At 41.0% G+C, this 144,179-nt stretch overlaps 6 protein-coding genes and 1 pseudogene across 7 annotated transcripts in view; all 7 read left to right on the top strand.

Annotated features, from left to right (window-relative positions):
- The window catches only part of LOC309392671 (lipase member K-like), a gene marked incomplete at its 3' end in the record, with an annotated part of 23,262 nt that extends 21,149 nt beyond the window's left edge, over positions 1-2,113 (top strand). The window contains exon 11 of the mRNA XM_081954099.1: positions 1,880-2,113. Within this exon, the coding sequence (XP_081810225.1) occupies positions 1,880-2,113 (234 nt within the window). The remainder of the gene's footprint in view (positions 1-1,879) is intronic.
- Positions 2,114-12,842: 10,729 nt separating this feature from the next.
- LOC309392670 (lipase member M-like) lies at positions 12,843-20,419 on the top strand (the record flags this gene model as incomplete). The annotated part of the gene is made up of 4 exons (XM_081954098.1): positions 12,843-12,927; positions 18,085-18,178; positions 18,394-18,592; positions 20,395-20,419. Coding segments are annotated over exons 1-4 (399 nt in total), but the record flags the coding sequence as incomplete, so codon positions are not given.
- A 10,715-nt stretch (positions 20,420-31,134) lies between these two features.
- LOC309392669 (lipase member M-like) lies at positions 31,135-53,431 on the top strand (the record flags this gene model as incomplete). Its single annotated transcript, XM_081954097.1, has 5 exons — positions 31,135-31,170; positions 36,496-36,642; positions 38,020-38,091; positions 40,671-40,736; positions 53,083-53,431. Coding segments are annotated over 5 exons (555 nt in total), but the record flags the coding sequence as incomplete, so codon positions are not given.
- Positions 53,432-55,471: 2,040 nt separating this feature from the next.
- LOC309392668 (putative lysosomal acid lipase/cholesteryl ester hydrolase) lies at positions 55,472-73,837 on the top strand (the record flags this gene model as incomplete). Its single annotated transcript, XM_081954096.1, has 4 exons — positions 55,472-55,501; positions 64,229-64,331; positions 67,839-68,037; positions 73,771-73,837. 4 exons carry the CDS (start codon positions 55,472-55,474, stop codon positions 73,835-73,837), a joined length of 399 nt encoding a protein of 132 aa, XP_081810222.1.
- Positions 73,838-77,275: 3,438 nt separating this feature from the next.
- Positions 77,276-88,284, top strand: LOC309392667 (lipase member M-like; annotated as a pseudogene). The gene is made up of 6 exons: positions 77,276-77,434; positions 78,108-78,179; positions 82,974-83,039; positions 83,965-84,191; positions 87,615-87,813; positions 88,264-88,284. The product of its transcript is annotated as a lipase member M-like (transcript).
- Positions 88,285-88,636: 352 nt separating this feature from the next.
- On the top strand, positions 88,637-109,112 carry LOC309393519 (putative lysosomal acid lipase/cholesteryl ester hydrolase). The gene is made up of 10 exons (XM_081955830.1): positions 88,637-88,689; positions 89,546-89,654; positions 94,182-94,284; positions 95,782-95,980; positions 97,912-98,021; positions 100,255-100,391; positions 104,098-104,244; positions 105,513-105,584; positions 106,696-106,761; positions 108,600-109,112. The coding sequence occupies exons 1-10, from the start codon at positions 88,664-88,666 to the stop codon at positions 108,828-108,830; spliced, it is 1,200 nt and encodes a 399-aa protein (XP_081811956.1). The 5' UTR covers positions 88,637-88,663; the 3' UTR covers positions 108,831-109,112.
- A 13,694-nt stretch (positions 109,113-122,806) lies between these two features.
- Positions 122,807-135,309, top strand: LOC309392666 (lipase member M-like; the record flags this gene model as incomplete). Its single annotated transcript, XM_081954095.1, has 8 exons — positions 122,807-122,815; positions 123,405-123,507; positions 124,386-124,539; positions 126,452-126,561; positions 128,743-128,870; positions 131,535-131,681; positions 134,004-134,069; positions 135,079-135,309. The coding sequence occupies 8 exons, from the start codon at positions 122,807-122,809 to the stop codon at positions 135,307-135,309; spliced, it is 948 nt and encodes a 315-aa protein (XP_081810221.1).
- Positions 135,310-144,179: the final 8,870 nt, after the last annotated feature.

Raw genomic sequence — 144,179 nt, 5'->3', positions numbered from 1 at the left:
GCTTTTGGCTATTGGGCACACAACCAGGTTCATCCAGCTTTGCAATTCCTCCCTCCCTCCCTGCCTTTTTGAATCTCCATGAAATTGCGCATAAAGTGAACTAAAATAGATAGGTGGAGAGAAAGAGTAGAACGGGGCTGTCAAATTGTCAGCCTGTGGTCCAGATGCGTCACGCCCTGGCCACACCCACACCCGGTTTAGCAAAGGGGGGGAAGTCCCAATACGTTATGCAACACCACCATGACGACGTGAGTTTGGCAGCCCTAGAGTAGAAGAACACTTTTTTGCATGATGAAATTGACCATAGATCAAATCCCAATGGCTTTTCTGCATTGGCCCAACTCCGCTGACTCATGCCTTTGATTGCACATGTTCTGTTGTGAGGCTGCCTTTGAAAACAACTTCAAAGGTGCAGCTGGTACAAAATGTGTCAGCAAGCCTGCCAATTTAGAACTGCATCTCTACTAGGACTGCCGGTATGCGTTTGCATCTGCTTCGAAGTGGTGGTGAAAGTCGTAAATTATATGGCACCAGGGTACCTCAGGCAAAAACTGAATTTAATTAATTTAATTTAATTCAATTCATCAAGCATGAATTAGATGACAGATATAAGTACAAACATGATTAAGTATACATGAAATGAATACGAATACAAGGGAATATTAGGACAGGGACGGTAGGCAGGCTGGTGCGCTTATGCACGCCCCTTAAAGACCTCTTAGGAATGGGGTAAGGTCAACAGTAGACAGTCTAAGGTTAAAGTTTTGGGGGTTTGGGGAAGAAACCACAGTGTCAGGTAGTGCATTCCAGGCATTGGCCGCTCTGTTACTGAAATTGTATTTTCAGTTCAGTCATCGAGAAGGAAGTAGTTGCAAACTCCCTCCCTCTGTGAGGTTCATGGGGTGTGGGCCAGACAACAGGACTTCTTCTATTGACTTCTCCTTTTGAATATTTTCGTCTGCAAAGCCCCCTCCCCTTACTGCAATTCCATAAACACCTTAGAGCAGTTTTATTCCAACGTGCATTCAGTCCTGGATGATTGACAGCATGTCCCCCTCTGGACTTTTATTTTTTATGTTTACCATATTGTTCTTAAGTAGCATTATTTTGTTTGAGTTTATCTCTTGGCATTGGGGCATGCTATAAGTACCACAAAATAAATAAGTGAGTAAGTTAAGTAAGTGAATGAATTAATGAATAAATAAAAGATTGATAGAATGATAGAGAATGGCCTTAATTAAGAAATATGAGTATTTATAATGGAAGGTTTAAGACTGAAAGTGCTATAGATCATACAAAATTGTGCCTTGAAATTTGCCTTATGCATATATGCATCAGAAATTGAAATAATAGGCATGAGATCTTTTCCAAATGTCTTTAAGTATTGTGTGAAAACACACACACACACACATAAGCAACCATGCAGGTGTGTATATTTGTATGGGCAAACTCAATATTTACATGGTGAAAACTGGTTAAAATTGAGACAATCGTGCCTTTCACTGTTTTGAACCCATCTGGAGCTTTTCAGAAGATAATTCCCTCATATCATGACTACCTTTAATGTAAAACATAACTGACAGAAGGAAAGGGTGAAGGTAGGTCAACCAGGAGCAGTGAACTTCTTTTGAGACTCAGTAGTATGGGTGGATGCATTGCATCCTCAATTACAATGAGAAGATACTCTTTGGAAGGAATGTTAATAAATACGGTACTTAGCATTCTACAGAACTCAAGTTAATGAATACTCAGGAATTCAGCCCCATTTTCTTTCCTTTCCCTTCTTGCAAAGTGGCACACAATTTAGCTAATAATCTCTTTCTCTGGGTCTGCGAAGTAGGACTATATCACATATTCTTTTTCATTTTTTAAAACACAGGATTCACCTCCTGAATACAATATATCAGCTATGACTGTACCAACGGCAATTTGGAATGGTGGAAATGACTGGCTTTCTGACCTGGCTGATGTTAATCAATTAATCCCCCAAATTCAAAACCTTATTTCCCACAAATTTATTCCTCAGTGGAACCATCTGGATTTTATGTATGGCATGGATGCGCCGGATAAATTGTATTATGAAATAATGGACTTACTCCAGAGGAATCCTTGATAAATGTTTGTGAACAATGACACGAAATTCATTTGCTATTAATTTTCTACTGGCTCTTTCCCCCATGATCCATTTTTAATAAACTTTCAGATTACATACAAGATGAAAGACCATCCAGTGTATTCATACTCTTATCTCTGTTAACTTGTTTTCCATACACAACAAGTCATTTAGCCTGGATGCGTAAATTATTCTTTTTACATATTACTCAGAGTTTATTTTGCCTTTTTATAAGATGTGGGACTTGTTTTATCAGTGGTTGGATGAAAAAACCTGGAAATGAAAAATGTTTTATGTATGTTTTAATTGAAGGAGATAAGTGATAATACAATTATGTTGTTAAATAGAGTAATAACGATACAATGAAAGACTGATAGACTGATATACATATGAATGGAATAATTTAGAATACTTTGTTTTAAAATGAAGGATAAGGATAATGAATCTGTGTACATTTAATAGACTTAATAAAGTGGTAATATTATGCATAACTCTAGGTGGTGATGTATATTATAAAGATATCTTGTTGTTGATAAATAGTTCAGTAAGAAGTAATTAAACATTGGTATATTTATGAAGTGAGCATTTAGAATACTTTGTTTAAAAATGAAGGAATAATATTTTTGTTTGAATGTATGATGTCCAAGGACAACAATGAACATAAGCATACTTGATGGATGAATTAGTGGGACTATGTATAATTGAAAGTAGTGATGTATAAACATTAATAGTTGGTAAATTCTTTTATGCTGAAAAATAATCAGAATGAGATAAGCGATTACATAAAGCTATATTGTTATTAAATAGATAATTAAGATTGCCAGGGAAGTAGGTTTGCTGAAAGGAAAGAAATATTAACTGTAATTGAATATATGATGTAAAATGAAAGTGAGGTACGTAGTCATATTAGACGGAAAATTTGTGACTGTATATGTAATTGAAAATATGGATGCACAAAAGCTTGTAACCAAACGACATGCTGTATGTAATGGATGAGAATTTTTATGTTGTTTTTTATGTTTAAAAAAATAAAAAAGTTTATTTTTTCTTTCAATTACTCCTAAACTAATTTTCTTTCAAAGATGGGATGGGGTGAACACCAGTGGTGGGTTCCAGATCCCGGTGCAACTGGTATGATGCAACAGGGCCCGGCGACCACCACATGAATGCACGCAGGCGCTATACACTCTGTGCGCTTGTGCAGAATCGCAAAAGAGCTCAAATACAGGTAAGGAGGGCGGGCGGGTACCTGGTGCTCAGTACACCCATACCAGGGTGTACCACCTGCAAACCCACCACTAGTGAACACATGGAAATCATATCCCTGATGGAGAACATGAGTATAGCCAAACTTATAGCCGTGGTTAGAGTGCAGTATTGCAGGCTAATTCTGCCGACTGCCAGCAGTTCAATTCTGACCAACTCAAGGTTGACTCAGCCTTCCCATCCTTCCAAGGTGGATAAAATGAGGACCTAGATTTTGGGGGGCAATGTGCTGACTCTGTAAATTGCTTAGAGAGGGCTGTAAAGCACTGTGAAGCGATGCATAAGTCTAAATGCTATGGCTTACATATCTTGTCTTATTTGTGTTGGAAACACTGTTTAAGGTGCTTCTGGGAAGAAAGGATTTGCTAGTGGCATCACCATTGCTTGGGGGATGCTCGGGTGTGTGTGTGTCCTTTCATGTGATTCAAAATAATATAATTTTCCCAAATTTACTTAAAAGGTAAAAGAAAACATTTGAAGCATGCAGACAGACTTCTCTATCTTGATCACATATGTCTGATAAACTGTAGTTCTTAGAACTAGCATGGTACCTGTTGAATTCCAGTGTAATAAAGCCAATGAGAGCCACTTTGGCTAGTGTTTAAAGAACCAAATAGAAACCTGGAGATGGTGAGTTTGAATTCTGCCTTATTGATGAAAACCAGCTGGGTGATCTTGGGCCAGTCACTCTGTCCCAGCCAAAACCAATTCACAAGTTTTTGTTGTGGGAAAAAATGGGAGGAGGAAGAAGTATTGGTTATGTTTGCTGCTTCAAACTATTTGTAAAAATAATAATGCTAAGATGCTGAGCCTGTCAATCAGAAAGCCCGGCAGTTCGGTGGTTCGAATCCCTAGCACAGCGTAATAGAGTGAGCTCCCATTACTTGTCCCAGCTTCTGCCAACCCAGCAATTTGAAAGCATGTAAAAATGCAAGTAGAAAAAATAGGAACTACCTTTCATGGGAAGGTAACAGCGTTCCGTGAGCTTTGCCGGCCACATAACCACAGAGACGTCTTCAGACAGCGTTGTCTCTTTGGCTTTGAAATGGAGATGAGCACCTTTTTACCTTACAAATGAATAAATAACTGAAATTTAGTCAAGGAGATGTAAGTGGTCAGCCACAAAAGTTGATATTCGACCTATCTTTTCTTCTTTCATCCCATGTATTATTCTAAAACTCTTTGAATAAGAGTAGAACATGACATAAATTATATGATCCTAAAAACATCACCAATCATACTTGTCATAATCAAGAAATTGTTGTATCAGCACTCTATGTTTATCATTACTTGACACAAAGCCTAAATTATAGCACATTTTCTACTTCTCATGATTAACAGAGAAGTCCCATTTTTACTATATTGCAGTATTTATTTGGATAGCAGTTAATTACAGAAGGTAGAGAACTGTAATTTATGTACTGCTGTCCTATATCAGCATTTCCAAACAAGTTATTTGCACATGCTGTACAACAGGGACGTGTGGTCAGGGGAGGCAAGGGAGGCAGAGCCTCACCTCTCTTCATGAAATAATAGTATATAATCCGTCCGTCCACGCCCGGGAGCTGCGGAGGAAGAAATGTTGTCGGCGCTCCCGGATGACAAAGCCACGAAAGCGACTGGGGGAAGGTTCTCGTCGTTCCCCAGTCGCTTTCGTGGCTTCGTCATCCGGGAGCGCCGACAACATTTCTGCCTCCGCAGCTCCCAGGCGCGGACGGACGGATGTAGCCAGAGCGACGCAGAGGCGGTCCGGGCGGACGAAAGAGCGAGCGAGCGAGCGAGCGATGGAGGATCAGGCAGCCTGATCCTCGGTCGCTCGCCCGCCGGACTGCCCTGGCGCCACTCTGGCTACCTCCATCCATCCGTGCCCGCGAGCTGCAGAGGCAGAAATGTTGTGGGCGCTCCCAGATGACGAAGCCACGAAAGCGACTGGGGAATGACGAGAACCTTCCTGCCTCTGCTGGACTTTGCGCGTGTCAGGCCTGTAATTATATTCTTTTTTGGATCTTTGGCCTGCCACACTTTCTTATAATTTTCTATGCTGTTTCAGTAGTGTAGTAGTTGGGAGGGGGGGAATAGAAAGGAGTAGGATTGTAGAATGGATTGTTGACATTCTGTTGTAGAAGCCAAGGTCATCTTTTGTCTTCGCATCTCGACACCTGGCCGGAAGAAGATGGGTGTACATGCCAGCGTGGAAGATGATGATGATTGGAACATGTGATGGATTTGTGGGTGTGGGGAGAGATCATGAACTTTCAACTGGGGGAACTTACAGGATGTAAATTAGAGTTGGAATTTTCCATAGCGGTACTAACATGCCTGCGGATGTTTTGCCTTGGACAATGATTTATTTCTGCATGGTATTTAGAACCCTAACAGCGCGCTCCTCACGACTGCAATATAGATCCAGAAGCGGCTTTTGTGACTAATGGGGTTTGGGCTTCCAGCCCAACAGCCCCTGCCACTTCTGGACGTCTATTGCAGTTGCGAGGAGCGCACAAAGTCCAGCAGAGGCAGGAAGGTTCTCGTCGTTCCCCAGTCGCTTTTGAGGACTGCAGAGCGCGAGCCGGCGGAGCACACTCAGGAAGGCGGGGAATGGGATCACGTGTGCTGGAGGATGAGGCAGCCTCAGCCTCCAGCACACGTGGTCCCATTCCCTGCCTTCCTGATGACGTCACCAGCCTCACCAGCCATAAACCTCACCGCACGTCACTGCTGTACAATATATTTTATTGTATGCAAAGGATGCAAAGGAGATGGAATAAGCATTAGGAAGGGAGGTTATATGGTTGTGGGTTGTGTAGTAAAATAGATGTGTGGTACAATGCATGTGAAAAGAGCCATATCAGAAGAAGTATGATGTAGAATACCAAGCTTGAAAATAATTCTCCAAATTTATATTGAAATATTGGAAGAAATGTCCTTCTGGGTTCAGTTCCTACTGGGGAAAAAGACACTGGAAACATGGAGGCTGCTTGGAAAGATGGTTTTAATGGTGGACAGGACCACATGGTTTGAGGCCCTGGGGAAAAGGGGGATCACATGCCTCAAAGATGTTGAAGAAGAAAAAAGGGGCTGACTTGCTGAGAGTTCCTGGGTTTTATGCCCTCTTTGGGGCCCCACCTCTTTGTTTCCTGTTCCTGTAAGAAATGTATTCTGATTGGTTGTCAGTCTCCCAGGAGTGGTGGGTCTTAGCTAACTTTGCAGGTTGTATGCTAAGTTTGGTTGAAACTTGGTGGGTGGTGCAATGAAGGGCAGTGAGATAGGGTAGAGCTTGGTTATGTAGAATAGGCTGGCTCAGGCCTTAATGGCACATTGACAAAGATGGGGGGAGCTATTAAGAGTGAGTCTGTTTCCTGCCTAAAACATGTTTGTCTGGCCCAGGCCTTAATGGCCCATTGACAAAAGTGGGGGGGATGAGTTTCTTCCTCCCTTTTAGGGGTAAATATTCTGCCCTTTAATATTTCCTAAAACATTTCATTTTCTAGGAGAGCACTCCTTTCCCCCCTCCCAAAACACGTTCGTGGAACACACGTGTTCTTGGAAAAGATTGAAACTTGATCAGAACAGAGATAATTGATGGGTGCTTTTAATTTTTCTGATGCAAAGGGTAAGGCATTGATAGAGGCAGCAGAAAAAGGATTCTTTCAGTGGCTCCCAAAGGGAAGACTTTCAACCATGAAGGTCTAGCAGCAAGGACAAAAGTTCTGGAAATTTACAGTATCCAATTTTCTATGCCAATTAATTTCAGATGTTAGATATCACTTTCTGTGAGCTTCCAGACAGGTTACAAGCAAGCAGAAGACCCAGAATTCTCCACACCCATGGATTTACCTTTTAAATAACTACAGGCTGCCCATTTCTAAAGGATGGTTCTTGAACCTGCCCTAGCTCTTATTTTGTGAGGCCAAATTGACGTTAGCCAGTGTGCAATCGAGGCTATTTAGTATTTTTAAAATTAGTGCAACATATGCTGCTTTACTGTGCAATTGGGCAGCATCATTTGTGAGTCACAGTCAGGGCTTGGGTTTTGGAGATCTCTTTTCTGCTATCTCTTCAAGTGAGGGAATTGCCTGAGGGGAATTGTCCCCTCCCCCATGGAATTAGCAGGGAATGACTGATTTGGCTTTAGTGCCACAGAACAGACATCAACGTAGGAGAAGCTTTGTGTGGAGGTAGGTGAAGTAAATAAAATTTAATCTAATTCTGAATGGGGTCTCTCTCTACCTCTCTCTGTGTGTGTGTGTGTGTGTGTGTGTGTGTGTGTGTAGCTGCTTCTACAATACAGAAAATACCGACATTTTGGACAGATTTCCCTCCCACCAGACAGAAATATAATGTGTTCAGATCTTGCTGTGCCAGCCACTCCCAAAGGCAATTCTTACATAAGTACATTAAACTGATTAAAATATAAATGAGACAAGAAAGAAAACCTTACAATGGATTTTTGTGAATGAAGCAAAGGAAGAAAACCTTACAATCAATTTCCACCCTTTCCCCTAGTCTTTATAGCTATCTTCTGGGGATTATTTTTCATGTCTTATGTTTATTTTTCATGTCTTATGTCTTATGTCATTTTTATTGTTTTGATTATGAATGGTCTGTACACCGCCCCGAGTCCCTACGGGGAGAGGGGGCGGTCTATAAATTAAATAAACTATAACTATAACTATAACTTTACTTGTCCATCTCAGGGTCCTTTCTTTCATGACTGCTGGGTGGTATGCTTGGTGGTAAGGCTAGTCAGTCAGGCTTGGGAAGGTCTGGTAAACTCTGGCTGCTGTCATGAATTTCTAGTGGAGGGCTGGATTCAAACCCAACTCCTGGCTCAGTGAATGGAAGGTCTCCTCTGGAGACATCTGGATCCATGTGCTCTGCTCATCTGTGCAGGGCTGAAAGACATGGTAACAAGATCCCCTTCCCCCACATAAAAGGCATTGTTGGAGGATTGGGGTAAGGGTGGGGGAGGGAGGAGGGAGGAGGGGGGTAGACAGCTTGCAGGCAGAGTTTGAAAAAAGCAACAACACATTAGTATTGCAGTTATTAAACAGGTTGCTATAGCTGGAAGGTGTGTACAGTTTATAAAAGGAGGTGTCCAGGTTTGTTTGTGTAAAGAAGACATACCATTTAGGAGAGGACATTGGTAACTGATCTGTATCTCATCAGGAATATTATTGTGTGCTGGGTTTGAAATGAGAAGAGTGAAAGAAAAGAAAGCAACATTAATGTAAGTTCTGCCATCGCATCGATCAAAACATGTTTTTCAAAAAGCTTATTGATGAAATGGAATTTTCTTATGTTGGAAGGAAAACCCACCTGGTTCAGATTCAAGCTGGGAGAAAGACAGTGGAAATAACACGAAGTCTGATTGGAAAGATGGTCTGTTTATTGATGAAGCAGATCCTCCAGCAGCTGTGGTTCTGGGACAGCTGACCAAATAGCTGAATAGGTGGATGGATCTTTATAGGTTTCTGTGACTTTAAAGTTTGAACTGTTCTGGAGGGTTGTGTCTTCTGCTAAATTGGTTAATCCCATTACGTACTAAAGGGTGATGTCCTGTTCTTTGAATTTAAGTGGAGGATAATGTAAATTTTAATCCCATTCCTGGAGGTAAAGTTCTTTTGTTTTGTGAATAGGCTGGCCCAAACTTTCTTAATGAGCACAAAATATCTGCTGGGAGCTACTAAGAAAAACTGCCTTTTGTTTTTAAGAGCATGTTTTTCCAATATAATAATATTTCTTTTAATATTAAATTTAATATCCCCCAAAATATTTCATTCTTCTAAAGGGAGGAGGGCTTCCCACACATATCTGAAAGTTTCCATGTCTAATGGATTAAAGTTTATATATATGGCTGCTGGAGGAATGTTTGCGAGGGGTTTTTTATTTCATTACTGATATTTATCTCATGGAATTCCTCCCCTTCCCCTCCCCTTCCAATCTTTCCCAGTTTAACTTTAATCCATATTCATAAAAGATAGTTATTTCCGTATCAAAATGTTTTGAATTTAATAGCATTGAATATTAATTTAAAAATTAAATGAGACACATGTAGATGTGGTAAGTTTGGCACAAATTTCTAAGAAAAGAAATATTTTAAATCTGACATGGATAATTTTTCTGTTTTATTTCACATTTGAAGATATATATAAAGAAACAGATATTTCTTTACAACTACATCTCAGTGGAGAACAATATATAATTATGTCCAGCATTTTTTGTTCAAGAAAATTATTCTTTTTCTGGGGGTGTGTGTTCTTTATTAGTATAGGAATGTGCTGTTTAGGCCAACGGCAGATATGATAAAATATCTGTGATTACTTTTGCTGATACTCTAATGTTTGAGTAATTGCTACATTTTTTGACCATATGTATTTGACGGATGTTGAGGGAAAGTTATAACTACTATTTGTGCCTATATGATTTTTTTTAAAATAAGAGAATAACTTTTAGTTAGAGTGAGAAATTAATTTGAATCCCTATACATTACAATATTAAGAATGTATGTGCTAATCCATCCTCCTTTCCTTCCTTCCTTTCTTCCTTCCTTCCTTCCTCCCTCCCTCCCTCCCTCCCTCCCTCCCTCCCTCCCTCCCTCCCTCCCTCTAGCGATCTCTGGTCTATGTATTTAATTTTTAGAGCTATTTTGAAAACATATAATACCAATTAAGATATATTTTAAATTTTATTTTTATTTATTTTTTAAAATCCCATTTTTATTACTGTTTTTAAACTACCTTTACTACTGCTATTTTTTTTAAATAAATAAATAACTCAAGTGGCAAACATAATACTTGTTCCACTTATTGTCTCCACAACAACAATCCTGGACTAGCTCAAAGTAACCCAGCTGGTTTTCATGCAGAGGGCAGGTCTAGAACTCACAGAACCCCAGTTTTTAGCCTGGTGCCTTAAGCACCTGATTAAATGAACTACTAGGATATATAATTACGCCATCAAAATAAGCAGAGCAAAGCAGCTGTTTTGAAATTTTGGAAATCTAATCCAGAAATATTGGTCATCTTATAGAGAAAGAGTGATCTAATGATATAGTGCTAACCGTTTTCCTGAAGCACTATTTGCAAATTGAAAACAGAAGTATGTAGAGTAATGACAGGTGTAACCGGTCTTTAATTATAATAATCTTTGTTTTTATCCTTCACTGGAGGCAGTAAAGGAGTAAGTTAACATTTTACAATGAATGCAGTAAATTAACTTTTTATAATGACTGGATTAAATTCAACTTTACTTTTTATCAATGATATAATCTGACCTTGATTTGCTACTGGGAAAAAAAATGAAAAAGATGAAGTTAGGAAAATTTATCATTTAGGGAGGTTTCTGGAAAATTATTAGTGATTGCGTATATGTTATTTCTAGGGACATGGTGGCTCAGTGGCTAAGATGCTGAGCTTGTCGATCAGAAAGGTCAGCAGTTTAGTGGTTTGAATCCCTAGCACTGCGTAAAGGAGTGAGCTCCTGTTACTTGTCACAGCTTCTGCCAACCTAGCAGTTCAAAAGCATGTAAAAATGCAAGTAGAAAAAATAGGGACAACCTTTGGTGGGAAGGTAACAGTGTTCCATGTGCCTTCGGCATTTAGTCATGCTGGCCACATGACCATGGAGACGTCTTCAGACAGTGCTGGCTCTTCGGCTTTGAAACGGAGATGAGCACCGCCCCCTAGAGTCAGGAATAACTAGCACATGTGTGCGAGGGGAACCTTTACCTCTTTATATTTTATTTGAAATTAAAAGCTCACATAAATGTCAACCAAAATCCCGTCATTGAAGGTGTAGAAATGGCTGGTGCTGGGATAATAAGAAATAAACATTTTATATCTCCATTACAATGAACAGCCATCCGAGAATATGCATGTGGTATTTGGGTCATTATGTCCTTTAGAAGGATTTGGTTTGAGTTTCCTGCGCACTTTATACACTCAGAGTATAGAGACCTATCACAACATTTCGGTCTTTGGAATTTGCCCAGAGACTCCACACGAAGGAGATTCAATCCGGGAGCATAAAAGTGACTTGGGTTCTTCCTGGCATTGATAAGAAGAAACCTTTTCTCTTCTCAATTAAATGACCAAGAGGGCCACTTAGGGTTCAGTTTGTGCAATTAGTATCTTTTGTCCATGGAGTGATGTGTTGTTTGAAAAGTTTCCTTTCTCAGATTATTTTTTACCAAGTGCATTTTAGGTCTTACACTGTACATCAATATGATTTTCTATATATAAAACGATTGCAGAAGATTCTATAGTAAAACATACCTGCAGTCTATAGTCATTATTAGGTTTACACTAAGGTTTCATTTTCTTCATCTTCCAACTTTAGCTTCTCTGTTATATACTTAATTATATAATTTTATTTTCAGCTGACTTCATTTCTTTCTTCATTTTGCCCCTCCCCCGCCCCTCCTGCAACATCTTAACTGGTTTATATTTAAAGTCGTGCCTATACTAAAATGGATGATTGTTTTACATTTCATCCCTCCCTCTCTCCTTCCCTCCCCCCTCTTTCTTTCCTTCCTGCCTTCTTTCTTTCTTTCCTTCCTGCCTTCTTTCCTTCTTTCTTTCCTTCTTTCTTTCTTCTTTCTTTCTTTCTTTCTTTCTTTCTTTCTTTCTTTCTTTCTTTCTTTCTTTCTTTCTTTCTTATTTTTATCAATAACTCAAAGCAGAAAATACATCCAACACACCTTCCTCCTCCTATTCTCCCCACAAAATAACAACCCTAGTGAGGTGGGTTGGACTGAGAGAGAGTGTGTGTAACTGGCCCCAAATCACCCAGCGTGCTTTCATGGTTAAGTCGGGACTTGAACTCACTGTCTTTTGCTTTCTAGCTTGGTGTCTTACCCGCTAAACCAAACTGGTTCTCTCATTATACTTTGTGATCGTGTGACTATCTATAAATCTACTTAATAGATATACCAGGGGTGGGTTCCGGATTCTTTTACTGCTGTTCACTCAGGGACGCGCTTCGTGTGCGCATACACAGTAGGTAAAAATTGCTTCTGCACATGTGCAGAAGCAAAAAACAAGATGGCGGCACCTATGGCGCTGCTGATAGAACTGTTCGGATGCGTGGGTGGCCAAGTTACTACCTATTCAGCCGAACTGGTAGGAACCCACCTTTGAGATACACATATACCAGGACTGTAAAGATTACAAGACTTAAAGAATGTAAAAGGAGCACTTTTTAGAGCTTTGCAGATGTGAAGCACTCACCTCAAAGTATTCAAGTAGCAATGTCCTTTGGAAATCATACAGGGCTGCTTCAAAGGCTGTCCTGTGTCACTCCATTTATTGCCCCAGCAGAAGTATCTGTAGTTAACCAAATTTCTCATTTAGCATTTGTACATAATGCTTTTCATTAGGCGTATCTAGTATGAATATATATATTTCAGAACAACATTGGTAATTACTGCCTTGTTTTATAGATGTTTCACCCTGTGGATGCTGATTGCTATGACAGCTATACAAGGAAATTTGAGTTCAGAAGAAGTGAATGGCAAAACGTTTATGAATCCTGAATCATTTATGAATATAGTAAGTTGAGTTCTTAGAATCATAATCAGTACCCATCCAACCATGTTAGACAGGATGGACCTGCTTCTACTCCCTTCTTTTAAACACTATCATCTTATAGCTGGGATGACGAACCTATGGCACGTATGCCAGAGGTAGCATGCAGAGCCCTGTCTCTGGGCATGCACGCAGTCGCCAGTTGCTCCTTTGGTTTCTGGTGCGTGCATGTGTGCTGGCCAGCTGGTCTTTGTGCATGCCGGAGTGCTGGAAACCTGAAGATCAGCTGGTCTTCCAGTTTCTGGTGCTCTGGCATGCACATGCATTCAAGTTTGGGCACATAGTGCTGAAAAAGTTCACCACCACTGCCTTATAGGATCTAAGAAGTGTGTCTTTTCTATGGCAGCCTCTGCCCTATGGAATGCTATTCTCCCTGAAATTTGGCAGTCTTCTACCCTCCTAACCTTCTGAACAGACTGAAAACTTGGTGTTTTCCTTTAGTGAGGAGACTGCAAGTCCAGAATATTCAGATAACAGATATCTCCCCAATTCACTCAATTCTAAGAAAGAGAAGGAGGTTGAGCACAATCAGAATTACCAGATTCTTTTTATTAGAGTGTTTCTCAACAACAATCACTCCAGCTTGCCTGTGGAATTGATTTACTCAACTGATCAAATTAGTGGGGCTGACACAAAGGGAAGCACAGTGGTCCCAAGTGAGTGGATGTAGGTTTAAACCTTTAAAGCAGGGGTCTCCAACCTTGGCAATTTTAAGCCTGGCAGACTTCATCTCCCTGAATTCCCCAGCCAGCTTAAAGTTGCCAAGGTTGGAGATCCCTGCTTTAAAGCAGCGGTCACTAACTGGTGGCCCATGAGAAAATTTTCGTGATCCGCAGAAAAATCTTTGCATTTTTGCATTTTTTAATACTGCACTAAATCAGGGATCCTCAAACTATGGCCTCTGGGCCAGATACGGCCCACCAAAGCAATTATTCCGACGCACTGACGGGATGGGATTTTTCAGGCACTTAGCTCAGCTGCCTGGTAAGTAGCTCCAGCCCTCCCTCCCTCCCTGGGAGTCCAGGTCCTTCAATGAGTAATGCACAAAACCTCTCTTCAAAAGACAGAGTTTGCAGGGGACCAATCTAGTCCCTGGCCTGGCTATAAGACAAACATTCATTCTTGGCTATATTTGAAATTCCTAGCTGCAATGGACAGCAAACCTAGGGTTGACCCTGGGCGCTTCTCTCCACTAACAGGCAGGCAAGCTAAGTGCCTGAAGGACCCCATCCCATCACTAATTCATATTAGTGATCCACGGGAGTTAAAATTATGAATTTAGTGGTCACTGAGGTGCGAAAGGTTGGTGATCCCAGCTTTAAAGGATTCACATTGTAGAGAGAATCACCCTCCCCAAAAGGAACAACCTGTCCCACAGAAACCAAGCGATTAGTGCAGAAGCCTCAGAATAAAAAGACTCTCAAAAAAAAAAAATACAACTCGACCGCTCAGCTAAGCAAAATAGCTCAGGCAAGCTGATAGAAGCCTTCCACAACTTGCAGTGATGGGTTGCAGGCGGTACACTCCGGTATGGGCGTACCAGTCCCGCCAGGAGCACTGGGTACGGTTCTGGTACAGTGCTCCGGAGGGCCCACCCGTCTGCCTGCCCTCCTTACCTGTATTTGAGCTCTTTGGTGCTTCCACGCACAGAACGTACGGTGCCTGCACGACGCTCCACCAAGCACCTGGAGTGTCGCAGAGCTTTGCAGGAGGTAAGGATGCATTGCGCACTGCATGCATGTACGCGCATGTTGCACATGTTCATGTGGTGGACGCCAGGCCCCGTTGCACCGTACCGGTTGTAATGGGATCCGGAACCCATCACTGACAACTTGATACATTGCAACTGTTTAAAAGGGAAACTGAAATGGCAGGAATGCAGCAAGGAGCATCTTCCACGCTTTAAACTGAGGCAATCAGAACTGATAGGTTTAAGCTAGCACAACACCAAAGCCTACAGGGGAAATTGATATACCAAAAGACACAACATTAAAGTAATCAAATACTTCATCAAGCATCTCAATGACAAAAGCTCAGAAGGGTATAAAAATCATCATCATGCCACAGCCCTTAAAACAGCACGATACCTCTAAAGGGGCACCAAGTGTTTGGGACATGGACCTAGGAACACACTTTGTGTCGCAGGTTATTACTCATGTCTTCCAGGCCCTAGGGATCACCCAAAACTTTCATTCACCCTGGCACCCTTGCTCATTGGGGTGTTTGTGTGTGTGTGTGTGTGTGTGTGTGTCTGTGTGACAACAGAGTGAGGACTAAAGACCTTATTGGTCAAACACTGTCAGGAGACCCACCTCCCATGGCCCCAAGCTTTCACCATAGCATTGTTTCATCTGAGAACAAGACCACACCAAGACCTAGGCATGTCCCCATTTGAGCTTCTTTTTGGCCGACCTTCACACTCCTTGAGTTTAGAGAGGCGGAATGTGGTTCTATCTTCCTATCTTACAGCCTTACATTAGAGACTCCGGACCCTGTGGAAACAAAGCACTCTAACTCAAACGTTACCGCTGGAAGAAGCTCTTCACCCCTTCAAGCCACGAGACTGGATCTAGGTTAGGTCCTTTACCAGAAAAAGTCTGTTGCAACCAAGGTGGAAAGAAACCTTCCAGATCCTACTAACCACCCAGGCAGCTGTCAAAATCACAGAAAAGAGACATTTGGATACTTTGGACTCGCGTAAAGCCAGCTGTTCTCAACCACAGCTGAGAACCAACAGCAACGCCAAAGGTGCCACCCCTTCGACTCAGAAACTGAGGAGTTGGCACCACAGACTTTTTTTTAAGACTGAAGGAAATGGGGGGAGGGACTATGAGGTGGAAAAACATTGCTAAGATGAATTGTATATTTGTATTTGTAACCTATGCGAGAGGATTTTTAGAACCCAACCTTCTTCTTGACAAGGGAAACATCTGGGAGTACTTAGCACAGGAGGTGCTAAACACCTCTGACTTCTGCCTAATGGGGGGAAGGTCTGTAAAAGACATTCTGACCACATGCCTGTTAGGGGTAGCTTCAGGACCATGGACTATAATAAATGACACCAAGCTCAGAAATTTTCCTCTTGCGGCCACATACTCCACCATCTTTGACTGGGGCACCAGCTCCAACCTCAGGGATAGAAGTATGTATACCTTACGCATAGCCACAGTCACCAATTCGGTCACATGCTTTCAATTAGCAGGCTGCCGAGCTCCCAGGGCCCCCACTTGTCAAAATCTCAGCAACACCGAATTGACCTGTAGCCACATTGAAACGATTCCTTTTTCATACAGCCATGTGAAACTTCCCCCAGGCTGGTTCCTGCTATGTGGGATAAAGGCTTATTCCTACCTGCCAGCAAACTCTACTGGGGGGCCATGCACCCTAGGACGGTTGACCATGTTAATGCCTTCACTGCAGAAATGGCAGACGAAAGAACTTCAGTCTCTAACTTCAGACTGCTATTCAAAAACTTCACTATTACCCAAAACTGAATATGTGGCACTAGCGGTGTCACTGGCAGGGGTGCCAGCACTTGCACTCCACAATCCCAGGAACTTAAACAGTCTGGCATGCACCCTAGCCAAGAGTCTAAATTCTACCTCCCAAGCATTGGATGCCTTAAACCAAGAACTGAGACAGGTCGAAGATGCGACACTTGAAAATCGAGCAGCCATTGATTATCTGCTATTAAGACACAATCATGGCTGCAAAGAGTTTCACAGTATGTGTTGCTTTAATTTGACTGAGCAATCAGAACTCATAGAAAATGATATTAGGCACCGAAAGGAATTAGCGGAAAATATTGAGTATGATACTTTCCCCTTTGAATTATCTGGACTCTTCTCATGGTTGACAAACTTCAATTGGCCTAAAGTTCTCATTGCGGGGACTGTTACAGCAACTGTTGTGGGATTTTTCCTCTGCTGCGTCTGCCATTGTATTTCTCCATGCCTCAAGTGTCAAAGAACCTGCCTTTCAACTGTCCCAAAAACAAAGGAGAAGGCAATCCAGGTTTCTTTAATGATGCCCCAGACAGACAGCAGGTACCAAATTTATGCAGACAGGACTGATAGGATTAAACTAGCAGAGCACAAAAGCCCACTAAAGTTGCATCCACCTCCCTTCCCCAAGGTCCAGCTTGACCCCTTCCTTCCCCAGGGGAAATTGACATCCCTTAAGACACACTGTTAAACTAACCAAACACCCCATCAGGCATTTCAACCACAAAAGCTCAGAAGGGTATAAAAACCATTACACACACCTCCTGGTCAGCCAGCTGGCCTGGAACCCAATGCTGTTGTCACTGCAATCCTCTGGCTTTCCTGCAGCTAGCTTCCAAGTCACTCATTCCGTTCTCATATTGTCCTGGCTTTAGGGAACGAAAATGAAGATTTTCTTCTCACTACATATTAGCAAAATAAATCTTTTATCAAAGAAACAAGGGGGCGTGACAATACTTTTTAAACCTACTTGATGGCAGTTTAAAGGTTGAAATTTTCATTTTCAGTTCTACCCCTAAGTAAGGTGACATGAAGCTTGCATTCCAGTTCATCTGAAATATTCTGCCTCGTGTTAAATATTCTTGGTTAGGCATAGTCTTATTGTCTGAGGAGTTAGCAACACTTGAGTGCTTCTGGGCCTTGAAGTTCATTCAGGTTTGGAGGGCAGATTACTAGGCAGATTAAGAAGTCATAAAGCATCTCAGAAGGAGGCAATGCCAAATTTCTCCTTAATTGCTGCCAGGATTATAATGTAGGGTATGGCCAAAAAAAGTCAATATGGCAGTCACAACAGTGGTTCAAAGCTCTGCTATGCAAGATACATAAAAAACTAGTTTGATCACAGTTGTAGTCATCGTCTTGACTTTTTACCCCAGACTATGGACACTCCAGTATTGACAAGAAAACACAATATATCTGTATAATCACCAGACATTGATCTTGATTCAATAATATCTGATTTTTTTTTTTAAAAAAATAAAAAATCCTCATCAATTCAATTATGATTAAAGTAGTTTTCTGTTGTAATCATTTCCTAGATGATTTCTGGGTTGGCCCATGCATGTTCATTGTACCAGAATCCATTCTACATGATAAACTTGTCTTTCAATCTTTACAGAGTGAAAAAATCAGATATTGGGGATATTATTGTGAAGAATACGAGATTCTTACAGAAGATGGCTATTACCTAAGTGCGAACAGAATTCCGGGAGGTAAAATAAAAACCAAAGCAGAAACAAAAATTTAGGGTCTGGATACTTTTGGGGAAACAGAGCAGTCTTGTTTATTCACATCAACCCCTCTTCCTTGTATTTCTTGAAGAAAAACAGTATCGAAATGCAACTTCCAATCCAACACAGTTTTATGCAATTCTGATTCTATGAACCTTATTATTAAGAATCTGACATAAGAAGTGCTTTTTTTTCAGGCAATAAGTCTGCTATATTATTAATGCACGCACTCGTTATGGAAGGTAGCGTGTGGGTATCAAATTTACCCCACCAGAGCCTGGGCTTCATACTAGCCGATGCTGGATATGATGTATGGATTGGAAATAGCAGAGGAAACTTCTGGTCTAGAAGACACCAAGACCTTTCAGTTAACGAAACAAAATTTTGGAATTTCAGGTTAGTATTTAAAATGTAGCTCTTACTCAAGCGGGTTATCAGTTTATTGATTATTCAACCAATTAATCCATTCAAAGGTCAGTGAAAGAACACCCAGTGCAAATAATCAGGAATTCAGGCAGTTCAAATGATTATAGGCTTATTGCAAGCTAAAGCTCTCTAAAAGAATCTGAATTACTCGGACAGTCAAAGCAAATAGGCAAACTGATGGCGAATCTTTTCAGCACAAACCGGAACGCAAGTTCATGTGCACCAGTGGTGGGATTTAAAAATATTTACCATTGGTTCTCTGACATGGCTTGGTGGGTATGGCATGGCTTGGTGGATATGGCTTGGTGGACGTAGCAGGGGAAGAATACTGCAAAATCCCCATTCCCTCCCAATCAGCTGGGATTCAGGAGGCAGAGAATAGATGGGGGCAGGGCCAGTCAGAGGTGGGTCTCTGAACTATTCAAAATTTCTGCTACCGGTTCACCAGAACTGGTTAGAAACTGCTGAATATCACCTCTGATGTGCGCATGCCGGAATGCCGGAAACCTGAAGACCAGCTGGCCGGTGTGAGCATGCCTGTTTTTGGCCACTTTTTGGGCATTTTCAGGTTGTTGTTTGGCCATTTTTCTGCAGTTTTCAGGCCATTTTCCAGTGCTCTGGCACCCGCAAAGATCAGCTGGCTGGTGCTTGAACATGCCAGAAACCAAAAGAGCAGCTGGTGATGGCACGAATGCCCACAGAGATTCTCTAGTGTTAGATAAGTGATAGTAAGTGTACCACTACCATATCCCAGCCAAAAAGCTTATTAAATATAGAACCAGATCATTGGTAATATTCTGGATGAGTGCCGTCTTCTCAATCAATAGTCCTAGGAAATGCATATTTGAAACTGAGCAGATTTGGTGATTCCAAGAGATAATTTTATGTAGAGATCTTAACGCTCCTTCAGTCACCAAGAAGCAAGTATTTGTAATCTTCAATATACTCTTGTTTGCTGGCATCAATGAAGCAGTGATAAGCTTTGGGGCTGAACGGTGTGTATACAAAACTAAAGCATGACAATTCAGCCCAAAAGTTCTTCACTGCTTCACTGCTCTTCCTTAACAATGGGTTAATCGTGGTTTAATGGGCCAGGAGGAATAAGAGTCAAGGAAGCCCATATCTCTTCTGACATTCTATTAAGTACTATTGTGATTGCTAATTGACAGTTGTATTCAAACTTGCTTTGTTGCAGTTAGCAATTACCTGTCCTAAAAAGCATTTATATCTTCTCTTCCTCCAGATCGATTTGTTGTTTGCGTATTCCGTTGGTTAAATATACTTGTTAATGATTTGCAAGGGGGAAAGCCATAGCACATGATTGAATGACAGATAGTTTTTATCCAAGATAATCTGTGTTCAGGCTGGTCATTCAAGTCTCCCAATACTTGCTGATGTAATTGCCCTTCTTCTCTTTCTTTCCACCTTTCCCAGAATTAAAGATTTCTCCAGTTCCTTGCATAATGTGTCCAAAGCAGGGGTGGAATTCAGCAGGTTCTGAAAGGTTCTGGAGAACCGGTAATGGAAAGTTTGAGTAGTTCGGAGAACCGGCAAATACCATCTCTGGCTGGACCCAGGAATGGGGTGGGAATGGAGATTTTGTAGTATCCTTCCCCTGTCATACCCACCAAGCCAAGCCCACAAACTAAAAACATTTGAATTTTACCACTGGTCCAAAGTAATATAGTTTGAATCTCTGCCCCATGGGAGAACTCTGGGTCAATTAGCACACAACACAACATATATTTTACTCGGCATCTTTACATTTGCAGTTTCCATGAAATGGGCATCTATGACCTTACTGCCATGACCGAGTTTATTCTACAGAAAACTGGACAGCAGAAAATCTTTTATGCTGGTCATGCTTTGGGATCTGCAATAGGTAGGATGATGATTTGCTGTTCTTCTTATGGGAAGGTTTTTCTACTGTTGGTGATACCTGTAAAATCACTAATCAATTTCAGAGAAAAACTGTTGCCAGATATATGCTATCTCCCAAATTGGTGTCAGAGAGATTGATCCAGTGTTGAAATCACTTTTGGCTGTTTGAAGAATGGAGATGCCATCCTAGCAATGACCAAATAGTTTAAGTGTCAATACCACATATGTGCATTTTCTCTATCTTGAGCAGTCTAGAGTTTTACACTCTAGAGCCTAGAACTGTGATGGCTAACCTTTTTGTCGATGTATGCCGAAAGCAGCCTGCACGTGTGACAGCGCGCACATGCATGCCCACACCCATAAGGCAATGCATGTGTGATATCCCCATGCCCTGGGCCCCTGCATATGCGCACATGGGCTCCCCCCACCCTGTTTTGGGCCTAGCGGGCCTCTCTGCAACCTTCTGGGACCAAAGTGGGGCATGCCTTCTGGGACCAGAAACATGCACTGTGCTTCCCCCCGCGCATGTACACCCATTTCCCACATGCATCCTGCCCCCCACATATGTGGGAGAGCCCCAAAAATCAGTTGGCCAGTGGGAGGTGTGCGCACATGCGTGGTAGAACTGAGCTAGGCGACAGCTTGTGTGCCCATAGAGAGGGCTTTGCATGTCACCTGTGGCATGCATGTCCTAGGTTCGCCATCACAAACCTAGAACATAAAAGTCATTTTTTTCTTCTGAGAAAAGAGCCAATCGCTAGTTCGCATTTGTTTTCTTTCCTTTTTCCTGATTCCCCCCCCCCTCCAGATAACTCATGATGCATATATCTTTGCCCAGCCAGTACCATTTTTAATTCAACGTTGCTAATCCCACAGTCTCTCTCACCATTTGGAAAATTATTTTTATTAAAGCCAGCTGGAATCTCTTTTTAGATCACGTCACACTTGTGATCACATCAAACTCAGAATGAAAAGTTGAAGTCTCCTTCCTCACCCTTATTGACTCCTGAAATGAATTCCTGAATTGAGGGTAGAAGGAATAATGTATGAATGAGAAGAAATTATATACGAATGAGTTAAACATATATTCTATTGGCAAATATGAGGTCAGACATGAGAGCTTTCCATGAGGTGATACAAATTACAAAAACAATGGTATGAAATTAGAAAGAAAGCATTTCATGAACAGAGTTATTTTCAAGAAAGTTAATTTTATGGATTTATCTTACATTGGTCTTGCTTTCCAGGTTCTATGCTCATCTCCTGGTATCTTTTCTCAGGTTTACCAATATTCTTTGGCTTTCTAAGTATTTTCATGGGGGAGCCTGCAAAATTTCTGGTTTCCCAATTCCATAGGAAAGAAATCCAGGCAGAGAGATGTTTCGCTTGCCAAAATCAATGCCATATTTTCTCCTTCATTTAGGAAAATATAAAGTTCAGTGAATAATCTTGGCCATTGTCTTTCAGCCTAGCTGAAGTTATTATTATTGTGAAGTTAAAACCACCATGTGCTCCCTGTAAAAACAATTAAAAATATGGAATATAAGTAATGGTCAGTTGATAAACTAAGCCAAGGGATTATAAACTTTGTTGACATCAACCTAGGTAGCTGATGGTTTCAACTTGAGAAACTCAGACAACCATGGTAGAGCTGGCTTGCTGTCAGGGTTCCGATGGATGCCCTAATTAAATCATGAGCCTCAAATCAAGCTTCAAAAGAAATCCAGTTATTTATTAGGAGCATCATTTTGGCACATACCCAAGTGAAGCCAGCTCTGCCCCCCATGTGATTTACGGCCCAATTATGTCCCTGTTTTCCTCCTCCTCCCAGGGTATGTCATAAATTTAATAGTGATTTAATAGTGATTGCCATACCATGTGCATGAATCACACAAGTGGCAAGAAAATAGGGGCAGTCAGGCATAACACAGGTTATGTAGACAGTAAACACAAGGTCAATCAAAATGGACTCAAATGTCTATATACCAATGCACAGAGTATGAGGAATAAACAGGGCGAATTAGAAATTCAAGTAAAAGAGGGCAGATATGATATTATTGCCATTACAGAAACTTGGTGGGATGAAACCGACAAATGGAACATACACCTAGAAGGATTTAAATTATTTAAAACAAATAAAAGAGGAGGTGGAGTTGCACTATATATAAGAAATAACTACGTCTCTACAGAAATAGAGCACAACAATGATGAGAACTATCTTGAATGCATTTGGGTCAATATTAAACGTTGTGGGGGAAATGACATTGCCATAGGTCTATACTACAGGCCACCCAACCAAGCAGAGGAAGTAGATGAACTTTTTGCTAGTCAGCTAACTAAGGTATGTAGGAAGCACACCACAATAGTAATGGGAGATTTTAACTACCCTGACATCAACTGGGAAACAAACTCTGCACCAAGTGGAAGATCCAACAGGTTCCTAACAAACCTAGCAGACAACTTTGTTTTCCAAAAAGTAGAGAAGGGAACAAGGGGATCAGCCATATTGGACTTAATTCTCACTAACAGAGAGGAAATGATAGAAGATGTTGAAGCCATAGGAACCCTGGGGTCCTCAATTTTGAAAAATGAGATTACAAAAGCCCAGTCTAGCACACTACCAATGAAGAGGAAAAATAACAGCTCCCAAAAGAGCTTTGAACAGTTTCAACCATGAACAATAAACTCAGGTAACAAAGGGAGCAAGCACTCTTTTTCTTTTTGGAGGGGACACCTTACAAATATACAATATTTATTCTCCTCGGAACTTGGAACGGTACCGGAGACAATAGAGAGGGAATTGTTTTGGAACGATTAGAGGGCTTCTTTACCCACCCCCTTTTATTTTGCCTTTGCTGCTGGACTTGTCGTACTAACTGATTGCCACTAAGAGTGATACTGAGGAGACGGTGACACCTAGTGGATTATAAATTTGATCAGTGAAGTCTGATGCAAGAAAACCAAAGGTGACATAAACTGGAGTATATATATAGAGAGAAACTAATTACTAGAATTGAGTACCTGTATAACTGATACAATTGAGATACATCTATTTGTATAAGGTAACTGTGATATATAACTCTATGATATATAATATTTAAGAATCAAAAACAGAATAGAATAATACATAGGAATGTTTATATATTGAAACATGATATTAAGGAAGGTTAATTATTGTTAAATATTGAGATATATAATTATTGATATCACTGATATTGCTGATAAAGTAGAAGTAAAGTAGAATCTATATGCAATTGTGGGCAAGGATAAATAGGGGGAATAAAAATGGCAACTTCAGTAAAGTTAGTGAAAAAAACAACATCCAATCCGGCATCAGCAACATGCTCTCCCTCAAATCAAAGATCAATTGAGAGCACATTGGGTCTGGAGAAAGGCGGAACGATGGCAGGAACAACGGGACAGGCACCAACAATGCAGAGTATGCAATTGATGCTCCAGATGATACAAGAGACATTGCCGAAAAACCAAGAAGTGACGGCTACAAATCATGAAGAGACAAGGAGGAATCATGAAGAAATGAAAAATGAAATGGGAGAATTGAAAGGAAATATCAAAAACGTGGATGACAAAATTGAAAGGATACAGAATGTCTTAGCAATCAACGAACAGAAAATCTAGAACATTGAAACAAAAATAGAACAAACAGATGAGAAGATGGAAAAAATGGAGCTGAAATATAGACAAGTTAATAAAGAATCAGAATTATCAATAATCCGACTTGAAAATGAAAGAGCTGTATACTAAGATTCCAAAATATACCGGAAGAGAAGGAGGAAGACCTGAAAGGAAAAATAATTGAAATCCTCACCAAAATTCTACAGAGAAAATAACAAGAGTTGAGATAGGACATTGATTAAACTTACCGTGTGCATACTAATTATACCAGAAGACATAGGCTCCTGAGAAAAGTGCACGTAAGATTTGCCAAAAAACAACAACTAGAGACAAAGTGTACAAAAAAACCAGAGAAGAGACAATTACATTCCAGAGAAAAGAGTTGATCACGCTTAAACAGATTCCACAGAGAATTTGTGAACAACGTAGACAATACCAATTTTTAACAAACCAGTTACATAAAAACAGAATTATGTACAGATGGTTGGTACCAGAAGGGGTACTGGTATCTTGGCAAGGAAAAAGATGTAAGATAGAGAATATAGAAGAAGCACAGGAATTCTATGAAAAATGCTGCACAGGGGAAGAAAAACAAGGAAGTAAAGAGGACATAGAATGTAGAAGTCAAGAGGAAGAAACATCAGAAAACAAGGAAAGAAACAGGAAAGAAGAACAGAGGCAAGAAAGAGAGAGAGCAGAAAGGGAAGGCGTGAGAGGGAAAAGTCAGATACAAACCAGAAGCAACAAAAAACACCCCATCTAAAGATGGACCAGGAAATAACAATTATTTCGATAAACTTGAATGGACTGAACACACACACAACAAAACAGTGCAGATGTTTAATAAACTTAAGAAACTGAAGGTAGATATAACCTGTATACAGGAATTGCATATTAAAAGGGAACATAGGAATTTACTGGAAAACAAGAAACTAAGGAAATTATATACAGCACTGGCAGATTAAAAAAAAGAGGGATAGCAACCTATATAAAGGAAAAAATAAACTCCAAAGCAGTCTACTCTGATGAAGAAGGCAGGATGCTAATGATTGAATTAGAGGCAACAGAAAAACCGATATTATTAATAGTCATATATGCACCAAATCAGAAACAAGAGGAATTCTGTAGGAAATTACATAACAAAATAAATGAATTAGAATATGAAAATATTTGCTTAATTGGGGATTATAATGCAATAGTGGATAAAAAAATGGACTATGAAAGCAAAAAAGAAAAATAAAACAAAAAAAATAAGTTACCCAAATCTTTTTTGAGATGGCAATGGAATATAAACTACATGATATTTGGAGAGAAAGGCACAAAACAAGAAAGCAATATACCTTTTATTCGAACCCCCACCAGTCCTTATCAAGAATTGACATGGCGACTTCCGGTTCCGGCGGCTACGGCGACGGGCAAGTTCCTTGCCCGCTCCCGCTCCCCGGTGGGCTTCCCTCGTCGCTGGGGGGGCACAGGACGCCCCGGAGAGGCATCCTGCCGAAGGAGCAGCTCGTGGAGGACCCTGGCATCGGCGGCGGCTGGTGGGGGCTTCTCCGCTTTGCTCCAGGCATCGAGGAGCAGTCTCGGAGGGCACGCGTGCGTCTCGCTCCAGGCTGATCGGACAATGCAAAATTGAACGAAGCAGCGGCGGTGTGGTGAGATGCTTCCTCTCTTCATTCCCTTTCTTTTGATTTGATGGACTTTTCAGCAATTTTAAAGCTAAACTTTCGGATTTCCTTGGAGGTGCGGCTGGAGGGAGGGGGATTTCCACCCCCCCTTGGACAAGCGGCTTGAGAAAAATTTGCTTTTGCCCCCAGGGGAAGGAGGAGGGGGGAGAGCCAACCAATGATGCCCCACCCCTGTAAAAGTGATTTTCACTGGATCTAGCCCCAGGACTTATTGAGGACCTGAGAACTTTGTGAACTTTTAAAAACTTTACTATGCCTCTGAGCCCAAAGCTGGCAGGGCAAGATGGCACACTTCCGTTGTCTTCATGAACTGTGAAACCTGACTCCACCTCTAAAATTCAGGCTTCCGGTCTTTGTCTCCGTGTCACCCAAAAGACTCTCTTGTGGATTGTTATTTCTTGAACTTCCTGGGGGGAAAACTCCTCTCTATTGCTAGACTGACTAAAGGAACTCCCATCTGCTTGGATCTTCTGCCTCCTGGACTCATCTGTCGGCTCTACTTCTCCAGCTGTCCATTCTCTATACTGACTGATTTCTCTACTTTATAAACTATGTCTCCAAAAAGACCACCCCCTGGAAAACCTGGCTTTGCTACTTCTGCACCGACATCTGCAACATCCAGTCCTGCTACACAGTCAAAGATTACAGAACTGATGCAACCTAAGAGTACAGAGATGGACTTGCAACAAATGCTTCAGCAACTTATACAGGGCCAGGAAGAAATTAAGAAACAATTAAAGGAAATGAAGGAAGAAATTAAAGAGAATCAAGTCCAAATTTATAAGAATTCACAGAGACTGGACCTTGTGGAGGGGGGGGTGGCAGAGGCGAGGGGGGGGGGTAGAAGCATTGCAGAAGGGAAACAAAGAACTTGATATCCAACAAATGAAAACAGAGTTTGAGAGAATGTCCTTTTATCTTAGATTTCAAAATGTTATATAAGCGGATGGGGAAAATATAAGGGACATTATGACTAATATTTTAGCTGAATACATACATAAAGATAAACAACAGATGGAATGGGAGATAGATCTGGTCTATAGAGTGAATTCAGCATATGCCAGAACACACAATGTACCCAGGGAGGTCCATATTAAATTCCTTAGGAAAAGCACAAGAGACGAAATTCTGGGTGTACAAAGGGGGCAAGCATTGACATATCACGACAGGGAGATAACCATCTTGAAGCAGATCCCCAAAAAAATTAGGGAGAAAAGGAAAAATTATTCGCAATTGGCGAATAAATTATACCAGAAGGGTGTGTGGTTTAGATGGTTGATGCCTGAAGGTATGCTGATATTCTGGGAGGAGACAAGAATTAGAATCAATACACCCATAGAGGCACAGGCCTTTATGGAAAAAAACAAAGCGAACCTAGAAAAAACAGAAGACTCTACAACGGTTATACAGGACACAGGAGGGGCCGGAGCTCTGCCAGCGGGGGGAGAAGGGGCAATACCAAGAAAGCTCAGATCACAAAAATGAATAAGAAAAACACATTGTTATAAACAGACCCAAAGTAATAATGAAATTATATGTAGACTTTATATTATAATATATAAATTGATTGAAAATGTTTCTAGAATTAATATGCTGATTTTATATGATCATGTATTAATATTTCATACTTAGATGTACTTAATGAGTTTGGAGGGAGGGGGCGTCTGCCACACTTGCAACTGCCAAAATTTGTACACCATTCCACCTACCCTTTTCCCTATAAATGTTTAAAAAAACCAATAAAATTTTTTGAAAAAAAAAAGAATTGACATGGCTTGGATTTCATCTGGTCTATGTAATCAATTAGACAAAATTGAAATAGAAGCAAATGAGTGGGCAGATCATAAGCCAATAAAATTAAGATGGAAAGGTCAAAGAAGAAGAAAAAGATGGATGATGAATTCAAATATAGTAAATGAAATAGAATACACTCAAATGCTGGAAATTGAATTAAAACTATTTTTTAGAATAAATAAAAAAGAAGACACCTCAATTCAAAATCTCTGGGACACTATGAAAGCATACACAAGAGGCCTTACGATTGCCTACATGGCGAGAAAAAACTAGAAAACAAAAAGAGCAACAAGAATGTATGCAAAAAGAACTTATGGAAGCCAAAGCTGATCTACAGAAAGACCCAAAGAATAAAATTAAAAAAGAAAAAAGAGAGATAATAAAACATAAGATCAACTTAATAACTCAAAAGGAATTAGCACAGAAAATTAAAGTGGCCAGACATAATTACTTTGAACAAGCCAACAAACCAGGACGATGGCTGGCATACAGATTGAAGAATGAAAGAGAAAAAAAGATGATATATCAATTAAAAGATGATGAGGGAAGAATTCAATACAAAGCGGAAGAAAAGAAGCATATTATTCATAAATACTTCACAAAACTATACGCGCAAGATAGTATGGAAGAAATCAAGACAAAACATTATTTAAACACAGAAAAGATAGCACCAATCTCAAAAGAACAAAGGGAGGTGATAAACAGGCCAATAACGTTAGCCGAAGTGGAATTAGTCCTGAAAAACCAGAAAAATAATAAAATCCCAGGACCAGATGGAATACTGGTGGAGCTATACAAATATAATAAAATAATACTGGAAAAACTAGGAGTGGAAATATTTAATGAAGTTTTAGGAAAAGCCAAGATGCCTGAATCATGGACAGAAGCAATAATATCGCTAATCCCGAAGGAAGAAACCAATCTACAAGAAATCCAAAACTACAGACCAATTTCATTACTAAATTCTGATTATAAAATATATGCAGCAATTATGGCAGGAAGAATTAAACAGGTTTTATATGAACGAATACACCCGGACCAAAACGGATTTTTACCTCACAGACACATTAAAAATAATACGAGAGTCATCCTAGACATAATACAATATTACAAGGCGCATCCAGAAAAACAAATGGTACTGGTTTTCCTTGATGCACAAAAAGCATTCGACAACATAATTTGGAAATTTATAATAACACGATTAGACAGGATGAAATTCGGAGGAAAATTTACAAAAATGATAGAAAAACTTTATAACAGTCAGACAGCCAAAGATCGAAATAAAAAGGGAGTCAGACAGGGATGCCCCCTCTCTCCTTTGCTGTTTATATTAACCCTGGAAATTTTATTAAATGAAATTAGGAAGGACCAGGGAATAAAAGGTTTACGACTCAAAAATGAAGAATGTAAGGCCGAAGCTTATGCCGATGACTTAGTATTTGTTCTAGAAGATCCATTAGAATCCAGTCTGAAATTAGTTAAAAAATTAGAAGAATATGGCGAAGTGGCAGGATTAAAAATCAATAAAGGCAAAACAAAAATGATAACCAAGAATATGACAAAAAAGCAAGAAGAGTAACTGGAATTAGCAACTAGAATGCAAATAACTAAGAAAGTGAAACAATTGGGGATCTGGATGTCTGCAAAATGTTCCACAATTAAGGACAATAATTATAATAAACTAGTGACACAAATAAAGAAAGATTTCGAAAGCTGGAAAAATATTCAGCTATCACTAAGGGGATGCATAGCCACAGTGAAAATGAATATTTTACCAAGAATATTATTCTTGTTGCAAGCCGCACCTATTAACCCAGGTAAAACTTTCTTTCAAGAATTAAACAAAATAACTGCTAGATTCATTTGGCAAGGACAAAAAGCGAGGATTAAACTAAAGTCAATGCAAGATAGCAAGGAGAGGGGAGGTTTAGCGTTACCAAATTGGGAATTATACACATTAGCAGTAACAATAACATGGGTGAAAGATTGGATAGAGCTAAAGACTAAAAGAATTTTGATCTTAGAAGGTCATGATTTGCAAGCAGGTTGGCATACATTCCTATGGGATGATAAAAATAAAACGCACAAATACTTTCAAAAACATTTAATTAAAAGAGCGATATTGCAAAACTGGCTCAAAAAAAAAAAAAAATCCACTATGTGAAAATCCGAATTGGCTATCACCGACAGAAAGGACAATCCATCTAAATGTTATAGATATGAATAAAATGCTAAGATATAGAGACATAATTGACAGATAGGGAAATTTAAAAACGAAGAATTGGCAGAAAGTTAACTGTCTAACCTACTTGCAAATCAAAACTAAACACAATAATGATACTAAAATATATGACATCAAAACAGAACCACACAAATTGGATAAAATAATTCATAGCTCGGATAGAAAGATCATAGGGAGAATATATAAATTTCTCCTGAAGCATAAAATGGAAGAGGAAATCATGAAAGAACAAATGATAAAATGGGCACAGAACTTTGGCTATAATATTGAATTGGATAAATGGGAAAAACTTTGGGGAACAACCTTAAAAATGACACTAACAAGGAAAACCAGTACAAAATGTTTTACAGATGGCACCTGGCACCAACAAGATTAGCTAAAATCTCAACAAATACATCCCCAAAATGCTGGAAATGTTAATCAATACATGGAACATACTACCACTTATGGTGGACCTGTGAGGAGGCTAAATTTTTTTGGAAAAGGATCAAAAAGTAGCTAGAGGTAATTACAGGTGTTAATATAGAATGGAAACCTGAAGTTTTTTTTAATTAGGAATAATGACTATGAAATATAAAAAAGAAATTCAGTATTTAATATTACATATAATTACAGTGGCAAGGATTGTCTTTGCCCAGAAATGGAAAAACAAATTAATTCTAAGCGAAGATGAAATAATAAGAAAGGTTATGGACTGTGCTAAAATGGACAAATTAACAAAATAAATCCAGGGAAAATAAGAAACAGAATACTACCAGATATGGGATAAATGGTATAGGTGGATGGAGGAAAGAAACAAGGATCAATGAAGGAAGACAACAAAGGCCAAAAATAGTAGTTAAGGAGAATTAACACACATATATGTAACCAAGTGGTTTAAACTTACTAGAGGTAATCAGCCAATCTAGCAGGCAGAGGAGTAAGATAACAGGGTTAAGAATGGTGAAATACAAATGAAATATAATAGAAGGGGAAACAATATAAGATGAGTGATATCAATTGGCAATTGCTATTAGAAAGAACAGGATGCTTCTGTTCGTATTGTATTGTGTAAATGTGGTGTACATCTAAGTTTTGTGTGTGTGTATTTTACATATTTGTAAATAAAATTTAAAACTATAAAATAAAAAATAAAAAGGGGCTAAAATAAAATGTTTTATGTTTTCACAGGTTATGTTGCATTTTCTGTCCTCCCACACCTGGCTGAGAAAATAAAAATGTTTTTTGCCTTGGGTCCTTCATACACACTACAGAAAGCCATAAGTCCCATATTACAAATAGCAAATTTGCCAGAAGTATTAATCAAGGTATGTGCATTAAAGCTGAAGCCTTGGAAGTCTTCTCTAGGGATTTAAGGTTAGGGAAGACTTTCAAGAGCAGTAAGGGAGTGCTTACCACTTTGCTGATATCAATAGTTTTAGATACATTTTTACTGTTGTATTTAAGATATAAAATTCTCAGTCCTGGAAAGGAGGCAATGGCAAATCACTTGCAAAATCTTGCCAGGAAAACTGTAGGGAGTTCTCCAAGTCAAAATTGACTTTACGGAACGACAGAAACTACTAGAATTGCCAAATTTAAGAGAATTGCAAAACTTTAATGAAAACTGCACTGCACTACGTGGCTTAGTCTGGAGTGGGCCTATCGGACTTTATAGATTAGGAGTGTCAAACTTAATTTCATTGAGGGCTGCATCAATCAGCATTATGGTCACCCTCAAAGGATCAGTTGCACACACACACACACACACACACAAACACACGTGTTCCAAATTTGGGGACTTTTATCCACAGAGTAAGAAGATCCTAACCCAAGCCTAGGCATGATTGGCAGTTTGCAAGCTCAGATGTGGATAAAAGTTTCCAAGCTTGAAATGTGGGTGTGTTTGTGTGCATGTTTGTGCACAGCATGCCAAAGGAGGTGTTCTTCTCCCAATCACAGACATCGTTGATGTTTCTCTGTCTGGTCCCCCCCCCCCCTCCCAGCAAAGCAGGGAGCGGAGGACGATGCTGCTGTGTGTGGAAGTGTGGAGGAGAAAGTTTGCAGGAAGCAATTTCCTCCAAGTCCAACTTCTACCTTGACAGACCTCTAGAGAGCAGGAGGAGGAGGCAGGGGAACAGCACTCCCCGATCCTGCACAAGGGATGCTGGCCCTTCTGGAAAGGGAATCCCCATTTCCAATCATGTGTGGTAAGCATGCTGGCTTGTTGGGGCAGCCTTCCCTCATGCAGTTCTGCCACCCCCTCCTCCTCTCCAGAGATCTGCAGGGGAGAAATATCTGGAGGGCAAGGCGCATCCTCCATATTGGCTACTTCTGCCTCTTCAGTCCCCCACAATTAGACATACATTATATAAATTAAAACACAGCCAAAAAAGAAAACACAGTTAAATCACTAATTGCAGCTCTTCACGCATTTTCTGGGTTAGCCACCTTTATTGATGTTAGGAAGGAAGAGCAAACCTTATTACGGAACTCTTAGCAGGAAGGGAATTCAAGTCCTCGTTCTTTCTAATCTGCCTTCCCTTCGAGTCTTTAGTTCTCATTATTTCATTATTATGTATTTAAAAAGAAGATCAAAGGCCTCCGTACAGGGGTGGGTTCCTGCCAGTTCTAACCTCTTCTATAGAAGAGGTTCCACAAATCTACAGTGCCGTTTAGAACCAGTTCCAGCTCCCTCCCCCCGCCTGTCCACACATCATCAAGATGAAGAGCGAGAGGAGGAATTCTGGGAGTTGAAGTCCACTAGTCTTAAAGCTGTCGAGTTTGAACACCCCTGGGATTTTTTTCTAAAGGGTTGACAGCTTTAAGACTTGCACACTTCAATGCCAGAGTTCCTGAGCCAACATTTTAGTTGCTAAGCAATAGTGTTGTTAAGTGAGTTTCACCACATTTTACAAGTTGGCCAAGCCCACCAGTCACATGACTGCCAAGTCACTCCCACCCAATCACATGGCCAGCAAGCCACTTCCACAAAGCAGGCCACACCTACAGAAGAGTTCTAAAAAAGTTTGAAACCCACCACTGCCTCCGTAGCTCAGAATACTCCCTTAAAATCAGAATCCTGAAGAACTTAGTCAATCCATAAATACCGGCCTATGAAGAATGAAGATAAATTTCGGGCCCTGAGAGCATGCAGGTGTCATTTCAGAATATTAGCAGTGCACCTGGAAGTGCACAAATCCATGTACTTTTCCTTTCCTATATCACAGCTCAATCCATCCTTTAATTTTCAGACATATCTTTTTCTCACAGGTCTTTAAATACCCCAAAAACAATACTGTAATTAGCAGGAAAAATAAATCTAGCACTTCTTTTAAAAAAAAAATCTTTATTTTTAAACAAACAAGTACAGACAAACATAAAACCATCTTCCAGTTTCATACAGTGTGTCGATTGGTTACAAAACTTTTGTACATTCTCACCATAGTCTTCACTTACAATTTATATAGAATCTTGTATTATCAATCTGATATATATGTATACAATTATTTTATCATTATTAAACATTTATTTGACTATAACTATCATTACTTCATTTTATATGAGATATTCTAAATTTTGAGTAAATTTATATTACGGCTGTTAGGGGTATCTCCGTTGGGAGACAGAAAATAGTGCAGCAGAATTTACAGCTAGAGAGAAAGAACGTTGCTAGTAGAAAAACACACAAATAGAGTTTCAGACACTGCTAGTAAAAAACAAGTAGCTTTACTACTACTAATTGCTTCACAAGCAGTGATAGTACATATATGTCCAAACACAATTCAAAGAACAAACAATTGCTTACAGTCGCAGTTCACATTCCAGTCATCAAGCGAGCAAGTAGTTATCAAGCATAGGACAAGCAGAGAGAGAGAGTGAGCTCTCCTGACTCCCTCTTATAGGGAGTTAATTACAGCTGATAAGTACATTCACCCATTTAAAGCAACAACGACCATTTGTTATTGTATATAGATATATGTTGCCTACCCAACACTAGGAGTATACTCCCAACAATGGCATTTCATTACATCATCCTAAATCCATCCAGTAGTAATACAACTTTACAAAATTCTTTGTCTAACCATTGATAAGCTAAGTCCCATGTTTTATAAAATTGTTTATTTTTGGTTGCAAAACTTTTGTGCATCCTCTCCATAGTCCTCACCTACAAACCATATAAAATCCCATATTATCAGTCCAATATACAACATTATCACTGTTAATCATTTCATTACGTCATCCTGTATCCATCCAATAGTAGTACAATCTTTTATCTCTTCCATTTGTGGTATTTGTATTCTAATTGCTTTTTTAGTAAATCTTGCATGGACATCTCTTGGCAATTTATATTTCACTGCATATCTTGTAAAAGATCAAAACCCCTCATCCGTTCCTTCCATCATCTTCCCTTTGGTTATCACCAATGCTTCTGTCAGCATTTCTATCATTACTTCTGCCAAATTTTCTCCCTTTTCTTCTTCTAAATTCTGAAATCTGAGGTAAAATTCTAGTCTGTCGATCTCCCATTCCAATATTCCACTCTTGTCTTTTTCAACCACACTCAATCTGCTGTCAATATCTCCAATTTTCTTATTTCTTTGTTCATCTTTTTCTTCAGTTTTTTAAAATCTGTCCTCATATTTCATCATTGTTTGGTGGATATTCTCAATTTTTCCATTTATTTTTTCTGTTCTTTGTCCAATATTCTCTATTCTTTTTTCAATGTTCTCTGTTCTTATTTGTATTTTTTTAATTTCTTGCATAAACATCTGCAATGTCACTTCCTTTTCTTTTTCCTGCTGCAACATAATCTGTATTGATCTTTTCCTTCAAATAATAAACACTGCCACTATGTAGAATCCAAGGCTCTTTTCCAAACAAAGTTAACTCTTCTCTTTCCAAGTTCAGTGCAGTCTTTTTTCTTTCAACTCCAAGCTTTACACTCTGATTGTACACAGAGAAGCACCTGTATAAACATCCGTGCTCTTCCCACTATCATTTTCAATAAACAAGCTCAGAGTCCTTGAAATGTAACCCCATCTCTTACTTTGCACAAGATTATCAAATGCTCAAACAAAGAGAACAAAAACAATATTCCCAAGCCTCCAAGCCTCTAAGTGGCAGTGTTACTCCTTTTCATCTACTTTCACTTCCCTCTTTATATTCCAGGAAAGAAAAAAAATTAACAACAAAATATTATAGGGTATTGTAAAGAGAAAACAAATGAAAGTCTTTAAAAAAAAAAGAAAAACAAAATCAGTCCAGTTTAAAAAATAAGAAGCATGTGCAGAAATTTCAGCAGTAAAAGGATTAAAGAAAAATAGCACACTAAGTTTGACTCAGGCTTCATCTCACCACTTGACCTGTTCTGTCTTCAATTTTAACTTTACTTTTAATTTTTTGGGTATTCTCTCATCTAATAATAAAAATTATCTCACCAATTTGACACACTTTCTCTCCAGCTTGCCTTCCGTTTCTGGAGCCATCCCAACTTTCAGCAGCTTTAATGGCTGCTTCTTTGTCACCGTAAAAAAGGGCTTCTCCTGGATTTACCAGGGACTTTGCGATGATCCCATTTCCCTGGGATCAGCAGGATGTGCCCTTTTCTATCACTGTCACTAAGGGAAGGTTTAGGTCCAAAAGGACCATCCAGCGAAAGAGATATCAATGGCGAACTAAGAGCTTCAAGATCGCATGTCGTACCATCACGACATCAGCCCTGCCTCTAAAATCTAGCACTTCTGAATTTTTTCCCCAAGGGTTTCCCTTGGGGAAGTTCACAGTTTGTAGGTTGCTAGCAAATATGTCAAAGTATGTAGATAGTGCTGCTATAGGCAAGAATAAATAATGGAGCAATTTTGCAGCAGTCTCCTATTACTATACCCCTTTACCTCCAGAATGTGGCCTGGGATTGCACAACAGGCTAGGTCAGGGGTGTCATACTCAAGGCCCTTGGGCCGGACCCATACATGCCTCTGATATGAGTGACATCGAGCTGGCCATGCTCACCCTAGCTACGCCTCCTCACCCCCCACCCCCAAGTCAAACATAACCTTGCTGTGGCCCTCAATGAAATCAAGTTTGACACCCCTAAAATCCAGCTGACTAGTTTGCAGCCAGGTGTTTGGTACAAACCTTACCAATGTGATTTTAATAGCCCAGGAATAGGGCTATTAAATTTGGTCTGCTGGGAATTGATAAACCATGGTGGACTATGCTTGTTTTGCCCTATTTTGATTTTTCTCCCGAGCAGCAGCCCATCAATTTTAGAACTGCATGGTCACAAAGGTAAAGGCCTTCAGCCTCTCGATCCCTGCTGATAGAGAAACTCTCTTCCATTTTGGCAGTGGTCAGGCGCCTGCAACCAAAGGAAAAAACCCCAAATCCAGCAGGCCAGAAAACAGCCCAGTCACTGTGTCCCTCCTCCTTCCTTCCTTTTCCTTGGCCCCTGGGCCCAGAGGTAGTTATTGCTCCGGGTTGGGGTGGGCCGAGATGATGGAGGCTGGCCCCTCACTGTTTCCAAGGTGTCCCAGCGGCCCAGATTTAAACACTTCACAGGATTTTAGAATGTTAAGATTCTTAATTTGCAAGTTTGTTTAAGAAATCCATTGGAAAGATTCACAGGAAAAAAGGATTCCTTGGTTTTGCAGCTCATATTTGGGGAGAAGGAATTTGGTCTGCTGAATCCAAGCCAGAGAACAGCTCTGGCCCAACAATGTGGACGGCAACTGACTGATGAACTCTGCAAACAAGCACTTTCTCTAGTTAGTGGATACAATCTGAAGAATTTAAATAAGGTATTTAAATGAAGTTGTTCAAAATGTTAAAGAAAACGAAGGTTTTTAAAGGATGTCCCCATACTTATATAGTTAAAGAGTGAAATAGTCCAAGATAAAGAGTTTGCAGAACAAAATACATTTCCTAAAAAAAGTTCCTACATGACTTAAATGAGGGACACTGGCAGAAATGTTGCAAGAGGTTTGGCGACTGTGTCCAGATTGGACTAGCCAAAGTTTAATAGACTTGTGAAACATGGTCAGAAGGAATAAAAATATATGGGAATTGTAGTTCTTTCGGCAGCATTACACAGAATGTGTCTTCAGTCTTTAATAAAGGGCATCCTTGTGATCTCTTTCAGTTTCACAATTCTATAATTCTATTAATTCAATCCTAGCCTGGAAGCTCAATTTGTATTGGGAAAGGATGCAAGGGTATGTGGATGTGTAAAGCTTTTGATTCAGCTTCTCAACAATACAGTCATACGCTTGCAAGTATTTCTATGATCTGAATCCCTGGATGAAAACAAAATGAAGAAATAATGCCAATGATGCTTATTATTATTTGGTGTGTCATACTGTATAACTCTGTTTCGATGCTCTTTCTGTCTTTAAAAAACTTTTTGGATTATTTATGATAATTTAACATAGTCTAGTGTTGTGGCCCAGCAGAAGCCGTTGGATTTCATCTGGATATCTATTCCTCCCTCCCTCCCTCCCTTCCTTCCTGTTGTGTGAAATTACTCAGTGATTAGCGCAAGATTAGCCTACATCAGTGATGGCGAACCTGAGGCACGCGTGCCACAGGTGGCACACGGAGCCATTTGTCAGGGCACGTGAGGCGCTGCCCTGTCAGCTGGCCAGCACGCATGCACGTGCTGGCCAGCTGAGTTCACCATTTTTAAAAGCCATTTTTCACTCTCCCCCACTCCAGAGGCTTTATAGGAGCCTGGGGAGGGCGAAAAGAGCCTCCCCCGCCCCCCGGAGGCCCTCCAGAGGCTTCAGGGACTGTCCAGAGGCTTCCCTGAAGCCTTCGGAGCGCTTAAAATGACCCTCCGAGCAAACCGGAAATGACTTCCAGTTTGCTCGGAGGGTCGTTTTAGGCGCTCCGAAGGCATCCGGGAAGCCTCCGGACGGTCCCTGAAGCCTTCGGAGCGCTTAAAACGACCCTCCGCGTGCCTTTTGTGCGCGCATGCGCACTGGGGGATTCGCACATTGCATTATGGGTGCGGCACCCCCGCACACGACCCCCCTGCACTCCCCTCAGTTGTGGCACGCGAGCCAAAAAAGGTTCGCCATCGCTGGCCTAGATGCTTCTCTTCTTTTATGGAGTAGAGTTCACAAAAGCCTTTTGCAGTATAAAATTCTTCTAAACAGTCTTTTCATTTCCATTTCTAGAGCCGTTCTGATGTATATATTTCGCATTTCCCAGATTATACTTCGGTGAAAAACATAATCCACTTGGGCCAGGTAAGACTCATTCTGATGATTGAATTCAACAAACGTTCTCAACTTTTAATAAAAAGACCTGCATGGTCAGATAAAAATAATCATAAAGTAGTCTGTTGAGAACCCCAATAAGAATAAGACAAAAACAAGGTAAATAAATAATTAGGACAACTTCTGGTTAAATCAATTCAGCAAATTCTTAATTGAAGACAGCATTTGCTTAAGGATGGAAAATGTCTTTCCAAATTATTGCACATCTCAGTCCTACATCCAAAGGGCTGTTAGTTAAGAAAAGAAATACTTGAACATAGATCTTTTTATCATTTATATTTTATTGTGTTTTACTAATTTAAGTGAAATGTTAATATATACTGCTAGTGCATGTATGATATGCCATATGCTAAACCACTGATGGAGAAACTTTTCGGCACTGTGGCCAAACCAGAATGCACATGCAAGCCGGCCAGCTCATCTTCATGAATGCTGGAGCACCAGAAATCTGAAGACCAGCTGACCAGCGCACACATGCCTGCTTTTTGCTTATTTCTGGGTGTTTTTCTGGGCTGCTTTAGGCTGTTGTGGGGCTGTTTTTGGTCATGTTTGGGGCTGTTTTTAGACCCCCCAAACAGCCTGAAAATGCCTCCCAAAACAGTCTGAAAGCAACCCGAAAACAGCCCAAAAATGGCCTGAAAATGCCCCCCAAACCATCTAAAAATGGCCCAGAAATTGGGCTGTGTTTTGGGCATTTTTGGCTGTTTTTTGAGCTGTTTTCAGGCCATTTTCCAGAACTCTGGTACCTGCAAAACCAGCTGGCGATGGCACACGTGCCAACAAAGAGGGCTCTACGTGCCACCTCTGCCATGTGTGACATAGGTTCACCATCGCAGCACTAAATAATAAACACATTTTGTCCAATCCAAAGCTGAATTGATTTTCTTTAGACACCTAGATGCCGCATTAATTATTAAGTTATCTTGAGTATCAAAGAGGGGGCAACTGCATGATCAAAGCCTTGATGTGTGTAAAAAAGGGGATAAAGGGAAGGGGTTTAACCTTTTTTATGCACCCACCTATTGCAGATGTCCATGGATGCATAAGGCTTACATGCCAAAGCCTGTACAAATATGGTTTTCTCATGATAACTACTTGGAAATGTTTTTTTTTTAAAAAATAAAACTTCAGAAAGGTCTTTTAAGGCAGATAATACTTGGCACACCTAATATATATCAAACATCAAGGCTAAATATTAGGTGTAAATAACTGTGTATAAGGACAGGAAGGCCTGGAGGAATGTCATCCATGGGGTTGCGTTGGGTGGGACACAATTTCGCAACTAACAACAAAACTGTGTATAAAGTATAATGTAATGGGTCAAACATTCCAGAATGCTTTGGAGTGAAAACCTGAACTTTTCATTGGCCATTTTCTACTTAGGAAAATAGAATTTATGAGTTGTTAAGATATAAGATTTATGAAAAAACGTCCACCATTTTTAACAAAATGGCTTTAGAAAGGCACATGGTGTTCTCAACTTATGACCATCATTGAGCCCAAAATTTATGTGGGTAAGTGAGACATTTGTTAAGTGAGTTTTGCCCCATTTTACGACTTTTTTTTGCCATATTTCTTAAGTGAAGCACTGCAGTTGTTAAGTTAGTAACATGGCTATTAAGTAAAATCTGGCTTCCCCATTGACTTTGCTTGTCAGAGGTTGCAAAAGGGGATCACATGACCTTAGGACACAGCAAGTGTCATAAATATGAGCCAATTGTCAAGCATCCGACTATACACCACGTGACCGTGGGAATGCTGCCACGATCATCAGTATGAAAGATGGTTATAAGTCACTTTTTTCAGTGGCATTGCAACTTCGGACAGTGACTAAGCAAACTGTTGGAAGTCGCGGACTACCTGTATGTAGGTCGAAGATCTTTACATAACATCCAGTTCTGACTGGTTTTTTGGCTGGAAATTTTAAAAACTGTGAGTTGTCTCAATGTCTTCTCATTGGAGTTAACTCTCTTTTGATTGCAAAGAAATATGATTACAGAATGTTCTGCATTATTTTTGTCTTTACACATTATTATTATTATTACATATACTTTATTCATTAAACATGAAACTCAGCCAACTGAACATTCAAATATGCCTCACAAATACCAGTGACTGGTGCTAATGGTTGATAGGGTTTGCTGCCAGCGACCTAGGTATCAACCAAGTACCTTCTTAAAATATAAGATGTTCCGAGTAGCACAGTTTTTTGCAGTTCTGCTGGTGTTATTGCAGGAAGCTGCACTTTGTTGATGTATCTTGTAAAATTCTTGGACATGGTGCCAAGTGCCCCGATGACAATGGGTATCACTGTTACATGCTTCATCCATAGCCGTGTAGTTTCGATGGCCAGGTCATGATATTTCATTATTTTTTCTAGTTCTTTTTCTTCGACTCTGGCATCTCCAGGAACAGCGATAACAATAAACTGTACACTTCAGCCTTATACAACCGTGATATATGGCGTGTTGTTGTTGTTGTTGTTATTATTATTATTATTGAAAAATATAGTTATTTATGTCTCTTTTGTGTTTCCTTTCTTATTCCAGTTAAAGAAAAGTGGGCTTTTCAGATATTTTGACTATCACTCGAAGAACATAGATATATATAACCAGGTTGGTTGTGCTGGATTTTGACACTTGTTTAATGTAGAATTTGTTATATTTTTCCATGGGAAAGAATGCAAATAATGAACATTTGATTCCTAAATCTCATAATACAATAATTGTTTTCTGCCAAGCTACCAGATCCTGGGTAACTAAAAATAAAGTATAACTAATTGAATGTATTTTTTTATTTGAAAACTTCCCATTGTTTTGGAAAATCCCCATAAGTAAATTTTTTTCTGTTTATTGGACGTGTTTTCAGGAAAGTAGTTGGGATAGAAGTGGAAGGATATGGGGAGAACATTACACCTGCTACTTTAAAGTGCAGAATTTCTGGAATGATGTATTTAGCACTGAACTGAAGTCCTTAAAAAGTACCTTTTATATACTTAGCATCTGAGGTAATTAAGCAGATCCGTGTTAAAGCAACGGGTTTATTTCCAACGGCAACCAGAACGAGATAACAACTTGCGTGCTGAGAGCTCTTTTATACTAGCAATGGCATTTGGCTTTTTTCAATTTAAGCCCCTTTTCCTTAAACTGTTGCAGAATGGTTCTAAGCTTGTGGAGTAATTCTTTTTTTGAATTGGCAGCTATTAATACGTCATCAAAATAGGGTAAAACACCAGGGATTCCCTGTAGTGTTCTCTCCATAATACTTTGGAATATTCTGGGTGCCACACAGACTCCAAATTGTAGTCTGCGGCAACAGAATGCCCCACGATGCGTGACTATCATCTGGGCATCTGCTGTAGCGTCATCTACCTTTAACTGCTGATAAGCTTGCACTAGGTCAAGCTTAGCGAAAATTTTCCCTTTCCCTAAGAAGTGCAGCAAATGCAGCACCACTGGAACAGGGTAAGGGTGTGCTTGTAGGGCTTTATTAATTGTTGCCTTATAGTCGGCGCAGATCCTAATGGAGCCATCCGACTTAATTGGGATGACTATAGGTGTTTCCCACCTGGAGTAATCAACTGGCTCTAATATACCTTTCTGCAATAATTTGTCCAGTTCCGCGTCTACTTTGGCTTGTAATGCAAAAGGGACTCTTCTTGCTTTAAGCCTGATTGGTGTTAAATTAAAAGCAATTAAATTAAAGCAATTAAGTTAAATTAAAAGCAATAGGGGCCCCCTTAAATGTCCCTAGGGAATCATTGAATACCTCACTAAATTCCTTGGTGAGTTCCTCAAATTCGTTGGCAACATCCGTAGTGTGAATTCCTGTTATTTCTAACCCCAAGGCTTCAAACCAATCAAGCCCTAATAAAGTGGCTAGGGGTTTGGATACAACGACCAGAGGTAGCTTTCCCTTAAAGTGGCCATGTTCCACATAAAATTTTCCGCTCCCTTTAAGAGGGATTGGATTATTTTGTTAATCTTTCAAGATGCATTTGCATCTTTCCAATCGGCCTTCAGGAAACCTGGGCACCAGCTGCTTGAGGGTGTCCCAGACGATGATGGATTACGCAGATCCCGTGTCGACCTCCATCTCGCAAGGTGCCCCCTTGATGCAGACAGTGATGTATTTCTTCTTGCGACTGCCTGAGGCGGCTGATGCTGTGTTGATGGCCTCGTCTTCTTCCGTTTGAGGTTACACGTCATCTTTGCCTCTAAATGGTCTGCGGTTGGCAGGTCTGTTGCTCGAACGGTTGAATGGTCTAGCAGTGGTCTCAGGAGATGGCTGAGTAGCCTTGCATACATAGGCTAGGTGCCCCATCTTTCCACAATACCAGCACACCACTGTTTTGAATTTGCAGGTGGAGCGTAAGTGGTTGCCCCCGCAGCTTAGGCAACCTGCCTGAGGTAAATCATTGGGGATTCTTCTCCTCCTGGCGCCGCTTATATTCAAGCAGCTCACCTCTTCGGGCAGCCAAAATTCTTCTTCCAATTCCACTGCTTGCTGATTTACCACAGCAGAGGGAATTGGAGGATTATGTAGGGACTGATAATGTTTAATTTCAGCAGCCGATCGATCAGACTGCTCAGCTGCTCTGGCTTCATCCATGGCTATGGACAGGTTCAAATCAGATCGAGCCAGTAACTACCGTTGTAATCGGGGGGCTTTTGTGCTGCAAATTAACTGCTCTAACAACGCGTCATCCAGATCAGGGAATTTGCAGTGGATGGCTGCGTTCCTTAAAGCAGCCACGTATTGGCTCACCGTTTCTGTTTCCCCTTGAATACATTGCCAGAAAGCATAGTGCCTTGCGAAACGGGACGGTTTTGGGGCATAGTGGCCCTTTAGTTTGGCCAGCAGCATGTCCCAAGGTACATTAAAAACTTGGGCTGGAGTAGCTAGAGCTCGAGCAGTAACAAACATCTCAGGCCCGCAAGAATTGAGGAAATACCCTTGTCGCCTTTCATCGGAAATGTCCTTAAAGTCATTCGCAAAAAGGAAACATTCAAAATGTTCGATAAATGACTCCCACGATTCTATCTCCGGCATGAAGGCAGTGAATGGGGTTGTAGTTATCATCTTTAGCTAATTCAATACGTTTGAATAAGAATATATTTGAAGCTAGTGAGTGAGATGGGTCTTGACCTCAAAATCCCATCCTCGTCGCCAGGTTTTATATACTTGGCGTCTGAGGTAATTAAGCAGATCCGTGTTAAAGCAACGGGTTTATTTCCAACTGCAACCAGAACGAGACAACAACTTGCGTGCTGACAGCTCTTTTATACTAGCAGCTGTCAGCGCATTAACCAATGGGAACACTCTAATTCTCCTGCCTAAACACAGTTGTAAAAGAACCAATTAGCTAACGCCCTGCCTGATTGACAGGCGAGGGCGGGACATGTAAGGATGTAACAGTACCCATTCACAGGTCCTCAAGGATTCAAGATCATATTGACAGCATCATCTGTTGATCAATTTGCTCAGTAGGCAAACTGCAAAGGGGTCTAACAACAGATCCGTAATGACTTTTAAAGTGGGCCATCACTAACCTCTCAAAGGTCTTCATGACTATAGATCTTAGATGGCTTATAGCAGGGGTGTCAAACTCAATTTCATTGAGGGCCACATCAAGATTGAATTTGACCTTGGGGAGGTGGGGAGGGGCATGGCCAAGGTGGACATGGTCAGCTCAACATCACTTATGTCAGGCGCACCTGTGGTGGCCTGAGCACACTGCCAGAGAAAAATGGGCTTCCGAGCTCAGTTTTCAGCAGCAACAGACTCCTGCAACCTTCTGCCAGCAAAAACAGAGCTTGAGAGGGCCACCCGCAGTCCTCCTGAGCTCTGTTTTTACTGGCAGAGGTACCGCAGGTCAGTCCTTTGCTGTTTTCAAAGTGGCCTGCAGGACAGATCTAAGCATCCTGTGGCTGCATCCAGCCTGCGAGCCTTGAGTATGACCCCTGGCTGACAAGCCACTCAGCATTCTTTTTTTTTTTAAACAAAGTTTTGTTGGTTTTTAAGAGGATAAAAAGGAAAGGGGTAGTGGAATGGGTTACAAATTTTGGCAGTTAAAATATGTAGGAGGTGTCCCCTCCCCCCGTACTCATGGTATTCGTTTAAACATAAAATTCAATACTAAATAGCAATATTTTGTCAGCGTGTAAATTCAGATAATAATTTCAATCAATTTATGTCAAGCAGATTTTCTTGCTCATTTTTGTGATCTGAGTTTTCTTGGTATTGCCCCTTCTCCCCCCGCCAGCAGGGCTCCGGCCCCTCCCGTGTCCTGTACATCTGTTGTAAAATCATCAGGTTTATCTAGGAGTGCTTTGTTTTTTTCCATAAAGGCCTGAGCCTCTGTGGTTGTGTTGATTCTAACTCTTGTGTCCTCCCAGAATATTAGCATGCCTTCAGGCATCAACCATCTGAACCACACCCCCTTCTGGTAAAGTTTCTTCGCTAATTGCGAATATTTTTCCTTTTCTCTCTCACTTTCTTAGGGATCTGTTTCAGAATGGTTATTTCTCTATCTTGGTATTTCAAAGCTTGCCCCCTTTGTGCACTCAGAATCTCATCTCTTGTGGTCTTTCTAAGAAATTTAATGTGTACCTCCCTGGGTACGTTGTGTGTTCTAGCATATGCTGAGTTTACTCTATAAACCAGGTCCAGTTCCCACCCCATCTGTTGTTTTTCTTTCTGAATGTATTCAGCCAAAATATTTATCATGATGTCCTTTAAATCTTCATCATCTGCCTCAACCACATTTTGAAATCTAAGAAAAAAGGACATTCTTTCAAATTCTGTTTTCATCTGGTGAGTCTCAAGCTCTTGGTTCCCCTTCTGCACCCCATTCATCTCCCCCCTCATCTCAGCCATCCCACCCTCCAAAAGATCCAGTCTCTGTGAGTTTTTACTCGTCTGGTCTTGGTTCTCTTTAAGCTGCTCTTTCATCTCCTTTAATTGACTTTTTATGTCCTCCTGTCCCTTTAAGATTTGTTGAAACATCTGTTGAAAGTCCGTCTCAGCAGGTTTGGGCTGCATCAGAGAAGTTAGAGTCTGTTGTCCACTGGGACTGGATACTGTAGATGTCGGGGCAGAGACAGCAAAGCTCGGCTTCCCCGGGGGTGGTCTTTTAGGTGGCATTATGTTGAGCAGAAAAAAGTTCAAAGTCAATACAGAGGAGGATTAATTAAGGAGGAAAAACCGCCAAGAGAGTTCAGGAGACTAGGGGTCCAAGCAGAAGGAATGTTCTAATTACAACTTCTGGCAATAGAGTAATAAAATCCTTTGTTCCAAGGGAATCCAGTTCAACAAGAGATTTGTCGCTCAGCATTCTGATGGAGGGTTTCTTAGGAACTGGGATGATGATGAGTGTTTAAAGCAAGAAGGGACAAATCACATCTCCAGTGATTTATTAAACAGCTGTTTGAAGATGGGGGCTAGTTGTTCAGCTCAGGCTTTCAAGCAAGAAGGAGTCACTCTGTCTGGGCCTGGTGCTTTTCTGATCTTTTGTCTAGGACCACACTTGGAATACTGCATTCAGTTTTGGTCACCACCATGTAGAAAAGATGTGCAGACGCTAGAAAGAGTGCAGAGAAGAGCAACAAAGATGATTAGGGGATTGGAGACTAAAACATATGAAGAACGGTGCCAGGAACTGGGTATGTCTAGTTTAATAGAAAGAAGGACTAGGGGAGACATGATAGAACCAATATCTCAGGTGTTGCCACAAAGAAGAGGGAGTCAAACTATTTTCCAAGGCACCTGGGGGTAGAACAAGAAGCAATGGGTGGAAACTAATCAAGGAGAGAAGCAACTTAGAACTGAGGAGAAACTTCCTGACAGTTAGAACAATTAATCAATGGAACAGCTTGCCTCCAGAAGTTGTGAATGCCCCAACACTGGAAGTCTTTAAGAAGATGTTGGATAGCCATTTGTCTGAAACTGTATAGGGTTTCCTGTCTAGGAAGGGGGTTGGACTAGAAGACGTCCAAGGTCCCTTCCAGCTCTGCTATTGTATTATACCTAGAGCTCACACATTTTTTTTCTGAGATCACTACAGGCGGGGTGCCCAGAAGGGTGGAGATAGGTGTAGGAAAATTAAGAAGAGTTCCTATATTCTCTGCAGGGTTTTGAACGTTTTTAAAATGTAAGTACAATATGGATAAATCCTCCAGTGGGTAGAATATAGAATACAAAATTTAAAAAGTGGTTGAGTCAGAGACAATATAACAAAGAGGACCAAACAGAAATGGGGATGCATAAAATATATATGTGTGATTTTTTTAAAAAAACTTTTAATTATGCTTGTCCATAGTCATTTTCTATAAGACAGCTTATTAAAAGGAACGGATCAGTGGTGGGATTCAATTTTTTTACTACCGGTTCTGTGGGCGTGGCATGATCGCCGTAGCATGGCTTTGTGGGCGTGGCAGGGGAAGGATACTGCAAAATCCCCATTCCCTCCCCACCTGATTAATCTGCTTTCCAGCTCCGTTCTCCTGTTCAGGGCAACAAAAGAAGATCCGCTGGGAGGCTGGGAGGCAGCGGGGGCAGGGGCCAGCCTATTTGCTGGTTCTCTGAACTAACTCAAAATTTCCGCTACCAGTTCTCCAGAAACTGTCAGAACTGGCTGAATACCACCTCTGGAATAGATGTCTCTGAATGCCTGATATTTTGAGGAGCACTTGCTACAACTCAGCACCTGTCTGAGTTTTTGCATGTTGGTACAACCTATAGCAAAACAAGGAATACACTGAAAGAATCTACGACATTTCACTACCCTGATTCAGAATTTATTTGAGCTTCTCTGTGTCACGATGTTAAAAAGTTTGCTAGGCCTGAACTGCCTAAACTGACATTCAAGAGTTCAACTAAGAAAGCTTTATTGCGCAGGTCATAAAACAAAAAAATCTTATCTGAAAGTGATTTATTGCGCATGCGTCACACATTCCAAAATTCCTTTCTTCTTTGTTCGGCTGCCAACTTGGCAACCGGAGCTTTCATTATCAAAATGTAACAATTAGTTATTTTCTGTTTCATTTACTTTTATTATTTTCAAATTAAAGTTTGTTTATTAATTAGAATATACTTGTCAAAGACTTTTATTTTATTTTCTTAATATCTCAAAAGATATGCGGAAGGGAATCAGCCACGGTCCATTGATCTCAGATATCAGGCGTTTTTTTTTCCCCTGACAACTTGGTATGCAGAGTTTGGTTCGATGATACCAGCTGAGATGGCTACAATTTATGGCTGTATTTTCTCTTCGCGCTATCTTAAGATAACCGACTAAGCCTAATTAGCAATGTCGGAGAAAAAGAAAAAAAAGAAAAAGAAAGATGGGGCGAGCACAGATGAATCAGCTTCCTCTGACAAGGAGGCTCCCTCGGACACAGAGAAGCAAGAACCTTCAAACGTATTCCAGGAGCAACAAAGTGCTGAGCCAGATGTGGGGGAAGGAGCTACAGGACGCGACATCCACGAAACGAGGTCAGTGGTCTCTCCTTCTAAAATATCTCCAGGAGATTATGAATTTTTGGGGGCCAAGCCAAAACTTCCCACTCTGCCAGAGCCACTCCATTCCCAGACCCTCGCAGATTATCAAACAATTGATGAATGGCCGGCAGAAAAAAAATCCTCCCACGCAGAAAGCAAAGTCTATGAAATCTCCCCAGATGATGAGCAAGAAATGCAAAGCTATCTTGATCAAATAGAACGTTTCGAAAAATATGCTAGGGACGTGAGAGAGTGCTTTAACGAAATAAAGCGAAGTAGGAGGAGCTCCCCCACTCCCAAAATGTCTGAGGACGCCATCTTGTCTTCAAAACAACAGCCTAAGACACACCCCACAGAGTTCATTGGTCAATTAGAACAAAGAGACATGTACACGTCACCGAGGTCACGTGGTCCCTTTGAGTCAACTGAACTTCCGCATACGTATAGACGACTGCAGCCAAAAAGTGAGGCTGCACTGCCATCTGCTGGCGGAGAAAAATCATTAGAGCAAAAGATGAAGCAGTTGGACCAGATTTTTAGAGATCTGTCTATGAGTTTTACAGAAGCCCAAACTTTGCCCCCAAAGGTTAAGTCTTCAACACCCCCTGGCGGTGCTGAATCCTCCCTAGATGGAAAAAGGCAAAGCCAAAGGCGAATTCGAGGAAGCCAATTTGATGTTGCCACGCAAAGGCCAATGATGCAACCCCAGCATCCCCTGGTTCAACAACCAGATTTGCAACCAGAGCAACAAATTGTTCCGATGCACATTCCTCAGCAGGTATTCACAGTCACCCCCTTGACTGGTGAGTCCAAATTAAAGGAGTCAGGAGAGAATTATAAAGCCTGGGTCAGTGAAATTGCGCTCTTGCTTCGAAGAGAAGGCACACATTCCATGGTTTTTAATCCTCCCCCTCAACCCTGGACACCTGCGATAAGAGACCTTGAAAACAGAGCAATTACGACTTTACTCATGTCAATGGAAATTGAGATCCAAGGTATCTTTCCACCTGATGCAACTGCCCAAGAAATATGGGCTATTTTGGAAGATTGCTACAGGCCCATTTCAATTGAATCTTCATGTTTGCTCATGTCTGAGTTCCATGGTTCGAAGTTGAAACCTGGTGAACGAATTGGTGGACATTTGACCAAACTGAAAAGAATGAGAAGTGAATTGAGACAAAATGGCCATGTAATCGATGATATCCAAATGATTAGCATCATCATTAACTCATTGAATTATGAATGGAAAGATGCTGTTGCAAAGATTAACTACGTGCCTATTGCTCAACGCACAGTTAACCACGTTTGCAGACTTTTAGTGGAAGACGAAGCTATCAGGTTAGCTACACCACATCTGCAACGGCCTCCAGCATCAAAGGCTCCAGCCAGACGTCCCTTCCGAGGAAGAGGCTACGCTCCAAGGATGCCAAAATGCTACACCTGCAACCGTGTGGGACATGACACCCGGGATTGTCCCCAACGAGTTCCAGCTCCCGCCACGTACCAGCCCAGAGGAACAGATTCCAGAGGCAGAGGTAGAGGCAGAAGACAAGGTCGTCGTGGTCCAAGGCGTGATTCACAAACTCCACTTGTGACACTGGCCATAACCAACGTTCCACAACCTGATCCAAAGTTCGACAGACGTCTTTTGTGGACTTTAGATAGTGGAGCAGCTGTGCACGTTACCCACAGAAGGGAACTTTTCACAGAGATGGGCGAACCAGAGCCCGAGTATCGAGAACTGTATTCCTTCACCAACCACACTTGCAAGGTCATGGGAAAAGGAACTGTTTACATTGAAGAGCTCGATACACACATCCCTGATGTTTATTACATACCTTCAGCAACCAGTAATTTGCTTAGTCAAAGTCACTTGTCTAGAGAGTTAAAGTTCCAGGTTCACCACCTCGAAAAAGCAAGTTACTTAGTTAAAGATGGTGATATTGTTGCTGAAACCATGCTGATTGGTGGTGTTTATTACTTAAAGCCAAAGCCTAAAGGGCAAGCACAGGCAAGTATGCAAACTCCAAAAAGGCACAACGTAAACCCAGAGAGAGTTGTCCCAGAGAGAGAAAGCGTTACTGTGCCAAAGGCTCCTAAAGCCAACAAACAGACAAAACAAAAACGGGTTGCTCAGAGCAAGCCTGAGGGTCCTCATGAAACTGTTAATGTTGAGAATTCACTAACTGGTAAACCTTTGCATTCCAGGTGTATTCACAAGTGGCACAGAAGATTGGGGCATGCCAGTTTCCGTGTTCTTAGAAAGATGCCGGAGTTCGCAAAAGGTTTGGATCTAAAGGGGTGTAAGGTGTTTTTGGATTGTGCCGTTTGCAAAAAGGCTAAATCTAAGGCGGCTCCAGTTCCAAAACACGCTACACGCCGGTCAACACGCATTTTTGATTTGGTACACACTGACATAGTGGGTCCTTTCCCACCAACACTTGGTGGCAGAAAGTATTTTTTAACAATTGTAGATAATCATTCTAGATATGGATTTGTATATCCTATGAAAGAGAAATCTGAGACCTTTCAGATCTTTAAAGACTTTGCAGCGTTTGTTTCTACACAATACCAAGTTTGCATCGCCAGAATCCAGAGTGACCGTGGTGCAGAATTCATGTCTCAGCGTTTCCAGGACTGGATGCGTAAGAATGGAATTCTTCATCAGACATCTGCTCCATATACACCGGCTCATAACGGAGTCGTAGAAAGAAGACAAGGGGTTCTACAAACCATGATGCGTTGTCTTCTAGAAGATGCCAATCTCAGTAACGCATACTGGGGTGAAGCAATCAAATATGCAAATTACATTGTCAACCGTACTTGGAGCAGTGTAATCAATCAAACTCCTTTCTACATGCTGTATGGCTACAAGCCCGATCTCAAGAACCTCCACATTTTTGGTTCATATGCTATGGTGAACACTCCCTTAAGTCAAAGAAGAAAGGGAGGTACAGTAGCAAAGAGACTGAGATTTATGGGTATTGATGATAATTCAAAATGGTTCAAATTCATTGATACTAAACATGTGATTGTCATTTCACAATCTGCTAATTTCGAGGAAGACATTGACTGGTCCAGGATTCATTCCAATGATCCTGAAGTTTATTTTCCTAGAGATGGTGTTCCAGATGCCACGCAGCCTGATGACAATTCGCAGGCAGATATTCCTTCTACCAGTTCTTCACAACCTGATGTTCCGTCTTCGCAAGCCGCGGATGCTGATGCTAGTGACGAACGTGAGGACAAGGATGATGATGAAGAAGAAGAAGACTGGTCTGTTGCTCCTAGACGCTCCAAGAGGGCCACAAAAGGAATCCCTCCACAACGTTATTCATGGCAACTGACAAAGTCACCATTACCTTTGATTTGCAACGTTACTCTTCCTCCAGAGACATTCACACAAATCAAACAGCTTCCTGATTCAGAACAAGACAAATGGTATGATGCAATGCAGGATGAAATGGACAGTTTAAAGAAACTTAATGTATTCACACCTGCAAAACCTCCAGCAAACAAGAAAGTCATTGGCACCCGATGGGTCTACAGAATCAAGAAGAAACCAAATGGTGAGTCTTTATACAAAGCCAGACTGGTAGCTCAGGGTTTCGCTCAACGTTATCCTGAGGACTACACAAACACTTACTCACCAACAGTCAGAACTGAAAGTGTAAAAATTGCTTTAACCACTGCAACTATTCTTGGTTTAGAAGTTTTCCAATTTGATGTGGACACAGCTTATCTACATGCAGACCTAGATGAAGAGATCTACGTGAGAAGCCCTCCAGGATTCCGAAAGCAAGAAGGGGATACCTGGTTCCTGAACAAAAGTCTTTATGGTCTGAAACAGTCAGGTTTAATGTGGTATTTATGTCTTACTGACAAACTAAATTCAATGGGCTTTATTAAGTCCGAAACTGATGAATGCGTGTTCACAAAAAGATCTAACAATGCATATGAGATAATTCTTGTTTATGTTGATGATATTGTTTATATTGGTCCAAATAAGAAAATGAGTGAGATTTTTGCCAAAAGTTTGCAGAGATACTTCACACTAAAATCTTTAGGACACATTAGCACTTATTTAGGTGTTCAAATTGAAAAGCCACAGAAGGGGTTTAGTCTTTCACAAGAAGAGAAAATTGACCACATTCTACATCATTGCAACATGAAAGATGCTAGCACAACAAAGACACCCATGCAAACAGATTTTCACAACTTAACACATAAACCAAGTCCTGAGTTCGAGGATCAAACACTTTATCGTTCAGTCATTGGTTCACTATTATACATTAGTAGTTGGACCAGACCTGACATCGCACTTAGTGTTAATCTTTTATCACGACACGTAGGTAAGGCAACACAATTTCATTGGTCATGCATTAAGAAGTTGTTGAAATACCTGAAACACACTAAACACATGAAGTTACTGCTAGAACCAACACACACTGATCAACCAAAGTTGATTTGTTTTTCTGATTCCGACTGGGCGAGCGACAAGAAGTCACGCAAAAGCACTTCTGGTTACATGATGTTCCTAAATGGTTGTCCTGTCTACTGGCAAGTGAGAAAACAGAGTTTTGTTTCATGTTCATCTACTGAAGCTGAATATGCTTGTGTTTCAGATGCTTGTAATTCTCTAACGTGGTTTGATGCTTTGATCACAGATATCTGGACACGTCCGATTCGACCAATCACCGTGATGGAAGATAATGTATCTGTGGTTTATATTTCTGAGTCACATTTCACAGGTTCTAGGTCCAGACACATTGACATTCGTTATCAAAACACAAAGCAATTAGTTAAGCAAGGTTTTGTTAAATTGCAATATGTTTCTACACATGATCAGATCGCAGACATGCTTAACAAACCTCTTGCCGCAAATCAACACGAGTATCTGCGAAAGAAGATGTGCCTTAATTGATGATTTGATGACGTCAGCCCAGACTAGCAAAAGAAGGGGTGTCACGATGTTAAAAAGTTTGCTAGGCCTGAACTGCCTAAACTGACATTGAAGAGTTAAACTAAGAAAGCTTTATTGCGCAGGTCATAAAACAAAAAATTCTTATCTGAAAGTGATTTATTGTGCATGCGTCACACATTCCAAAATTCCTTTCTTCTTTGTTCGGCTGCCAACTTGGCAACCGGAGCTTTCATTATCAAAATGTAACAATTAGTTATTTTCTGTTTCATTTACTTTTATTATTTTCGTATTAAAGTTTGTTTATTAATTAGAATATACTTGTCAAAGACTTTTATTTTATTTTCTTAATATCTCAAAAGATATGCGGAAGGGAATCAGCCACGGTCCATTGATCTCAGATATCAGGCGTTTTTTTTCCCCCTGACACTCTGGATACTTCTTGTATGGAAGAAGTCATTTGGTGCAATTCCCACCCTTGTGCTGAATTTTGTTCTAGGAGCATTTCTAATTTTCTCATGCTGTTTTCTTCCCCTCAGACAACTCCACCGTTCTACAAGATAGAAGCCATCACTGTGCCAGTTGCTATGTGGAGTGGAGGACAAGATTGGGTTTGCCAGCCAGTGGAAATTGCACAATTACGCTCTCGAACGACTAATCTTGTCTATCATAAGGAGTACCCTGATTGGACTCACTGGGATTTTATTTGGGGCATTGATGCTCACCAACGTGCATACAAGGAAATCCTTGGCCTGATAGAGAAATATCGATGAAGTCGCCTGGAATTAAAATTCCATTGTTCTCATTATACCTGTGGAAGTGCCAGATACTCAAGTGTTTTTTGTTTCCCAAGTTTATGTCAGGATTGTCTTTATTATTCTACTGATTTGTGCTCACATTTTCTTATCCTTCTATTTTATGCATGAACCATTGTGTGTTTCTTTCTACTGATAATTTAATGTCGATCCTAAAGTTAAAAACAGTGTATCTTCCTAGGCATTTATCTTTTAGGCAGGTTTACAAGTTTTCTTAAATAAATAAAGCTGATCTGAACACTGGCATAATGTTTGCTTCATTCATTGGCCTAGTCAGTAGTAAGATAATAGAAAGATTCCCATAAAATAGGATGATTCCAGTGGTGGGTTCCTACCGGTTCAGACTGGTTCGGCTGAACCGATAATGGTTTGGCAGCCTGGGTCGCTGTGACCCAGGCTTGCCATGCCCCTGACCTGGTTTTCCGGGCGCCACCGTAGGTGCCACCATCTTTTTTTTCCGTTTCTATGCATGCGCAGAACAATTTCTATTGTACTGTGCATGTGTGCTCAGTGGACACACGAACGAACCAGCAGTGGAATCGTCCACCCCTGGATGATTCCAATAGTAGTTCTATACCATACATGCCAGGGTCTCTCTCCCAAATGATGTAAGGGCATATTTACTCATCCAATGGAACTTCTCTCTGTATTCCTCATTTTTTGTCTGCCCATAATGCTGCATAATTTCCTTTACAGGAGTTAGGCATCTCCTAACTTTCCAGGGGAAACTAGAGATTGTTGAAGGATAAAGAAAGCATCCATATGAAAATCTCCCCATAAATCTAGACTGCAATTAACAGCTGATACAATGGGAGCTTATATTTTATATTGAACCTGGTTGAGTGTCATTATTGAACTGATTAATGTTCAAATTTGGTTACTACTATCATAAAAGGCATTCATTTGAGAAGGAGATCTTCCTGTTGGATTCTTCAAGAGAATGTAAAACAGGGGTGTCAAACTCAAGGCCCGCGGGCCGCATCCAGCCCGGGTCGTGGGGCGCTTAAATCTGGCTCACGGGGCCGCCCTGGAAACAGTGAAGGACCGGTCCATCGTGCCTCTACCAGCGAAAATGGAGTTTGGGAGAGCCACAGGCAGCACTCCCGAGTTCCATTTTCATTGGCAGTGGGTTGCAGGAGGCTGCGCAGCAGAAAATGGAGCTCAGGAAGGCAACAGGCAGCCCTCCCGAACTCCATTTTCATTGGCAGAAGGTTGCAGGATGCCATTGCAGCTGAAAATGGATCCCAGGAGCCTGTTTTTGCTGGCAGAATGCCCAGGCCACTACAGGCGTCCTTGACACAAATGATGACAAGCTGGCCACACTGGCGATGCCCACACTGGCCCGTCGAGGTCAAGCACAACCCTGATGTGGCCCTCAATGAAATCAAGTTTGACACCCCTGATGTAGAGAGAGAACACCAAGGATCCCACCATGTATTATCAAAATAAGCAGAGCAAAGAAGCTGTTTTGAAAAGTTGGAAATCTAATCCAGAAATATTGGTCATCACATAAAGAAAGGGAGATCTAATGATAGGGTGGCAAACTTTTTCCTGAAGCACTATTTGCATATTGAAAACAAAAGTATATAATGGTTTAAAGACAGGCATACCCGGTCTTTAATTATAATAATCTTTGTTCTGATCCTTCGCTGGAGGCAGTAAGTTAACGTTTTGTAATGAATGGATTAAATTCAAATTTGCTTTTTATCAATTATATAATCTGACCTTAATTTGTTACCAGAAAAAAAAAGTGAAAAAGATAAAGTTAGGAAGATTTATCGTTTAGGGAGCTTTCTGGAAGACCATTGGTGACTGCTTATGCATTATTGGGATTTAAAAGCTGACATAAATCTCAACCTGAATCCCCTCACTGAGGGAGCAGAAATGACTAATGCTGGGATAATTGAAAAGAAACATTTTACATCATTAGTAGAATAATCAGCCATACAAAAATCTGCATCCCATGAAAAAAGTGAAGTTAATAAGATATATAATAATGGAGTTTTCTGGAAGATTAATCTTTCTGATTGGGTGTGCCTGGTATGAAGTCAGTTGCAAGATTCTATGTTTTTCTCCAGAGCTAATTATTCCATTGTTTTATACCTGTTCCGCCATGTGGATGTTGACAGCTGTACAAGAAATTGTGAGTTCAGAAAAGCTGAACAGTTAAACATTTATGAATCCTGAATAATTTATGAATATAGTAAGTTGAGCTCTTAGAATCAATAATCATTGCAGCTATGTCAGTGTAATCCAATACATGTGTCCTCCAAATCTAGAAAGATGACATTGATGGAGATATATAGAAGTGTTGTCTAGGGAAAAGGGGCTAAAGCTTTTTTAAAGACCAGAATGTCCTGATAACAGACATCTCCCTATTTAACCCAACTATAAAAGAGGAAAGGACGTCCAACGTAATTAGACTTTCAAGATTTAGTTATTATGGCCATTCTCAATAAGCACAGTTTCAGCCTTACTATGGAGTTGATTTCCTGGTTTGGTCTACCCAGTGGGGCTGACACAAAATTAAGCACAGTGCTCCTATTGAATTGATGTCGGTTTGAAACTTGAGTGACATAATATCATCAAATCGAGTTATACAAATTTTATCAGAAGCAAGGTGATGTGATGATACTTCCTTAACCCAAAGATTGAATAGGATAGAATTCTTTATTGGCCAAGTATGATTGGACAAACAAGGAATTTGTCTTTGGTGCATATGCTCTCAGTGTACATAAAAGGACAAGATACATTCGTCAAGAATCATAAGGTACAGCAGTTAATGATAGTCATAGGGTACAAATATGAAACCAGGAAACAATTAATATCAATATAAATCGTAAGGATACAAGCAACAACATTACAGTCCTGCACTCATAAGTGGGAGGAGATGGGTGATAGGAACGACGAGAACATTAATAGTAATGCAGCCTTAGTGAAGAGTTTGACAGTGGTGAGGGAATTATTTGTTAAGTAGAATGATGGCATTCGGGAAAAAACTGTTCTTATGGCTAATTGTCTTGGTGTATAGTGCTCTATACTGTTGTTTCGAGGGCAGACTGATAGATTCATTTTCTGTTCCATGTGCAAGTGAGATGAGATGGAGGTTTTAGACTATCTTAAATATTCTGTTTCATGCTAAATATCCTTGGATAAGCATAATCCATTACCTCAGGAGGTACTGTTTAAGTGCTTCTAGGTCTTGAAATTAAACCAAGTTTCGAGGGTAGACTACTGAGGTTAGAGGCAGACTGAGAAATAAAAAAATCTCAGAAGAAGACAACAGCAGGTACTTTTAAAATTGCTGTCAGGATTGTTTACAGGGTGTAATCAAACAGTCAACCAGAAAAATGTATCAAAGCTCTGCCATGCAACATTCATTAAGATAAAATCAGTCAGAACATCCTGGCTTTTTAAGATAGTCTCTTAGGTGACTCCAAGTGCTACCAAGAAAAATCTATATACAGCACATATCCGTATCATCACCAGGAGTTGATCTTTACTCAATAACATCTGCTTTTTAAATTTTTTTTCTAAATCTACCTTTGATTAATTCAGTCAGCCTACAGCCATGATGGTGGGACACAGAGCCATATCTAAGGGCATGAAAAGTGTTGCCCTATGTCAGCCAGCTGATTTTCGGCCTTCCGGAGGGCGCGGGAAGGCTGTTTTCGCCCTCCCCAGGCTTCAGGAAAGCCTCTGGAGCCTGGGGAGGGCGAAAAACGGCCCAATAGGCCTACTGAAAGTCCAGAGGCTTCAGTGAGGCCTGCACACATGCTTGGGGGGGGGGGGAGTTAGCACATGGGGGGTTGTGAGCACATGTGCAGGGAGAGGGCATTGCATTATGGATGGCACCCGAGCAGAAAAACATTCACCATCACTGGCCTACAGCATATGATTTAAGTCTTTCTCTGATGAAATCATTTCCCAGATAACTTATTCTTCATGGACTGTCCTAACATATGTCCGGGGCCATATTCATTACCTGAGTCCATTCCATATTATAGATTTGTTTTTCAATCTTCATAGAGTGAAAGAATCAGACACTGAGGATATTGTTGTGAAGAATACAGGCTCTTACAGAAAATGGCTATTACCTAAGTGTGAACAGAATTCCATGAGGTAAAACAAAAGCAGAAATCATAACACGTGATCCGGGTACTCCTTGGGAAATAGGCAGGGCAACTGTTCGTTTTTTTTTAAAAGCACGCCTTGATTTTTGACTTCACGTTTTGAATTCCTTTTTAAAATTTTGATCTTTCTCTTAAACATTAGACTGGTTGAGTGCTGATTTACTGTAACCTCTTACTGGATTTTAACGGGAATTCTTTAGTGTTTTTTCCACTGTTTTACTCTACCGATCTGAACTATTTTTGCTTTCTCTGTATGGAAGTTGACCTGTTTGGATTTACATTTGTGTGAGATATTCATACAGAGACTTCACATTTTTTAAATATTTTTAGAAAACTCTGGTCTTAATTTTTAAATTTTTGATGGAAATTTCCTCTTTCTTTTTTATCCATCCTTCTTTATTGTGAGGAATATCTGTAGGTGGATGTTTTGTTATAGTATACATAATTTCCCTGAATTGAACTGTTTATGTCTAGTTGTGAATGTTTAGTTACAGGATTATATTAAAAATACAAACAATGGACCAACTGAAACATAAAGCCTTCTGGGGAAAATTTTTCTTTTAAAAATGTTTTTTAATTTACAAGTTCAAATTGAAAACTTTGAATTTGTAGATTAAAGTTCAATATACCCAAAGAGGATATCCAGATATAAACAACTGCAGCCAAACCAAACTCTCAGTTAAATGGATCGGAATTTAAATTGCTGCTTACAGATTTAAAGGAGAAGGACCTTTATTTGGAAGCTGCAGATTCATTGGAAAAGGCTGAAAGATAACATGGTGTCTACGGATTTGGAGTGAAAAGAATTGATGAGGAATCAATTGAACTTTTTAAAAAGGTCTTTGGGGAATGGACCTACTGTATCTAACTGGAAAACATTTTGGACTGGACTTTCTTGGGAAGATGGATGAACAAAAGAGATTTCTAATTCTGGGGAATATGAGACACGTGTTGGGAAAACTCCCAACCAAAATCTTATGGCAAAATTTTATTATTAAGAATCAAATAAAAATATTTGATCATAGATGGATCAGAGATAAAGATAGTGGTGATATATGGTAGATAAGTTGTTGTTGACCCAAAGGTTTTTTTCAAGAGGCAACTGGACTTTCTGGTTTTTCTTTGAAGACATTTCGCTTCTCATTCAAGAAGCTTCTTCAGCTTTTCTTCAGCTCAGAAAGTGCAGTTGCCTCTTGAAAAAAGCACCTTTGGGACAACCATGACATTGATGACTGAGAATCTCCATAGACAAGTTGTTCTAGACTGTCTACAAGTTAAATACAATAATTGATTGTTAACAGAGGGCTTTGAAGTTTAATTTTGCTATTAACTACCTTGGTTTTATAGGCAGATGACTTGGTTGCAAATTGGTTGCAAATAGATGTAGAAGTTTATAAATGTTGGGCCTGCTTCCCAAGGGATGGGGGAGCAAATACTGTTGTAATATATTTACCAATATTCAGATAGGAGGATATGTATGTATGTATGTATGTATGTATGTATGTATGTATGTATGTATTGTATCACAACCCCTGGTATGCCCAAATATGGGAGGGAACACACTGCTTCCCCTTTCTGTCCTTCGGCTCACTCCAGGAGACCATCCAGGCAGAAAACCATATTTTTAATGTTGCCTTTGTTATATTTGTGTTGTATAGTCTCCCTTTATTTATTTATCAGCACAAATACAACACACACACACACACACATATATATAATTGTTTTTAATGCATATGCTTTTCATTTTTTTTAAAAAAAATGTCTATTTTGGTTTTGTCTTTGTAAAATTTATTTTTCTTTTTTCTTGAAGTTTGTATTTTATCATAACTTTTTGAATAAAGTACAAATTTATTAAAAAAAAAAACCAAGTTTGTTTACCCTGAATTATAGGCCCATAGTCATAACAGCCACATGGTACCTAATCAAACGTACCTTCCAACATTGGCTAAGGGTGACCATTGCATCAGGCTAGGCTGAAAGCTCTTCTGTTTTCTGGATCATCTATTTTAATGAGACATGCAGCTGGTGCCATTGTGGATACCACCAGCTGGAGGTTATTGCCATCATCAGTTTGATATTCTATGTGTAATAAGTTCTGCTTATTAAGAGGGAATGTCTCCTGAATGTAACACCTCTTGGGGAAATACATGTGGGCCAGATGCCAGACCTTTTTGGTAATAGATCTTCCCACATTTCCTTCTGGAGATTCCAGTTTGCTGAGAACAGCATAAACAGACTATTTTGCTATATTAAATTGTGGGCACTAAACATTTAGGGATGAGATTAAAGTAAAAGTGATGAAATAAATAAGACTCAAGAATGGAAAATTACACTTTATAATTAAGGAACACGTTGAGCAGAAATGACACAGAGCATAAGATGGATTTCTACATTCTTTAAGCTATCAGAAACCCTGTCTTCTTGTTCTCAGGAATGACACTGGGAAAACCACACAATTCAGACTGTTAGACAGCACCAATTTAGGATCAAGGCTATGCTAAGGTTCCATCATTTACACCTATCTGTAATATACCAGGCCTGTCAAACTAGCAGCCCATGGGCCGGATTCATCACACATAGGCCATACCCACCCCAGCCCTGCAAAAGCAAAAAACATCGTGAGATGTCACGATTCGTGATCAAGTTTGACATCAGTGATATAGACCAGAGGTGGGTTTCTGCTGGTTTGGCCTGGATCGGGCGAACCGGTAGTGGTGGTGGCGGGAGGCTCTGCCCACACGCCCAAACACTTTTGCGCATGCACAGAAGCATCTCGCACATGTGCGAGCGAGTGCATGCACATGAGCGAACTGGTAGTAAAAAAAATGGAAACCCACCACTGATTTAGATGGCATCATAGTATACATTTTGTGAATTCTAATTAGGCATCCCTTTTTATTTATATTCATTTTAATCAAAAATTTCTCTGATATCAACTTTGCACACTCATATTCTCCAAAGCACCTGAGGGTAGAACAAGAAGCAATTAGATTACCAAGTAATCAAGGAGAAAAGCAACTTAGAACTGAGGAGAAATGTCCTGACAGTTAGAACAATTAATCAGTGGAACAACTTGCCTCCAGAAATTGTAAATGCTCCAACACTGAAGTCTGAGGTGGTGTAGGGTTTCCTGCTATGATATTTCAATTTTTTGAGAAAGATCTCTCAAATATCTCTCTAATATCTATATAATATTATAGTATTCATTTCATGAATCTGATTAGGCATGCCTTTTATTTATATTCATATTTAATTAATCAAAACTGTTCTTTAATTATTGATCATACATCTCATTTTATTCTCAAGTTCCTTTCTTGAGATTTTCTTTTACCATACTGTACAGAAATATCCAAATCTAGTCTTCATGTTAAAAAAAAAATCACAAATAAGGAAATTCAGTCAGCTCTCAACATGCGCACTTTCACAAAGATAGAAAAAGGAATTAGAAAGTTACTCAGAGATCATTTATATCCATGTATGATTAGAAAATCACCATCTAAATCACCATCCATATGAATGTATAAATATTGCACAACTAATATGACAAAGATACAATAACAGCTGTCTGCATCTAAACACAATAGCATTTATACCAATAATAGTGCACCAGATAAATCCTTATCCTTTATTCATTTTTTTTGTTCCTATTATGGGAAGCCCCCCCCCCCCCCCCCGCCTCCGAAGAATGAAATATTTTGAGGAATATTAAAAGGCAGAATATGATATTTCCCTAGATAAGAAAAACATGGAGAAACATGTTTTTTGGGGGGTCAGGAAGCACACACAATTTTAATACCCGGAAACAGAAACTGAGGAGGCCTCCTTTCAGGAATGCAGATTTGGTAATCCATTCAAGACAGGATATTTTGAAACAAAAGCAGAATGGTAGAAGAAGAAAAGCCCAGAGCAGTTCAAACTTCAACCAAACTGGGAACTCAGACAAACACCTAGGATTTGCATTTCCTCCTTTGCCTATAGACCAGATATGACCCCTACATAACCCTTACATGACCCCATAGGAATCTGACAACAGCTAATGGAATACATGTTCTTGCACAGGAACAGGAAGCTCAAATACAAAGCCCAAAGAAGATACAAAAACCCCTCACTCTCGGCTCCATTTTGTCAGCTGCCCAGAACCACAAACCCATGTGGTTGTGCTTCATCAATAAACCATCTTCCCAATCAGCCTCCATGTTTCCAGTGGAGTCCCAACTTGGAACTAAACTGGGTGGGTATTTCTTCCCACACTATATTCCAATTTCTTGTCCAAGGTGGTTCCGCTGAATGTGCATATGCTTCTCTAAATATGTAGACGTTTCTATTTTAATGTAAGAAGCCCCATTCAAGATAATTGCAATGAAAACTTCTTTTAAGACCAAACCCAAACTATAAGTTGCTTTTCTAGATCCTGTCAAAATGAAGTACATATATTAATATTATAGAGGGTGGTTTATAATTAAGTCAACCTATGAAATATGGCACATGTGAAAAAGGCGGGACTGAATCCAATACATCTAGGATTTGTTAAATAAAAGTTGCAAACACGTTTTTTTAGTCTTGATTAACAAGAAGACACAGCAAAACTTATCTTCAAATCACTTTTATAGAGCAGCAGAGAAATATTATTGTTTGATATCTAAAAGGAGAACAATGGAACAATTTAAAGGATTGTTGAGGTGAGTTTTGGTTTGCATATTGACAAGATTACACTGATTATATCTAATCCAAAATGTCTGAAAATTCAGAATAATTAGACTATCTACATTCTGACATGTTCGGTTGAAGGAAACTGACTGACAAGGTCTTATTCAAATCTTATTCTAGCAATCTCCTTTCCCCACCAACTTTTCTCATTTAAATATTTGAATCAATGTTTTCTAAATATTTACTATGACAGGTTTGATGATGAAAAGGCTCCTGTTGTCCTTCTCTCTCCTGTTATCCTAGAAAAATAATGGGAAAAGAGATAAAGATTTGCAGAATTCTTTCATCTTTAAAGAATAGAGTAGAATAGAATAAAATTCTTTATTGGCCAAGAGTGATATGCTCTCAGTGTATATAAGCTTTAAAGTGGTTGAAGGCTATTATTTTAGCTTCTTGATGAGTACATATTTTTTCACGCTAATATATATCAGAAATATATCATATTACAAATTGTTTTTGGAAAGGCTGCACATTGTCAAGCAACGGAGTGTGAGGTTTTTTGTTTGTTTTTGTGTGTGTATGTGTGGTTTCCCTGAATGTGCTCAGGTTTTGGCTCCTGGCTATGTGTAATTGTACACCTGCCAAAGAGCTTCTGAATATATAAAACTTCAGCTTGTAAAGAATAAGCTGAATTAAGTAATGACTGAATTATCAAATTTAATTAACAGATGAATTCTGCCAGGGAACTCAGCAGTGTTATAACTTTTTTTTTTTTTTTAAAAAATGATTTCCTCTCCTTGCATAGGATATATTGACTCATTTACTTTTAAATACATTATAGTTCATCCAAATACTCCCCCCCCATTTAATTGTTGCAACAGTGCTTACAATAGAATGCAATTCTTTGAACCCGGATAGGCATTTTCCAAATTGAACTGGATCTCTTCCTTAAAAAATTTAATTGTTTTCCTGTGCTCCAGGATAGGGCTATTGCTGCTTATGATTCACTTCAACGAAAATGTGAGGTCAGAAGTAGAAATCATCAGAAAAATGAATCCTGAATCCCACATTAATATTGTGAGTTGAGCTTAAAAAGTATTTTACTAATTGTGTTCAATGGGACTTTCTTCTATGTATATATGTTTTTGTGTGTATGTGTGTGTGTGTGTGTGTGTATCAAGCCTTTTCTAGAGCTTTTGTATTCAGGCTGCAGATAGCAAGAAGATCCACTAGATGGCAGACATTGACTTCCCTTTCCTCTTGTCTAGTGGTTGTCTGAATATCCCCTCTCCCCCAAATAAAGAAGCATTTGATTTTACAGGTCAATCATGATATAAAATGTTGTGTTGGGGAATCCTCCTATTTGGGGATTCAAACTTACTCATTTCTCTAATAGTGCATCCTGACTTCCTTTCAGGATTTATATCCAGCCCACAACAATCAGGAAGCATTTTGTGGTACATAAATGCAGTGGTGGATTTAAATAATTTAACAACCGGTTCTCTGCCCTTATGACCAGCTGGGTAGGTGGGGCTCCTTAGTCATGTGACCATGTGGGTGTGGCCAACTCAACGTCACTCAGGTCGGTGGGCGCTTCGCCTTAGCTGTTACAATGGAATAAGGATTAATGGAGAAGCAGTTTCTGTAAGCAGGGCAATAAAGATTAGGCTAGAAACAACACCAGAATGTTTCCTTCCTGCCTTGCTTAAGGATTAGTCCTGTAAAGTAGAAAACAAAAAACAAAATGAGATTTCTTCCAACAACCAGTTCTCCGAACTGCTTAGAATAGGTGTGAACTGGCTGAATCCCACCACTGCATGACTGGGATCAGAAATGACTATGTTGATTTATTTTCCCCTTAGCATTCTCCCCCCCCCCCAAGGCCTGTATGTACTTCTGAAAGCCTTTGTTCTCACAGTTATGCTGATACCAACTTGTTGTATGTGACAGATGCTGCTTTGACTATGTGACAATAAACCTTTGGACAATGACTTTGATATTTTAAGGTTCAGCAGTAAAGCTTTTCGTGAACTTTATATTTCTGCTTTGGAAGAAGGTGGTGGTAGATTTTTCTCTTTGCCTCCTTACAGAGTGAGATAATTCAGTTCTGGGGATATCCAGCAGAAGAACATGAAGTTCTGACAGAAGATGGCTACTACTTGACCCTGAACAGGATCCCAGGACATGCAAAGAGTAAGAAAAAAAAATATTCCCCAACCCCAATTTGTATTGATCTTCCACGATTTGGGTCAGTATGTATGTATGTGTATATACGTATATGTGTTGGGGTATACCTATAGGCAGGGGATGAGGTGGCTCAGTGACGCTGAGGTTGTCAATCAGAAAGGTCGGCAGTTCAGGGGTCCGAATCCCTAGCCCCACATAATGGAATGAGCTCCCGTTAGTTGTCCCAGTTTCTGCCAACCTAGGAACCACCTTTGGTGGGAAGGTAATAACATCCTGTGTGCCTTTGGTGTTTAGTCATGCCAGCCACATGATCACAGAGAGGTCTTAGGACAGCGCTGGCTCTTCGAATTTGAAATGAAGATGAGCATCCCCTAGAGTCAGGAAAGACTAGCGCATATGTGCGAGGGAAACCTTTACCTATACCTACAGGCATACAAAAACACCAGTGACATGCAGTCAGGTGAGGCAGGGGAGGCACAGCCTCACCACTGTCATCATGAAAAGAAAAAAAATGTAAAAGGAAAAAGGTGAGAGCTGAGGTCAGGCTGAGCTAGTTGCTGCCTCACCATGGATGACTCTGCTTAACTGTTTAAAAAAGCCTCTAAAAAGCGCCCTCTACTATGAGGCAGGAGAACTGCATGCCTCATCTAGTCTGACTTTAGGCGTTTTATGATCACTCGAGCAGAGTTAAGCAAGGGTTAAAAGCCTAAAAATTCCTGACGTAGGTGAGGCACGCAGTTCTCCTGCCTCATAGTAGAGGGTGCTTGTTTGGGCGGGGCTTCTTCAGAGGACCCAAGGCAAGAACAGAGTTGAAATCCTCTCTGAAGCAGCTGGAAAAGGTACGCGTGGGTCAGAGGGAGGTGGAGGAATTCAAACTTCATCCTCCTGGTGCGGGGTTTTGGGCAAAGTCTGGAGGGAAGGACTCTGGCTCAATTGTGCTCTCCCTGGGGTGTAGTTTGATTGCAGGCAGAGCCACGTTGCCTTTTCCAACCTGTAATCAGTGAAGCTGGGCTGGATCCTTCCAGGGCTGGGGAAAGTGTGTGTGCTCCAGTATGGCTCTTTGACTGGCTTCCTGCCTTCTCCTGTGCTCTCCTCATGCTGCTATTCCCTCCAATCCAACTTTGTGTGTGTGTGTGTGTGTGTGTTTGTTTGAGAGAGAGTGAGTGAGTGAGTGAGTGAGAGTGAGGGAAGTGGGTAGGAGAGATAGTCCAATCCAACTTCTCTCTCTCTCTCTCTGTGTGTGTGTTTGAGAGAGGGGGGGAGGGAGAGAGGGAGGAAGGAGGGGAAGGGAGAAGAAAAAGAAAAAGAAAGAAGGAAATTTCTTTCGCAAATGAGAAAAACAAATGCTGTCACTTTAAATCAGAACTGAGCATGCCTGGCTGTGGAATTCTGGGAGTTGAAGTCCACAAGTCTAAAAAAATTTGAAACCCACCACTGTGTCAGTGCCTCATCAGCCATAAACCTCACCACACGTCACTGAAAAACACACAAATAAAACCAAGCTATTATTTAAGGCTAAAACAATGCACAGAACTGATGCATCTTAAACATGTTGTTGCATTTGCTTATTTCTTAGATATACATGACTATTGGAAAGCAAATCCTCACAAATTAGTGAAGATATATTCTCTTTTGAGATGTCAACGATTTGTTTTTAGAACAGAAATCAAACTGTAAGAATGGTATACTATGTAGACTTAAGAAATACAAATACATTTTAAAGAGTTATTGTGTACAGATCAGGTGAGATCCTCTATGAAGAAGTGACATAATTTGAATTATCAAATCAAACTGATTCAAATACCTGATTGAATTTGCCTTTAACTTTAATAAGGTTTTGTCAGAGTTTTCTGCAGGAAAATCCAATCCTGAAAGCACACACAGATAACTGATTCAGCTGGATTAATTAACTTATTTATATACATTAGAATAGATGAATAAATGTACAATACCAACAGGTGGTTCTTCCAAGTAAACACAAGGCAGGAGAGTTACAGGAACACACCAGCAGTTAGTTTCATTTAAGCAGACAAGCCCAGAAATACTGCTAGTTTACTTCTCAGAGCAGCAGACTGCTTATGTTTCTGTTTCAATTCTTTGTACAGACTCAGAACTGTCCCAGTGTTTGGAAGCCATCCGGGTCTGGATGGGGGACAACAGACTTAAACTCAACCCCTCCAAGACTGAGTGGCTGTGGCTACCGATGCCCCGGTTCAACCAGTGGATGCCATCGCTGGCCATAGGGGGCGAACAACTGCCCCCCGTGGAACGGGCGCACAATTTGGGCGTCCTCCTTGATGCCCGGCTGTCGATGGATGACCATGTGACAGCCATGGCGAGGGGGGCATTCCACCAGGTTCGCCTGGTGCGCCAATTGCGCCCCCTATTGGATCGGGACGCCCTACGCACAGTCACTCATGCGCTGGTGACGTCTTGCCTGGACTACTGCAATGCTCTCTACATGGGGCTCCCCTTGAGATGCACCCGAAGACTACAGCTAGTTCAGAATGCGGCCGCACGGGCCATCATGGGAGGAACAAGATACTCCCATATAACACCACTCCTACGCGAGCTGCACTGGCTACCTGTGGTTTTTCGGGTGCGTTTCAAGGTGTTGGTTACTATCTTTAAAGCGCTCCATGGCATGGGACCTAGTTACCTGCGGGATCGCATCTCACCTCACACATCTCTACGACCTATCCGCTCTCACAGGGAGGGACTCCTCCAGGTGCCATCCGCCAAGCAGTGCCAACGGGTGGCGCCTAAGAGTAGAGCCTTCTCTGTGATGGGCCCAACCCTCTGGAATGACCTCCCCCCCAATATTAGAACTATTAACGACCTCCGCTCCTTCCGACAGAAGCTTAAGACCCACCTGTTCCAATTAGCTGGCTTAGCCGATTTATAGCTCCATCTTTCACCTCCTGGCAAACATCTTATCGTGGAATTTTTAAGGGAATTTTAATCTTATTTGTATTTTAATTAAATATGGTACAGTATATTTTCTACCTCCTCCGTCTATGTCTAAGTTTATGTATATGTATTCTATTTTGATATGTATATGGTTTTTAATAATGACTATACACCGCCCCGAGTCCTGTTTAGGAAAGGGTGCGGTTTATAAATAAAAGTTTGATTGATTGATTGATTTGTTTAAGCTCCCATTGGCTGACTTAGTTGCTATGCCTATTCACTGGCTGACCTTGTACTCATGTCTCTCCCAGTCATGAATATTTTAACAGTTTTCCAGTTAAATAATCATTTGGACAAAAGGAATAGATGCCTATGTAAAAAAAAATCATCTCGTTGGAGGTCTTTCTCTCTTACTGGGAACAAAGTTCCAGCAAAAGAGGAAAAGGACTGTTTTGATTTGTTATAATTCCATGAAACAGTCATCTCTGAACCTAACAGTTAAACATCAGCAGTTCAAATGTAGTAAATGAACAGCCCTATATTAGTAGCTATATTGTTACATATTGTAATTAATGAATGTTTTCATTTCCATAACTTCACAAGGTTCTAAATCTTCTGTACTCTTGCTTCATTGTGCGACTATGGAAGGCAGCATTTGGATAGCAAACCTTCCACATCAAAGCCTGGGTTTCATACTAGCAGATGCTGGATATGATGTGTGGCTTGTTAATATCAGAGGAACTACTTGGTCCAGGAGGCACCAAAACTTTTTACTTGATGAAGAAGAATTTTTGAATTTCAGGTATGCTCAGTTGGCATGTAACTGACTGGAATTCATTTTGCAAGATGATATTTTAATGATATATTTCTTTGCAATGCGAAGCATTCTCACTCTGTGTTGATCTAGATTACTACCTATTTAATAGGCCGATAGTTGATTTGAATGAAGTTACATTTACAACTTTATATTTGGCAAAGTCTGGCAAATTTTGCACTGTTTTCCTAGACGCCCAAGCATTTTCTCAACTTTTTTGATTGTTTGTATATCTACACAAGGATCAAATTCAACCAAATTTGCATCTTTAATAAGTAAGTTTTAAATTTGTGAAATAAAGGGATAAAATGATAAAGCTGTACACTAGGGGTCCCCAATCCCCAGTCCGTCGACCAGCACTGTTCCATGGCACCCCAGAAACTGGGCTGGGCAAACAAACTAAGCCCCACCCATGGGATGCAGGCAGCACACAATACCATCCAGTGGTGGGATTCAAATAATTTAACAAGTGCTTCTCTGCCCTGATGACTGGCTTGGTAGGTGTGGCTGGGTGGGCATATGACTGGGGGGCAGGAATGGGCAACTTGATGTCACTCTCATTGAGGGGCCCAACACCTTGCCCAGCCTCTTGTGACTGTGGGGATGCTGCAACAGTCGTAAGTGTGAAAAATGGTCATAAGTCACTTTTTCAGTGCCATTGTAACGTTGAATGGTCACTAAATGAGCTGTTGTAAGTCAAGGATTACCTATACAAAAATACAAAAAAACTTCTTTGCTTGCAAAAAGCTGCCCTAAATATCAATCATTAGATGAGAAAGCCTTATTATGATGAGAGAAAACTAAAACAAATTGGAAGGAGGATCCACTTACTAACAGTGAGCAATCATCTGCCTTGGCCACTCTGAAGCAATGCAAGAGACTCCTGTTCCAAAGGTGCTTTTTCAAGAGGCAACCAGTCTTTCTGGAAACCAAGAAAGTCCAGTTGTCTCTTGAAAAAAGCACCTTTGGGACAACCATGACCTGGATGACTGAAGAATCCCCATAGACAAGTCCTGTGCTCAGTGAACTGACAAAGTGCCCAGGAGAAGTAATCCTTAGATCCATTCACACGACTTAAAGATATCAGCTGGTCTCACTCATCTCACAAGATATCCTAAGGAAATCGTCCGGATTTAAGGAAAGATCACATGTCCCCAGAAAGGCAGTAAAAAAATCAGACAGAGTGCCAAGCTTGCATTGGAAGTACACCCCAAAAGAACACCCAAGCTTTTAAAAAAGTCAAGCCCCTAATAAAAGATATCAGCAAAAAAACAAAACAAAACCCCTTCAGAGAAGTGGCTTCAGCTTGTATGGGGGTACTGCCAAGAACCATTAACAATGTAACAATGCTTAACTGGAGAGGCAGTTTCTGAAAACACTTAAAGATAAACAGGATTAGGCTAGAAACAACACAGAGGCACACCAGAATGTCCTGCTTCCTGACAGGATTAGCCCTGGAAAGTGGGAAAAACAAAAGGCTGTTGGAAGGAGGTTTCTTCCAACAACAGGTTCTCTGAACTGCTCAGAAAGTTAACAAATGGTTCTCCCTAACCAGTGCAAGCTGGCTGTTTCCCACCACTGACCACGCGCCCTCCTGTCTGCAGAAAAACCTCTATCCATGGAGCTGGCCCCTGGTGCCCAAAAGGTTGGGAGCTGCTGATGTATACTATAGAATCATAGGCTGGGAGGGACCTTGGAGGTCTTCTAGTCCAACCACCTACTCAAGTCAGGAGTCTTATATCATCCCAGCTAAATTAAGTCCAAAAGATCATGCGCAAATACTGGAACTAATCTTTATATTTAATGCATATAATTATCTCTTAATTCACTAGATTAGTACTTTACCTTTCCAATCTGAAAATGTATTGTACCACTTAAAAAATATTGAGATGGATTGGGAAAAATTTCATTTCTGAACATTAATGTCAGGCCTGTCCCAGCTTGAGCATTTAGGAAAGAAAGACTTTCAACTCCATTTGTAGCAAAAGCCTTACTTTTATTAAAGCGATTACAGTGTAAGCAAAGCCAGATCTGAATATTCTTGTGTAAGCCGTCTGATTTTCCCTTCTCCTGGACTCTCTTCCCTTTGGCCATTTCGTTAATGTATAATGATATTCAAACTAAGTGTTTTGGTAACAGTACTTTCTCTGTATTGCATTTCGTTCTCACACCTGTGTCCTTGGATCTTTCAACCATTGGCTCTTGTCTCAGGATGGCACCTCTGGTTCCTGTCAAGCTCCCCTCCCTATTGTCCCCTTATTGCTGTCCCCGCTTTTTATGGCAGGATGCCAGAAAATTGAAGCAGTGTCATGGCAGATCTGACAATTTCTTAATTGTGCTTGACTGTAATCCAAGAAAACATACAATTATTTAACATGTCCACAATGGGCATCGTTAGAGTCAAAATTGCAAACAACATATAACAATAACAGCTATAATAATAGCAATAGAAAAAAAAAATTCAGCAAAACAACAATCAAAATATAAGGAAAAAAGCTACAGTTAAATGTAAATGTTTAAAACAAGTAACTAACCATCATTATGGAAAAATTCCATTTTAGTAGCTTTCAGTAAGTTATTGTAATTCTGTAAGGCTGGAGGACCAACTGAAAATCTTTGCCTTTTAGTCTCTGTTTCCATAACCTCACTGAAACGCAGAAAAAAACAGCATACTAATAAGAAAGAAAGGGAATAGCAACAACAGCGAATGAATCCAAGGAATCAATTAATTAACATTATGAGAAAAGGTTCCTCAGAATCTACCACTAATTATAGCTTTTGCTTCCCTCTTGCCTAACAATTAACAATGTATTACAGTGAATGTCTAAATTCAACTCCAGTTCTTCACCCGAGTTTAAACTTTTCAAACAATTCTGTTGAATTTGTTGGGCATATTTTACTCCTAAATCAAGTAAGCTGCCATCAAATTATTTTCCTGCTGGATTGTTCTGCTCACTCAGACATTCTGCTAAGAAGGAGTTTATACTTCAACTCCCTGAAGGATTAAAAATTATGCACTTTTTTTTGGTGGCCGAAGACTATGTTCCCTCTAAGCTGCGCGGGTGCGCGGCCGCGCAGGTGGCAACAAAACACAGCGCAGCAGTTTCCAACTGCCGCGCAGTGATCTTTAGCATGATGGACTTTAAGCTGCAGGCGGCTCGGAGGCTTCTGTCAGCTGGGCCGGGATATTATAGTGCTTGGACACACCCAGAGGAGGGCGGGCCTTTGGCCAACAGAAATGTGGCCGCCTAGGGTTATGATTGGGCTCCCTCCGCCGGCGCGTGGCTGATTGACAGGGAGGCCGGTCCCTCCTGGATCAAAGTTACTGAGGGGGGAAGCAGCGGCAACAGCCAACTCTCCACGGGATGTGTGGAGCATGTTTCCATCACGGTTTGTCGGCTAAGTCCCCATGGCTGGGCTCCCCGCTGTTGGCTCTGCTTCCGAGATGCGGATGTGTGGTAGGCGCTTGCTACGTGAGCAAGTGGAAACCCATGCCAGGTGTGCACATGTCTGAATCCAGCCTCTGCGTTCGGAGCATTGGGGCTCGAGGTTTTTTTCGCAGGAAGGGGGAGTTGAGCTGGTGCTCCATGGATTTTATTTGATTTTATTGCTCGAAAAGAAAAAGAAAACAGAGGCTTCTTGGTCCTCCTAGACCAGAAACTCAAAATCTGGAAAATTAGCCTTGTTTAGGAAAGTTTTGCGATGATGGAAAAAAAGTGTTTTCCAGTGAAAGTTTTTCCTACTTTTCCTTGTTTGCTTTTTTGGCCTCTATTCCTTCTCTTCTCTCCTCTTTTCTTTCTTCCTTTTTTCTTTCTTTTTTTCTTTCCTTCCTTCTTTCTTTCTTCCTTTCCTCTTTCTCTCTCTTTCTTTTTTCTGCCTCTTTTTCTTATCCTCCCTCCCTCCTCTCCCCTTTCTTTTTCTCTTTCTCCTCTTCCCTTTTCTCTCTCTCTCTCTCTCTCTCTCTCTCTCTCTCTCTCTCTCTGTGTGTGTGTGTGTGTGTGTGTGTCTCCCTTCCTTCCTTCCTCCCCCTCCCTCCTCTTCCCTCTTTGTTTGTTTCTTTATGTACCCCAATTGCTAATCTACATCAATTGGTAATTTATTCATAACTTGCTAATATCACTGCAGACTATTGGATAGTAAGAGGGAAAGTATAAAGCATATAAAGTAATTCATAGTATGGAAAATGTGGATAGAGGGAAGTTTTGATCCTTTTCCCATAGAGAGTCATCCATTGAACTTGAATGCAAGTAGTCCTCAACTTACAACAGTTCACTTAATGACAAAAGTTACATCAGCACTGAAAAAAGTGACTTACGGCTGTTCTTCACACTTATGATCACTGCAGCATCCCCATGGCCACATGATCAAAATTTGGATCTTTGGCAACTGCCTCATATTGATGATGGTTGCAGTGTCCTGGGGTCACCTTTTGCAACCTTCTGCCAAGCAAAGTCAGTAGGAAAGTCAGATTGACTTAACAACCAGGTTACTGATTTAACCTCAGTGATTCACTTAACTGTATGTAGCAAGAAAGGTTGTAAAATGGGGCAAAACTCACTTAACAAATGTCTCACTTAGCAATAGAAACTTTGGGCTCAATTAGGGTCGTAGATTGAGGACTACCTGTATAGGGAGATTTCTTTACTTAATGGATATTTACATGGTAGAATTGAGTTTCAAATAACACTGAATTCGTTGTCTTGGGTGACATCTATGAAAAAAATTCAGATGCTCAGGCATGAAAATGTGCTGCTCAAACACTATACTTTTCCGCTCACACTGAAAAAAAGTTAGAGGGAACATTGGCCGAAGAAAATGTTCCTATATTCAATCACTTCACTGCTATTCTCTCCTATGGTCCAGTTGTGCATAATTTCAGTTTCAAGAGAAGCTGATTTATATGAGGGGTGTCAAGGTACCCACAAGGTACTTAGATCTGGCCTGTGGGGCTACTCTGGAAAAAGGGAAGGATTGGCTCACGGTGCTTCTGCCAGTGAAAACAGAGCTGCATTTTCACTATCAGAGGGTTGCAGGAGGCTATGGCAGCTGCAAACAGAGCTCGGGAGCCTGTTTTTACTGGCAGAGCACTTGGGCCACCACAGGCACCCCTGACACAAGTAACTTGAGCTGGCCACGCCCGCCCTGGTCACATCCACCCCAGCCCATAGAGGTCAAACACAACCCTGGTGCGGCCCTCAATAAAATTGAGTTTGATATCACTGATTTACATAATCTTTTTCTTGAATGGAAGCACTACATTATTTTTGCATTGGATTGAATAAAATTTCTTTGAACTGGTTTACCTTTACACAGATTTGGTAATTCAGAAGTCTTCTGCATATATGCTTACTTTTTATTAAATCAGTTCCATTCATTGAAACCTTTCAATCGATTGAATGGAATGAACTGTTGAAACTAATTTGAACTTTTGATTAAGGTTGAAGCTACAATTCATATCAAATTGAATCAAACATGCCTAAATCTTAAAATGCTCTAAGTTTTATTCTAGCTATAGGTTTTGTCCTGAACTAGAATCAAATGACCCAAGGACATTTCTGTTTTTTCTCTTTTCCTGGACAAACATATACATATTTGAGGGGTGCTAATTTTGATTTTTTTTGTTAGTTAAATACACTTAGTATTAATTTAGGAAAAGGACCAATACATGGAATTAATAATTAAAAATTCTCTTCATTCTCAATTATATGTGTTTGGTTTCAGTTTTCACGAAGTTGGCATATATGACCTTTCTGCCACAATAAACTTTATTCTTCACAAAAGGGGATAGGAGGATCTCTATTTTGTCTGCCATTCACAAGGTTGCAGTGAAGGTACGTTGAGAATGAAGCTATTATACAAAGCACCATTTTGTGCATTTTTGGTGATGTCTGAAATCAGACAAGGAGGAGAGGGAGGGGGGACCTGGGCAAGCTTCTGAGCCTTTGGAAGGCTAAGATGAGGAAGCAGAATCAGAGGCAGATGCAGAACCAGGGCCACGGCCATCTGTTTGCCTCCAGATGGAGAGGCAGCTGTGTTAAGGGCCTGAGCTGAGTGAGGGGGAGGAACAGATGGGCCCCATACCAGATGCGCGTATGTGTAGAAAGGAGAGGAGAGCAATGGAAGTCAATAAGCCAGCTCTCAGGGAAAAGAAGATGTAGACACTAGCCAGCCTCTCCCTGGCTGGGAAATAAATAATAGGGGTTTGGGAGCGGCCTGGTTATTGTAAACAATTGTTTGTTTTCAAGTGTACATCAATCAGGTCAGATTCCTTTGCTAGAACTAGGTTTGTCAGGACTAATTGCTCTGTATTTGAAGTGTCAACTGAGTCTCCCTGCTGGGAAATAACAGGGAGTGAATTTGCCTCAGCCTCAGGGACTGTTTCTGCTTGGCTTAATCATTGAAGGACTTTTAATCTTGAGTTCTCATCTAATCAGAGATGGATCTTGTCTGGTTTCAGAAGCTGGAAAGACTTTCATTTGTGACTAATTACTTTTGGTTTTGTTTATCCAATATGAACTGTTCCTCCCCTGTTTTTAAAAGGGGGTTGTTTTACTGGTGAGTAAGCAGTTTCTCATTACTTGCGAAAGCTGAGTCAGAACACATGGGTGCACTCGCCTATCGCTTGAGTGGCCTAGTTCTAAAGGGACCATGGGCCACTAGTGGGCCACAGCTTGGAGGTTGGAGACCCCTGCAATACACAAAACTGGGTCTCATATCAGATACTTCTAAGATAAATGTTTCACAGATGAGAATACTTTGCAAGCAAATTGGGACCCACAGAGATCCTTTCGAGACATTTGCTGACCTTGTGGAAACTGAGCACACAATCTCTCTCATGTTCCTTTGTACATTGATAATTGAACTGGACACCATTCTTCAACCATTGCAATGGGTGCTCAGAATTGAATATTTATTCAGCAAATTCAACTATAAAGCATTAAGACAAAGGACTTTCCATTTCCCACATCAAAACATCTTTTGATTTATATGTTACCAGTAGATAACCAATTGGAAAAAAAAGACTTCCTGCGGTGACATCACTTGCATGAGGGCGAAGAAATAGTACCTCTACTAGCTTTGCTCGAGTTTCTGTGGTGAAGATCCTGAAAAGGGACGAGTTGAAAATAAACTCATTCACATGCAGAGTTGTTGCTTATAGGTCATGGTTCCAAGTAATACACCCATAATAAAGAGAATTCTGCGGCAAGTAGATTCCTCAAAGAACTTGGATATATCATATTGGCACAGACTGGTATAAACCAACTGAATATTTCTGCAGTTTTCACCTATTTAAACCACTTCTATGGAAATTGCTTTCTATTTATTATATCCATTCTGATACTTTGTTCACTTCATTTAAAAATAAATACTTAAAGACAAGATCTAGCTAGGTGGCAGAATTCAATTGACCGATTCTGAATCTGAAATTTCCCAGGAAAAAGGAAAAACCTAAGCTTGATCTGGAAGATGAAAACTACTTTCTGGAACAAATCAAGGACAAACCCCTCTTGCGTTGTTGCTAAATAAACCATATCCAATGAGCCAAGCTTAATTCAAAATGTAATCAGCATTCCTACAATTATTGCAATAAAAGTCAAATTAAAGGACACTAATGGAAATCTTTATCTCCAGGCTTTGTAGGATTTTCAGTAATACCTCAACTGGCTGCTAAGGTCAAGATGTTTCTTGCCTTGGCCCCTTTATATACCCTTCAGGATACGAAAAGTGTGCTATTGCAACTCACACGTTTGCCAGAGTCGTTGTTGAAGGTAAGCCTGTAAGCCTTTTATTTTCCTGGGGAGGGTTGTTAGTATTCTGGGAGAATAGAGCACTAGGGGAGGGATCGAAAAAGGCAAGGTGGCACCTGCAAGTACTATAGGTCATGGTTCCAAGTAATACACCCATAATAAAGAGAATTGTGAGGCAAGTAGATTCCTCGAAGAACTTGGATATATCATATTGGCACAGACTGGTATAAACCAACTCTGAATATTCCTGCAGTTTTCACCTATTTAAAAGTAAAAGTTTTCCCCTCTTCCCCAAACAATCGGTCCCATGGTCCAATTATTGTATTTTCCAGTTGCATGGTAACTTCACTTTTCCTCTCTCCGGCCACCTGTGGCAATGTCCTTGGTTCCCAGGAGAAAGTATTTTGTTTTGGCTACAACCCCATCTATCTCTATATCCCACTCCCTATCCCTCAGCTCCAGTGCGGCAACACTGAAGCTCAGAAAATGGTTCAGGCCAGCTTCAGGGTTGACATTGTATGTGATTTGAGTCCTACCCTTTTATATATTCATAGATGGCATAAGCACATAGAAAGGGGAAGGACTCAATTTATGGATATGGTGTCCATCCTGATTGCTTTTATATACCCTGTGTGGGTGGGTGGGTTGCTTACTTATGTGTTCTTTAGGTAAGAATTTATGTAAAACTGTACTGAAATAGAAGCTGTGGTGGACAAGGTGGAGTTTATTTTAATCGTTATTTATATATCAAATTGGAGACTGCTCAATGTATTCAGACAGTGCTTTCAAAATAATGCTATAGTGCAGGGGTATAAAACTCAAGGCCCGTGAGCCACATCTGACCCTCAGGGTGCTTAGATCTGACCCATGGAGCTGCCCTGGAAACAATAAAGGAGCGGCCTGTGCTGCCTCTGCCAGCAAAAATGGAGTTTGGGAGGAGAAATGTTTTCCTTTTTGCATTTGAGCATGCAAGAAGGAACAGGAAAGGAGAAAGGGAAAGAGGAACGATTTAAAAAATGGAAGGGAAGATGGGAAGAGACCAATGAAGGAAAAAAGAAAGATGGGAAGGAAGAAGAAAGGAGAATGAAGAGGGAAAGAATAAAAGGAATGAATGAATGAATGAATGAATGAATGAAGGAAGGAAGGAAGGAAGGAAGGAAGGAAGGAAGGAGATTATAATGAGAGTGAGTGAAGGTCTGAGGGAAGTCCTCCCTTAGCACTTAGCCACCATAGATGACCCCACACAAATGACGTTGAGCTGGCCCTGCCACATGGCTCTGCTCCCCCCCCCCACCTCCGGCTCAAACACAACCCTATGCGGCCCTCAATGAAATTGAGTTTTACACCCCTGCTATAGTGTGAAACAATCAGCAGAAACAAATTGAGAAAATGAATGTACACAGCACTCCTGAATTAACACAACACACTGATCTTAGAAATATGTGTAATTAATATTCAAAATGTGAACTGTGTTTGTGATGGATGTACAGCTTATATTTGGTACAAAAGAATTCTGCTTGCTGAGCCCCGAACTGAGAGCACTGCTGGCCCAAATGTGCAGTTACCAACCATTAAGCATGATCTGCAAGCAAGGTCTTTTTCTGGTTGGTGGTTTCAGTGAGAGAAGTCTGAATGTGGTAAGTACAAAAGGAATATAATACTTAACATTCAGCAATTCCTATGTTCTTTTTCCTACCTGGCAGCCCCAAGATGTGTGAGGAATACAACTTTTGGAATCCATCAGTGTTGCCTAACACATCTGGAGGGTGTTAAATTGGGGAGGTTCAGTATTAGTTCATAGAAGCTATAAGTCTTGTTGTGTGGTTTGTAGATGTTGTTATTGTACAAGAAAACCCTTTGCATTACCTAGATTTGTGAGAAAATTTGACCTTGCAATTCCCATGTGCATCATGGGATCTAAAACAGATCTCAGCTAACCAATTGATGCACTGTGGGCAGGAGGCACAAGGGAAGGCATGTGACATTATGCATAATATGAGGTCATTGTTCAAAGGATTGCGCAACCATTGCGCAATTTGCATTGTTTGCATGATGACCTCATGACACACATGACACAGTGGTCACTTACTGTGGGGAAGGCACGCAGCTGGATAACTTCAGGCATCTATGATCTATGCATGTCAGTGTTTGCGTCTAGCTTGTCCAATAGGATGCTTTTACTGACTTCTCATGTGGCCATACTGCTACAGAAGTCAATGGCAGCATTGAAGTTGCTGTCTATAACTATCTCAATGAAAGATTTCTCTGTGGAATGAAATGAATTCTCAATAATTCACCATTCTCTTACAGAGTCGGGTTGATGTGTATCTATCACGATATCCAGATTATACCTCTGTGAAAACTATAGCCCATTGGAGTCAGGTACAGTAACTGCAAGTGAAAGGAAAGTATTTCAATATATCTCCCTTTGATGATAGTGTGGTAGTGTTTTGCTTGATTGGAAGACACCAGCTTGATCCACAACTAGAATTTGGTGGACCAGGACTTCCAACCAAGTAGAATATTAGGATTATGAACATGTTCTGGAGTGGCATTTCTCAGTCTTGGCAGTTTAAGTTGGTTGGACTTCAAATCCTGGAATTCTCTCAGCCAGAATTGGAAGGTTGGGAAAATTCTGGGAATTGAAGTCCAGAGAGCTTAAAGCTGCCAAGGTTGTGAAACATTGCTCTAGTGGACATTTTTGTAAGATCCCAGAATTTTGAGGATCACCATTTGCCAGTTCGGTGTTAGCTGGAGACTGAGAAACCGGTACATTGAGAGTTGTAGTCTCACCTTAGGCACCAACGTTGGCTAGGTGACTTTGGGTCAATGACTCTCTGTCACTACAATCATTTCATAGGGTGGTTGTTTTGGGGAAAAAAAATATGCTTATGACCTTGAAAATATGTGTGTGTATCAGAATAGATAAATATACGTAAGCATGGTATAGCTTTACACGTTTTCACATAAAAGAGAAACAGATTAAAATAAAAATATTAGATTGTTGCAAGGAATTATTTCACCAATTTTACCATAACCACCTACTGAATCCCAAAATACAATATATCTCCAAAGTGATCAATCCACACAATTTGGAATGGATTTGGAATGATAAAAAAAGAGTAAAGAGCAATAGATGGATAATCTCTTTTTTGATGTCCCTAATTCTTCTGTGAGTTCAGTGATGACCTTTTTGTGAATGATTTCTCTTTGTTTCTCTCCCCCGCTTTTTGTTTTATTACTCTGCCCTATAAATTTTTGGAGCCCTCCCACACGTGGGTGGATTGCAGTCAGCATTACTGCATGCTCGATGCGCACACAATTTTGTTCCACGCGCATGTGCTGTTGCCCATAAATAGGTCTGTGCATGCACAGAACATTAAAAAATGGGGAAAAAACATGCCACGCCAACCCGGGGAGCCAGTTTGGCAGGCCTGCCAGTTCCGGCGACCCAGGCTGGCAAACCACAACCAGTTCGGCTGAACCGGTCTGAATTGGTAGGAACCCACCTCTATCCCACAAGACATTGATTGGTTGACTTAATTGTTATTTCAATAGTAACCACAAAAGGGAGCTAATTTTTATCAGAAGACTACTAAAGAGTTAACACTTCTTAAAAAGATCTTATTTGCTGATTTCCACATAATTTATAAAGCCTCTATCGGCCTACTTCCTATGAAATATAAATGGTGCCCACCAATTTTTAGATAGGCTTTGTTTTTTTACATATTTTAACATATATGCTTTTAAATTTTAAATTATTTTTCCAAATGTATTTTTACAAGCTTTTTCTCTTTTTATACTTTTTAAAAACTTTATATATATATATATATATATATATATATATATATATATATATATATATATATATATATATATATATATATATATATATATATATATATATATATATATATATATATATATATATATATATATAAAGACTCTTCTATTTCTTAAGGAATTATAAACAGGGACATAAGAGAAAAAAAACAATGTCTATTTCTTGTGGCGTTATATACAAACTACAGAGTGAAATTTTGCATGAAGAAAAACAAAGAGTCTAACTACAATGTTACATGAAGAAAAAGTGAAAACTTTCGAAGCAGGTCAAACTATTATAACTTCAGACACTCCCACACAATAATGAAGATGACAAACATGACAAACTCCTATTAAAACCAGAAGTGTCTATCCCAATAGAGCACAGGAAGGAAGGAAGGAAGGAAGGAAGGAAGGAAAGAAAGAAGGAAAGAAGGAAAGAAGGAAGGGGAAGGACAAGGTCAATGGCAGTTCGACACACAAAGAACAAAAAAAGTCTGAGAAGGCAGCCCCCTGCTCTCTCTGGAACTGATCCCAGGAAGGAAACATACAGACATGAAAGCTAAGACGTTGTCAAATGTACAATATCGTACAATAAAATGTACAATAGGGCAAGTACAATATTGTAGCCAATACTGGAATTTGGTGGGAGGGGCTCCCTGATTGGAATACACAACAAGTAGGATATAAATTATTCAAAAGGAACAGATCCAAAAAATGGGGGGAGGGGGGATGTTGCATTGTATGTAAGGAATTGATATACCTTCACAGAAATACACAATACTAAGGATATAAGCCTTCTTAAAAATATTAAAGTAAATATCAGAGGAAAAAGAAATGATTTTGCTACAGGTATGTACTACAGGTCACCCAACAAACCAAAGGACTTTTTGATAACTAGTTAGCTGTGCAGGAAACACACTGCAGTAATAATGGAGGACTTTAACTAACCTGACATCAACTGGGAAGCAAAGTCTGCAGAGAGTGGGAGATCAAACAGGTTCCTGATTTGCCTAGTTGACAACTTTGTCATACAAAGGGTAGAGAGAGAAACTAGAGGGACAGCTTCACTGGACTTATTTCATACATTGCATGAAGCATAGGGATTGCAATGGTTGAGGGAGTAGAAAGGACAGGAACTTTAGGGGAGAGTGAACATGTCATACTTGAATTCACCACAATGAAACCCTAGGTCGCCCCGAGTCCCTTGGTGGAGAGGGAGCGGCCTATAAATTGGATTAATAATAATAATAAAATAAATTGAACCAAGTCAGAATTGAAGAGATTTGACTTCAACAATCTGAGAGATTAAGAAGGATTCCATGGATGGAAATCCTGAAAGGAAAAACAGTTCAAAATGCTTATGAAACTTTGAAAAATGAGATAATGTAGGCCCAAGAAAAAAATAATACCACAGGAAAAACCACCACCACAACAAAAGAAACCAGATGAGACTAGCGTGATTGTACAAAAATCTCTCTGACAAATTGAGGGACAAAAGGTCAACTATATAAAATGGAAAGAGGAACATATAACTAAAATAGAATACCAGCAAATAGCCCAAATCTGCAAAGAGGGTGTCAGGAAAGCTAAAGCTAAAATCATGGAAAAGATAATCAAATGAAGAATTTGGGAGCACCTAGAAATGAACGTGATTAGTAGAAACCAGCATGGGTTTATTAAAACAGATCTTGCCAGACAAATCTTATTACTTCATTGATAAAGTGACTAAATTAGTGGACCAGTGAAATGTTGTGGCCGTTGTGTACTCTTCAGTAAGGTATTTGACAAAGTAGCCTACAGCTTAATACTTGGTAAAGTAGAACAATGTGGGATAGACAGTATCATCATAAGATGAATTCGCAATTGGCAACAGCAACCAGTGCGTAGTCCTCAGTGAAACTACATCTACATGGAGGGAAGCATGCAACTGAGTACCTTGAGATTTTGCCTTGGGATCAGTGCTGTTCAGAATCTTCATAAATGATCAAGATGAGGGGATAGAATGGGAATGCATGAAATTTGCAGATGGCATCAAGGTGGGGGAAACACTATGGAAAATAAATTCAAGATTCAGAAAGATCTTGACAGACATGAGACATGAGACATGAGGCCTATCCAAAAAGATGCAGTTCCTTGGTGAGAAAAGTAAGGTCTTGCACTTAGGGCGGAAAAACCAAAAATATAGGTACTGAATTGATAATACTTGGCTCAACACTAGTAACTGTGAGAGAGATCTAGATGTCCTAGTGGATCACCATTTAAGTATGAGTCAGCAATATATCACAGCTGCAAAAAAAGAAGAAGAAAGAATACCATCCTGGAGTGCATCAACAGATGGATAGCATCAAGATGAGAAGAAATGCTAATACCTCTTTATACTGCACTAGTGAGGCCACAATTAGAATACTATGTACAGTTTGTACTTAGTTTTGCACAAACCTTTATTGTGGTCAGTACAATACAAAAAAAGAAGCTGAGACCTTATAAAATAAGCAAAGAAGAGCAAACAAAGATGATAAATTGTATGATGAATGGTGGAGGGAACTAGCTATGTCTAGCCTATCAAAGAGAAGGATTGAAGGGACATCATAGCTGTGTTCTAATACTTGAAGGGCTGTAATAAAGAAGAGGGCATTGACTTATTTTCCAAAGCCCCAGAGGGCAGGACAAGAAGTAATAGGTGGAAAGAGAAATCCAGCCTAGAAGTAAGAATACATTTTCTGACAATGAGAATATTACTCAATAGAATAGCTTGTCCCTCAAATGTGTGAGAACCCCATCACTGGAAGTTTAAGGTTTCCTGCCTTATCTTGAGGATGGGTTGGACTAGAAGACTTCTGACATCCCGTCTGGCCCTGTGGTTCTGTCTTTTGTGTTCTATTTTTGAAGGATGTCCTTCTCCTAGATACCCATATTTTCCTTGGAGACATTACACGGGACATCTGATCTGGACCAATTTGCACATTGAGTCCAGCAGCAGTGTTCTGGTCCCTGATACACATAAGCACTCTTTCACCCATTGCATTATTAAAGGTAAAAATAACACAATTAAAAAAAAAACTAAATCAAGAACTCTCTGAGATTCACAACCTTTCACTCATTGGAATTTAAATCTAATTAAACATTCTGCCATGTAAAAAGACCTATGACCTATACCTGTGGGTGTATGGTGAGGTAGGTCAAAGATTATTACTAAGATAATATACAACAAATCTAAGGTTGAACATGTAAGCATCCCTGTTTCTCTCATCAATTGTCATTAGTACAAAAGTTATGGTTTTGGAGTGCAAGTTTATGTTCTGTTGAAAGGTCTGTATAAATATCCAAACATTGTTTTCTTTTGTTTTCTAGACATCTCGCTCAGGTCAATTTGCATATTATGATTATGGCTCAAAGAACAAAGATATATACAACCAGGTAGGAATTTAATGGATTTTGGATATAATTGTGAAGTAGAATTGTTGAAAAACCCCTTTCAGGATATAGATATTAGTCCATTTAAAGGTTAGGGTTAGGGTCATCACATTCTCTGACGGCTTATAAAACAAACTGGGAAATATACAACAGAAAAACAGGGAATTAAAAGTCATGTGTGGAAGGGAAAAATATTAAATATATAATGAATAATCATATTAATTGCATTTGATTACTCTACTGATTTTAGTTTCAATTACAATGGATCAGCTTTTTTGTTTTGGCTTTATTATCAATTTTAGCTTTTGTTTTTGATTAATTCATTTAGACTTAGATTTAGAAAGTAAAGGAAAATAAAGTGAAGTGAAACAAAATGGAAATTGTGCTCAGCTGTACTATGGAAAAAGGATAAGGGCTCAGCTCATAATGTATTTGTACATCAATATACCACATCAGTCCATTGCTATAAATGTTCACTGTACTGGAAGAATACTTCACCAAACTTTGCTGATCTTAGTTTGCTAACCAGGATTAATGTGGGTTGTTATGGTAAGCAACAAGGAAATCCACAAGTCAAATAAACAAATAATTAAAATATATTTACATACTGCATCCAAGGAGCCACAAAAAGTTGAAGTTGACTTAAGGGAATAGATGAATAATAAACAGATATCTATTGGACTGAATTTTTAATCAATTAATTTTCTTTCTCATCTTGTTTTTTTAAAACCGAGTCTCCGCATTAATTTAACATATCAATGACCATGAATTAAAGTGCATGTGAAGATATTGTCTTGTTGATTACTATGTTATTTATTTTTTCTCAGACAATTCCTCCGTGCAACATAGAAGCATTAAAAACTAATTTAATTACCATGAATTTAAATATATGTGAATGATTACTTCATTATTCAATTTTTTCCCACAGACAACTCCTCCTCTGTATGACATTGAAGCAATCACCATCCCAATAGCCTTGTGGAGTGGAGGTCAGCACTGGGTTTCCCAATCCTCTGAGATTGCACAATTGCAACATTGAATTACTAATCTCATTCACGAGAAGAAGTTTCCTGAGTGGAACCACTGGGATTTCATTTGGGGTCTTGATGCTCCTTCCTGCTTGTATAGAGAAATACTTATTTTGGTGGCAACGATGTAGGATTGGGAGATTAGCAGGGTAGGTTATGGTAGCCAAAACGCAGAAGTCTGGTAGCATTTTTTATGACCAGAAATTTTATTATATTTTATCAGCTTTGGTGAACTATAACTGACTTCATCAGGTGCACAAAGTGACTACATTTTGTGGGATTTAAATCAGGAAAGGGAAATAGAGGGAAAGACAGGTTGTTTATGCAGCTATGGGTTCCATGTGAGGCAAATGGCAAATATATTATCAGTTTAGTCTTTAAAGCCCATTGTGTTTGTTGATACCTTCAGAGATAGCCTGGAATCATGTTGCTCTAATATGAGATTTCTTAATGTGATTTCCATTTTAAACACAGATATCATATAAAAATGCTTAATACAGCATGAGATCAAGGATTTGGGGACATGTATGGGAGAATTTCTATAGGTAAATTTCCTTGCACTATCAAAGCAGCTCTTTGACTTTCTCTTTATCCTCTCAAGTGGTGATTGGAATATTTATTATTAAGTTGGTTGCACAGACAAGCAAATTTTAGACTGGGTGTGGCATTGTCCAAACTGTTGCCGATTGTGAAAATTAACCTGAAGCTACAGGAGAGAAGGAGGAGGAGAAGGAGAGGAAGAGGAAGAGGAGGAGGAAGAGGAGGAGGAGGAGGAGGAGGAGGAGGAGGAAGAAGAAGAAGAAGAAGAAGAAGAAGAAGAAGAAGAAGAAGAAGAAGAAGAAGAAGAAGAAGAAGAAGAAGAAGCAGCAAAAAAGAGTGGGACATCCTTATCCTAAAATAGTATTTTGGGATATAAATTCCAGAACTTGAAAGGAGTTGAAAAATGTAAGAAAAACCTAAGAACAACCACATTAGATTATGTGGCTTAATCTGAAGAGGGCATATCAGGCCAACCAGGTAATAGAGATGGTTTTAATAATTGAATTGAGATAGTTGAAAATCTGTAGGCAGCACTTCGACTGGTGCACAATGGATGGGACAATGGTGGCTATGCTGGAAGAGGACTGAGAATCCCAAAGCAGTTGAGTGCCCAGTGCTAGGGTAGGTGGGGACCAGTTTGCTCGTAGTGTCGTTTTTTGCCTCCGGAGCCTTCAGGGAAGCCTCCGGAGGGCGAAAAATGGCCTCAAAAGAAGGCCGAAGTCAGCTGGCCAGTGCATGCATGCCTCGTGTGTCCTGACAAATGGCTCTGCATGCCACCACGGCTCCCATTCATCATCATGGGTCTAGACTCTTCTTAAAGACATCCAGTGATGGAGCTCCAACAATTTCTGGGCTACGCTGAAAGCTCTTCTCTTTTATGGGCTGTCTATTTTAATGAGATATGCAGCTGGTGCCACTTTGTATCTCATGAACAGCTGGAGGCTATTGCCAGTACCAATTTGATATTCTAATAAGTTCTGCTTATCAAGAGGGAATGTCTCCTGAGTGTAACGCCTCTTGGGGAAATACATGTGGGCCAGACGCCAGACCTTTTCAGTAATAGTTCTTCAGTAATAGTTCTGCTTCTGGAGATTCAAGTTTGCTGAGAACAGCATAAACAGGCATTTTGCTACATTAAATTGTGAGCACTAAACATTTAGGGATGAGATTAAAGCAAAAGTAATGAATTAAATAAGACTCAGGAATGGAAAATTACAGTTTATACTTAAGGAACACGTTGAATAGAAATGACGCAGCGCATAAGATAGATGTCTACATTCTTTAAAGTATCAGAAATCCTGTATTTTTCTTCCACAGAATTCCCACTGTTACACAACACCACTCTAGGACCAACGCTATACTAAGGTTCTATCATTTACACCTATCTATAATACCAGGCCTGTCTAACTGGCGGCCTGAGGGTTGGATACATCACACGCAGGCCACACTCGCCCCAGCTCTGCAAAGGCACAAAACAATTTGATACATCAAGTTTGACACCCGTGATATTGACGGTACTATAGTATACATTTCGTGAATTCCAATTAGGCATCCCTTTTTATTTATATTCGTTTTAATCAAAATCTTTCTCTGACATCAACTTTACACACTGCTATCCTCCATTCGTCTTCCTCCTCCTGTTGGGCTTGAAGCTTGTCTAGCCTTACTTTATGTAGGCTTAAAGCCTGAGAGTTTTATACAGAGAAACACAGAACCCAGAGAAAAGTGGTATTATATTTCCTCACTGTGAGAAACATATTTAGCATTACAAACACAGTGATATGCTTCAATTTTTTGAGAAAATGCTTTCAATTATCTCTCAAATATCTATAGAATATTATAGTATTCATTTCATGAATCTAATTAGGCATGTCTTTTATTTATATTCATATTTAAGTAATCAACTGTTCTTTAATTATTGATTATCCATCTCATTTTATTCTCACGTTCCTTTCTTGAGATTTTCCTTTACCATTCTGTACAACAGGGCTGTCCAACCTGCGGCCCGTAGGTTGGATACGTCATGCTCTGGCCACACCCATACCCAGTTTAGCGAAGGGGAAAAAGTCCAGATATGTGACGCTGCCGTGACACTGCGAGTTTGACACCCCTGCTGTACAAAAATATTCAAATCTAGCCTTCATGTAAAAAAAAATCACAAAAAAGGAAATTCGGCCACCTCTCATCAAACACACTTGCGCAAAGTTGTTAAAATAATTAGAAAGTTATTCAGAGATAATTTTTTTCCATGTGTGACTAGAAAACCACCATCCAAATGAATGTATATATATTGCACCACTAATATGACGAAAATGCAATAACAGCTGTCTGGATCTAAACACAATAGCATTTATATCAATAATAATGCACCAGATAAATCCTTATCCTGTATTCATTTTTTTTTGTTCCTATTGTGGGAAGCCACCCCTCTCCTAGAAGAATGAAATATTTTGAGGAATATTTAAAAAGGCGGAATAGTATATTTCTCTAAATGAGAAATGGAGAAACATGTCTTTTGGGGGGCAGGAAACAGATTCCATCTTTCTCAATAGCCCCCAAGCAGAAACTGAGGGGGCCACCTTTTACAAATGCAGATTTGGTAATCCATTCAAGACAGGGTATTTTGAAACAAAAGCCAGAATAGTAGGATTAAAAGAGCCCAGAGCAGTCCAACTTCAACCAAACCTGGAAGCTCAGACAAACACCTAAGTTTTGCATTTCCCCTTTTGCATATAGAGCCAACTATGACCCCTACATAACCCTTACATCAGTGGTGGGTTTCAAAAATTTTCGCTACTGGTTCGGTGGGTATGGCTAGGTGGGGGGGGTCATGTGACTGAGTGGGCATGGCCAACTTGACATCACTCACACCCATGCCCATGCCCTCTCAGTCGCATGACTCCCCCCCCACCAAGCCATTCCCACAGGAAAAGGTAGGAATTTTTTTGGGATGTCTACCTATCCACCCCTGCCTTCCTGATGCCAGTCACCCTTGTTTCCTCTCCTTTAGTGGCTCTGGCCCTAGCCCTGCTTCCACCCCCCACAACTGCCTCTTTATTCAGGCTGCTTACCTTCTGCAGCAGCTGGTTCAGATTCCAGAAGGCAAGCTGACCAGAGTTTTCGGCGGCCCCCAGCCAGCCACGAGTACTGGGAAGTGGCTGGCAGGCAAAAAAGCCTCCTCTTTGAGAGCCACTTTGCAAAGTAGTAGGGTGAGTGAGTGGTAACCGGGCAGGCAGGATGAGCGAGTGGCATTTGGGTGGGCGGGGCGAGCAAGCGGCAACAGGGGGACTGGTTCAGAGGCATGGCCAGCCAGCCATCGCTACCGATTCGCCAAACTCGGCCAAATTTCCGTCACGGGTTCAAACGAACTGGTGTGAACCAGTTGAATGCCACCTCTGCCTTACATGACCCCATAGGAATTTGACAATAACTAATAGAAGACTTGTTCTTGCACAGGAACAGATAGTTCAAATACAAAACTCAAAGAAGGTTTAAAAAGCCCTCACTCTCGACTCCATTTTGTTAACTGCCCACAACAACAAACCCATGTGGTTCTTCTTCATCAATAAACCATCTTCCCAATCAGCCTCCATATTTCCAGTATATTTCTCCCAGCTTGGATATTTCTTTTCACACCCTATTCCATTTTCTTGTCCAAGGTGGTTCCGCTGAATGTGTAGAAGTAAAATCCTCTGAGAAGCAGATGCTACTGTAAATATGTAGACATTTCTATTTTAATGTAAAGAGCCCCATTAAAGATAATTGCAATGAAAACTTCTTTTAAGACCAAACCCAAACTATAAATTGCTTTTCTAAATCCTGTCAAAATGAAGTACATAGATTAATATTATAGAGGGTGGTTTATAATTAAGTCAACCTATGAAATATGGCACATGTGAAAAAGGTGGGACTGAATCCAATACATGTACCATTTGTTAAATAAAAGTTGCAGACTCATTTTTAGTCTTGATTAACAAGAAGACACAGCAAAACCTATCTTCAAATCACTTTTATATAGCAGCAGAGAAATATTATTGTTTGACATCTAAAAGGAGAACAATGGAACAATTTAAAGGACTGTTGAGGTAAGTTTTTGTTTGCTTATTGACAAGGTTGCACTGATAATATTTAATCTAAAATGTCTTAAAATTCAGAATATTTAGATTATCTACTTTCTGACATGTTCGGTTGAAGGAAGTTGACTGAGATGATTTTATTCAAATCTCATTCCAGCTTTTAAAAAAAATAGCAATCTCCTTTCTCTACCCACTTTTCTCATTTTAATTTTTTTTGTTTCCATTATACTCAACATAGAAAGTTGGTAATATTTGAATCAATGTTTTCTAAATATTGAATATGACAGGTTTGATGATGAAAAGGCCTGAGAAATTTTGAGGAATTTTAACTATTATTTTGAAGAGGTGTCTCCCCCACCTCCTCTTGCCCTTCTGTCTCTTGTTATCCTAGAAAAAATAATGGGAAAAGAGATAAAGATTTGCAGAATTCTTTCATCCTTAAAATGCTTGAAGGCTATTATTTTAATAGCCTTCTTGATGGGTAAATATTTTTCACGCTAATGTATATCAGAAAATTTATCATATTACAAATTGTTTTTGGAAGGGCTATACATTGCCAAGCAACAGAGAATGAAGTTTTTAATTTTTTGGGGTGTATGCTTGGTTTCACTGAATATGTACAGGTTTTGGCTCCTGGCTATACTGCAATTGTACACCTGCCAAAGAGCTTCTAAAAAAATGATTTCCTCTCCTTCCATAGGATATATTGACTCATTTACCTTTAAATACATTATAGTTCATCCAAATACTCCCCCCACTTTATTGTTGCAACAGTGCTTACAATAGAATGCAACTCTTTGAACCCAGGTATGCATTTTCCAAATTGAACTGGATCACTTCCCTAAAATTTTTTAATTGTTTTTAGGTGCTCGAGGATATGGCTATTGCTGCTTATGATTCACTTCAATGAATATGTGAGGTCAGAAGAAATAGAAATCATCGGAAAAATGAATCCTGAATCCCAAATGAATATTGTGAGTTGCAGTGACGTGCGGTGAGGGTTATGGCTGGTGAGGCTGGTGACGTCATCAGGAAGGCGGAGCCTCAGCCTCCTGCTCACGTGGTCCCATTCCCCGCCTTCCTGAGTGAACATTAAGGGGACCGCGGAGTGCACTGTAGCATTGCTTCCTCCACCGGCCCCAGTCCCTTCCCCCCCCCTCCTTCAAGGTCTCCTACGAACCCAAAGCCCGATCCCCAGCTCTCTCGGGCAAGTCTTGAGCGGGGTGAATGGGAAAGCAACAAAAGGGGCTGCGCTTTTACCCCGCTCAAGCCTTGCCGCCTGCAGCCACCGCCCGCTCTCGCTGCCTCTTTCGTTGCTTTCCCACCTGCTGCCTCTTTCGTTGCTTTCCCACCCGCCCTCCCTTTCGTTGCTTTCACACCCACCCTCGCTGCCTTTCGTTGCTTTCCCGTGCCCACTCTCGCTGCCTCTCGCTGCCTCTTTCGTTGCTTTCCCACCCACCCTCGCTGCCTTTCGTTGCTTTCCCGTGCCCGCTCTCGCTGCCTCTCGCTGCCTCTTTCGTTGCTTTCACACCCACCCTCGCTGCCTTTCGTTGCTTTCCCGTGCCCGCTCTCGCTGCCTCTCGCTGCCTCTTTCGTTGCTTCCCCACCCACCCTCGCTGCCTTTCGTTGCTTTCCCGTGCCCGCTCTCGCTGCCTCTCGCTGCTTCTTTCGTTGCTTTCCCACCCACCTTCGCTGCCTTTCGTTGCTTTCCCGTGCCAGCTCTCGCTGCCTCTCGCTGCCTCTCGCTGCCTCTCGCTGCCTCTTTCGTTGCTTTCCCACCCACCCTCGCTGCCTTTCGTTGCTTTCCCGTGCCCGCTCTCGCTGCCTCTTTCGTTGCTTTCCCACCCGCTGCCTCTTTCGTTGCTTTCCCACCCGCCCTCCCTTTCGTTGCTTTCACACCCACCCTCGCTGCCTTTCGTTGCTTTCCCGTGCCCGCTCTCGCTGCCTCTCTCTGCCTCTTTCGTTGCTTTCACACCCACCCTCGCTGCCTTTCGTTGCTTTCCCGTGCCCGCTCTCGCTGCCTCTCGCTGCCTCTCGCTGCCTCTTTCGTTGCTTTCCCACCCACCCTCGCTGCCTTTCGTTGCTTTCCCGTGCCCGCTCTCGCTGCCTCTTTCGTTGCTTTCCCACCCGCCCTCCCTTTCGTTGCTTTCACACCCACCCTCGCTGCCTTTCGTTGCTTTCCCGTGCCCACTCTCGCTGCCTCTTGCTGCCTCTTTCGTTGCTTTCCCACCCACCCTCGCTGCCTTTCGTTGCTTTCCCGTGCCCGCTCTCGCTGCCTCTCGCTGCCTCTTTCGTTGCTTTCACACCCACCCTCGCTGCCTTTCGTTGCTTTCCCGTGCCCGCTCTCGCTGCCTCTCGCTGCCTCTTTCGTTGCTTTCCCACCCACCCTCGCTGCCTTTCGTTGCTTTCCCGTGCCCGCTCTCGCTGCCTCTTTCGTTGCTTTCCCACCCGCCCTCCCTTTCGTTGCTTTCCCACCCACCCTCGCTGCCTTTCGTTGCTTTCCCGTGCCCGCTCTCGCTGCCTCTTTCGTTGCTTTCCCACCCGCCCTCCCTTTCGTTGCTTTCACACCCACCCTCGCTGCCTTTCGTTGCTTTCCCGTGCCCACTCTCGCTGCCTCTCGCTGCCTCTTTCGTTGCTTTCCCACCCACCTTCGCTGCCTTTCGTTGCTTTCCCGTGCCCACTCTCGCTGCCTCTCGCTGCCTCTCGCTGCCTCTTTCGTTGCTTTCCCACCCACCCTTGCTGCCTTTCGTTGCTTTCCCGTGCCCGCTCTCGCTGCCTCTCGCTGCCTCTTTCGTTGCTTTCCCACCCACCCTCGCTGCCTTTCGTTGCTTTCCCGTGCCCGCTCTCGCTGCCTCTCGCTGCCTCTTTCGTTGCTTTCCCACCCACCCTTGCTGCCTTTCGTTGCTTTCCCGTGCCCCCTCTCGCTGCCTCTTTCGTTGCTTTCCCACCCGCTCTTGCTGCCTCTTTTGTTGCTTTCCCACCCGCCCTCCCTTTTGTTGCTTTCACACCCGCCTCTAAAGTGCGCCAAAGCCTCCTTCGTCCCCCCCAGCGCGCGCCCTTTTTATTTCCCGCAACACCCCCCCCCCATTTCGGGAAAGCTTTCCCCATTGCCTGGGGGGTGAGGGGGGCGGCTCCTCTCCCCCCACTCCCTCCGTCCCTGCCTCTCTCCTCAGCCCCAAAGCTCCGTCCGCGAGACTCACTTCCAAGGTGAAGCCCTTGTGGCAGCGAAGCCCTTGTCGCCCCGAGCTCTTGTTTGCACTTCCGCCCCTTATCTTTGCTCTTCCCCGCTCTCTCCCGCCAACCTCACCAGCTGCTTCTTTTGCCCTGACGTTTCCCGGCAAGGCAAAAGACTTTTGCATTGCAACAAACTTTTGCAACATCATTTGCAGCTTGGCCCGGAGCTCAGGCATTCTAAAACGCTTCCTTTCGCCCGTGGAAGAGCTCATGCGGGCGAAAGGAAGCCCACATCCCGCGGACTAAAACGCTTCCTTTCGCCCGCATGAGCTCTTCCACGGGCGAAAGGAAGCACTTTAGTCCGCGGGGTGCGTGTGAGAGGAGAGAATATTCAGGCATTCTCTCCTCCTCTCGTAAGCACCCCGCGGACTAAAAACGCTTCCTTTCGCCCGCATGAGCTCTTCCACGGGCGAAAGGAAGCGTTTTAGTCAGCGGCAGAGCTCAGAGCTTTAGAGGCTTTTTTAAAGAGGCAGTCATTCACGGTGAGCTAGCTAAGCTCACTTCAGCACTCGCCTTTTCCCCGTTTACATTTTTTTCCTTTTCATGATTGACAGTGGTGAGGCTCTGCCTCCCCTGCCTCCCCTGACCGCACGTCCCTGGTGAGTTGAACTCTCAGAAAATATTTTTACCAATTGTGTTCAATGGGACTTTCTCCCAAGTATGTTTATATACAATCACTTTTCTTTGTTTATATACCAAGGCCTTTTCTATGCAGATAGCAAGAAGATCCACTAGATGTCAGACATTGATTTCCCTTTCCTCTTATCCAGGGGTTGTCTGAATGTTTCTCCTTCCCCCCCCCCTGCAACTAAAGCAGCCTTCGATTTTACAGGTCAATCATGAAATAAGATACTGCATTGGGGACTGCTCCTATTTTGGGATTCAGAGGTACACATTTCTCTAATAGTGCATTCTGATTTGCACCCAGTCTCCAACAGTCAGATAGCATTTTGTGGCACATGAATGGGATCAGAAATGACTATGTTGATTTATTTTCCCCTTAGTATTGTTTTACCCACTGAAGCGCAAATGTACTTCTGAAAGCCTTTGGTATTATGCTGATACCAATTTCTTGTGTGTAACTAATGCTGCTTTGACTATGTGACAATAAATCTTTGGAAGTTCAAACCCAACCCTCTCCTAGAGAAATGAAATATTTTAAGAAATATTAAAAGGGCAAAATATTTCCCCTAAAAAGAGATGTAGAAACTCAAGAGAGGCAGAAACTCAGCGCCCCCACCTTTGTGAATGAGTCATTAAGGCCTAAGTCAGTCTATTCTACATAACAAAGACCTCCCCACTTCAGCTCCAGGGTGATGAAATTAAGGCATGGGCCTCAGGACATGACAGTCTAAGCACGTAATGGCGAACCTGTGGCATGTGGAGCCATTTGTCAGGGGATGTGAGGTGATGCCCTGTCAGCTGGCCAGCGCACATGCCTTCTTTTGAGGCCGTTATTCGCCCTGCGGAGGCTTCTGGGAACGGACTTCCAGTTTGCTCGTAGGGCTGGTTTTTGAAGGCTCCGGAGGTCGAAAATCGGCCCTATGGACAAACCGGAAGTCACCATTCCTGAACATCTGGACTCCCTGTAGGTCAGTTTTTTGCCCTCCAGAGGCTTCAGGGAAACTCCTGAGGCTTCTGAAGGGTGCCCGGGGGTGACAGGTAGGCTGTTTTTGCCCTCCCCAGGCTCCTAGAAAATGTGGCAAAAGCAGGGGGGCATAGCATTATGGGTGTGGCACACCAACGCATAACCGCCCTGTGCTCCCCCCCCCCCGCTTTTGGCACGGCAGCCAAAAACGGTTTACTATCACTGGTATAAGCCCTTTACCCATCTCACCACATGGCACCTGGGAAGATTACATCATCACCCAGCAAGTCAAGCAAGCTACAGCCTATAGAGCAGCCCCTGCACCGCCCCCTGGAAGTCTGACCACCAATCAGAATGCATTTCTTACACAGGAACGGGAAGTGAGTGGGGCCCGGAGAGGGCATAAAACGAGGGACTTACAGCATCTCTTCCCTTTTCTGCTCAAGAACTCCCATAGATCTCAGGCTATGGGATCCTGTCCACTATTAAACCATCTTTCCAAGAAGCCTCCATGTTTCCAGTGTCTTTTTCCCCACTTGGAACTGAACCCCAAAGGACATGTCTTCCAATAGGACAATGACTTTGATATTTTAAGGTTTAGCAATAAAGCCTTTCGTGAATTCTAGCTTCAACTGTTAGAAGAAGGTGGTGGTAGGTTTTTCTCTTTGCTTTCTTATAGAGTGGAATAATTCAGTTCTGGGGATATCCAGCAGAAGAACATGAAGTTCTGACAGAAGATGGCTACTACTTGACCCTGAACAGGATCCCAGGGCATACAAAGAGTAAGAAAAAAATTGTTCCCCAACCCCAATTTGTGTTGATCTTCTACAATTTGGGTCAGTATGTATGTATGTATGTGTATATGCGTATATGTGTTGGGGAATACCTACAGGCAGGGGACGCAGTGGCTCAGTGGCTAAGACGCTGAGGTTGTCAATCAGAAAGGTCGGCGTACAGAAAGTTAGCACCCACCCCTCTCCTAGAAAAATGAAATGTTTTGAGAAATATTTAAAAAGGCAAAATAATATATTTTCCTGGATGAGAAAAGGAGAAATATGTTGTTTTAAACAGAAAGTATTCCCCCACCTTTTCTTAATAGCCCACAGAAGATGTCAGTACTTAAGAGATAAAGAGATAGATAGCTCTATACATAAGCAAATACAGTACCCTCACCCAAGATCCAACAAAGGTAGGATTAGCCCTCAGCCACAATAGGAATTGCCCAACATCCATTCAGAACACAAGCCTCTTCATTGCATCCTCTCAGCAGTTCAAACTTCAACCAAACCAGGGACAACCTATAGAGCCAGCTATAACATGGCCACATGGGAGTCTGACAACAGCCAATAGAATACATGTTCTTGGCACAGGAACAGGAAGCTCATGTGCAAAGCTGAAGAGAAAGTATAACCCCCCCCCCCCCCAACTCCATGTGATCAGCTGCATCTGAACCACAACCCATGTTTCCTTTCCAATCAGCCTCCAGTCTCCATTTTGTCTCCAGTGCCTTTCTCCCGGCTTGGAACTGAACCACATGGATATTTCTTCACACACATGCATACAAAAACACACAAACAAAATAAAGCCATTATTTAAGGTTAAAACACTGCACAGAACTGATGCATCTTAAACATGTTATTGCATTTGTTTGTTCCTTAGACATGCCTGACTATTGAAAAGCAAATCCTCCCAGGGTAATGAAGATATATTCTCTTTTGAGATGTCAACAATTTGTTTTTAGAACAGAAATCAAACTGTAAGAATGGGTATACTATTTAGACTCAAGGAAATACAAATAAATTTTAAAGAGTAATGGTGTATAGATCAGGTGAGATCAGTGGTGGGATTCAGCGGGTTCACACCATTTCAGAAGAACTGGTTGTTAACTTTCTGAGCAGTGTGCTGAACTGATTATTGGAAGAAATCATTAGGGCAGAGAATTGTTGTTAAATTATTTGAATCCCACTACTGGTCCTCTTTGAAGAGGATCTGGATTATCATAACAAATTGATTCAAATACATGACCGAATTTGTCTTTAACTTTAATAAGTTTTCCAGTTAAATAATCATTTGGGCAAAAGGCCTATGTAAATATTTTTCATCTCATTGGAGGTCTTTCTGTCTTACCTGGGAACAAAATTCCCGCAAGAGAAGAAAAGAGCTTTTTTGATTTTTCATCAGCGGTCCAAATCACATGTTCAACTAAACAGCCCTATATTGGTAGCTATATTGTTACATATTGCAATTGATGAATGTTTTCATTTCCATAACTTCACAAGGTTCCAAATCTTCTGTACTCTTGCTTCATTGTTTGAGTATGGAAGGCAGCGTTTGGATAGCAAACCTTCCACACCAGAGCCTGGGCTTTATACTAGCAGATGCTGGATATGATGTGTGGATTGCCAATATCAGAGGAACTACTTGGTCCAGGAGGCACCAGCATTTCTCAATTGATGAAGAAGAGTTTTGGAATTTCAGGTATGCTCAGTTGGCATGTAAGTGATTGGAATTCATTTTGCAAGATGACATTTTAATGATATATATATATATATTTGCAATGCAAAGCCTTTGAACTCTATGTTGATCTAGATTACTATCTATTTAATATGCTGATAGTTGATTTGAATGATGCTACAATTATATATTTGGCAAATTTCTGGCAAATTTTACAAACACTTCCTAGATCTCCAAGCATTCTTTCTTGATTGGATTGTCTTTCCACTCAAGGACCAAATTTGCATCTTTAATAAGTAAAATTTAAATTTATGAAATAGAGGATTAGAGTGATAAACCTGTATACTAGGGGTCATCAACCCCCCCAGTCCATGAACTAACATCGGTCCATGGCATGCCAGAAACTGGTTCATGTAAATTAGCGAAGCCCCCATCCTTAGGATGCAGGCAGCATGCAAAACCATGGACCCTGTGGTCCGCAGAAAAACCTCTCTCCATGGAACTGGTTCCTGGTGCCCAAAAGGCTGAGGACCGCTAATGTGTACTATAGAAACATAGGCTGGAAGGGACCTTGGAGGTCTTCTAGTCCAACCACCTACTCAAGTCAGCCTTATATCATCCCAGCCAAATTAAGCCTAAGAGATCATGTGCAAATACTGGGACTAATAATATTTAATGTATGTAGTTATTTCTTAATTCACTAGATTTGTACTTTACCTTTCCAATCTGAAAATGTATTTACGCACTGCACCAGTTAAAAAAAGGCTGAGATAGATTAGGCAAATTTTCATTTCTGAACATTAATGACAGGCCTGTCCCAACTTGGGCATTTAGGAAATAAAGACCTTCAACTCCATGTGTAGCGAAAGGTATATTTTTACTAAAGCCAAGTGGTTAAAGCGCAAGCAAAGCCAGATCTGAATATTCCTGTGCAAACCCAGTGATTTTCCCTTCTCCTGGACTCTCCCCCCCCCCCCTTTGGTCATTTTGTTAATGTCCAATAGTATTCAAACTAGGTGTTTTGGTAACAGTTCTAAAGTTGGGTGCCTCTTTGGTGGGCATTTGAATTCCATTCTCTGGTACCTGTCAATCCCCCCTCCCCATATTCCCCTGCTTCCCTGCCACCACCACCACCCCTTTTAAGGCAGGATGACAGCAAAGTGAAGCAAGGCTGAAACAGTGTCGTGGCAGATGTGACAATTTCTTAATTCTGCTTTATTGCAATCCAAGAAAACATACAATTATTTAACATGTCCACAATGAGTATCATTAGAGTCAAAATTGTAAACAATAACAGCTATAATGATATCAATAGAAAACAATAAATAATTCAACAAAAGAACACAGTCAAAATATAAGGGAAAAAATAATGCTACAATTAAATGTAAATGTTTTAAAGGTAACAATTAACTAACTACCATTTATGGAAAAATTCGCTGTGCATAGTTTCAGTTTTAAGATAAATTGATTGATATAATCTTTTTTCTTTAGCTAGCACTAAATTGTTTTTGCACTGGATTGACTAATGTTTCTTTGAACTGTGTACGTTTACACTGATTTGGTAATTCAGCAGTCTTCATGTGTGCTTAGTTTTTATTAAATCAATTCCATTCATTGAAATCTTTCAATCAATTGAATGGAATCAACTCTTGAATCTAATTTGAACTTTGATTAAGGTTGAAGTTACAATTCATATCAGATCAAATCAAGCATGTCTAAACCTTAATGCTATAAGTTTTATTCCACCTACAAATTTTATTCCAAACCAGAACCAAATGAGTCAAGGAAATTTCTGTTTTTTCTCTTTTCCTGGGCAAACATATACATATCTGAGGGATGCTAATTTTGGTTTTTGTTAGTTAAATACACTTATAAGTAATTTAGGAAAAGGACCAATACATGGAATTAATAACTAAAAATTCTTTTCATTCTCAATTATATGTGTTTGGTTTCAGTTTTCACGAAGTTGGTATATATGACCTTTCAGCCACAATAAACTTTATCCTTCAGAAAAGTGGACAGGAGCATCTCTATTTTGTCTGCCATTCACAAGGCTGCAATATAGGTATGTTGAGAATGAAGCTATTGTACAAGGCAACATTTTGTGCATTCTTGGTGATGTCTAAAATCTTCAGAAATCAAATGAAATCATTGATATGTGAAGAAGGTCTACCTTAGGTATCAAAATTAATAGAATCACAGAATGGAAGGATCAAAAAATATTTCTGAGATCATTTAGTCCAGCTGACTTCCTAGTCCTCGCTGGACGGGGTTCATTGATGTAATTACCTTCTACCTGTTTGTAGAATCAAAACATTAATTGACAAATCTCATCAACTGTCATTCAACGTAGAATAGTTGACTCATGGATATGCAATTACAAACCAAGAATAAAGAAAAGTTGGGGAAAATGTTTACCCGTGCATCCCTATCTCCCTTTTTCCTATCTCCATTGATTTTCCATTTGTTTGTTTGTTTCCCACTTTCATTACTTTTCAAATGACTCAAGGCAGCAAACATACCCAATACCCCTTTCTCCTCCTATTTTCTCTACAAAAACAACCCTATGAGGTGAGTTGGGCTGTTAGAAAATGCCTGGACCAAAGTCATTAAAGTCATGGCTTTAATGGCCAAGGTGGGAGTTGAACTCATGGCCACTTGCTTTCAAACCAGTTGCTTTAACCACTAGACCAGTGGTCCTCAACTTTGGCGGCTGGCAGGGAGAGAGAGGGGTGGTGATGGTTCTGTGTGAGTGGCAGGCACGTGCTGTTGTGGCCCGCTGGCTGTCAGCAGAGCTAGCAGAAGAGTCAGATGAGGAGGAGGGAGAGGTAACGGGAGAGCCTGGGCCAGCTTCGTATCCTTTGGAACGCTCTGATGAGGAAACAGAATCAGAGGCAGAGGCAGATCCAGGTCCATCTGTCTTCCCCCAGGTGGAGAGGCAGCTGTCTTCGGGGCCTGAGTGAAGGGGAGGAACAGATGGAGCCCATCCCAGATGCGGGTATGCGTAGAGAGGAGAGCAACGGAAGGCAATAAGCCAGCTCTCAGGGAAAAGAAGATGTAGACACTAGCCAGCGCCTCCCTGGTTGGGAAATAAATAATAGGGGTTTGGGAGTGGCCTGTTATTGCAAACAACAGTTCATTTTCCACTATACATCAATCAGGTCAAATTCCTTTGCCAGAACTAGGTTTGCCAGGACTAATTGCCTTGTATTTGAGGTGCCAACTGAGTCTTCCTACTAGGAAATAACAGGAGGTGAATTTGCCTCAGCCGGTGTGAACAGGGACTGTTTCTGCTTGGCTTAATTATTGAAAGGCCTTTTTACCTTGAGTTCTCATGTAAACAGAGACTGATCCTGTCTGGTTTCAGAAGGTGGAAACGCTTTCCTTTGGGACTAATTACTTTTGGTTTTGTTTATCCAATGTGAACTGTTCGTCCCGCCCCCCCCTTTTTTTTTACTTGTGAGGAAGTAGTTTCTCATTGCTTGTGAAGCAAGAGAACACATGTGTGCAACTGCCTGTCGCTTGAGCGGCCTGGTTCTGAAGGGCCCACGGCCCACTAGTGGACCGCAGCTTGGGGCTTGGAGAACCCTGCAATACACAAAATGAGGTCTCATATAAGACACTTCTAAGATAAATGTTTCACAAATGAGAATACTTTGCAAGCAAATTGAGACCCACAGAGATCCTTTCGAGACATTTGCTGATCTTGTGGAAACTGAGCACAATCTCTCTCATGTTCCTTCGTACAGTGATAGCACAACTGAATTTGGACTCCATTCTTCTTCAACCATTGCAATCGGTGCTCATAATTGAATGTTTATTCAGCAAATTCAACTATAAAGCAACAAGACAGAGGCCTTTCCATTTCCCACATCAAAACATCTTTTGAGTTATATGTTACCAATAGATAACCAGTTGAAAATAAACTCATTCACATGCAGAGTTGTTGCTCAGGAGAAAACCACTTCTATGGAAATGGCTTTCTATTTATTGCATCCATTCTGATACTTCGTTCACTTCATTTTAAAATAAATGCTTAGTGATAAAACCTAGCTAGGTGGCAGAACTCAATTGACCGATTCTGAATCTGAAATTTCCCAGGAAAAAGCAAAAACCTAAGCTTGATCTGGAAGGTGAAAACTACTTTCTGGAACCAATCAAGGATAAACCCCTCATGCGTTGTTGCTAAATAAACCATATCCAATGAGCCAAGCTTAATTCAAAATGTAATCAGCATTCCTACAATTATTGCAATAAAAGTCAAATTAAAGGACACTAATGGAAATCTTTATCTCCAGGCTTTGTAGGATTTTCAATAATACCTCAACTGGCTGCTAAGGTCAAGATGTTTCTTGCCTTGGCCCCTTTATATACCCTTCAGGATACGAAAAGTGTGCTATTGCAACTCACACGTTTGCCAGAGTCGTTGTTGAAGGTAAGCCTGTAAGCCTTTTATTTTCCTGGGGAGGGTTGTTAGTATTCTGGGAGAATAGAGCATTAGGTTTGGGATCGAAAAAGGCAAGGTGGCACCTGCAAGTACTATAGGTCATGGTTCCAAGTAATACACCCATAATAAAGAGAATTGTGAGGCAAGTAGTTTTCTCGAAGAACTTGGAGAAAACCAACTCTGAGTATTCCTGCATTTTTCACCTATTTAAAAGTAAAAGTTTTCCCCTCTTCCCCAAACAATCAGTCCCATGGTCCAATCATCGCGCCTTCTAGTTGCATGGTAACTTCACTTTTCCTCTCTCTGACCACCTGTGGCAATGTCCTTGGTTCCCAGGAGAAAGTATTATGTTTTGGCTACAACCCCATCTATCTCTATATCCCCCTCCCAATCCCTCAGCTCCAGTGCGGCAGCAATTAAGCTCAAAAAATGGCACCGCTGAGGCCAGCTTCAGGGTTGACATTGTATGTAATTGGAGCCCTACCCTTTTGTATACTCATAGATGGCATAAGCACATAGAAAGGGGAAGGATTCAATTTATGGATATAGTCTCCATTCTGACTGCTTATACTTTACTTTACTTTATTGTCATTTTACGTATATACACAGTATACGCATACAACGGAATTCACATAACACCCAGAGACCAGAGACCAGGCCCAACACACATAACAATCCCCAAACACCCCCCACCCCCCCACCCAAAAAAATTCCCCACACAACAGACTAAGTAGTGCTGTCCAACAGCTCACTGATGGTGGCCCTTTAGTTCATTGTTGAGTGCAATTATAGCTCTGGGATAAAAGCTATTCAGAAGATGTGTGGTCCAAGTTTTAATTGTTCTGTATCTTCTGCCAGAAGGCAAAAGTCTAAAAAGATTGTAAGCAGGATGGGAAGAATTATGATCACAATTGAACCGCAAATTTTTGTTGCTAAGTGAAATGTTTAAGTGACTTTTGCCCCGTTTTATGACCTTTTGTGCCACAGTTGTTAAGCATATCACTGCAGCACTGTTCCCTCTAAGGTGCATGGCTGCGCGGCCACGCCAGTTCAGGAAAGCAAGCCCGGGGAGGTCCTTTGTGGGCGGCCAATCCTAGCTGCTTGCGCCCAGCGCTGCAGCTAAAGTAAACCCCCAAAGCCCCTGCCACTACCGGAATATCTGCTGCCGCCTCCTCCTCCTCTAACAGCACCACCACATTTGCTGCCCGACGCTGTGGCTGAGGTGAAGCCGCCAAAGCTCCTGCCGGCGCCCCCGCCCGTGGCAGCATCGCCTCCCCCTCTGTTCGGAGCACCTGAGCTGAGCCCCGCATTACCCCTGCCCCCTCCTCCTCTGCTGTGCTTTTGAGGAGCTATGAGGCCGCGGGAGCCAGTAGGAAGGCGGCGGAGGGGGTGGGGGCAGGGGAAAAAGGCCTCATGGCTTCTCAAAAGCACGGCGGAGAAGGAGAAGGCAGCAGGTGTAACGCGGTGCCCAGCTCAGGTGCTCCGATTGGATGGGGGCGCCAGTGGGAGCTTTGGCGGCTTCACTCCAAATGTGGTAGTGCTGTTGGAGGAGGAGGAGGAGGCAGCTGTTATTCTGGTGGCGGCAGGGGCTCGTCGTCGTCATCATCTTCAGCAGCAGCCCTGCCCCCTGTGAAAAAAGCCAAAGATGGAGCAGATCCAGGCAGATGACGTCGCTGCAACATGACTGGAGGAGGAATTCTGGGAGTTGAAGTCCACAAGTCTTCAAGCTGTCAGGTTTGAAGACCCTGGGTTTTTTTCTAAAGGGTTAGGGGTGCAAGGGTCTTGCAACTTGACAGCTTTAAGACTTGCATGCTTCAATGCCAGAGTTCCTGAGCCAACATGACTGGAGGAGGAATTCTGGGAGTTGAAGTCCACAAGTCTTCAAGCTGTCAGGTTTGAAGACCCTGGGTTTTTTTCTAAAGGGTTAGGGGTGCAAGGGTCTTGCAACTTGACAGCTTTAAGACTTGCATGCTTCAATGCCAGAGTTCCTGAGCCAACATGACTGGAGGAGGAATTCTGGGAGTTGAAGTCCACAAGTCTTCAAGCTGTCAGGTTTGAAGACCCTGGGTTTTTTTTTCTAAAGGGTTAGAGGTGCAAGGGTCTTGCAACTTGACAGCTTTAAGACTTGCATGCTTCAATGCCAGAGTTCCTGAGCCAACATGACTGGAGGAGGAATTCTGGGAGTTGAAGTCCACAAGTCTTCAAGCTGTCAGGTTTGAAGACCCTGGGTTTTTTTTTTCTAAAGGGTTAGGGGTGCAAGGGTCTTGCAACTTGACAGCTTTAAGACTTGCATGCTTCAATGCCAGAGTTCCTGAGCCAACATGACTGGAGGAGGAATTCTGGGAGTTGAAGTCCACAAGTCTTCAAGCTGTCAGGTTTGAAGACCCTGGGTTTTTTTTTCTAAAGGGTTAGAGGTGCAAGGGTCTTGCAACTTGACAGCTTTAAGACTTGCATGCTTCAAATGCCAGAGTTTCTGACCCAACATTTTGGTTGCTAAGCAGGAGCGTTGTTAAGTGATACTATATAATACTTTTAATTAAGCGGGTACCTTGAATAAACATAACTTTGAGTTTCAAATAATACTGATTTTGTTGTTGTCTTAGGTGACACCTGTGAAAAAAATTCAGGTGCTGCTCAGGCATAAAAATGTGCCGCTCAAACACTATACTTTTCTGCTCACACTGAAAAAAAATTAGAGGGAACATTGCACTGCAGTTGTTAAGTTAGCAACACAGTTGTTGAGTGAATCTGGCTTCCCCATTGACTTTACTTGTAATATGGTCACAAAAGGTGATCACATGGCCCAGGGACACTGCAACCGTCATAAATATGTGTCAATTGCCAAGCATCCACATTTTGATCATGTGACTATGAGGATATTGCAATGGTCGTAAACATGAAAATTGATCATGTTACTTTTTTCAGCATTGTTGCAACTTTGAAAGGTTACTTATCGAACTGTTTATAAGCTGTGCTCATAATAACAATCATTTTGGGAACATCCAGTTTCTCCAGCAATTATTTTCTGTGAGCATTCATAATATGCTGAGTGCGAGAGATTGTATATAGATAGGAAAGTAATGGAAGATTAGACATTTGCAGTCAAGAGTCTGGTGATAGCTTATTTTATCAACAGCAACTTGGGCTCCAATGGCAAGAAGCCTTTAAAATCCTTCAAACAAATTTCACTGTGATGAATTCCTTATGAATGAGAATTGGAAATCCCTCTTGTGGTTTCCAAGATTCTGTATTTACGCAAAGATCACAGTAACCATATTTAATGAAGTCTTATACTGCTTTATCTTTTGATCTGGCCCAACTGACACCTTCAAAATATGTATGCTGTCCAAATGCTAAAAAAAAAACCACACACACACACACACACACACAGAATAGAAAAGCACAAATAACATGGGTGGGTTGCTTACTTACAGGTTCATAAAACTGTACTGAAATAGAGGCTGTTGCGGATTGAGTGGAGTTTATTTTTATCGTTATTTATATATCAAATTTGGAAACTGCCCAATGTATTCATACAGCACTTTCAAAATAATGCTATAGTGTGAAACAATCAGCAGAAACAATTTGAGAAAATGAATGTACTCTGTGTCCCTGAATTAGGCCAACAAAGTAATCTTAGAAATGCGTGTAATTAATATTCAAAATGTGAACTGTCTTTGTGATGGATGTACAGATTATATTTGGTACAAAAGAATTCTGCTTGATGAGCCCCGAACTGAGAGCACAGCTGGCCAGAATGTGCAGTTACCAACCATTAAGCATGATCTGCAAGCAAGGTCTTTTTCTGGTTGGTGGTTTCAGTGAGAGAAGTCTGAATGTGGTAAGTACAAAAGGAATATAATATTTAAAATTCAACAATTCCTATGTTCTTTTTCCTGCCTGGCTGCCCCAATGAGGAATACAATCAGAATCCATCGGAGTTGCCTAACACATCTGGAGGGTGTTAAATGGGGGAAGTTCAGCATTAGTTCATAGAAGCTATAGAAGTCTTGTCGTGAGGTTTGTAGATGTTGTTATTGTTTAGGTGTTCTGGCCTGTCAGCTGCCGCCCCCTCCAGCAGCCGAATCAGATGAGGAGGTGGGTTGGGAGTCAGGGCCAACATCAAGGCAACCGGAGAGCTCCAAGGGGGAAGAGGGAATGGAGCTGTCAGAGATAGAGACAGAGGCGGAGCTTGGGCCGTGCATCAGCCCTCAGATGGAGAGTCCATAGCCCCCAGGTCTGGAGATGGCTGATGAGAAAGAAGAGGAAAAGCTGGATCCAGTGCCTGATGCACAGATGCGCAGAAAGCAGAGGAGAGGAAAGCAATGGAAATCTATGGGCCAATCCTTGGGATGGAAGAGCAATCGCTGCTAGCGAAGCTCTGGGGTTAAAAGGCAGGGGGCAGAGATGAATAGGTGTGGCAGACAACTGACTGCTGCTAACTGACTTGTTAGCCTGCTGTGTATGTGTGTGAGAGACAGAGTGTTTGCTGGGGCTGCTGGGGCTCCTAATAAAGGGAACATTTAACTACAAAGGATTTATCGTTTTGGGGAGCCGGGTCAGAACAACAGGAAAACCCTTTGCATGTCTAGATTGGTGAGAAAATTTGACCTTGCAATTTCCATACACGTCATGGGACCTAAAATAGATCTCCTCTAGCCAATTGATGCACTGTGGGCAGGAGGCACAAGGGAAGGCATGCGACATCATGCATAATATGAGGTCATTGCTCAAAGGATTGCACAACCATTGCATAATTTGCATTGTTTGCATGATGACTTCATGAGACACATGATGCAGTGGTCACTTATTGGATTCCTTATCATTTGTGGTTGATCCTTTGAGAGCCTACTTGAATTTTCAGCTAAAGCACAAGCAGTTGAGTCACTGTGTAAAAGGCACGTAGCTGGATAACTTCAGGCCTTTATGATCTATCCATGTCAGTGTTTGCATCTAGCTTGTCCAATGGGATGCTTTTGCTGACTTTTCATGTGGCCATACTGCTACAGAAGTCAATGGCAACATTGAAGTTGCTGTCTATAACTGTCTCAATGCAGGATTTCTCTGGGGAATGAAATGAATTCTCAAAAATTCACAATTCTCTTACAGAGTCGGGTTGATGTGTATCTATCACGATTCCCAGATTATACTTCTGTGAAAAATATAGTCCATTGGAGTCAGGTACAGTAACTGCAAGTGAAAGAAAAGTATTTCAACATATCTCCCTTTGATGATAGTGTGGTAGTGTTTTGCTTGATTGGAAGACACCAGCTTGATCCACAACTAGAATTTGGTGGACCAGGACTTCCAACCAAGTAGAATATTAGGATTACGAAGATGTTCTGGAGTGGCATGACCTCTAATGCAGCATTTCTCAATCTTGGCAGTTTAAGTTGGTTGGACTTCAAATCCTGGAATTCTCTCAGCCAGAATTGGGAGGTTGGGAAAATTCTGGGAATTGAAGTCCAGAGAGCTTAAAGCTGCCAAGGTTGAGAAACATCGCTCTAGTGGAAATTTTTGTAAGATCCCAGAATTTTGAGGATCACCATTTGCCAGTTTGGTGTGAGCTGGTGGCCTAGAAACCAGTACATTATGAGTTGTAGTCCCACCTTATAGCCATTTACACTTTTCCACATGCAAACAGAAACAGATTAAAATAAAAATATTAGGTTGTTGTCAGGAATTATTTCCGCAATTTTACCACAACCACCTACTGAATCCCAAAATATAATATACTTCCAAAGTGATCAGTCCACATTATATCATTATTAATGCTTCCTACAATCCTTGATCACAAAAAACTCTTACTTAAAAAAAGCCCCTACAGCTAAAAATCAGAAAGCAGTTGTCCAGGGTGGGGATAAAAAAGGAATTTAAGTGCAGTTGTACAGTTGAGGCTCGACAGCATCTCGGGGCTGGCATTCCTGGTTCCCACAACCTGTCACTCATTGCAATTTAAATCTAATAAAACATTCTCCCATGTAAAAAGACCTATGACCTAATCTTAATTCTGACCCTAAATGGAAGTGCTTTGATTACAGTGTAAGGAAGAGTTCTAAAGGTTGGGAGGCAATGAAAATTTGTCTTGGGGACCTGCGGGTATATGGTGAGATAGGTCAAAGATTGCTACATAGATAATATACAGCAAATCTATTGTTGAAGAAGCATCTTTATTTCATCAATTGTCCTTGGTGTGAAAGTTATGGCTGCATTTTTGTTTTGGAAGCACAAGTTTGTGTTTTGTTGAAGGGTCTGTATACATATCCAAACATTGTTTGCTTTTGTTTTCCAGACGTCTCACTCAGGTCAATTTGCATATTATGATTATGGCTCAAAGAACAAAGATATATACAACCAGGTAGGAATTTATAGATTGTGGATACAATTTTGGAATAGAATTTTTGGAAAGTCCTTTTCAGTATATAGATATTGGTCCATTTAAAAATTTATAGTCCTGTCACATTCTCTGATGGCTTGTAAAACAAACTGGGAAATGTACAACAGGAAAAAAGGGAAGAAAAAGTCACCCCATAAAGATGTTTCTGTCCCAATAGTAAACTACAGCGTATAGATCATGAATAGGCAATGCCTTTACTCTAAAACTGGCACTGGTTTCACTGAACAGTGAAATGAAGATCTCACATCTCCAGAATCTCAAATGAAGAAGGTATCTTCTACACTTTGATTCCCAGGAAGTGATCAGAAAATATAAAGACATCAGATAGCTATTCAGAACTAGCTATAATTTCTCATCTATATGTAGGGTAGATGTTCAGCTTCATTCAACAATGACTAAAAGCAACTGCTACCCTATCAAGTATATTCTCCACTGAAGGATTTGCCTTGTAACCTGTCCACATGCCATTGAGAATGAGAAATTGATGTTGTTCTGGAAACTCTTAAGACCGACAAATGCTTTTATTTTAGCACAACCAACATGGATAATGATAAAAGCACCTTTTATTTTCCAAATTAAATGGAATTTCCATTGATTGCTACCATGTATAGATGAAAATCTTACTGTGATCATGTGCAACTTTATAATAGTTTTTTCTTCTGATGAGAAATAGCTAATTTGACATCAAGACCTCCTGATATCATATTTGACCTGAGACCCTTGAGTATTATCTGTCATACTCCCTCTGTAAGTTGCCACACTGAAATCTATCAACATGTTGGAAGGGAAAAAGTATTAAATATATAAGGAATAGTCATATTAATTAATTAATGTAAGAATAATTTTAATTTCAATTACATTTGATCAATTTTATCTTTTGTTTTGGCTTTATCATCAATTTTAACTTTCGAGTGGTGCGGTGGCCTGAGAGATGGAGCTCTGGCCTCACAATCTGTAGGCTGTGAGTTCAATCCTAGGTAAAGACAGATATTTCTCTCTCTGGGCACACTGAGAATATATCTGCTGAAAATAATTCTGCTTTGGCAACGGGAAGGGCAACTGGCCACTAAACAGCTGCATTCAGTTGTCCAGCATCATTCCACAAGGGATTATGGTGTTCATTAAAAGAGGGTGATAATTATCCCCATGCTGGCTGGGGAATTCTGGGAGTTGAAGTCCACAAGTCTTAAAGTTCCCAAGTTTGGACACCCCTGACTTAGACTGATCCAAAGAAATTAAAGAAAACTAAAGTGAAGTGAAACAAAATGAAAATTGTGCACAGCTGTACTATGAAAAAAGGACAAGGGCTGAGATCATAATGCATTTGTACTTCAATACACCATATCATTGCTATAAAAGTTCACTGTACCTGAAGAGTACTTAACCAAACTTCACTGATCTTAGATTGCTAACCAGGATTAATGTGGGTTGTTCTTAGATGGTAAGTGGCAAGAAAATCCACAAATATATTTACACACTGCATCCAAGAAACCACCAAAAGTAGAGGTTGACTTAAGGGAATAGATAAATAATAAGCGGATTCAATTGGATTGAATTTTTAATCAATTAATTTTCTTTCTCACCTTGTTTTTTTTTTAAACCAAGTCTCCAGATTAATTTACCATATCAATTACCATGAATTAAAGTGTATGTGAAGATATTGTCTCATTGATTACTATATTATTTATTTTTCCCCAGACAATTCTTCCGTGCAACATAGAAGCCTTAAAAACTAATTTAATTACCATAAAATTAAATATATGTGAATGATTACTTCATTATTCATTTTTTTCCCACAGACAACTCCTCCTCTGTATGACATTGAAGCAATCACCATCCCAATAGCCATGTGGAGTGGAGGTCAGGATTGGGTTTCCCAACCCTCTGAAATTGCACAATTGCAACATCGAATTACTAATCTCATTCACGAGAAGAAGTTTCCCAAATGGAACCACTGGGATTTCATTTGGGGTCTTGATGCTCCTTCCTGCTTGTATAGAGAAATACTTGCTTTGATGGCAACGATGTAGGAGGGGGAGACGAACAGGGTATGTTATGGTAGCCAAAACTCAGGAGTCTGGTAGCATTTTTTAATGACTAGAAATTTTATTATAGGCATCAGCCTTGGTGAACTGTAACTGACTTCATCAGGTGCACAAAGTTGCTAAATTTTGTAGGATTTAAATTAGGAAAGACATGTAGATTTATGCAGCTATAGGTTCCGTGTGAGACAAACGGCAAATATATTATCAGTTTAGTCTTTAAAACCCATTGTGTTTGTTGATACCTTAAGAGACAGCCTGAAACCATGTTCCTGTTGTATAAGATTTCTTAGTGTGAATTCCATTTTAAACACAAATATCAGACTAAGGATTATGCAGCATAACTATTAATAAAAACTGCTTAATACAGCACGAGTTCAAAGTTAAGTTCATTTTTACACTTGTCAAAACATTTTCCATAGGCATTCCTGGGGATTTGGGGACATGTATAGGGGAAGTTCTATAGGTGAATTTTTATGCACCACCACAGCAGTTCTGTCACTTTCTTTTTATCCCCTCAAGTGGTGATTGCAATATTTATTATTAAGGTCGGTTGCACAGGCAAACAGATTTTAGACTGGGTGTGGCATTTTTATTCATATATTTTTATCAACCTGTCAAGATCTTCCCAAGGACCTAGGATAGAGGTTGATATTTGTTGGTGTTAAAAGTATTGTCACAGGATGTAAACCACTTCCAAAATCTTGTCAAGAAAATGGCCAGGACAAGCTGTTGCTAGGTGTGAAAATTAACCTAAAGCTACAGAAGGAGGAGGAAGAGGAGGAGGAGAAAGAGGACGAGGAGAGGAGGAGGAGAAGAAGAGAAAGAGAGGAGGAGGAGGAAGAAGAAGAGGAGGAGGAGGTGGAGGTGGTGGTGGTAGAGGAGGAGGGGGAGGAAGAAGAAGAAGAAGACAACGACAACAAAAGCAATAAAGAGTGCGACATCCTTATTCTGAAATAATCTTTTGGGGTATAAATTCCAGAACTTGAAATGAGTTGAAAAATGTAAGAGACATGCAAAACCTAAGAACAATCACATTAGATTATGTGGCTTAATTTGAAGAGGGCATATCAGCCCAGGTAATACAGATGTTTTTGATGTTGGAGACAGCACTGAGAGTCAGTTGGAGGGTTTGAGTGAGTCTGCCCTTTCCTGGGCCGGCTTGGGGAGGATGCTGTGAAATGGGGGTTATGGAGAGGTGGAAGCCTGTTGAAGCAGAGAGCTGTAGTAATGTGCCATGGGGCCTCCTGTCCTTATCCATCTACCCAGGGTGCTTGATTGAGTGAATGTAACAATGGTTGGAGGGGGGGATGGCAGAGCCCTTTATCTTAAAGAAAGTTGGTCAGGGTGTTAAGGGGAGGATCCCCTCAGGAGATCTAGGGTAGGACATTACATATAGGTGGTAATGGACATGGGCAGGCTCAGCTCTTCCTGAAACTTGTCACCTATAGATACTTTCCTTGGATTTTTGTTGAGCCCAAATTTTGTTGAACTTTTCAACATTGATGAAGGGATAGGACCTTATCAGGCTTGGCTGAAAGCTCTTCTCTTTTCAGAGACATCTAAGATCCATCACTGTATATCTCATACTACTATCTATGAAGAGCTGGAGGCTACTGGTACTGACAGCATCGATTTCATATTCAATGCCAAAAAATGCTGCTTGTCCAGAGAGAACATCTCCTGAATATAATGTTTCTTGGGGAAATACATGTGGGCCAGATGGCAGACCTTTTTGGTAATAGCTCCTCTCACACATGCTTCCAGAGATCCTAGTTTGAGTTCCTGAGAACAGCATAAACAGGCTGTTAAATTGCATGAAATTGTGGACACTAGAGATTTATGGAGGAGATTAAAACTAAAGTAATCAAGATTTGGCAATAGAAAATTACAGTTTGTACTTAAGGAACACCTTGAACAGAAATGACACAGAGCATAAAATAGAATTCTATCTCCTTTAAGCTATCAGAAATAGTAAATATCACAAATAGTAGAAATATCAATAGAAATATCACAATAGTAATGGGGGACTTTGACTACCCTTATTTAATCAACTGGGAGACAAACTATGCACCTAGTGGAAGATCAAACAGATTCTCAACAAACTTAGCAGAGAACTTTGTCTCCCAAAAAGTAGAGAAGGGAACAAGAGGGTCAGCCATATTGAACTTCATTCTCACCAACAGAGATGAAATGATATACGGCAGTGGTTCTCAGCCATCCCAATGCCGCAACCCTTTAATACAGTTCCTCATGTTGTGGTGACCCCCAACCATAAAATTGGTGTCTTGGTTTCTAAGACCATCGAAAATATGTGTTTTCCGATGGTCTTAGGTGACCCCTGTGAAAGGGTCGTTTGACCTCCAAAGGAGTCCCGACCCACAAGTTGAGAACCACTGATATACAGCATTGATGCTGCAGGAACCTTGAGGGGGAATGACCATTACATTTTGGAATTCAACGTTATACAAGCACAAGGAAAGGAACGTGAAACTAGACCCTTGAAATTTAAGAGAGACGATTTCAATAAATTTAGAGACAACTTGGGAAAGATTCCATGGATGAAAATCCTCAAGGGGAAAAGAACCCAAGGAACTTGAGAAACTTTGAAAACCGAGGTTATAAATGCCCAGTCTAGCACAATTCCAATGAAAAAGAAAAATAAGAAATGTCAAAAGAAATCAGCATGGCAATGCTCCAGAAGATAGGCTCAAGATACAAAAGGATCTTGACAGACTTGAATGCTGGGCCTTATCTAACAAAATGAAATTTAATGGTGAGGAAAGTAAGTTTCTACATTTAGACAAGAAGAACCAAATACACAGGTACAGAATAGGTGGAACCTTGCTTAATGGTAGTAACTGCGAGAGGGATCTTGAGGACCTAGTAGACAATCACTCCACTAGGAAGTGTGCTGCCAAATTTGCCAAGACACAGCCATAGGCTGCATGAACAGAAGGATAGAATCAAGATCATGTGAAGTGTTAATACCACTTTATAATGCCTTGGTAAGGCCACACTTGGAATACTGCATCCAGTTTTGGTTGCCACAATATAAAAAATGTTGAGATGGTGCAAAGAAGAGCAACAAAGATGATTAGGGGACTGAAAGCTAAAGCATATGAAAAATGGTTGCAGGAATTGGGTATGCAAAAAGAAGATTAGGGGTGACATGATGGCAGTGTTTCAATATCTAAAGGGCTGTCACAAAGAAGAGGGGGGGGGGTCAACTGATTCTCTAAAGCACCTGAAGGCAGGACAAGAAGCAATGCATGGAAACTAATCAAGGAGAGAAGCAACCTAGAACTAAGAAGAAATTTCCTGACAATTGATAACAATTAATTACTGGAATGACTTGCCTTCAGAAGTTATGGGTGCTCCAACATTGGAGGTTTTTAAGAAGAGATTAGAATAGACTAACAGAGTTGGAAGGGTCCTTAGAGGTCTTCTAGTTCAAGCCCCCGGTTAGGCAGGAATCCATACACCACTTCAGACAAATGGTTATCCAATCTGTTCTTAAAATTTTTCCAGCATTGGAGCATTCACAACTTCTGGAGGCAAGCTGTTCCACTGATTAATTGTTCTAACTGTCAGGAAATTTCTCCTCAGTTCTAAGTTGCTTCTCTCCTTGATTAGTTTCCACCCATTGCTTCTTGTTCTGCCCTCAGGTGCTTTGGAGAATAGCTTGACTCCTTCTTCTTTGTGGCAACCCCTGAGATATTGGAACACTGCTATCATGTCTCCCCTAGTCCTTTTTTTCATCCAACTAGACATACCCAGTTCTGCAACCGTTCTTTTGATCTTTTAGCCTTCAGTCCTCTAATCATCTCAATTCTGTTGTTAAATGAGACATTTGTTCAAGTTTTGCCCTATTTTATAACCTCTCTTGCCACAATTGTTAATTGAATCACAGCAATTGTTAAATTAGTAACAAGGTTGTTAAGTGAATCTGGCTTCCCCATTGACTTTGCTTGGTCACAAAAAGTGATCATGTGACCGCAGGAAACTGCAACCGTCATATATATGAGTCAGTTGCCAAGCATCTAAGTTTGATCATGTGACCATGAGGATGCTACAACAATAATAAGTGTGAAATATGTTCATTAGTTTTTTTTCCAGTGCCGTTGTCACTTTGAACAGTCACTAAATGGACTGTTGTAAGTCCAGAACTACGGTACCTGTCCACAAGTAATAAAGGCTAGTACTCATAACTTACTATGCCACTCATCCACAGTTCTACTACAACTCCTGTTCCTCCTGCGTTTTTGCATGTGCATGTGAATCTTTCTTCTGAAGAATAGTAACTCTTCTATTTGCCTTAGGCTGCTACTGGCTTTTTAAATTCCCCAAACAAACACAAACCGCTTTCACTCCCACATCCCCACCACATTAACACCACCACACCCAACTACTTTTCTGTTCAGCTTTTGTAGCCACACATTGCTGGGATGGCTAGGAGGAGGTTTTAAAGGGAGAAGGCACCATCAGCTCAGGTGCTGCCCATTTTTTTGGCAGCCTGTCCTCTCACATGGCTTAGGCCCAGGGTACCTGCGAGACCACCTACTGCCACCAGTAGCCTCCCACCATCCAGTGCGATCCCACAGAGTTGGTCTCCTCAGGGTGTCATCGGCCAGACAGTGTCGGCTAGCGACCCCCACGGGGAGAACCTTCTCTGTGGGATCGCCTTCCCTTTGGAATGAGCTGCCCCCGGAGCTTTGCATAATCCCTGACCTCCAGTCCTTCCGACGCGCCCTAAAAAGTTGGCTTTTCCAGCAAGCCGGCCTGGCCTGAACAAAATAAAATAAATGATTGATTTAATTGTTAATTTTAATCTAATTTTTAAAATGTTATTGTTAATATTAATTGGGTTTGTTTTTGGATACTCTATCTAATTTCCTTTTTAACTTTTGAAATATGTGTTTTATTTAATGTTGTATGCCGCCCTGAGTCCTTTGGGAGAAGGGCGGCATATAAATCCAATAAACAAACAAATAAACAAACACCACATATGATTAGAAAATCACAGTCCAGATACGAATGCAATAGTGGCAAATATCTGTAGCTCGGGTGTAGGATGAGAGTGGGGGTTCATTCTTCCAAGCTTGTGGGTTGGTTTCCAAATGTTTCCTTACCAGGCTAGGTAACATCTTTAGCGGAATTTAGGGAATGTTGGTGTTGGTATTCTTCTGATTATAAGGGTTTAGTGTGGTCAGTAGGTCTTGTGATGGGGCGGACATGTCAGCTGAGGGTTCAGTGATGGGTCATGTCAGGTGATGGTCTTGTGATGAACCTTGTAATGGGTCTTATGAGGGGTCAGGGGTGGGTCACGTCAAGTGAAGGTTGGCAACCCTGAAGATTGACAAAGATCTTGTGATGGGTCTTGTGATGGGGAGGTTACATTAGGTGAGGGTCATTGGAAGTGCTGATTGGGCGGGGTGGGGTTGTGGGCAGAGGTGGGCTGCACTTACATTCACAATGGGTTTACTGTTTGCGTGCACCCTTTGGGACTGAAATGGAGCTTCAAACATGCCGCTAATCAACTCAGGCAGCTCCAGTGAGTACAGCAGGGGAGGCGCAGAACTCAGGTGGGCAGTATGGATGGGGGGGACAAGAAAATTAGTTCTATATGGAAAGCATAGCACAAGGACGGGTGTGCAGGCCCAGCCAATGATCATACCTAAGAGTTTGCCTGAACCCACGCAACCATGTAGCAGCCCACAGCTGGCTGTGGGTTGGTTGAAATTTGGTCCTTTTGGTAACTGGTTGTGCAGTTGATTTGAATTCTCAGACATTTATAGGCTGGTTGCAGATATAAATGTAGGAATATTGTATGTCTGATATGAGAGAAGATGCAATAACGTCTGTCTGGATTGAAGCACAATAACATTTGTACCAACTGATAATCCCCCACCCCCCCAAAAAAATCTGTTATCCACAATTTTTGCTCCAGTATTCCCATTTCTTATTCAAGGTGATTCTTCTGTAGAAGGGAAATCCTATGAGAAGCAGATGCTTTTCTAAATATGCAGAAGTTTCTATTTCTTTTCAGTGTAAGGAAGCACAAATAAGATAATTGCAATGAAAACCTCTTTTAAGACCAAACCCAAATGTAAATTGTTTTTCTAAATCCTGTCAAAATGATGTACATTTATTAATATCATAGGTTTATAGTGAATAATGAAGCTGTTAGATTCGGGCAACGAGAGAACAGACTCCAGACGATAGTGACAACAACAGCTCTTTATTTAGTAGTAGTAGTGATCCAGCTTGCTATGGGGTCGAGTAGCTCCCCTTTTATAGGGATCTGGCAGACCTCCCGTCCAATCAGAACAACCCCTTGTTCCCGCCCTAGTGGCAGACCTGAGTGGAGACTTACAGCGGTTTATGCTAATATCTAACACCCCTCCCCTCTTAGATGGAGTGTTCTGGTTAGTGACAAAGCCCTGTAAGTATGCCGGTTTCTGCCTTGCTCGGGTGGACCTACGAAGTTCGGGTTGTGTTGGAGCAGGCGTGAGATCGGAGAGTCTCTCTTGTTCCGTTGCGCTGGCTGGGGATGGTAGGTTCCCCTCGCTGGGAGGCTGCTCCGCTCTATCGTTGATCTCGGGTTCCACCCCAGGCTCCGTGGTGCCGTAGTCATCTGTGCTCGGATATTCGGGTTGTTGCATCGGCTGACTTTCCGACGGGATGAAGTCTTCATTTGCTGATCGTAGGTTGGAGTGCGTTAGGCGACCTCGGAGTTGGTCAATGTGTCTTTTCCAATTCCTACCGTCCTCTAATTCTAACAAGTATGATCGAGGACCCGTGATACCAATTACCTTTGCCGGAATCCACAGTGTCCCCCCTGCATAGTTGTGGGCGTATACTGAATCCCCTATGCTAAAGTTCCGAATTTTGCTTGTGGAGTCTGGGGGCGATGTGGCAGAGTAATTTGGGTGAAGACGGTCCAGGTGAGACCTTAAGCGGCGACCCATGAGGAGTTCAGCGGGGCTCCTTCCCGTTGTGGCACTAGGGGTAATGTGTTGGATTAATAGGTAATGGTCGATTCGTGTTTGCCAATCACCCGGGCCCATCCTAGCGAGAGCTTCTTTTGCAGATCGCACCATTCTTTCCGCCTGTCCGTTCGATGCCGGATGGAATGGCGCGACGAGGGCATGCCGAATTCCCTGACTCGCTAAGTATGTTTCGAATTGCATGGCCGTGAATTGGGGCCTGTTATCAGAAACCAGGAAGTCGGGCAGGCCGTGAGTGGCGAAAAGTCGCCGTAGTACCTTGATGACTGCCTCTGCCATGATTGAAGTCATTAGGACTACTTCTAACCATTTGGAGTATGTGTCCACAACTATCAGAAACGTTTGCCCTTGCACTGGCCCTGCGAAATTGATGTGTATTCACGACCAGGGTGCTTTCGGTTTGTCCCATTCCGTAGCGGGCGCTTCAGGGGGGGCTGGTCTGGACTCTTGGCACGGATTACAAGTGGCTACCCATTCCTCTATCTCCTTGTCCATGTTTGGCCACCAAACATAACTCCTAGCTAATGCTTTCATCCTTACGATCCCTGGATGCCCAACATGCAAAGCCTCTAATACATTTCTCCGCAGTTTGTATGGTACAACAACTCGATCCCCCCACAATAAACAACCTTTTAAAACTGACAGTTCATCCCGCTTAGACCAAAACAGTTTGAATTCGGGTCCCACAATCCCTTTGGGCCACCCCCTCCATACCCAAGTTTGTACTTGTCTGATTACATTGTCCTTAGCAGAAAACCTAGCAACGTCCACAGAAGAAACCGGCCCAGAGTCCAAACAGTCAATCAAAAGGACCGGTATTTCTGGAGTGGGGTCTGTTAATAGTTCCGGTAGTGGGCAACGGCTGAGTGCGTCTGCATGCCCTAATGTGGAACCCGGTCGATATATCAGTTTGTAGGAATACGCAGCCAGGAAAACAGTCCACCTGGTCATGCACGGGGAGAGGGAGACCGGAGTGGGGCGGTTTCCCGCCAGAAGACCCATCAATGGTTTGTGGTCTGTTATCAGTTCGAAATCACGCCCGTAGAGATATTCATGAAAACGCTTGACTCCAGCCACAGCGGCTAACGCTTCCCTGTCCAGTTGGCTGTAGTTGCATTCCACCGATGAAAAGGTCCTTGAGTAGAACGCGATGGGGGCTTCGTTCCCGTTTGGCATTCTGTGGCTGAGTACTGCGCCGACGCCGAAAGGTGATGCATCGCAGGTCAATACCAGTGGTAGGGTTTGGCTGTACTGGATGAGTAGAGAGTCGGTCGTGAGCAGGCGCTTGACTGCGGCGAAGGTGGCCACCTTGGAACGTCCCCAGGTCCATTTCACGTTCTTGGCTAGGAGTCGGTGTAGCGGCTCAGCGACGGTAGCTTTCTGTCTTAGGAAAACGCTGTAGAAGTTAAGAAGTCCGAGGAATGCCTGCAACTCGGTCTGATTTCGTGGTGTGGGGGCGTCCTGGATTGCCTTAATTTTCTGCGATGTCGGGTGTATACTCAGTCCATCGATTCTATAACCCAGGAATTCTACGCTAGGCACGTTAATTTGGCATTTTTCCTTTTTTAGGCGGAGACCCTTGTCTCTAATTCTGGCCAAAACAGTTCTAACACGTTTTAATAGTTGCTCCTCATTTGCAGCCGACACCAAGATGTCGTCGAAATACGGGACGACTCCTGGTATGCCCTGCAACAACCGTTCCATGACGCTTTGAGAAACTTTGAAAACCGAGGTTATAAATGCCCAGTCTAGCACAATTCCAATGAAAAAGAAAAATGAGAAATTTCAAAAGAAATCAGCATGGCAATGCTCCAGAAGATAGGCTCAAGATACAAAAGGATCTTGACAGACTTGAATGCTTATGCCGAATTGTAACCGGTTGCATTTAAAAGCACCCCTGTGCGTCACTATAGTTTGGGCCTCCGCCGTGGCACTATCCACAGGCAGCTGCTGATATGCTTGTGCCATGTCTAATTTTGCAAAAAAATTTCCTGGCCCCAACGAGTGCAATAGGTGTTGCACTACGGGCACAGGATATGCGCTTTGTTGTAGGGCGACATTAATTGTGCATTTATAGTCCGCGCAGATGCGGACTGACCCGTCTGGCTTAACTGGGGTCACGATTGGGGTTTCCCAGCGCGCGTGATCCACCGGTTCAAGGATCCCTTGCTCTACGAGCTTATCGATTTCTTTGTCAATTTTGGGACGGAGCGCAAAAGGCACTCTTCTAGGTTTGAGTCGGATTGGCGCCACTTTTGGATCCAAATTGAATGATATTGGCTTTCCCACATACTTACCAAGGCCGGGGCTGAACACATCCTCGAACTCCTTAAAGTTTTCTTCAGTGCTGCTGTTACCCACGGCGTTGATTCCGGTGACTTCTAGCCCCAGGGCTTCGAACCAGTCCAGTCCCAGGAGGCTCTGTAATGGCGCGCTGGCGACGGTCAAGGGCAGCTGGGCTATGATGTCTTTGAACTGGACTCGAAACGTGCCTTGACCCACGATGGGGACCCTGTTCCCCTGGTAGTCTCGCAGCAGGATGTCTGGCGTTCGCAGTTGGCGCTTCTTAAGGCTTGGAATCGCCTTTTCTATGGCTGACCACGAGATGATTGTCAAGGACGATCCCGTGTCGACTTCAAGCTCGCAAGGGGAGTCCTCCAGGAGGACAGTGGGTTTCAGCTTTTTAGGCCGCTTTGTGCGGACCTGACCTATCGTTGTGAGATAGGTTCTCATGGGTTCTCTCTGGGTATACTCTCTCTCGGCTCCCTGGAAATACTCTCTCTCAGCTCTCTGGGAATACTCCCTTTCAGCTCTTTGGGGATACTCTCTCTCGGCTGACTCCCTCGGTTCTCTCTCTGGGCGCCCTTTGTTTTTTCGCCAGGCCCCTGGGTTGGGCTTCTGTCGGCGATACATTGGAGGCTGCCATTGTGTGGCAGGGACTTCGCTCCGGCACACTCTTGCGATGTGCCCAAGTTTGTCGCAATGTGAGCAAACAATGTTTCTGAAATGGCAGGTAGACCGGGGGTGGTTCCCTCCGCAGCTTGCGCAGGGCGGCAAACGGAATTCAGATTTCCGCGCCTGTCTTGTGTGACTGCTCCGCATGCGATGGCTGTCTTCGTATTCGCTGTCCTCGGTCTCTTGATCGGCCGCCTCGTAATGCACTCTGGCTTGTCTGGCTCCGGTCTGGATTTCGCTGTACCCGCGTTGTATAGTTTCTGAAGATCTGTCCGCTGATTCAGAAGCTCTCGCCTCGTCTAGCGCAATTTGCAGGCTTAGGTTGGGTTTGGCCAACAATCTTTTTTGTAACGAAATGTCTTTTAACCCGCATATGAGGCGTGCCAGGATTTGCTCGTCCAGGTCCCTGAACTCTCAATGCGTTGCTGCTTTTCGAAGTGCTGCAACGTACTGGTTGATGGATTCGCCCGCCTTCTGGTTCCTCGTGTTGAATTCCTGGCGGCGAACGTGGCGGGAAGGTTTTGGCGCGTAATGCATCTGCAGCGTCTGTTGGAGCGCCCTCCATGTTGCCGCCTGGATGGGGGTTGGCTCAGAGAGATCCCTGGCCGTCTCGAAGACCTCTCGACTGCAGTAGCTCAGGAACATATTCTTTTTCCGGGAGTCCCGTACTCCCGTGAGATCGTTTGCCTCGAGGAAGCATTCGAATCTCAGCATGTAGGATTCCCAATGCTCGGCGATTGGGTCGTATGGAGTTGGTGGAGCTTGCATCGACATCTTGTCTGGGTTTGAATTTGCCGCGCTGAGATGGCTGCCGGAATTTCCGCCGAATTCCGGGGCTGGATCGGATCCGTAGATTCTGGAGGTAGCTTCTTCGTCCTATTTGTCTCTCGATCCCACCTTTGTCGCCAATGTTAGATTCGGGCAACGAGAGAACAGACTCCAGACGATAGTGACAACGACAGCTCTTTATTTAGTAGTAGTAGTGATCCAGCTTGCTATGTGGTCGAGTAGCTCCCCTTTTATAGGGATCTGGCAGACCTCCCGTCCAATCAGAACAACCCCTTGTTCCCGCCCTAGTGGCGGACCTGAGTGGAGACTTACAGCGGTTTATGCTAATATCTAACAGAAGCCAACCTAAGATGTAGCAAACATTTAAAAGGCGAGGCTAAGTCTAATCAGATGGACATCTAGCATTTATTAAACAAATGTTGCAAACTCGTTTTTTTTAGTTTTGGTTAACAAAAAGGCGCATCAAAACTTCTCTTCAGATACGTTTTATATAGCAACAGAGAAATATTATTGTTTGATACCCAAAAGGAGAACAATGGAACAATTTAAAGGATTGTTGAGGTGAGTTTTGATTTGTTTATTGACAAGATTATATTGATAATATCCAATGTAGAATATCTTAAAATTCAGAATAATTAGACTATCCACTTTCTGAAAAAGGAATTTGACTGAGAAGATCTTATTCAAATCTTATTCTATCTCTTTAAAAAATAGCAATCTCCTTTCCCCACCCACTTTTCTCACTTTAATTTTTGTTGTTTTCATTATACTCAACATAGAAAGTGGTAATATTTGAATCAATGTTTTCTAAATATTGAATGTGGCAGGTTTGATGATGAAAAGGCTCCTCTTGCCCTTCTTTCTCCTGTATCCTAGAAAAAATAATGGGAAAAGAGATAAAGATTTGCAGAATTCTTTCATCTTTAAAGACTAGAATAGAATTCTTTATTGGCCAAGTGTGATTGGACACACAAGGAATTTGTCTTTGGTGCATATGCTCTCAGTGTACATACGCTTTAAAGTGGTTGAAAGCTATTATTTTAGCTTCTTGATGAGTACATATTTTTCACACTAATATATATCAGAAATATATCATATTACAAATTGTTTTTGGAAAGGGTGTACATTGCCAAGCAACAGAGCGTGAGAGTTTTATTTTTATTTTTTGGGGATGTATGCATGATTTCCCTGAATATGCTCAGGTTTTGCCTCCTGGCTATACTGCAATTGTACATCTGCCAAAGAGCTTCTGAATATATAAAACTTCAGCTTGTAAAGAATAAGCTGAATTAAGTAATGATTGAATTATCGAATTTAATTAACAGAGAAATTTTGCCAGGGAACTCAGCAGTGTTATAAACTTTTTTAAAAAAATGATTTCCTCTCCTTCCAAAGGATATATTGCCTCGTTTACCTTTAAATACTTTTACCTTTACTTTCTGACATGCTGTTAAAGGAAATTGACAGAGACAATTTTACTCAAATATCCTCTCATTCTAATTCTTAAAAAATAAGAACTGTTTCTTCATGGTTTCAAATATCAGTTGGTTTCCTTATGAAAAATAGAAGGTGATTTTTCTGTATACTCAACACAGAAAGTTGGTAATATTTTTTATCAATGTTTTCTGAATACTGAATAAGATAAGCCTCAAGAGAAAAAGTTCTGAGAAAATTTGAAAAATGTAACTATTAATTAAAAGGTGGCTCAGTGCTAAGACGCCGAGCTTGTCAATCAGAAAGGTCGGCTGTTCGGCGATTTGAATCCCTAGCACCACGTAACTGAGTGAGCCCCCGTTACTTGTCCCAGCTTCTGCCAACCTAGTAGTTCGAAACCATGTAAAAATGCAAGTAGAAAAATAGGAACCACCTTTGGTGGGAAGATACTAGCGTTCCATACGTTTTCGGCATTTAGTCAAGCCGGCCACATGACCACCAAGACATCTTTGGACAGCGCTGGCTCTTCAGCTTTGAAACGGAGATGAGCACCACACCCTAGAGTAGGGAATGACTAGCACATATGTGCCAGGGGAACATTTACCACTTTAACTATTAATTGGAGTAAGTGGCTTTAATTCTTGAATCACCACCTCCCCCTCCCCCTTCCAATCCCCTCCCCTTCTGTTATCCTAGAAAAGATAATGGGAAAAGAAATAAAAATAATTGTTTGCCGAATTCTTCAATCTTTAAATGCTTGACGATTATTTTAGCTTCTTGATGAGTAAATACACTTTCATGCTAATGTATTATGAAAATACATCAAATCACAAATTATTTTGGAAAGGCCTTGCATTGCCAAATGAGAATTTTTTTATGTGGTTTCTTTGAATATGTAGTGACTTGTTCTTTTGTCTCTTGGTTACACTGTAAATGTATAGCTGCTAAAGAGCTTTTGAAATATAATCCTTCATCTTGTAATGAATAAGCTAAATTCAGTAATTGGTGATTTAATTGAATTCAATTAACAGATAAAATCTGCCAGGGAACTTAGCAGTATTATGAGCTTTAAAAAAAGGTGATTTCCTCTCCCTCAGTAGGATATATTGACTACCTTACCTTTAAATCAGGGGTAGGCTACTGGGGGTTTGCAGGGGTTCAGCAGAACCTCTATCTAAGGTTTTGTGTAGTTCGGAGAATCCTCAAATCCCACTCCTGGCTGGCCCCGCTCAGGAGTCCCCATGCAGCCTGTTTTGGATGCAGGTAAGTGCAGGGCACATGGAGGCCTGGGGAGGGAAAAATGGGCCTACCAGAAGTTCAGGAAGGCCAGAAATGGGCCCATTTCTGGCCTCCAGAGCCTGGGGAGTCCATTTTTGCCCTCCCGGAGGCTCAAAGAAGGCCTCTGGAGCCCAGGGAGGGAAAAAAAAACACACACCCCCATGGTGCATTGATAAATGCTACCATGACACGCCCACCCAGCAACCGGGCAGAGAACCCCTTGCTAAATTTTTTGAAGGCCCATCCCTGCTTTAAATACATTATAGTTCAACCAAATGCTTCCACCCTGCCTTGTTTTTGCAACAGTGCTTATAGTGGAATACAACTCTTTGAACCCAGGTATGTATTTTCTGAATTGAACTGGATATCTCTTCCCTAAAATATTTAACTATTTTCAGGTGCTCCAGGATATGGCTATTGCTGCTTATGATTCACATCTATAAAAATGTGAGGTCAGAAGAAGTAGAAACCAGCAGAAGAATCAATCCTGAATCCCACATGAATATAGTGAGTTGAGCTCTCAACAGGTGTTTGTACCAATTGTGTTCAATGGGACTTTCTCCTACATACGTTTATATACAACCACAGCCTTTTCTAGGGTCTTTGTATCCAGGCTGCAGATGGCAAGAAGATCCATTTGGATGGAAAAAGTCAATTTTCCCTTTCCTCTTATCTAGTGGTTGTCTGAATGTTTGCAGCCCAGATAAAGCAGCCTTTGACGTTACAGGTCCCATGTGAAATAAGATATTGTATTGGGGAGTGCTCCAATTTTGGGATTCAGACATACTCATTTTTTAACAATGTGTTCTAACTGCCTTTCAGGATTTTCATCCTCTCCTCAACAATTAGACAGTAGTGGTACATGAATGGGATCAGAAATGATGAAGATGATTTATTTTCCCCTTAGCATTTTCCCCCTAAAGTCCGTATATACTTCTGAAAGGCTTTGTTGTTCCCGTTATTATGCTGATACCAACATATATGTAGCTAATGTGCTTTGACCATGTGACAATAACTTTAATATTTGTGCATATATGGGAGTTTTTAAGGTTGAGCTTTTCAATTGTCAGTAACTTTGTGCTTTGCTTTGGGATAGAGTGAGATAATTCAGTTCTGGGGATATCCAGCAGAAGAATATGAAGTCCTTACAGAAGATGGCTACTACTTGTCCCTGAACAGGATCCCAGGATGTATGAATTGTAAGAAAAATAATTATTCCCAGATCCCAGTTTGTGTTCATCTTCCCAAGATTTGAGTCAGCATAATGTGTATGTATTTATTTGAGTATATTTGTGTACATAAGGGACGCGGTGGCTCAGTGGCTAAGACGTGGAGCTGGTCAATCAGAAAGATTGGCAGTTCGGTGGTTCGAATCCCTAGCCCCGCGTAATGGAGTGAGCTCCCATTACTTATCCCAGTATCCTAGCAGTTTGAAAGCAGGTAAAAATGCAAGTAGAAAAATAGGAACCACCTTTGGTGGGAAGGTAACAATGTTCTGTGTGTCTTCGGCGTTTAGTCATGACCACCGAGATGTCTTCAGACAGTGCTGGCTCTTCAGCTTTGAAACAGAGATGAGCACTGCCCTCTAAAGTCGGGAACGACTAACACATATGTGCAAGGGGAAACTTTTCTGTTATCTTATATTTGTGTACACATATTCACGTATACACACAGACAAATGAAATCAGGCCATCAACTAAAATACATTGCACAAAACCGATGCATCTCGGACAAAGTCCCAGCAAAAGAGGAAAAAGGCTGTTGTGATTCCTCATAATTCCATGTAACATTCATCTCCAAACTTTGCAGCTAAACATCTAACTCTCGTTTCCAATGTAGTAACCAACCAGCACTGTAGGGTAGTTCTACATCAGGGGTGTCAAATTCACATCGTCATGTTGTTATCACATCGGACTTTTTCCCCCTTTGCTAAACTGGGCATGGGCATGGGCATGGCCAGGCCACTCGTTTTACAGCTCTGCTCTACCTTGATCTATTGCAATTAATGTTTTCATCTCCAAAACCTCACAAGGTTCCAAATCTTCTGTACTCTTGATGCATTGTTTGCCTATGGAAGGCAGCGTTTGGATAGAAAACCTTCCACATCAGAGTCTGGGCTTCATACTGGCAGATGCTGGATATGATGTGTGGATTGTTAATAGCAGAGGAACTTCCTGGTCTAGGAGACACCAACACCTTTCAATAGACCAAGAAGCATTTTGGGATTTCAGGTATGTCCATTTGGCATGTAAGTGACTGGAATTCATTTTGCAAGATGGAATTTTATTTATGTTCTTTCACAACTCAAAGCATTAACACTCTTGAGTTGATCTGGGTTATTATCTGTGCAATATGCCGGTAGTAGATATGAAAGATGTTACGTTTACAGTTACATAGTTTGGCAATTCTTGTTGTATGCAAATTTTGAAATGTTTTGCAAGCTCTTCAAGCATTGCCTGAACTTTTGTGATTTTGACTTTGAACTTTGCCTATCCATTGAAAGAGCAAATTCACTTTGATTTTCATTTTTAATAAGTATTTGGTCACTGGTTTTAATTAATGTAGAAGCAGTAAGTCCATTTAAGTCCAAAGGTTCTTGTGCAAACAGTGGGACTAAGGTATATATATATATATATATATGAGGACCATGCAGGTAGAAAACCATACTTTTCTTTTTAATGTTGCCTTTTTATATTTGTGTTGTATTTGTGCTGATAAATAAATAAAGGGAGACTAGTATAGATCTATTTCAAGCTATTTAGCTCTCAATAGCTAGCCATACCCTTACTGGGAATCGAACCAGGGCTGTATTGCATATTAGGCCAATGTAATTGCCACTAAGCCACAGGCTCTCTTCCTTATCAGCTAGGCCAGGGAAATAGGTATGTATTTGTGTTACATACCTATACATATTTGGGCATACCAGGGGTTGTATGTGTATATATATGTGTTTGTGTGTGTGTGTGTATGTATGTATGTATTATTTATCAGCACAAATACAACATATATATATATATATATATATATATATATATATATATATATATATATATATATATATATATATATATATATATATATATATATATTTTGTGTGTGTGTGTGTGTGTGTGTATTGATTTATTTTATTCACAAACCTCTGAATCAATAACGATTTGCTGTGCTTTACAGCAGTCCAATAAAATATAAAATGTCCATAGTAAGGTTCATTAGAATCAAAACTGTAAATAACAATACATTAATAACAGCTACAATAAAAGCAATAGAAAACAATAAATAATTCAACCAAAACAACGCAATCAAAATATAAGGGGGAAAATGCCACAGTTAAATATAAATGTTTAAAACCACCACTATGGAATAATTCCATTTTAGCAGCATCTAGTAAGTTATCGTAATTCTCTAAGGCTGGCGGAGCAACTGAAAAATTGTGCCTTCCAGCATCCATTCCTCTCACCTCACTCACTAATTGGCTGGCATCGAGAAAAGCAGCATAATAATGAGAAAGAAAGGGAATAGCTGTAACTGGGGATGAGTCCAAGGAATCCATTAATTGACATTACAGGAAAAGATTTCTCCAAACCCACCTTTAATTATAGCCTTGGTTTCCACTTTGTCTAACAGTCAGCAACATATAACAGTATATGTCTAAGTTCAATGGTGGTTCTCTGCTTTTCAAACAATTCTGTTGAATTTGTGAGACATACTTTATTTCTAAATCAAGTAACCTATCATCAAATCTATTATAGAAGCACTAAATTGTTTTTGCATTTGCGTGTTTATTCAAAGTAGGTACCTTCACACTGGTTTGGTAATTCAGCAGTCTTCTACATACATAAATACTTACTTTTTATTACAAATCCATTCCATTTATGGAAATCTTTCAATCAACTGAATGGAATTAAATACTGAAGTTAATTTGAACCTTTGATTAAGATCGAAGATACCATTCATATCAGATCAAAGCATGCATGCCTAATGTCTTAATATGCTGCAAGTTTTATTTTAGCTATATGTTTTATTGCAGATTTTGATATTTTGTTTGTTAAATTACAGCTAATTAGTAATTTAGGAAAAGAATCAATACATGGAATTAAGAACTAAGATTTCTCATCATACTCAATTACACATGTTTGGTTTCAGTTTTCATGAAATTTGGATATATGACCTGTCTGCCACAATAAACTTTATTCTTCAGAAAAGGGGACAGGAGCATCTCTATTTTGTCTGCCATTCACAAGGTTGCAGTGCAGGTACGTTGAGAATGAAGTTTGGTGCTATTACCTAAGCCAACACTTTATGTGTTCTTGGTGACATCTGAAATCTCTACTGGTCCGATTCAAGAAATAGAGCAAAATCATTGTGCAAAAGTCTACACTAGATATCAATTAACTTCATAGAATTACAGAATGGAAGTATTAGAAAATATCTTTGAGAATATTTTGTCCATCCTAGTGTTGGCTGGAGGTTGCTTCAGTGCTGTAATATTAGAATTAGAATAGAATAGAGCTGGAAGGGACCTTGGAGGTCTTCTAGTCCAGCCCCTTGCTCAAGCAGGAGTATCTATATTATCATCTAACTGTTTGTAGAATCAAGATGTTAATCCCCAAATCTCATCAACTGTTGCATAAAGTAGAATAGTTGACCATGGTTCAACAATTACAACCCAAGAATAAAAAAAGTTAGAGACATGTTTACCCTTGCATCCCCGGCCCCTTTTTCCTTTCAGTCCTCACCCTCCCTTCCTTTTTATTAAATTTATATGTTGCACATCTCACTACTCAAAGTGAGGCTGCAGAGCTTACAATAAAGCCATAAATACACAAATTAAATTAAATTAACAAGAATTAGATAAAAATCTAGAAAACCTTGATCAAAAACAACATGGCGATGGAGTCTTTCCTATTAATCCACCAGCCACCTCCAACACAAAGTTCCCATCAGGACCCCAAGCCAACCAGTAGGGCCAAATTTTAATGCCCTTTTGGAAGGCCAACATTTGGGGACAGACTTCCCCTCCCATGGCAAGATGTTCCAATGTCCCCCCCTTCTCTAAACCGGGCAGGGTGTGGCCAGCACGTGATGCATCCGGACTGCAGGCCGTGAGTTTGACAGCCCTGTCCTAGACCCTGCCAACTGAAACTCAGTGGGGTCCATAGTATGTTGCTTCTGCTGCACTAAATGAGGTGGGCCAATCCTAAAAGTGTCAATCATCTGAATTCACTCCAGTCCTTATAGTTGTTTATTTTAGATATTATTTGAATGGATGGAGGAGTCATTGAAGATGTGTTTATTTGACTTATAAGACTCTTACAAAAAAGATACTGTATTTTTCGGAGTATAGAGGCTAAAAATCTGGGTGTGTCTTATACACTGAATACAGCATTTTTTGCCTCCCCAAACCCCACCCTCTTCACCAAAATGGCTGTGCTTAGCTTTTAGGTGGTTTTCAGAGAGCTCCTGGGGGCTGGGGAGTATAGAAACAAGCCAAAAACAGGCTGTTTTTTGCTCAATTTTTCCCCCTAGACTCTATAAGCCTCCTAAAGGCTATGCATGCCCTTTTTGTGACAAAAACTGGGACCTTTTTTGACAAAAACTGGGCCCTTTTTTTGGCAAAAACCCGGCCGTTTTTGGGAGGTGTGCAGAGTGCAAAAACTTTTATCTTAAATTTGCCTCTTCAAAATTTTGGTGCATCTTATACTCTAGTGCATCTTATACTCCCAAAAATATGGTAAGTGTTTCTTAAATGAAAATACCTTATCTTTGTAAGCAAATTGGAAGCCACAGAGATCCTTTCAATATATTTACTTGTGATCTTGTGGACATTGAGCACAATCTCCCTCCCTCCCCCTCCCATTGATATCATATCTGAATTGGACTCTAATTCTCCAGCCATTGCATTTGAGTGTTCATATCTAGGAAACCTTCCAATGCTTTTTTCAACAAATTCAGCTACGAGCAACGGGTGGGCATTAAGAAAGAGGCTTTTCCAATCCCCATATTAACGTGTTGATTTTTTAAATTTAACCCATAGTTATTCAGTAGAAAATAAAATCAGTGAGAAAGCCAGCCCTCTTTGAATAAATGAAATTGCTTTTCATTTATTGCATTCGTTATAATTCTTTACTAACTTGATTTTTAAATAAATATCTATTTACAACACCTAGCTAAGTGGGAGAACTTAACTGACCTGGTATGATTTTTAAAGTTAAAAAGGATAGAAGATCCAAGAAATACCAAAGCTGTAAACTTGATCTGGAAAGTGAAAAGCTCTTTCTGGAACAAACAAAGGACAAGACACTGTTGTTGCTAAGAAAGTTCTATCATATGAGTCAAGCTTAATTGAAAATGTAATCTTCAATCTGCCTACAATTTTTGCATTAAAAGTCAGATTAAAGGATACTAACTGAAACTTTTATCTCCAGCCCTTGTAGCATTTTCAGTAATACCACAACTGGCTGCTAAGGTCAAGATGCTTTTTGCCTTGGACCCTGCATATGCACTTCAGTATGCAAAAAGTGTTCTACTGCAAACCATACATTTGCCAGAGATATTGTTCAAGGTATGTTTGCAAGCCTTTTATTTTCTTAGTTACTACTGGGATGGGAGTCGAATAGAGTAGAGTAGAGTAGAGTGTTACCTAATTGAAAGTTCAAGATCTTGTCCCCACACCCATAAGTCCATCACATGATCCAATCTCCCCCTGCCATGCTGGCAGTTCCACCCATCCAATTCTGGTCAGGTGCAGCGTGCAGAGACAAAGGATGACCTTGGCTTTCAAGAAAGAATTTTGTTATGGCTACATATCATCTAACTCTGTACAATCCCCCCCCTTCCATTTTCCCATGATAGAAAATGTATAGCAGAATAATAGAAAGTGTGGCAGGCAAAAAATCCAAAAGAAAAGATGGCTGCAGGCCTGACATAGTGTAGAGTAGAGTAGAGTAGAGTAGAGTAGAGTAGAGTAGAGTAGGGTAGGGTAGGGTAGAGTAGAGTAGAGTAGAGTAGAGTAGGATAGGAGATGATAGGAGATGATAGGATAGGACAGGATAAGAAGGACAGGACAGGACAGAATAGAATTCTTTATTGTTCAAGTGATTGGACACACAAGAAATTTGTCTCCCGTGCATAAGCTCTCAGTGATCATACAAGCAACAAGTGATATATCATGATCATAATCATCATAAAATACATCCATCATGAATGATGAGCAGTGCCAAGCCTGATGGAATCATTCTATTTTGTCTAATTTAGGCTTTTCCCACTTTAAGATGTGTGGCCATCTTATGTTGTCTGGGATTTTCTGGGAGTTGAAGTTTGCACATCTTAAAATTGGCACACTTGAGAAACCCTGGTCTAATTTAAAGAAGAGGTTCCTAGCAAAGTAAAGTGTCAATCACCAGCTTTATCCTTATTACCAGCAAAGCTCACAGAAATGGTCAAGGCTGCAACTCCGTATCGTGCTTATAACATATTGGCCTGTTAGGGAACATTGAGAAGTATAGAGTACAATACTGGGGGGAAACCCCACACTGAGTGGAATGTTTGTTAGACCTCCGTTGATAGCAAGGGTTCCTAAACATTTTGCCATCACATCTCTGTTTAGGATAATCTTATTGTACACATCTCCTTTAAAAATCCAAAGACTACAGTAAACACAAATGAAAACAGTAGGATGAAACTTGAAGGTGTGGTTGTTGTAACAATATAAATCAGAGGTCTTCAAACTTGGCAACTTTAAGACTTGTGGACTTCAACTCTCAGAATTCTCCAGCCAGTTACAAGTCTTATAAAGTTGCCAAGGTTGAAGACCTCTGATATAAATTAAACCCTTTTCACATCTCCCCTGGATTCTGTCACAACCTCCCCAAGGAAGATACACCTGATAGTTTGGGAAACCCTGCTTAACAGGAAAGAGGAACCTCAAATCATGGAAGAGCAAAGATTTTTATAGAAATTGAGAGCTACAATATGAAATCTTAAGGTCTGATTTTCTGGCCTGTATAGAGAAGTTGATCATCTTCTCTTTGGTGTACCTGGGGTTGTATTTACTATTAGGCAAAGTTGGAGAGGTCCATTGTTAAGAAGATGGAAAGTTGAGGTCATCAACTGAGAGAAGATGGGAAAAGATTGGGCTTAATCAGGTGAATGTCCCTGACCATGAATGGAAAGATGGAGTTTCTCTCTATTGGAATCCCCTTGCTAGGGCTGCCTTTGGACTGTGCTATGAACTGTTAGGGGAGACTTCTGTTCTTTGGTTTAGATGGCTTAGCAGGTCTGAGGTGGGCCTGGTCAATTTGGATCTGATAGGCTAAGGAAGGAGCTGGATTTGATCCTGATCATATCCAAAAGGCAGTGGAAGGGGAGAGGAGGGAAGAGTGTAGCTTCCATTTTGTTTTCTAGATCTCTTTTTTGCACCACAGTCCAGAAATGATAAGGAGAAAAAGTTGTTACCATAGTATACTGGGAGAATAGAGTATCAAGGGTGGGATTTAAAAAGTCAAGGCGGCAGCTGCATCTGTGAGATTGAAGCCCTCCCCTTTTGTATATTCATAGATGGCATAAGTACATAAAAAGGAAAAAAGCTTTGATTTGTGGCCATGGCCTCCATGCCTTTATTCCCCCGGAAATACTAATGTTGGCAGATTAGAGTAAATGATAGGGGACACACCCATCCATTGGTCTTCTAGTAAATGCTTTTTAAAGAGTTGTCATATTCCCGGTGAGGGACTCAGATTTGATCTTGCAACATTATCCTGGAATAAATATATTTCAGAGGTGGTATTCAGCAGGTTCTGACCAGTTTTGGAGAATCGGTAACAGAAACTTTGAGTAGTTTGAAGAACCGGTAAATGCCACTTCTGACTGGCCCTGCCCCTATCTATTCTCTGCCTCCCGAGTCCCTGCTGATCGGGAGGGAATGGGGAGTTTGCAATAACCTTCCCCTGGAGTGGGGAGGGAATGGAGATTTTACACTATCCATCCCCTGCCACATCCACCAAGCCATACCCGCAGAACAGGTAGTATAAATTTTGAATCCCACCACTGGTATATTTGCCTTCATTTTTGTACTTCTTTCTCCCTTGATCTTGCTGAACAAACATAAAAAAATTCAGAAGCAAGTTCAGAAAATGAATCTCCAGCATGTCTGAATTAGAGCAACAAACTGATCTTAGAAATACATGTAATATTCAAAATGTAAACCTTCATTGTGTTTTGTGTATAGATTATATTTGGCACAAAAGAATTCTGCTTGCTGAGCCCTAAACTGCGAGTACAGCTGGCCCGAATGTGCAGTTACCAACCATTCAGCATGATCTGCAAGAAAGCTCTTTTTCTGATTGGTGGTTTCAATGAGAAAAATCTAAACACGGTAGGCATAAATGCAATCTAATACTTGCATTCAACAATTCCCATATAAGCAGAAAAGAAGGGGAAAGTGTAGGAAAAAGGGGAAAAAGAAAGAAAAGATGTTGACTTCCCTTTGGTGCAGTAGAATAAGATAATAACATCAAACCTCAACTTTTTACTTTAACTAATAGTATAAAGTAGCCATTTCTATAACAACAAATCTATCTAATCGGTAAAGTCCAAAGTCAAAGTTTCATTTTTTTCTCACCCCGAGCACAAAGTCCAGAAGTGATTTCCAAATTGAAACAAAAGTATGTGTGTTTTTGTCTTTAATCAAAGCCGTCAGTTTAGCCATCTTTACTAACCCTGCTAACTCCATCAACTTCCGCAGCCATTCATCCATTTATTTATTTATTATTTATTTATTTATTTAAACTTATTAGTCGCCCCCTCTCCCCACAGGGACTCGGGGTGACGTACACAAGCAACAGTCAACACAGTGTCATACTGAGGAGGTAAAAAATAAATAAATAATTACAATACTAAAAAAGGTTAAAACCTCAATAACATTAATAATTTAAAAACTAAAATTAACAATTAAAAATGACCTAGGGGTGGATAAGTTGTCGAGTTAAGCCAGGCTGGCTAGCCGAAACAGGTGGGTCTTCAGTTTACTGCGGAAGGAGCGGAGATCGGTTGTTGTTCTAATGTCTGGGGGGAGGTCGTTCCAAAGGGTAGGGCCCGCCACAGAGAAGGACCTACTCCTGGGCACCACCCTCTGACAATCTCTAGAGGACGGCACCCGGAGGAGACCCTCTCTGTGTGAGCGAATGGGCCGCAGGGATGTATGGGGCAGGACACGATCCCGCAGGTAACTAGGCCCTATGCCATGGAGCGCTTTGAAGATGGTAACTAACACCTTGAAGCGCTATGGGAGCATTTCCCTAGCTTGGTGAAAACATTTGAACATGCGACTCCCACAGACATCATGAGATCTAAAAAGATCTGCCATTTGAGGTGTTGTAGGCAAGAAATCCAAAGGAAGGTGCATGGCATCATGCATGCCATGAGGTCATTGTTCAAATAAGTGCATAACAATTGCTTATTTGCAACATTTGTGTGACAATATCATGACAGTGGTAGTTTCTATTGGATTCCTTGTCATTTATGGTTACTCCTTTTAGATGTTGAATTTTCAGCAGTAGCGCAAGCATTTGAGTGACTATGGAAGGCAGGTAACGCAATGACGTTGGACATGTCGGTGTTGCTGCATTGATGCTTTCGTCTGTCCAACAAGACACTTTCACTGACTTCTCATGTGGCTGTGCTGCTACAGAAGCCAAGAGCAACACTTGAAGCCAGAACCGTGGTGGTGCAGTGGCTAGAATGCAGTACTGCAGGCTACTTCTGCTGCCTGCTGGATGCCTACAATTTGGCAGTTCAAATCTCACCACACTCAAGGTTGATTCACCCTTCCACCCTTCCGAAGTGAGTAAAATGAGGACCCAGATTGTTGGGGGCAATATGCTGACTCTGTAAACTGCTTAGAGAGGGCTGTAAGTGCTATTGCTATTAAGAGGTTATCAATAATGGTATTGACGAAAAGTCTTTTTGTGGAGTAAAATGACTTCTCAATAATTCACCTTTCTCTTACAGAGTTGGGTTGGTGTGTATCTGTCACGATTCCCAGATTATACCTCTGTCAAAAATATTATCCATTTGAGTCAGGTACAGTAACTACAAGTGAAAAATCATTATATATTGAGACTTTATGATACCATTTATTTATCACACATAAAATTGTTTCATCCCAAACTATGTAGATGGCCACAGTTCTCAATTCAATTTTTTAAAAGCCATAATGTCTGTACTTAAAGATAAATAGGTAGAAGACCACAAAATGGTGCCCATTACACATTTCATTGTTAACCCTGCAGTTATAAATAACTCTTTCATTCAGATTAAATGCTTTTAAATGCACATAATCAAAAAGGATAGAGGACGTCCAAAGATGTCTCCATGGTCATGTAGCTGGTATGACTAAATGCCGAAGGTGCACGGAATGCTGTTACTTTCTCACCAAAGGTGGTTCCTATTTTTCTACTTGCATTTTTACATGCTTTCAAACTGCTAGGTTGGCAGAAGCTGGGACAAATGACGGGGGCTCACCCCATTACATGCCGCTAGGGATTTGAATTACCAAACTGCCAACCTTTCTGATTGACAAGCTCAGTGTCTTAGCTACTGAGCCACCGTGTCCATATTGCTGCCTTATAATAACAAATTTGTATTTTGTTAAAGGGTTTATACACATATTCAAACATTGTCTTCTTTTCTTTTATAGATAGCTAAATCAGGTCAGTTTGCATATTATGATTATGGATCGAAGAACAAAGTTATATACAACCAGGTAGGAATTTGATGGATTGTGGGTATAATTTTGGAATCGAATGAGAAATGAATATTCTCTCAATTCTACCTTCTGCGAATGATTTTGAGTTGCGGAGTCATTAATGTTTGGGTTTTAAATATCTGAAAAGCAATATCTATTGTTGGAAAGTCCCTTTCAATATATATTGTATATTAAATATATTGAATTACACAAACACAAACACACACACACGCACATACACACACACCTCTATCTCTACCTTCCTATCTACCTTCCTATCTACCTTCCTACCTACCTACCTCTACCTCTGCCTGCCTGCCTGCCTGCCTGCCTGCCTACCTACCTACCTACCTACCTACATCTCCAGTTAAAGGTTTATAGTTACGTTGTCTTCTCCAATGGCATGTAAAACAAACTGGGAAATGTAGAACAGAAAAAAAGAGAAGAAAAAATCAACAGATAAAGTAGTTTCTGTCCCAACACCAAGCTTTAGCCTATTTAAAATAGGTATAGATCATGAATAGGCAATGCTTTTAACTCTAAAATTGGTATTGGTAGCTGAACAGTGACATGAGGATTTCATGAGCTCCAAATCCCACATGAACGAAGTATTTTCTACACCTTGACGCCAAATAACCTAATAAATAAAAATATATGTACACATCGCAGTGGTGAATCCATCAAAAACTGAGATTGATTTAAGAGAGTAGATAAGTAATAGATATATAGACAAACAGATGTATCTAATGGACTGAATTTATAATTAATTAAATTTCTTTCTCACCTTGTTTTCTTTTAAATTGAGTCCCCAGATTAATTTACCATATCAATTACTATGAATTAAAGTGTACATAAAAGTGTGGCCTTGTTGAATACCCTGCTATTTATTTTTTTGCAAAAACAACTACTGTATACTATATACTACATAGAATCATTTAAAACTAATTTAAGGTATTAATTACCATGAATTTAAATGTATGTCAATGCTTACTACATTATTCTTCATTTTTGTTTTTGTTTTCGGCAGACAACTCCTCCTCTGTACAACATTGAAGCAATCACCATCCCAATAGCCATGTGGAATGGAGGTCAGGACTGGAGTGCCCAACCCATAGAAATGGCAGAGTTGCAACATCGAATTACAAATCTCATTCACAAGAAGAAGTTTCCCGAGTGGAACCACTGGGATTTCATTTGGGGTCTTGATGCTGCTTCCTGCTTGTATAGAGAAATACTTGTTTTGATGGCAACGTTGTAGGAGGGGGGGAGATGAGCAGGGTAGGCTATGGTAAATCAGGAGCCTGGTAGCATTTTTTATGACTAGAAATTTTATTAAAAAGCGTGAGCTTTGGTGCGCTACAAATGACTTCATCGTGGCATGGAGCATCTAAATTGTGCAAGCTTTAAAGCAGGGAAGAAAGGTTGGTTATGTAGCTGTGCAGTTATGCCAGGTGAAACAGATTTCAGATATCTTACCAGTTAATCACTGCAAAGTCTTTAGACCCCAATTTGTCCATTTAGATCATGGGTGTCAAATTTGAGTCGTCACGGCGGCATCACATGACCTATCGGGACTTTCCCCCCTTTGCTAAACTGGGAGGGGGCGTGGCCAGCATATGATGCATCCGGCCCATGGGTCGCGAGTTTGACACCTCTGATTTAGATCTTCAGAGATAGCCTGAAAGCATATTGTGGTAGCATAAGATTTCTTAGTGCAAATTCCATTTTAAATACAGATATTAGACTAAATACCCCGCTTCCCCAAAAATAAGCTCACCCCAAAAATATTGCAACACAGCAGCAGCCATGAGGCTCGCTGCTTCCTGCAGCTCAGAAATAACAAGACCTCCCTGATAATAACACCAAGCGCTTATTTCAGGGGGTCAAAAGAAAATAGATCCTGTCTTATTTTCGTGGAAACATGTTATTATGCATCCTAACTATTAATAAAAAATTTTAATGCTGCATGAGATCAAAGTTAAGTTCATTTTAATATTTGTTAAAACACTCATTGTAATTTCCATGAATTGTTTGGGAGGTTTGGGAATATGTGTGTCACTAAAGGGCATCTCTAAGGGGACCCACTGCACCTCTAATGCAGCTTTTATGCTTTCGCTTTATGCCTTCAACAGGTGATTGCGATATTATTACTATTATTGGTCATCACACAATCGGCCGAACGTTTGTACTGGATTTGGCATTTTTATCCACCTATTGAGTACTTCCTAAGGATCTGGGATAGGCAGATGTTGTTCTTTGATGGGGCTAAAGATATAGTCACAAGCTGTTCCAAGTAAAACTGCCTTTTGTAATTGACTGATGTAGTGCTGGGATTCATTTTTTTTTTACTACCGGTACTGTGGGCATGGCTTGGTGGGTGTGGCAGGGGAAGGATACTGTAAAATCCCCATTCCCTCCCCACTCCAGGGGAAGGTTACTGCAAAATCCCCATTTCCTCCCGATCAGATTGGACTTGGGAGGCAGAAATGGGGGCAGGGCCATTCAGAGTGGTATTTACCGGTTCTCCAAACTACTCAAAATTTCCACTACTGGTTCTCCAGAATTGGTCAGAACCTGCTGAATACCAGCTCTGGACTGATGGTGATTTTGTAAATGTTGATGTTATTCAGGTGATGCTCCTCTTATTTTGGGATTACACCCAAGGTGATTATTATTGGTACCCTCTTTGCTTTCTTTTGCCAAAGTCATTCTACTTCTGTTTGCAGGCCTTTCTATTTTGTGATTTTATCTGGATCCATATGGAAAAGAAAGCTCACTGTTAATCTGCTTTGCCCTGCTTTGCAGGCAATATAGATGGTGTCCTCACAACAGATTACTGTAGTTCTCACTGGTTATCATTCTTGAGGAAGTGTGCTGAGAGTTTGCTTCATTGCTTAGAATGACATATATCCATGACAACATTTTAATATGACAACATGATATGCAATGGACTCCTAGATTCAGCATTTTACAAGTGTTGGGCAATGGTGGGGCTCAATCAGTGTAACAACTGGTTCACTGAGCGTGTGCTTTGCGTACGCACAATGGGTTTGAAAACAGCACAAAAACGTACCTTCTACTGCAGGCCCGGTGAGTAAAACAGCTATCAGCTGGACATCAAACAAAGGAAATATAGGTCAGTATAGCGCAGGGGTGAGTGGGTGGTGGATGGGCAAACCCACCTGATTGTCGGAGCTACAGGTTCTCCTGAACCAGTCCAAACCGGCTGAATCCCACCCCTGGTGTTGGGGCAGTAGATACTTTGAAAATGATTTGGAAGTGCTACAAAATTTGCATGAGAGAATCAGGCTAATAAGCTTTCCCAGGGCAGAGTGCTTGGTTATATGAATGATCAACAACCTCTTAGCTTCAAGGCTGTAAGATCACAAGCAAATCTGATGATGTGGGATAGGAATAACTGATAGGGCTATCAGATGGAAATTTCACCTTTACTTTGACAAAGGAGATGAGGCTTCATTCTAATATGAAATAAATATCCTTACTCAGCCATGCTATCCCATGGCTCACAAGCCTAGGGGCTAAGTTGAGTGATGCCATGTCAAGGATTCTTAAAGATCTACGGAGGCTTCCTAGAAAAGCTATCACTTGATTTTCCTTGTACTCCTTCCTCCCACTACTGTAGAAATTCTGATGAGTTTTAGCAAAATAGGCTAATTACTTGCTCCACCCTCACAACCAAGAGTGAAAAACAAGCACCATAAATAGAAACTCTTACAGCAGGGAACTTAAAAGGCCTGGGAGGTGTTGCCAGAAAAATCTGATAAGGATTTAATCATTTTTACTGCCTTCCTTTCTCAATGCCAATTACACAATTCTTGAAAACATTTCATGGTATCAACATCCACCTTTAGTATCCAAATAAAAGTCCAGGATCACGTTTTACTGAAAAGCTCACTGTTCATTGAATACATAGCATGGTAATGGCGAGGTAAAACTAACTCTGAACTTCTCAAGCAACAGTTCACAGTATTAAACAATGAAGTTCCCACTCCAACCCCCAGGCATCCATGTAGGCCCTGTAAACAAGTTCTGTTTGTTATGGGAACCATCTGCCACCTTCTTCACACCTATTGATATGTCCTTGAAAAGTTTCCAGAATCTCACAAGTTTCAGTGCACCTGTAGAAGAGAGGTGGAATTCTGCTGGTTCGCCCCAGTTCAACCAAACCGCTAGTGGCAGTAGTGGGAGGTTCTGCCCACCCATCCAGACATCATCACAGAGGCTCTGCGCATGTGCAAAAGGGCTGCGCGTGAGCGAAGCAAGCGCATGTGTACGTCCTCCCAGTTATGAACCGGTAGTGAAGATTAGAATATTTCATGCCTGCTGTAGAAATTTCATTTCTCCAACTAACCCATTCATAATCAACATCTCCAGTGCTTTTACTCTAATGACAACTTGAAATGAAGAGGCTCGTGGCTGCCAATCTTTCACTCTTGACACATGGCTTCTCCCATAGTCTGTGTTTGTGTTTTGTCAGGGGGGTTATCATTAACCTAGCAGTGAACGAGCAGCAAATTAAACGACCTGTTTTCAAATTCAAATCAACCCAGATTTCGGGCAAGTGAGTGAATGACGTGGCATGCCCGAACACCAATTTTAAAGATTTTATCAAGGCAGGTTCTCTGCCTCCAGCAAGGTAAGTTTTCCCGTGAGACTTTCAGCCAGTAGCTGAAATATATCACAAATGGTACTGAGAGGCTCACTTCTTTCCTTTACCTCAACATCAGGACTGAAGGCACAAAGTTTGAACAAGAAACCCACTGACCACTTAAGCCAATTTTACTGAGAATAAGTTTCCCCTTAAGTGAGGACTCTGAAATCCAAAGAGCGTTCTTCTATTGCGAGAATCATTCAAACCTCAATCCCTTCTGTCCCTCTCAGATCCTATCTGTACTTTTGTTCTTACAGCTGATACCTCTGATGTCGTAATAAAAAAAAAATTCTCTGCTCAGGGAATGTTTTCTTTCTTGGGTTTATATGGGGAATATTTTTCATATGTATGCCTATAATAATTTGGGGTTTGCAACTGGAAGATGCTATTGCTTTATGAGGTCCTTGTTGCTCTCTGAACTTGGTTGTTTTCTTGCAGACATTTCATTACCAAACTAGGTAATAACAACATCAGTGTTATTGTTTTTGCTAGGTCCTTGACTTGCGACCGGTCCTAAGTCCTCGACTTATGACCGTCCGCAAGCCCTTGACTTACGATTGATAGCCGGCAACAGCTCAGCTGTGCCTAATTGGCTAAGGCGCGGCTGGCTAAGCGCGGGCTGTCTATCGCGTTCCTATTGGTCGACGTACTTGACAGTTCCGGTATAAATAGCTGGCAAGCATTGCCAGGTGCTGAATCTGTTTATAGTTGTTCTGTCTTCCCCAAACCAGGCCTCTCCTACCCGGCCACAGCCTACCGGCAGCCTGTACAAAATCCACTTCTATCCGCCACGTCACCACTGTTCTGCTTATCTGAATTGTTGGTTCTGCCTCCGAGGTTAGGCCCTGATGATATCACCTGGAGCTCCACTCCAATTGGAAGGAGCTACCACAGGGTACCTCTTACCTCAGTGACTGCTTCTCTGCAATTGAGGTGTTCTGGACGGGTCCGGTGCCGCCCTGCCTATTTGAGTGATTACGCATGCACCACTGCCCTGCAAGCATCTCACTGGGGGGGGGGGGGAAGAAGTGCTAAGTCCTTGACTTACGACCAGCTGCAAGTCCTCGACTTACGATTGACAGCCGGCAACAGCTAAGCTGCGGCTAATTGGCTAAGGCACGGCTGGCTAAGCACGGGCTGTCTATCGCGTTCCTATTGGTCGCCCTGCTTAACAGCTCCGGTATAAATAGCTGTCAAGCAGGGCGAGGTGCTGAATCTTGTTTATAGTTGTTCTGTGTTAATAAAAGCTGTTCAACTTACCTCAGCCAGTCTCACGTCTCCTCAATCAGTCCAGAATTTAATAGTTTTCTCAGAAGAAAACAAACTCTACGCAAAGAGATTTTTTAAATTTATAAGTTCATGTACACATAGTCCCTCCACCCCCCCCCTTGGAGTTCCCATTCAGATTATTGAAATTACTATTATTTCCATCTGATGAGAACACAACAAAGGAGAACTAAACATATTCAGTTTTTCATTCAGTTGTTGTTTCCTGAGAGGTCCCAGGTAGTATCTGCTGGACCCTTTTGACCAGTGCTGCAATGTGAGCTCCCCAGGTCCTCTTTTATGATAACACCCAGAAACGTAAAACTGTCCACTTGTTCCACTCAGTCTTCATTGATAAGCAAGGGCTGGATGTCTGATCTATTCCTTCTATAGTCCACTATAAGCTCCTTGGTCTTATTGGTGTTAAGGACCAAGTTATTGTCTCCACACCATGAAAGCAACTGGTCCACCACATCTCGATAGGCAGACTCTCTGGTGGGGACCAGAGATGAGTCCCACCACTGTTGTATCATCTGCAAATTTAGTAATAGTATTACTAGTGTGAGTGGGAATGCAGTCATGCACATAAAGAGTAAGGAAGGGGTGGGATTGAAAATTTTTAGCAACTGGTTCTCTGCCCGGTTGCTGGGTGGGTGTGGCCATGGTGGGCGTGGCCTACTCAGCCTCCTGCACCAGGGCGAGGGGTTGGATTTTCTTTTCATTTCAGCCCATTGGTTATTCAGCATCCTTGGCTTCAGGATAGAAGAGAACTATCTCCTCAAACATACAAAGTGTTAGATGGTTGTGGACCTCTATCTTTTCATTAAAGTCAGATGTATAAGTTGTTATGGAAAGTTGCCATGAATTGGATAATTAACATTTATTTTCAGTTACATTGGGTTCTCATTACTGCATTCAAATAATTAGGGAGGCTTTATGGAGGTGTTAAGAACATGCAAAAACCTTATTGCATCATACCTTCTTAATTCAAAGACTCTCAATTTCTTGGAACACACAACTGCCAACTGTATAATGGAGTACACCATTTGAATACTGCAAGCCAGCTATCATTTTTACAAGTTAAATGTGCCAAAGCTTTTAACCATTTGCCATAGTTTTATGGACCTAGTCAATCTGGAGGAATTTTTTTTTGAGCCTACTTTATTTTTTCCACATGCCCTTTAAAGTGTGATGTATAGATAAGAGGGTCATTGCTATCTTCCTTGATCTGAGTGCAATGCAATAAATTATAAATACAGGTCAAGATTGCATATGTACATATATGTACACTTTTTCATATTATTTCACTGATTTTTTGGGTGAGAGTCTCAAATTTGTCACTAAGTGCATGCCATCTCCGCTTATTTATGCAGGACCTGGGTTGGTTATTATGTTTAAAAACCAAATACCATATTTTTTGGAGTATAAGACACACCTTTTTCCAGGGGTGGGTTCCTGCCAGTTCTATAGAAGAGGTTCCACAAATCTACCGTGCCGTTTAGTACCGGTTCCAGCTTCCTCCCTTCATCTGTCTGCACCATGCTTGCCCCACCTGCCGCTCACTGATTGGCTGGCTCACCAATCACCCCACCCACCTCTAAGAGTCCTATCTAAACCTTAAAGTCTTAAAGCTGTCAAGTTTGAACATCCCTGGTTTTTTTTTTCTAAAGGGTTAGGAGTGCAAGGGTCTTGTAACTTGACAGCTTTAAGACTTGCGTGCTTCAAATGCCAGAGTTTCTGAGCCAACATTTTGGCTGCTAAGCAAGAACGTTGTTAAGTGAGTTTCACCACATTTTACAAGTTGGCCATGCCCACCCAGTCACATGGCTGGCAAGCCACTCCCACCCAGTTACATGACCGGCAAGCCACCCACACAAAGCAGGTCACACCTACAGAAGAGATTCTAAAAATTTTTGAAATCCACTACTGCCCTTTTCCCTCAAAAAAGAGGGTGAAAATCTGGGTGGATCTTACACAATGAAGACAGCATTTTTTGCGTCCTGAAACCTTGCCCCTTTGCAAAAATGGCTGTTGGACATTTTTAGGAGGCTTCCAGACTGCTCCTGGGGGCTGGGGAGGGCAAAAAATGACCTACCAAAAGGGCCCATTTTTTGCTCATTTTTGACCCCTCCAGCCCCCAGGAGCACTTTATAAGCCTCCTAAACACTACAAAATGCCCCCCCCCCTTTTTTTTACAAAAACGGGCCATTTTTGGGAGGTCTGCAGAGTGCAAAAACCTTTTTTTAAATTTGCCTCTTTAAAATCTTGGTGCGTCTTATACTCCGAAAAATACAGTACTTTGAATATACAAAAAGTGTGGGGTTAAAAAAAATGCAGTGGGAAAGAAGATATTTCTGCCTTGCTCTAAACAAATAAATGTTACGGTAATTGAAAGAGCCTGGAATCTTACTGTGGTGCAACAATAAATCCTATGATGTTAGTTTCAATATCCTTCAAGGCCCAAAGCTTACAAATATCTCCACCCTTTGTCATCTGGAACACCTCATTATACAGTGGAGCCCTGGAGTGAGTGGTAAGAATTTCTTTCACACTGTTTTTTAGTCATATTAAGGATGTGTGTTTTAAGCTAGTTTTATTGCTTTTATGCAGGCACGAAGGGTTTATATTCTATGACAAAGTCCCTTATATACTGAGAACATAATAACAGCATTTAATATCATTCAAATGTTCTTCAATCCTAAGCAACAAAGAAGAATGTGTGTATAGCAAAGGGTGTTCACAAGATTGTTCTTCCCCGCACAGAATATTTGTTTCATTTATTTATACCCAGGAACTGAGTATGTCTAGTTTAATGAAAAGAAGGACTAGGGGGTGACATGATAGCAGTCTTCCAATATCTCAGGGGTTGCAACAAAAAAGAGGGAGTCAAATTATTCTGCAAAGTACCTGAGAACAAGAAGCAATGGGTGGAAACTTATTAAGTCTTATAAAGATGCCGCTTTATAATGCCTTGGTGAGGCCACACTTGGAATACTGCATTCAGTTCTGGTCGCCACGATGTAAAAAAGATGTGGAGACTCTAGAAAGAGTGCAGAGAAGAGCAACAAAGATGATTAGGGGACTGGAGACTAAAACATATGAAGAACGGTTGCAGGAACTGGGTATGTTTAGCTTAAGAGAAAGAAGGACTAGGGGAGACATGATAGCAGTGTTCCAATATCTCAGGGGTTGCCACAAAGAAGAGGGAGTCAAACTATTTTCCAAGGCACCTGAGGGTAGAACGAGAAGCAATGGGTGGAAACTAATCAAGGAGAGAAGCAACTTAGAACTGAGGAGAAATTTCCTGACAGTTAGAACAATTAATCAGTGGAACAGCTTGCCTCCAGAAGTTGTGAATGCCCCAACACTGGAAGTCTTTAAGAAGATGTTGGATAGCCATTTGGCTGAAATGGTATAGGGTTTCCTGCCTAGGCAGGGGGTTGGACTAGAAGACCTCCAAGGTCCCTTCCAACTCTACTATTGTATTGTATTGTATTGAAACTAATCGAGGAGAGAAGCAACTTAGAACTGAGGAGAAATTTCCTGACGGTTAGAACAATTGATCAGTGGAAGAACTTGCCTCCAGAAGTTGTGAATGCTCCAACACTGGAAGTTTTTTTTAGAAGATGTTGGATATCCATTTGTCTGAAGTGGTGTAGGGTTTTCTGCCTAGGCAGGGGGTTGGACTAGAAGACTTCCACGGTCCCTTCCAACTCTGTTATTCTTTTTTATCCTATAAGGGCTCAGACAACGACGCATGTTGTTTTACATCAAAGTTCTCCTCTTGAGTATTAATAAGAATTGCCTAACCAACAAGGTTTCAGGATTCACGGTAGCTTTGAAATAGACACTCCTCAGTTTAGCTTTTGTAACCTTTTATATAATCTATTTTGTCATCTACTTACAAATATTCCTTTCTTTCACTATGTGCTTCCAAAGAATGGTTGTATTGTTCTCATTTATTATTTTTTTAAAAAAGAAATGGTTTCCAATATGTTTGTGAGATTGTAAGATGTGAAGGTATTGCATATTTTCACTGAATACACTACAGTCATGCATCTTGTTGTCCTAGCATTATCTTAACCTGTCTGAATGAACATGATTTCAGGATTATGTGGATTAAACGATTAAGTGAACAAATGAATTAAGTACTCTTGTATAATGTCTCACTAAACAGAAAGGTGTACATT

This window comes from Natrix helvetica, assembly GCF_964273705.1.
Source record: "Natrix helvetica genome assembly, chromosome: 5".
Lineage (NCBI taxonomy): Eukaryota > Metazoa > Chordata > Lepidosauria > Squamata > Natricidae > Natrix > Natrix helvetica.
The sequence above is the reverse complement of the archived record's forward strand: the minus strand, read 5'-3'. Positions and strand labels throughout refer to the sequence as shown.

Bases quoted from the DNA above. Each gene is read 5' to 3' on its own strand.
- LOC309393519 (XM_081955830.1), top strand. From the start codon at position 88,664: ATGGAACAATTTAAAGGACTGTTGAG. The intron at 94,285-95,781 runs GTAAGAAAAAAA...TAACTTCACAAG, and splicing joins GATCCCAGGGCATACAAAGA to GTTCCAAATCTTCTGTACTC. The intron at 106,762-108,599 runs GTAGGAATTTAT...TTTTTCCCACAG, and splicing joins ACAAAGATATATACAACCAG to ACAACTCCTCCTCTGTATGA.